This window comes from Pteropus medius, unplaced genomic scaffold (assembly GCF_902729225.1).
Source record: "Pteropus medius unplaced genomic scaffold, Ma_sr-lr_union100, whole genome shotgun sequence".
Lineage (NCBI taxonomy): Eukaryota > Metazoa > Chordata > Mammalia > Chiroptera > Pteropodidae > Pteropus > Pteropus medius.
This window is the reverse complement of record NW_024349800.1, coordinates 35,201,188-35,319,920: the sequence shown is the minus strand read 5'-3', so window position 1 is coordinate 35,319,920 and position 118,733 is coordinate 35,201,188. Positions and strand designations below refer to the sequence as shown.

At 36.8% G+C, this 118,733-nt stretch overlaps 2 protein-coding genes, 2 long non-coding RNA genes and 4 pseudogenes across 6 annotated transcripts; 5 read left to right on the top strand and 3 right to left on the bottom strand.

Moving 5' to 3' along the window:
• Positions 1–9,584: 9,584 nt before the first annotated feature.
• LOC120621671 (uncharacterized) lies at positions 9,585–16,990 on the bottom strand. Its single transcript, XR_005658235.1, has 4 exons — positions 16,914–16,990; positions 10,596–10,736; positions 10,305–10,382; positions 9,585–9,963 (listed from the first exon to the last, which is right to left on the bottom strand). It is a non-coding gene; the product is annotated as an uncharacterized LOC120621671 (long non-coding RNA).
• A 6,524-nt stretch (positions 16,991–23,514) lies between these two features.
• Positions 23,515–23,637, top strand: LOC120622599 (uncharacterized; annotated as a pseudogene).
• A 14,726-nt stretch (positions 23,638–38,363) lies between these two features.
• Positions 38,364–48,648, top strand: EPCAM (epithelial cell adhesion molecule). Its single transcript, XM_039887226.1, has 9 exons — positions 38,364–38,677; positions 40,701–40,808; positions 41,087–41,327; positions 42,207–42,272; positions 43,356–43,419; positions 44,296–44,397; positions 45,086–45,286; positions 46,863–46,907; positions 48,177–48,648. The coding sequence occupies exons 1-9, from the start codon at positions 38,602–38,604 to the stop codon at positions 48,216–48,218; spliced, it is 945 nt and encodes a 314-aa protein (XP_039743160.1). The 5' UTR covers positions 38,364–38,601; the 3' UTR covers positions 48,219–48,648.
• Positions 41,763–52,075, bottom strand: LOC120621668 (uncharacterized). Its single transcript, XR_005658231.1, has 3 exons — positions 51,993–52,075; positions 45,455–45,533; positions 41,763–42,023 (listed from the first exon to the last, which is right to left on the bottom strand). It is a non-coding gene; the product is annotated as an uncharacterized LOC120621668 (long non-coding RNA).
• Positions 52,076–52,241: 166 nt separating this feature from the next.
• MSH2 (mutS homolog 2) lies at positions 52,242–114,814 on the top strand. 3 transcript variants are annotated; one of them, XM_039887223.1, is made up of 17 exons: positions 52,244–52,516; positions 53,526–53,615; positions 56,565–56,719; positions 59,322–59,600; positions 60,581–60,727; positions 64,341–64,490; positions 64,963–65,096; positions 76,000–76,199; positions 89,783–89,892; positions 100,662–100,785; positions 102,317–102,467; positions 104,687–104,784; positions 107,850–108,095; positions 109,175–109,379; positions 110,547–110,794; positions 112,557–112,732; positions 114,495–114,665. In XM_039887223.1, exons 1-17 carry the CDS (start codon positions 52,306–52,308, stop codon positions 114,663–114,665), a joined length of 2,895 nt encoding a protein of 964 aa, XP_039743157.1. In that variant the 5' UTR covers positions 52,244–52,305. The 3 variants fall into 3 exon arrangements, with proteins under 3 accessions (XP_039743158.1, XP_039743157.1, XP_039743156.1); XM_039887222.1 differs by having other exon boundaries at positions 52,306–52,516; positions 53,463–53,615; positions 114,495–114,814; XM_039887224.1 differs by lacking the exon at positions 53,526–53,615 and having other exon boundaries at positions 52,242–52,516; positions 114,495–114,814.
• LOC120622210 (uncharacterized) lies at positions 65,819–65,937 on the bottom strand (annotated as a pseudogene).
• Positions 79,854–79,972, top strand: LOC120622451 (uncharacterized; annotated as a pseudogene).
• LOC120622541 (uncharacterized) lies at positions 86,576–86,691 on the top strand (annotated as a pseudogene).
• Positions 114,815–118,733: the final 3,919 nt, after the last annotated feature.

Genomic DNA, 118,733 nt, shown 5'->3' with positions numbered 1-118,733 from the left:
GAGGGAAGCTGGAACCCTGAGGGCGAGACTGAGATTGGGCTGGAGTCTGGAGAGTCTCATCTCAGAGCAAAATCCCCACTTATCATCTGATTTAGGGAGACTCTTCCCAGAAGAGGCTGAGTTCCATGGTCCTGGACAATTTGGAACTTGGGAGATACCCCATAGTCTTTGTCTCTTTAAACCTCAGAATAAGCAGACCAAACTGAGAAATAAGAAGGAAGAGTAGGCTGAGGTTTGGATGCTCAACACCCAGGGTGTAAGTCCTGCCAATTTCCGCATCTGAACCTCATCAGCCCAATCAGCCCAGAGCGCTCAAATCAAGTCCCTCACTGGTCTGCCTCATGGCCTTCTTGGTCTAATGCCCTATGGTTTTAAACTGCCAGCTTCTGCAACAGGAAGAAGAAAGTATTGTATTTCTCCTGGATTTCAACAGGCTCTTAAAACAATGCTGTTTCTGTTTCAGATGATATTACCCTGAAATGACCTGCCTATTCCTGCAGGTTCTCATGCACCTAAGTCAATAATTAATTGATCAACTAACCCTCTTGGGTTATTCTTGCCTTTATCATCAGTGCTGTGTTGGGCTTATGAGGATACGCAGAAGTTCACAATCTTATCTGTCCCTATCCTCAAGGACTTTAGTATCCAGCTGGTGTTTGAATCTCCTTGAAGCTCACCATGGGCACAGGAAAAAAAAACAGGACAGGAAATGCCTTCCTCAGTATCAGCTTGAACAAAATAACACCCCTGATGACATTTGCCTGTGTCTGGAAATGTTTACACAGGGACTGCACTGTATGGAGCGTTATACCACATAAATTTGCCTTTTCAGGCTCTATTGTGCTTGCACATTTCCAAAGGCTGAGAAAGAGAAAGTGAGGAACATTAATGAGTTTCTACTGTGGGTCAGCACTGTGCCAGCTGCTTTACAGGTGTAATTTCATCCTCACAATCACCTGGTGGGAAGTATCATTATTCCCACTCTGCAGTGGGGATACTGCAGTTCTGAGGGGTGCTGAAGTGCTGTGGCTGAAGGAGCTGAAGCCGAGAGTTCCTGTTTGTGTTGTGTGTGTGTGTAGAGAGAGAGAGAGAGAGAGAGAGAGAGAGAGAGAGAGAGAGAGAGAGAGAGTGTGTGTGTGTGTGTGTGTGTGTGTGTGTGTGTGTCTAGGGGAGAAGTAATTAAGGTAGCAAGGCAGGGTCCAACTCATGAAGGACCTTGGCTTGGGTCCTGGCTAAGGAGTGGGACTTTCTCCTGGAGGCTACAGAAACCTCTGAAGGACAACAGTGAAAGTCACCTGATCAAATCTGCAGGAAAGCTCTCTGGCAGCTGTTTCAGGGTAGATCGGGATAAAAGAGGAGGAACTGCAGAAAGAGAGCAGAAGAGAAGGCTCTGCAAGGGCAAATCTATTGTCCCTCTCCTCCCCTCGCCCCTCCGCCTCCCATGAATGGTCTCTGGATTCAAGTAAATTATTTTAATAACCCAATTTAAAATTTTAGACCCAAGTCAGTGGCCTCTATATTAATTTGGAAAATCAAAATTGCCTAAACTGAGCCAGCTGAGTGAGAGAAGTTTATGCTGTAGCCAACAGTCCTGGTAGGTGGCTGCATGAGACCTTGAAAATATCTTCATCTCTATAATCCTCTTTACCTCATCTGTAAAGCAGATTTAATCATCCCTGTCTTGCATGATTGTGGAATTAGAGTATTCCAAGGGCCTAGCACACCACTAGAGCTCAGGAAATGTCAGCTAGTGTCATCACTTGCACCTAGGAGCTCCGTGGTGATGGCTCCCGCCAGCCTGGCTCTTCCCTATGGAACAATGGTGCCCTTTAGTGGCTGAACGGGGAAGGACAGGTCTGCCAGGTGCCAGGGCCCTGCTCCTGCCCCAGCTCCACTCTTATCCCACAGGTTAGAAGTCTCCTTCCTTCTACTCAATCAGAGCTGACAACAACTCAAACTCACCCAGCACACACCTCTCATGAAAACCCAACCCCTACCCTGATCGGCAGGTGACAGGTTCCAGTGTCCCCATACTGGAGGATCTCAAACCCAGTGGGTTCTGAACCTTGCTTGAGTTAGGAGGAAAACACAACCTTGAGTGGTCTGGAAACAGTTTTTTTTTTACATGGCCATGATCTCCACACCTTCCCACCCCACCCTCAAGAATAACGTAAGTTGAAAGCAAAATGCCGGCTGCACAGCCCAGCATCCCTTAGCAAAACAAGGAAGGAAGCCATTCAACAAACACATAATGGGCACCATCTGGGCCCCTGGCTCCATGCTAGACAGCAGATGCCATGGCCGGCAAAAACAAAGTCCTGCCCTCAGGTAGCTGACTATTTAGTGGGAAAAGGACATTAACCAGACAATCTGAGGTACATAATTTCAGACTATAACAAAGATATGAAGGAAAGATTCAGGATGCTGACACCAACCAAAACAACATTCCTTGGTGCTCCCATGGGCCCCATCAGCACTCCACTGGTTGGGGTGCTGCCCCTGGGCTCTGTGCACATAGCATATATTTAAATGTTCTCTGCTTTCAGAGGTGAATCAATGCAGCTCTGGGCTGCCTACCCCTCCAGCTGGTAGACAGGAGTCAGGGAAGTCATGAAAAGATAGAGGTCAGAAAGTCACTAAAGGATGAATAGGCATTAGTAAGTGCTAGTTTTAAAAAAAAAGAGCACATTCCCAGAAGCAGGAACAGCATGTTCAAAGGTCCTGAGGTGGGATTCCATGGGGCATCTCTGGCACATAGAAATTGAGAGTGGTGAAGGTAACACTAGACCAGTAGGCAGGTGCCAGGTATTGGGTCTATAATCAGGAGTGTGACCTAGATCCTAAGAACAGTTGGAAGCTGCATTCAGTGCTCCTGCCTCCTTGCCACCCACTTGCAACCTTCCCCCACCCACACCCCCACAAGCCCCCTCTCGCTGCCTCTCTCCTCCCCTCACTGTCCAATATGCCTACATCAAGACTTTTCTAGACTCTAAACTTTTTCCCTCCTCTCAGTAGCATCCTATCAAATTGTGTCAGAATTTTTCCCCTTCCTCCCTTCTTTTCATAGTAAAATTCTGTTAAATAAAAACTGGCATTCAAAACCATACACCTACTTCTAAGCTGCAAGGATTTCTTGCCAGCCCTGTGTGCCCAGCCCTGCGCTAGGCTGAACAGGAAGGAAGAGAAAATATGTTCTTTTCTTATCCCTGAGGGGCTTCTCCTCTAGTCCTGAACTATTCAGCTAGTCGAACTATTTCCTTCTGAGCCCTACCTATCGATGGAAACAACAGGTATAAATGCTCCCTTTCTTTCTGAATGTTTAGGTCCTCACATGGGAATCAATCCAGTGGCCAATCAATTCACCTAGCGAATGGCTTGACATACACAAGGAAAGACCACTGGACCAGGAGCCTAAAAACCTGAGTTGTAAACTGATAGTGCTATTTTTTAATCTGTGTGTCCTTGAGCAAAGTTATTGGCTTCTCCCAGCTTCAGTCTCTTCCTTAATAAAGTGGGAGTTAACGAGAGTTTCTCTGCCCATCTTGCAGAAGGTTTATGAGGATCGAAGGAGGTCCTGCAGTGCTCCCAGATGACACTTCTGAGACAGGAGCCACCCATGAGGACATTTTCACCAGCCCACAGTGAGACGAGGAAAGCAGGACGATGGAAGGAGACTTTTACAAAGGTAGATGTATTCAATTGAAAGGATCGGCCTCTGTTCTGAGATTGTGTCCTTCTTTGCATTGACATTACATTCACTTGATTTGATTTATTTTATGAAATGATGTTAGATTTTTAAAAACATTTTTGTTTGACAAAATTGAAACCGTTGCTATTCAATTTGGGGAAATTTACTGGTCTGTGAAACCCCCAAATCCTCCTGAATAAGGGAACCAGAAGGCCCTCTGCAAACCCCAGGTGCTGCTCTTACTGTTTCCCCTCACTGTCCAACCCCCTGGACTCCTGGCCGCAGCCAGTGTCCTTGGAGATGAACTTGTCATCTGGCATTAAAAGCACAGATTCTGGAGTCAAACTGTAGGGCTTGAATACCGATTATACCTAGCCGTGTATGATTTTTGACGTGTTGCTTATGCTCTCTCATGCTTGAGTTTCTGTGTCGATAATGCGTGTATATTAATAGTAAAGATTAAACAGAAGGCATATAAGCAGCACGTGGCACATATGGACACTCCATAAATATGAGCCGTGATAGTTATATAATTTTACCACCCAGCTCCAGCTCACCAGGTCACAGTTGCATGTGCCAAGTTTTAAGCCATATGCTCTCTGCTTCTCTTTCATCATCTCCAAGGCCTTTCCAGATCTGCTGCTAGGGGCCAAAAAGCCATTGGCTTCTCCTGGAAAGTCTTTGGAAGGAAAACATATAGGACTGTTCCTAATAAGCAAAAAGAAGAGGGGTTTTAACTGTGCTTTTCTTTTTCATCTAAAAATCTGCCCTCTGACTTGCAAATAAGGAATCGCTTCCAGGTTCTCAGCAGTCATTTGCCACTGCTCAGCTGGGAAGTGAACTTGGAAGTGGAGACCCTGGGAGAAGTACCTGTTTGGCAGAGGCCAGATGTTTCAGTTTATTTGTTTATTTAAGGAAACTTTCTACTTCAGTGTTTCTCTTTCAAGATACAGACTTACAACCCCTTCCACTTGTGTACATATGTGTGTTCTCAGCCATTTGCTAAGACTACATAGCAGCTTTTGTCTCTCTTGTGATTACAAGAGTGCAGGGAGCTGGAACGCACATGAGCCTCGACAGCTTTCCTTCCAATAAGAGAGAACTCACAGCTGGCCCCGTGTTGGGGTCAGCCCGTCCAGGTTTTAGCATGAGAAGACAAGATGCACAGTCTTGACTTCTGGAACAAGCCAAGAATGCCAGCTAGTGCCCGACTCCCTGCTCCTGGGCATGAGCACCTGACACCGTCTGGAGAGACGGGAAGAGGTAAGTGCTTTTGTTCTTCCTAGGGCATACAGTATCTGTCATAATGCGAAATCGGAAGTTTGTAAGCAAAGGAGTTTCCATTTTCTTTTACACTTTGAACAATATAAATACTGAACCTCTTAGTTGGGTTTTGTTGCTGTAGTTTTGTCAGACTGTATTTTCATCCCTAAGTGCCCTAAAAAGCGTGCAGACGGTTTTGCCTATCAGGGTTGCTTTAATCCCGGCTGGCTTCCTTCTCTTGTGGTTCCCTAGGTTTTACCCTCCTTCCTGTGCTGCCTCCAGCCTGGGGGCCAGATGGCTCAGTTAGGCCATCAATGTCCCTAGGAAAAAGAAGAAACAGGCCTAGCCCAACATTATAAACAAGAGTCCTGAGGGTCACCCTGATTGGACGGCTCTTCGCACCTGCAATCTTCTTCCTGCAGTCAGTCTCTTCATAATGAAATGCTCCCCTTAAAGCTGAGCCCACCTAAAGGCCCCACAAAGAGAGGGCCCCTCCTCTGAAGCACATGGCTCCCTCCCTCGTGGCTCCTTCGAGTGCCACGCTCTGGTTGTAGGGGTCTCCAGCTCGCTCAGCAGCAGAAAGCAGACCTGCTTGTTCCTTCTCAGTCTGATTCCTTCTCAGTCTCATCGGGAAGTTGTTACACAGTTATCGAAGGAAGGGAAAAACGTGCAAAAGTCTGCATGTGCACGACTCCCTCCTCTCTCCTCTCGGTTTGTCTCCACTTTCTCGTTCTGTTTCCCCTGCGCCCTGGCTGGACTGTGGAACTGAGCCAAGTGCCATGACCCACACAGGGAGGGGACATGTGACTCTGGCTTCCCCAATATGGGCCCTAATAGCTAAACTAACAGGGCCTGGAGCATGTAAGTGCAGTGGTCATGCTGACTATGTGTCTTTTTTTACTCTCCAGGAGTTGAAATACATAACCAATTGAATTAATTATTAGATAGAAATGATTCCTTATCCCCCAAGTCACTCCTTTGGGGACCCTGACAGGGACGCAGCCTTCAAGAGCCACAAACCAGGTGGTGAGACTTCAACTGAAATAAATAAGAACCTGTTGAATGTGTCTTTTGTTGAACTCAACACATATTGTTTGAGCCTCTACCGTGTGCCAGAGAATGTTCTAGATGATCAGCAAACAAACTGATGGAGTCACCATCCTTATGGAATGTCCTTTCTAGAGGGGAAAGGCAGACAATAAGTAAATGAGTCTATTATTTAGAATGCCTGATGGTGATAGTACTTTGGAGAAAAATAAAGTTGAGGAATGAGATAGGGGATGCAGGGAGTAAAAGAAGGTTTAGAATGTTCAGCAGGGTGGTCAGAAAATGATTCACTGATGAGGTGACATTTGAGCAAAGACTTGAAAGAGAAGAGGGGTCATCTGCAGATAGCTGGGAGGAGGGCTTTCTAGGCAGGGAGAGAGCAAGTGCGAAGTCCCTGGGGTGGGGACAGGTCCAGCTGATAGAGAAACAGCGGGGAGGACGGAGCAGCTGGAGCAGAGTCGGAGTACTTGGTGCCCAGGCCTGTGCTTTGGCCTTCAGAGCAATTCGAGAGAAGAGAACAATACAATCCTTGGCCTCAAAGGAGCAATGAGCATCTAAAGCCCACATGGCACATGCTAAAACAGCACACCTAGGAAAGATGGAGTCTGTGCTGTGCAAGTTCAGAAGAGAAAACTCAGAGTGCTGGAGCAGGCAGAGAGGGCATCAAGGAGAAGGTTGACAGCGGCTGGAGAGACGCTGACAGGCAGGGAGGAAGGGGGTGAGGACACAGGCCCGTGGTAGAGCATTCTGATTAAATATCAGCCACATTCTCTGTGCCCTGAGCAACTTGGAATCATTGCAGCTTTTGGAGATAAATTAACAGAGGTTCATAACACTCGGGTATTTCCTCCCAGGAGGAGAAATTCTACATCAAGGCTTCTGTCCTTCCTCATTACTAAGGTACAGTGAGCTTCTTCTAGACATCAGCATAAAAGCAGCGAGTGCGGGTCACGGTAGACAGGAGAGACTGACCATCAGAGGAGGCGGGGCTGCCCAGGGCAGCCTCTGCTGGGAGATTCAGAAGCTGCTCCCCGCCCTAGAACCCTGGAGGGCTTCCCATGCCACAATTTTTTCCTGCTTTGCCTTTGCCTCCTGTCCTAATGCAAATAACCCTAGGAGGATTATATTTTGAGCCCAGCACACATTTATGCCTTGTGGTTTTCCTTAGTTTGTTGTTGTATGTATTTATTCATTTTTCCATCAAGTTATTCAGCAAATATTTATTCTCACCCTTCTCAGGTTATCAGTGGCTACCTACATGACCCCCAACCCAGAGAAGTTCATCTGTACCTATGAAAACTTGATAAATCATCTTTAATAAGAGCGAGTAACTTGAAATTCTATATAGACAGAACCAGAAAGATGGTCCCTACCCTCTGCTATAACCAGGGCTAGCTCTCTAACTTATGAGTGCCAGAGCAAAATCAAAATAAAAATACAGAGTCCCATCACACTTCACTTAGGAAATAAATTCAAAGGTAACATTAGGAATGATAAAATTATTCTTAAAATCATTTTGAAAATGATTAAAGATAAAAGTAGCAAGACAGTGCCCACAGAGCATTATCCCCCAGTGCAGGACCCTGTTGAGCGGGAAGCCCTTCAAAGTAAGCACCCTGTGTGACCACAATGATTGCACACCCACGGCTACAACTTCAATGCACGCATCTTCCATCTTAGGTTCTCTGCAAAGTCTCTTGCCCCAAGTTGCTCCCATCAGAGCTGAGGGACGTCCTCAGACAGCATTAGGAGAGGCGTGACGCTCCCACATGGTAGTAATGAAAACATGGAAGAAGGCCTATGGAGTAACGATTGAGTATCTTCAGATTCACATCACTGCCACGTCCTTAGCTTCTTCTAGGCACTAAAAAGCACTTCAGGGTCTTGGGGGGGGCTGGTTTGTTTGTGTCAGAAGTACCAACTTCCATTTTATTTGCTTTGGAAAACTGGATATGCTGCTATTTGCCAGCCTCTGAAATCAGACTCATGTTTCAAGCTTCCCAGTGTGCTTTGAGAAAGGTCCATAAACCCATAAACTTTCTTTTCTCCCCAAGGTGAAAAGAAAGAGTTTATGGGTTTATGGATACTTAATATCACTGATTCCTGGAGAGTCATATTGAGAACAGCTCATTTAGGCCCCATTTCTCATCCTAAGAGACTGGATAAATATACACCCACACTTCATTATGGAAGGTTTGGAAGGCATCTGAAAAAAATAAAAGCAGATTTTGCATTAAACATTATTTTAAAAAAGAGAGAAAATACTAGTAAAGTTTTCATTTCAATTTCAAAATCAGTTTGTGGAGATCCAGTTTCACAGAAATGAAAAAAAAAAAAATCCCCTAAGCATGGTAGCTCATTTTTAATATCCAAACAATGCTTGGCAACCGAAAGCATGAACTTGAGTTATTTGGTCATATAAGCGTATCTGAATAAATATCTAATCTGTGCTGGACCATTTTTTCCCATGTTTGCACAGCAACTGGCACCCACGGGACTGGCAACTGTGGCAGCGTCAACTAGCAGTGCCAGGGCTATAGTCAGCAGTGTAGTGAGAACGGTTCTGCAAAGGGTTTTTTGGCCAAGAGACACTGCAGGGCCAGGAGGCAGCAAGAAGAGCGTGGCCGACTCTCCTGGCGCCCACAGCCACAGAGTTTGAGCCTGCACCCCTGAGAGCACTGCAGAGCCTCTGAAGGAGGCTTTGGGAGGGGGTCAAGGTCCCGCAGCCAGGTGGGTTGGCTCAGAGCCACTGTTCTTTGAACATGTGTGCCAAGGTGACCTAATTTGCTAAGCACCGGCTGGGAAAGTTAGATATACCTGTTTAAAATCAAAGCCAAAGAAACTAAGGGGAGTTTTCTGAAGGGGTGAGGTAGTTGGAAAATTGTTCCACCTATGACTTGTCTCTCACCTGAGAGTCACATGCTGAGAGTCAATGTCTCAGTCTTTCCCAGATGTAGAAAAAGGACTTGGGAGTCATCCTTGTCTTTGATAAGCTATACCACACTATAGCCAGCAGAGGGCAGTACTGCATTTCAGAGGGGGCAGTTTGAGACCTACTAAAGAATTTAAATACATAAAGAATTTAAGCCCCCTTGTCACACCCCACCCACTCCATAGTCTCAGTTACTTGCCTAGAAGAAAGACCTTGTTTTCTTCTGCTTCCTAATTCTGGGAAACCATAAGGCCATTCAGAAATGACTCTGTTGCTCTTGCGAGGCGGGAGAAAACAGATTTCCATATTGGGATGGCCTTGAGCAAAATTATACCATCCTAGATGCCCCGGCCCAGGGCAAGCCAACTGGATTTTCTTTGTCTCCTTCAGTATCATGTGTATGTAGTTAGTCTCTCTGTCTCTCTCTCCGCCCTCTCACCCCCATGGTATTTTAGGCTTGCTCTTTAGTTTTGTAATGCAAGGCTTTGCTCCCCCTTAAAAGGAATGTCAGGCATCGGTGAACAGCGAACTGGGGAAAACATTTCAGGAGGTGAGGAGCCTTCCCAGCATACCTGACAGCAATTGTACCTTGAAGGCAGGTCAGGCCAGTAGCCAGAGTCTGAATCTTCGTCCCTGAAACACCAGTGGCTCTAACTTGAGGTCCTGCCTCCCAGCTCTGGACCCAGCTCTCCATGGTGTTGGCAGTCATGGCTTCCAAACTGTTTGCTAATCACACCTATAACTAAACCCAATATAAACTTGCCTTATGAGTGCCAGAGAATTTCCTCTGTGGGACATGTCTTTCTTCGCCCCTACCAGTCCACAATTAGCCAAATCTTGACTCAAGCTAGATGCTGGTGTTTAGGTTTGAGAGCCCTCCTTGCCCCTTCATCTGCCTTCTGGGCTCCTTCTGGACACCAATGTCCTTTCACAGGCTCAGATAAAAGTAAACAGTACGGTTTCCTCCCAGTGTCCCTTCCTCAGATTTCACCTCTGCATCTCTCATCTGTTAGGGTGTGGATATCTAGAAACCCTACTGGGGAAAAAGAAAACTCATTCACCATTCATGACAAGGTATTCACATTTTAACAAGGGGAAAATACCCAAAGGAATTGAATTCTAAAAGTGGGACTCCTGGCTTTGGGGGTAAACATTTAAGTGTAGGAGTCTAGAAGACCCCCACCACATAAACAGCAGTCTCTTCACCCCTCATTGAAGTCAGCCTTGACTCTGACCAGAAAACACAGGACCAAATGCACCCAGCCAGGTTTAGTAAGCAACTACCTCTGCCAAGCGCCGTTTCTCTCATGGAGCCTCAGGTAACCTCATCACAGAGTCTGCATTCTCTGTCATCTGTTCCAAGCACAGACTCACCTCTGATAACCTTTGCAGGTGATAATCAGTCCATCCCGAGTGGCTCCTATATATGTATATTCCATGCTGGGCTGAGCTCTGAAGAAGATACAGTTAAAGAACCCATGATCCCTCATAGAGCTTTCCACCCCACTCCTCCCCAGAGCTACCCTCCCTCTCCACGTTTTTCTCATGGACTTTTAATGGGTCATTTCAATAGTCCCACTCCATTGAGCAACACTGCATGCTTAGAATGATGACATCAGACTTTATTACACATTCCCATTACAAACTCAGGCATGTAATACTAACCTATGTACTAGCTCTCACCAAGAAACGCAAAGCCATTTATGGGCCCCATCTCATTAGCTTCCATGGGAGCCCCGAAGGTAGAGAAGATGTGGGGCCATCATCCTCTCTGGGAACAGACTGGAAGAAACTTCCAGGCGTTCTCTGGTATAAGAAAAGAGTTGTCCAAGGTTAGTCATGGCCACCAATCTGTGCTTTACAGACAACATTTTGAGTTGATAATCCTTGGGCCATTTTGTGAAACTTGCATGTACAGGATGATAATTCTCACTCAGGAGCCAGTGTTTTCCTATTGCGTTGAGGCAAATTAAGACATTGTGAATTCTGCGGCAGGGAGTCAGTATAAGGACTAAGGTCCTTATTGTATGAGGGGGAAAAAACAGATTTCCTCATTGAGATGGCTTTGAGCAAGATTATTCCATCCACTCCAGCCAGCCTGGATGGCCATCCAGATCCAAGTCTTCGGCAAGTCCCAGGGGATTAACACAAGGCCTCGGGTTAAAAACAGAGATTAGAAGAATCTAGACAATTTTTTTTAAATGGCAATTTGTTTTCACACAGACACATGAGGAAAGATAAGAACCCAGATGTGTGCCAGCATGACTGGAGAAATGATCACAGGCCACGAGCGCTGGGATACCACAGGCGGGTGCAGTTGAGAAGCTGCTGGAGAACCAGGTGGGGGCCACACCACACAGAGCCTGTGGACAAGAAGGTTTTTAGACTTAATTCTAACGGTTCTCTGAAGGGTTTAAAGAGGAAAGACACCTGGTTAGATTTTCTCTTTGAAAGAATTACTTAGGCTACGATGAGGAGAATAAGAGGGACGGAGTAGGCACAGGGAGTCCGGGCAGGGGACAGTCGCCTGGCACTTAGAAGGGTGGCAGTGGAGACAAAGAAAGTCAATGGATTCGAGAGCTATTTAAGAGAGAAAAATCCCAAGGCAGCTGCGAAGAGACAGGATTTGGGAAGGGGTAGAGAGGGGGTTGGTGTTCAGAACAAAATGATTTCCCAGTAGAAACTCTGGCATCTACTACAATTTGATATCCTTGGAGCTGCCAAGTATCAAGGAGGGTAATGGAGTAAAAGAGAGTCTAACATTTGAACTCTCGTATTCCTACTACAAGCCAGGTACTGCCTCGAGTGCTTATAATGAATAGATTAATATGGGCTTTGGAATAAGGGCAGCTCTGCATTTATCAGCTATTTGACCTTGGACGATTTACTTAAACTTTGTCATCTATGTAATGGGATTAATAATACCTTTCATTCAGAGTTGTCGCGATGTTCAAATATTTATGAGATAGTTAATATAAAGTACTGGGGATGAGGCCTGGCTCATACAAAGTTCTCAGCAAATGGTAGCTACTACTGTAAGTATACATTATCTCGTTTGAACCTCACATTATCCCTGGGATATAGAAATTACTAGTTCCATTTTATAAATGAAGAAACGGAGACTCAGAGAGGTTAAATAATTTACCCAGAATTTTTACTTCTGGCCCATGATGGAGTAATAGGAATCAGATGTACTGTCTCACCATAAACAACCAGAAACCTAGACAAAAATATATGAAACAAATGTTATTAGGCATTGGACATCAGGCAGCACAAGTCTGTGATGCCTAAGAGAAGGAAAACCAATGTAGTGACACCTGTTATTGTCCTGGTTTTCTGCCTCAAGGCACATTCCAGACTATGGCAAGGGAGAGCCCAGGGGTCTTGCTGAGTTGAGGAGAGAAAGAAATCAGAGTTCAGGGGTAAAGGGTACAAGGCAGCTGGAATTTGTAGGGCAGAATTCCAGAGAGGATGGGATTACAAAAGAGAAAGAGCTTAGGGGGTCCTCTTGAATCTTTGGTGTACCCAAATGGAGTGAAACTCCATGAAAACACCAACACAGTGAGAAGAAACATGGAAGATACTTTTTAAAAAGGAATTTCTAGAGATGGAATTAACATTAAACTAAATACTGCAAAAGAAAAGATTATTGAACTTGAGACAAAGCAATTGAAACCAGCCAAAGGAAAGCAGAGAGAGAGAAAAAAAAAAGACTTTTAAAAATGAACAGAGTCTCAGTGATTTATGGGACAATATCAAGTGATCGAACATAATTGGCGCTCCCCCAAAAAATGAAGGAGGGAAGGAAAAAATATTTGAAGAAATAATAACCAAAACATTTCCAAATTTGATACTGTTTAAAATTTTTAATTATAACAATGTATTATGGGGTTTATAATATACATAGAAGTAAAAATGTATGATCACAGTAGCCCAAAGGATGGTAGAGAAGAAATGGAAATATATTGTTAAAAGGTACTTAAATTTGATGTGAAGGGGTATAATAACATTTGAAAGTATTCTGGGATATATAGTTTATCTCCAAGGTTGCACATATGGTGGAGCTGGGATTCAGATCAAGTATTTCAGATTGCAGTGCCTTACTTGGAGAGAGAACAAGAGAACAGGCTCGCACAGCCTTAGAGTCTTGCATGCTCAAGACGGAGCTGTGCCAAAGGCTGTGGGAGTTAAGCTCTTTCATCCCTGTAGTGGGTAGAATTGTGTCCCCTCGAAAGACACGTCTGTACCTGTGAACGCAATCTTACTTGGAAATGGAATTTTTGCAGATATAGACAACTTAAGATGCGGTCTAACTGCATTGGATGGGCCCTAACACAATGGCTGATGTTCTTATAAAAAGAGGAAATTTGGACACGGAGAGAGAAGACACATTGGAGAAAATGCCATATGACAATGGTGGCAGAGATGGGAATGATATAGTTATAAGCCGAGGAACACTAAAGATAGCAACAGCTAACAGAAGACGGAAGAGACAAGGAAGGACCCACCCCTACGGCCCTGAGAGGGAGCACAGCCCCGCCCACACTTTGATTTTGGACCTCTAGCCTCCAGGACCATGAGAGAATAAATTTCTAATATATTAAGTCACCAAGTTTGTGGCATTTTGTTTGTTACAGCAGCCCTAGGAAACTAATACAATTCCTAAAACTTACTTTTCCCTGATGTTCCCAATCTTTACGAGTTTTAAAAAAAAGCAGCTCTGGGGGCCCAGGTGTGAAATGAATGTTGATAGCAGGTCTATAAGCTGACAAAATAAAGCAGCCTCAGGATCTAAGAGCGTGAAGGAGGAAACTGGTTGGACTGGTTTTCATACAAAACTCAGTGACTTTAATCACAACCAGGTCAAACTTTAAAGTTAATTGATTCAGTGAGTAAGCCTGAGCAGCTGCCTGCTGTGTGAGGCCCTGTGCTAAGCCCACTGGGGAAAATCAGATGAGTCAGAGGCCCTCCTTCTGTCTTTGAGGAGCTCTTCCTAAGACTGCCTCAGTGCAAGGTGTAATGGAATAGGTAAGGGATTACTTAAGGTGTGAGTAACAGGCTGTAGGGGCTCAGAATCAAGAGAGCAATTCATTCCACCTAGAGGAGAATCACAGACCTCTCCACAGAGGAGGCGCCAGAGACATTCACCAAATAATGCCTGATTGTGGAGTCCACAGCCCAGAAGAGAAACCAGTCCTGTGTGTTGATTATAGAGACAAGCAGAGGAAAGCAAATCTGCCAGCAATGCTGGTGTTTTTCTGGGGAGTGTTTCACCGATAATTAATAGTGCTCTTTGCTCAGCGGAGAGGTATAAAGCCGTGTAGCCCCTACTTGAGCAGGGGGCAATTCTCTAGAGGGTTCTCAGAGTCTCCTCTTTTTACTTCTGGTTCTCCAGTGGGGGCCAGTATTCACCACTACCTTCTGCAGAGGGTGAGGAAGGCAGAGAAGGTCAGAGAGGATTTGGAACTGCTGATGAGCTTGTATCTGCTGCACTTTGTTAGCAAGTTGGTGGTGTAAGAAGGAGGAGGAGGCCCTTGTCTAACATTTGCAGGATTTCAGGTAAGGGTATAGCCTGCATGGCCAAGCTCCATTCACGTAGCCATAAAGGACACCCCTGATCCCACGTGGGCCTCCCCAGTGGCAGGAGAGGACCCATAGTCTGGAAAAGGGACCCAGAGAAGAGGCTATGTCAGCACTGAAAACAGACTTGACCCTTTTGAGCAAGAAATTTTGATGTCTAAGCACCCAGAATGGGATCGAGAAGGGAAGTGAGGGCTCAGATGGGCATATTTTCTTGGCCCTGTTGACTTTTACCCCACGGGAAGGGACATGGCTGGAGCTGGCCTAGAGCAGGACCCACTAACGCCTGGGACCCTGAGCTTATGACCCTTAGATTTATTCAAGTCTAAGGTAGAACTGGGCAAAAGCACTCTTAAACTCAACATGAATGAGTTTCTTGATTTTGTTCTGGTAGCTTGATGAACTAATACCAATTATCACAATAGCAATGTGAAGAATTTTATGGAAGGTACCTTGTCTAAGGCAGTGGTTCTCAACTGGGGCGATTTTGCCATGCAGGGACATTTGACAATGTCTACAGATATTTTAGTTGTCACAATTGAAGGATGCTACTGCCATCGAGTGGATAGAGGATGTTACAAAATATACTGTGATGCTGTTCTACAGGACAGCCCCCGCCACAAACGATGATCCAGCCCCAAATATCACTAGTGCTGAGGTTTGATAAGTAAATTTTTAATATCTTGAGCATGTGCAAGTGGACTTGCCTGCTGCAGCATGCTGAGCCTGGAGAGTATAAAGGTCACAAGCACGCAGGGCTCCTAAAGGAAGACTGAGAATGATTGTTTCCAGAAAAATGGGTCAGTATCAGCAGAGAAACAACTTGATGGTGAACTTGAGACTGTACTATTTGCCTCAAAAAAGGACTTGGGGCCCAGCAATTGTCCGTGCCAAGCTCCCCCACAACCAACCAACCCTGACCCGTTCATCCCTTTTTCTTGTGCAACTTTGCTACCCACCACCCCTACCATCCCCGTGCCTTTGATTTTCACAGGGGCATCTAGCTCTCCATTCAGCGAAATCTCCGATGCTTAGGTTCATTGCCTAAGTTTCTTTGCAACTGAATAACATGCTTCACAGTGTCTGGTTTTCTTTAATCTGGTCTATACACCTCAGGACACAAAATTTGGACTTAGGTCTATAAGGTCAACTGAGCAACAAGTAGCACTTTCCTAGAGCAGCTAGGGGTCTGGGAGGGATGCTTTGGGCAACATCTACCAAATGTTTCTGGCCTTCCTCTAGCCCAGAACAGAAAGCGGTGGTTGGGACATCAGAAACACCAACCCCCTCCACTCTTTCCCCAGGTTCATGACAACTTTTTAAGCTGAGCGTTCTGCAATCACTTAATTTTTCTAGGCATAAAATAACTAGTAGTTGCGTCCACTATGAGCCTGTGAGCAAGAAGAGTTACTTAACTGTATAATACTACCCAGGCTGACTCCAAGATTTAACAGCTCAGTCGGGAAAGGGAGAAAAGTGTTAATGAAATATTTGCCATGCAATTTCACCAGAGTAAAAACAATGTCCCGGGGAAATAACTCTTTATATTTCAGTTATTTGGGTAGTACGTGAAGGAGGTTTTAAGAATGTGATATTGATACAGGACAGGGCGAGTCCCCTCGAGTGGAGACTCAAATCCTACACACACACACACACACACACACACACACACGAGAGAGAGACACACCTTGACTGTGTGCAGAAAAGAATTCAAGCACACACCAGAGTTAGAGACAAAAGGAAAGTTTATTAGAGAAGGAATAATGCTCCACAGACAGCTGTGGTCTCCTCTCAAAGGCAGAATGAAAGAGACCCGAGTGTTTGAGGAATTCAGTTTAAATCTGTTTTCCTTTCCTGTTATGGGGTACAGCCATGCAGCGTGAAAGACAAGGGGGAGCAATTGTTAGTAATCTCAGCAGGAATTTTCCAGTCAGTTCCCTGTGGTCTGGCCATATGCATATCAACCAGGTTGTCGTGTCTAGGAGCACACAGTAGGCTCTGAATACAATCTGGTTTAATGTTTAGTCAATTTGTGTAGTTCTCATGCCAATTTCCTACATTAGTATCATCAGAGAAAGGGAAGGGAAGGATTCTGGTGACTGGTTGTTTTTAAAAGCCCTTCGATCTGGTGTATTTCCTACAAATAAATAGTAGGCATATCTTTCAAGATCTGAGAAGTGCTAGTCAGCATCGGTTTTGAGGAGAAATAGAATAAAGCTTGATTTATGCAGTAAGAATATATTAGCTTAATGTTGCTTTTTGAAAAAGTTTCCACTGACCTTTAAAACATGAAATCTAAAAAACTGGATTCTAGAGTTTGAGGTTGGGGGAATCCCAGGGTCGTGGATACACAGCCTCAACAACAACATAAACCATAGGAAAAAGAAAAAATGGGTCAGCTACCTGAAATACTAGGAATCCTTGTCCTAGGAGACTGCCAGAAACTCAGCCCCATTCGTGCCACGTGACCATTCTCTCAGTCTTCCCTGGCACCCTGAGACAAAGGAAAGGGGAGGAGACTAGGGGACAAAGAGCAAGAGCTGTAGAAATTAGCCCTGGGTGAGGATGTACTGTTACCAGGTCTGAGTTTCTGCCTTTGTTTTTTATCTGACACCAGGAAAGTTAAAAATCAACCCACGCTTGTAAAAAGACTCCTAAGTAAGCAAAGGGACCTGTGAGGACCTTTAAGGGCCATCCTCCAGATGAAGTAAGGCGAGCAGACAGCTCGCCATACCGAGAGCCGAAGGCAGAGGGAAACACTTTCCCGACGAGCTCGGGCCCCTAGCCTCCCGTCAGCTCTCCTTCTTCCCTTTCGGGGGTCACCCCTCCCACCCCCTGCTCGGACCTCTGGGCAAACCTCCTCCCTCTGCTTGCATCTTGGCATTTACACCTTAGGTTGCGGTCCCTACGACTGGGCTAAATGCGTTACGGAGGAGAAAACCGCGCTCTCCGGCAAACGAGTGTCACCAAACAGCCAAATGGTGTAAAGGGAGATCTTTTTTGTTATTTGATGTTGTTTAGAAAACTGCGAACATCATGGTAATGAGGCCAGTCTAGAAGACGTTTGGAAAGCAGAAGAGATTTAGCTCCCTGCACGACCACGGAACCCATTCCCTCTGGGTACAGTGAAATGATATCCTCTAGCTTCACATTTATGATAACGTCTATTATTTATAATGATTGTGAGTTTCTCTCTCTCTCTCTGTCTCTCTCTGTCTCTCTCTCTCTGTCTCTCTGTCTCTCTCTCTCTCTCTCTCTCTCTCACACACACACACACACACACACACACACACACACACACACAGAGCTAGAAGCAGTTTAGAAATCAAACCTCTATTGGACAAACTATGAATATACATTTTAGAGAAAAGGAATAAAAATCCCCATTCTACAGTTCAAAGTTGAGTTCATCTGCCTAGGCTTTATATTGGTAGTTTTGTCTTGGGCTCCTATCTATTTTTCTGCCCCTCTGATTTCTCTTGTGGCTGAAGGAGAGCAACCTTGGAGTTTTTGCTCCTTTTCCCGTCTTGGAGCGAGGATGCCCCTCGATCAGGCCAGTCTCTTAAAAGTGCCCAGTAGGCAGATGAAAGGAAACAACATGTAATATGTGTTCCTTGACTGCTTATTGGTCTGTCATTAGCTCTAAGGACACCGTTTTTCCTTACTTTTCATTTTTTTAAAATTGAGGTACAGTTTACATACAGTAAACTACACAGATCTCAGGGGTACAGTTCAAGAAGTTTTAACAAATGCATATACTTGTGTTATACCTCTATCAGAACAAAGGACATTTCCATTACCCACCCACCCCCCAATTTCCTTGTGCCCTTTCCCGGTCCCAACCCAATCCCTGTCCCAGGCAACTCTGTTCTGAGTTCTATCACTTTAGACTAGCTCTGCCTGTGGTAGAATTCCATACAAATGGAATCATAGAGCGTGCACTTTTTTATCTGGCTTTTATTGCTGAGCGTAATGTTCTTGAGATTCACCCATGTTGCTGCAGGAATCTGCCGTTTGGTTTAAGGGTACTTTTGATAACAAACCCCCGCAATTTATTGGGCATCCTCTATATAGGGACTGATCTTAGGCACTGTGCTTGGTGCTGAGAGCTTGTGGAGACTTTGCTCTGTATCAGCTTAGCTGAGCTGGAACTATGTGTCCCAGAATTCCCTTCCCTACATAGCCCATGTAAGTGTTGGCTATGAGAGAAATCTGTGTGGTGTTTGGAAGATGTAAATGTAGCAACCATCATGTTTTTAATGCTCTGAAGGTCGGTGCAGGGCACCAAGCACTGAAGCAGTTCACATGCTCTGCTAGTTCAAGGGCTGAGGCAACGCCTGGAACTGCAGCTCTTCTAGCTCCCACCAAAACTCATTTAGCTTCTCCACAGTCTGGGTCAAGTGCATGTGGCTCTAGATGAAGGGTGCTAGCGTCCCTTGCAGGGCCCCCATGGCATCCAGGTTGGAAGAGGTGAAAATCAGACTTGAGTTTTAGTTTGTCTTCATGAGTTTCTGTTTGTCCTCCTTCTCACTTAAGCCCAACTTTCTTTTTTGACTGCCTGTATAACGATTTCTGGTGACTGGAGGCTAAACACTAGATACAGCGGCAACAAACAATCTTGTTGTCTTCTACTAGTTTCAACAATTGTGTAATTCTATATAATCCCTATAATAAATCCTTGATTCTATATCCTTCATGAAGTTTCTGTTTCTCTGGTCAAGTCCTGACTGAGTCAGGAAAGACTAGAAGTCAACATCCATGTGGACAATACATCCTACATGAAACCAAGTCTCCTAGCTCCTTAGATTCCGAACCCAGCATTCCCCTTCAGCAGTCCTGCTAGGGACGCTGAGAATCCCTAGAACCGCTTCCTCTCTACCTCCCAGTACAAATTCTTGTTTTTCAGATCTTCTTACTCCCTTTCCCTTGCTACACCTGTTCCTTGACCTCATTTAGACTGCTTGACTTTAACTTTTCCCTTTTATCTCAGTCCATCACCTCCTTCTGGCTTCCCTTTATCTTTCCTGCAGTTTACACCTCATAGAATTTACCTGCCAGCAGTTTTAATATCTTTAGGAAAAATATTCAAACTTGGAAACAAAACAAGAGAATGACTACATGTACTTTCTCTTTTCTTTTTGTATTTATTTTTATTTTTTAATTTTTCAATTACAGTTGACATTCAGTATTATTTTATATTAGTTTCGGGTGGACAGCATAGTGGTTAAACATTTATATAATTTACAAAGTGATCCACCCTACAAATCTAGTACCCACTCAGCATCATACATAGTTATTACAACATTATCGACTATATTCCCTGTGCTGTACTTTACATCCCCATGACTATTTTGTAACTACTAATTTGTACTTCCTAATCCCTTCACCTTTTTCACCCAGCCTCAACTGCATGTACTTTCGATCTTTAGCATGGCTTAACAGGCTCACCCAAGATTATTTTGTTATCTAGAAAAAAGAATCGAAGTTTGACTTTGCTATTTGCTATTAATTACAGTCCAAGCACTCTAAAGTTATGTCTTAGCATACAGATTTTTGTTTAATAGAAATGTAAATGATTTTTGTCTGGCGGGGAAGATAAACTATGGTTTTGTTGCTTTGTAGGACATCATCCAGTTTTGTATCTTAGCAAACATATTCTAACCATTCTTTTTTTTTTTTTTTTTTTGCCTGTAGAAACCCAGTTCCTCATTGTTCTTGGAACAAGCTTCGTCGTCTTACTGGTTCACTCATTAACTAATGAATCTTTGACACATGTTCATTTCATATTTGTATCAGAATCACATTTAAATTTTTGAAAATAATACTTGGACAATACCTTCACTCCCTGTTCATTTGAACATCAGCTCCGCAAGCCACCAACCCTGTATGCCTCCAGCCATTTGTACCAAACGGTTCTGTGATGTACTTTTCCTCCAACAGTGTCCAGCAAGGCCAGATTTGGATAAGGCTAATTATGGTTGTTCTTCAGCAGCTTCACTGACTACTTCTCTTTCCTATATCTTTACCTTCTTCTTTGACTTCTTCCCCTCAGCCACCAAGTATGCTCAAATTTTGTCCGTTTGAAACTTTGTCACTCTTGACCTGAGAACATCCAAGCGTAGGGGTAAACATCCTGGTTATTTTTTGGATTTTCGCACTCTTGAATCACTGGACTTTCCTCACTGGAATAGGAAGAGCCAAGATTTAGGTAACCTTAGGAGAAGAAGAAGAAAAGGTAGGTTTGTTTTGGTTCTTAACTTTAGGACACCCGTACCCCAAGTAAAAGTAGTTTCTCATATTTTCTTTCTTTGTTTACCGGATTCTCCTAGAACCTGAGTTTTGAGGCCAAACTCTCACTTATAACATTTGCTAGCCATAAACCTCTGTGTATAGATCTTTTGTGAAGACCTTCCTTCATTCAATCATTTATTTATGCATCACATTCATTGTCTACATAAACAATACCTTTCATTAATTGCTGAAGATATAATGGACAACAAAGACCCGGTCCTTCTTCACAGAACTCAGTCTGGTGTGAGAGGTGAACATTACTCATCTCATACCATTTATTCCCACCCACCTTCATTCTTTTCTCTGTTCCTCCTTGGTGGTCTCAAGATACCCTGTATCTACCTCTACTCCAACATTCATTTGAGCATATTATTATTGTCTCTTTCATTGGCGTGAGCACTTCTCAATGGGAATTACTATGTGTCCTTCACTTCTCTCCTTTCCTCATCTCCACCCCTGAGTGTGTTTAGCCTAATACATAGTAGGCTCTCAAATAAATGTTCGTAAACCTGAAGTGTATCTTCTTTCGGTGTTATTCCAAGGTTAGGGAAAGGCCTTGCTCATTGCCGCTACCTCCTCATCTCCTGTTCATTCCCACCTACTCTATATTCTGCCCCCCAACACTCCACTGAATCTTCTCTTGCTAAAATCACTACAAGCTCCTCATGGCCAACCATGATGGACAATTTTAGTTCTTGCCTCATCTTGAACTCTGCCCATCAGTTTCTTTGAACTGTTCTCTCCTTTTCAAAAACTTCTCTGACCTAGTACTCACAACCCCACTCTCTTCTGGTCCTTTAATCCTCTAATTGTTCCTTCTCAATATCCTTTAAAGACTCTAGTTCCTCTCTCTGTCCCTTAAATATGGTGTTCCCAGAGATCCAGCCTCAGCTTTTTTGTCTTCACTTCCTGGGTGATTAATTCACACACACTTACAATTTCGATTATGACCTTCGATACTAATGACTCTAATACCTATCCATATATTCACCTGAAAACTTTTTCTTAGCTTTAGATGTGTGTTTTCAACAGTGCACTAAATATCTGTACCCATATGTACAACAAGCACCTCAGACTCAAATACGAAGTCATTTTCTCCTTAGAATCAACCACCCAACCTGCCTCCTGCATTTTACTCCTTGTTTTGGTAAACGGTACAACCATTTACCATTACCATGTCCGGAAAACTTGAGTCTTCCAAAATTGCTCCCTTTTCTTATCTCCTACATCCTGTTGACTCTGCAGCCCAAGCACCCCATAGGTCTGTGTCCTCTTCTCCAGGACCTCATCCCCACCAGTGTCAGTTCAGGCCCTCGTTTGTTCTCTTCTTTTGTGTAGTCTCCCTGCCTCAGTATTCTGCCCCTCCAATCAGTCCTCTGTATCACTTTCAAAGGAAATTTTCCACACACCTGACCATATCCCTCCCTGGATTACTTATCACTTAGATAAAATCCAAACTCTCTTATCATCTGTCCTTTACCTTCAGCCTATCTCCCATGTCTCCCCATATGTGCCCTATCATCTCACTGGATTCAACTACTTTTTGTTTCCCAAACTTGTCACACAGTTTCCCCATCTTTAGACCTTTGTATAAGCTGTTGCTTCTGCTTCAAATGCTCTTTCTTCACCTACTGTTCATCCTCAGGATAATTCGGGCATCTCTGTGCTTTCAGAGCACCTTGACGTTTCTCCACCTTACCACTTACCTTCTCCTGCAGTCACCTCAGCCTGCTTGAGTCCTGTGCAGATTGACCCTTCCTTGCCTTTTCTATCTTAAGATCCCCAGCACACAACACTGTGGATATTTCAGTAAATGTTGATTGGAAAGACAGATGATTAAGTGAAAAGAAAGCCTCTTTTGTCAAGAAATTTACTGTTGGGTAAATAAAACTAATATATAAGTAAAAATGGAAAAAGAACGTATGGCCATGCATACGTGAATGGAAATAATAAAATGTCATTCGATTAAGACCAGGACTGACTGATAAGATAGGCATCATAAATTTGTTGAAAAAGATGGATAATTCATTGAATGATGTTGAAAATCGATTATTTTTAATGTACTAAAGTCCTGACCTCATGCCATGCCCCAGATTAATTAAGTCCATACGAATTAAAGAACTACTGTAAATAATAAGATCATTTTTTAAAGTTAGGAGAAACATTTACTGAGTAGTTGTTTGCTTTCTGATTGAGAAATCTCTAAGCATAATAATAATGAAAGAAAAAAACTTAAAAAGGCTGATAGATTGACTACATGAAAATATAAAACTTCAAAAATATCATAAAAGTACAAGTCAAACAAACTAGGAAAAACATTTACCTATAAATACAACAAAAAGTTTTCACATAAGTGCTTATAAAAAATGATTGTAAAAACTACTAAGATTTTAATAGAAAATAAGCAAAGGACACTATACATAATTTAAAGAAAAGAAAGTGTAATGGTTAATAAGCAAATTAACATCATTAATTATCAAAGAAATATAAATCAAAATAATGCTTAGATACTACTTCTTGGCCCATCAAATCGACAAAGATTTAAAAGATACTAATAGTTAATGTAAATAAGGGTTCAGGAGCCGCAGGCTTGTACCCAGCAGGGGGAAGCTCGCACAATAACTTCCAGGAAAGCAATTTGTAAATAGGTATCAAGAGGCTAAAAATGCTGACATTCTCTTACCAATTAATTCCTTTTCAAGAATCCACTTCTTTCTAAGGCCATGCTACCCTGAACAAACCCGATTCCGTCTGATCTCGGAAGCTAAGCAGGGTCGGGCCTGGTTAGTACTTGGATTGAAGACCACCTACCTAGGAAGACCGGGTGCTGTAGGCATAAAAAATAAATAAATAAAATAAGAGATTGTAAACTGACAAGGTTCTTGCAATCTGTGAGGTCAACCAAGGATTGCTTCGCCTAAAAAAAAAAAGAAAAAGAACCCACTTTATGAAGAGAGATAAGGAAAAGTTTATATGCAAATGTAGTTATCTTGTCATCTTCTAGAATAGTGAAAAAGTGGAAGCAATCTAAATGTCCAAGAATAAGGAAATTACTGCTTAATTATGGCATATTCATACAATAAAATACTATACAATATTTTTTAAAAATCATGTTTCTGAAGAATAAGTAATGGCATGGAAAGTATTTCTGATATAATGTAAGTTAAATAACTGGTGTATAAAACTTGTACCACATGTTCTAAATTTTCTTGAAAATAAATGTTCATATAACTTTTAAGTATAAATATGAACAAATATTCTAGAAAAATAAATAAATATATGTGAAATTATGGTCGATTATGGTTTTATTCCTTATGTTTCTAGTTGATCCTCCAAGCATATGTTACTTTTACAAATCAGTTTTAGGCGTGGGGTTTTTTTGATTTTTTTTTTTTTTTTTTTTTTTTTTGACACATGTAGGTCTGAGGGAAAGCTGAAGTCCATGTGGAGATGAGGTTCGTTGAGTAAATCTGACTGCCCCACAGGTATTTGTGAGTGATTCCATGTTCACCTCTAGTTTTCTGAGCCACTGAAGATTCACAAGTTACCAGCATCAGTTAGAAAACTGTGCCTCTACCATCTGGGGAAAACTGTGCCTCTACCAGTTCATGGGGAAATGGTGTAGTAACACTCCCAGCCTGGCTCTGTCACTCTCCATTACTCTCTCTACTCTTGGGAAGCCAGCTACCTGACTGCCCTGCGTGTATTTATAAAATGGAGGCAGTAATGGTAGCACTTGACTTATGACCTCCGTTTCAAAGAACGAAGGTCTCCTGTAAAGATGAGCACCTAATTACATTAAGTCTTCACTTAACATCTCAATAGGTTCTGCGGATTTTTAAAGGAAAACAATATATAATGAAACCAATTTTGCTAATTGATGTAAACGGATTAAGTTCCTACAGCATCTCATCAACATTATAATGAAACGAATTTATTTGAGGACCTGATGTACCAGCTGGAATCAAATGGGAAGTTATTAAGTGCCAGAGTAATCTGATACACAAATAAACATTTCTCTCAGTTCTCATGACTTACAAGTAAACTTTAAGGTTGATAACAGCATTTAATGAGTTAATGCTAGCTATGATGTAACAAATTATTGAAATGTAGCTTGAGGTCGAAATCGTTGCAATTTGTTAAAACTGGACTTGCGTGAGAAATTAAAATAGAATAATAATGATGCTTAATTATTAGCCAAAATACTCAGCTAAAATGCTTACTCATTGGTCTACCATGAATGCGTTCAAATAATAATCACTCTGTTTTTCAGGAGATCAATATTGAGACTGTACTTTGGAACCCTGAAAGAAAAGCAATTAAGTTCCCCTGAAAAATTCTTCTGGAGAGAAGCTTATGGACTCCTTAGACCCCAGTCTCATGGTGGATTTGGGTACCATGATGTATCTTTCTTCTAAAAGTTTCGGTGTTGTACCTTAGTATTATTTTTTGTGTGACTAGGTAGCTCTTTAATTTTTTAACTTCACCTGTGTGTCTGATCTCTTCCAACTGGGCTGCAGGTTCTTGAGGGCCTGTGTCTTTTACTTCCTGGACACCATTAACGCTTAGTACAGCATTGCATAGCTTAAATTAAGTAACTTAAGTGCTTAGTAAATATGTATTAAGTAAACAAGGTACAAATTAATTTCGGGCAAGCTCTGGGCTCCAGTGGAATTATTTGATATCCTACTCTACTGTCTCAGACACTTCCCTCAATGACATGCTTCTGTACCTAAGATTCCCACCATCACTTGGCTCTTTTGGAAAAGAAGACCGGCATTGAAATGTAAATATCCAACCTGGGAGGTGTCACCCACATATTGTCCTTGACAGTTTCCTAGCAGAGAGCTTGGGCCTGGGATTGTGTCTAGGGAAAGAGCCAGAGAACCTAGGGTCCCACTTTGGGGTAGGTGGAGCACTCCAATGACAGCTATGACAAATGAGGGGTGGAGTATAGAACATGAGTCCACTGGGCTGGGCACCTGTGGGGTGGGGCAGGGGAATGCCTAACTGGGCTAGCATTTACCTCGATACAACCAGAATTGATCTGTCCCATAGAGCCTTTACAAGCTAACCCAGAGCTAACCCAGCACCTTTGGATATGAACCAAGTATTCAAGTGAATAAATTCCCTTCTGACCAAGGTGGACAAATGACTGACTCCAGGTCACACTCACAGTGTTGTCTGAGTGGTGACTAGGAACTAGGCCAGAGCTCTTTGCAATCTCTTCTACATTCAGAAATAACTGCTAATCTCAATGCAATTGCAATGAGAACCAAAGCAGAGTAGCGGAGAGAAACAATTTCTGGGGTAAGCAGAGGGCTTTATTAACTCAAGTTCTCATCTGGAATTGCCCCTCCCCCCAAATGATGGGGAGATGGGTTGGTGTCATGTGGCCCTTGATCCACCAAAAAAGCTTCTGATTTCTGAATGATCTTTTCATAAATATACCTATGCCCACATGTGATATACCTATGCCTAAGTGCCTCTGCGTATATAATTCCAGGATTTTTTTCTATAAATTCTTGCTAACATGATGAGCAGCAGTCGGAAGTCAGCAATATCCCAAAGTGAGTGGAGAGTTCATGGCCGCCAGTCAGGGTCCTCTCTCCTCTATCAACCTCCAGCAGGAAATAGACAGAGAAGGTCCCTATGGTTACAAGGGCTTGGCTGCTTTATTACTTTCATTCTTATGGGCGTTTTTACAAGAAGTAAGCAAAGTACGAAATATTTTATAGCCTTTCAGATAGAAAGTAGGATACCACAATTCAAAGAATCAAGACCCCTGTAAAGATGAGAACCTAACTACAAGCTCCTTTGGGAATCAATGGGAAATTATTATGTTCCAGAGCTTATCTTATACACAAATAAACGTTTCTCTAAGTTTTGACTACGAAGACATAAATTTTCGAGTTGGATGGGGAGAGTTTAGGTTATGACCTAGAGTCAAACCTTATCACCAGCATTCACCAACAGGATCTTGGGTGTTGCCTAAGTTTGCCTAACTAGTTCTCTCATTTGTAAAATGGAAATAAGTGATACAGTCTCCAGGAAGATTAAATAAGGTAATGAGAAGAAAGCACAGTGTGAGTGCTTACCAAGTGTTCATTTGCCCTTATTTTCCATTCTAAATGATAAGCTGAATTAATTAACCACTAAGGAAGATTTCTGACCAGTAGCCAAAGAAGGCTTTGAAAACCCTCAAGGGTAAGAAGAGTCTGAAAAATAAGCCGCAAAAAAGAAAGCAGTCTGTTTTAGTGACATTTACAATGATCTGGAACTAGATGGCAGTCAGGCCAATCCTGATTTTATTGATTCTATGAACTGGAGTTACCTTTGTGGATATCTGTCTCACCACAGAAGCTGGAAACTCCCTGAGGGAGTGTATGGGGACTGAAAATGAGAAGAACTCTGTCTTGTTGAACCTGAATCTGCACAGAATTCTGTGTGGAGCCTCACAGTTTGATTGTTAATTAAAATTTCATCATTTGACCTACCCTCTCCACCAATTAGTCCTAAAATACCATTCTTAGCTAATTTTAGATCTCCTTAAGGCTTACCCATAAGCCAGCTTTCATATTTTTGCCCCTATGTTCTGCTCAAAAACATGGATCAAATAAATTTACCTGTGCTTTCAGACGGACTGTTTCTATAGAAGTGAGCCAGCCTGAGTGACAAGCCAAGCGATGCCTGTGTCCTTATCTATAGTTGCATAATTCCACTGGTTAGCAATCTCTATTCAATACCCTCTGTTTTCTCCTACAAAGTTCTTGTACCTAAGGATAGAAGTAAAGTGTGATGCCCTCATGTCAAGATGGCTCACTAACCCTTCACCAGTCTAAGATATTCTCTGAGCTATTTGTAGCATTTAGACCCACATCTTACTTTTTATGGGCTATCTTTTTGACCAAATTGATCAAAACTTGGCCCTTAACAGCTCTCCAACTGTGTAAGTGACTCAACACACCAACCATTAGCTGCTAGCTATATCCCGGCAAGTTCTGTCAGCTGCAGACCATGGGGGGAAATGCTTTCTATAAGACTTTATATCATCATCACCATCATCACCACTACCATCACTATTAGGACCTCCTGCTAGTTCACCTAATAAATCCTGCACAGAAATAGAAATGTGGTCATTACTTCATCAGTTCACAAGACTTCCCTACAGACTCCTGGAAGTTCCCCTTCTTTTTTTTTGCAAACAGGAAACCAAAAAGAAGTGACATATCCTCCCTCCCCCCATTCTATATCCACATTCTCTATTTCCTTCTTCTTTCAGTTCCTTCTGCCAATTCACAGCAATCATTTTTCCTCTTACTCACTCAATCTTCAGTGACTGCTGATCCTTAGCACCAAGACATGGGACAACCCAGACTCCTAGGAACATTATCAAGTTGAGTACATTCTGAGTCAGTATTCTACACATTAATGTGTGTTGTGCATGGTTCAACTGGACTATGATACTTGACAACTCACTCATCCTGAGTAGAAGTACCAATGACATTAAGTTTGTGACATTTAGTTCATTCTTATCACACACTCCAATTTTTCTAGAGACATCTCAAGCATCCCTATTGGGACACAAAGGTAATTCCAGAAAGGAAAGCGATCTAAGTGTGTATTTTTCCTTCGTTGTTCCCTTATCATGCCTTGCAAGCCACTGATGCAAAGTTCCCAACCAGCAGCATGAGAGCTAACAGAGACAGCCTTGTTTGACTCTGTCCAGTTACCAGGAAAGAGAACTTTCTCACAGTTGTGTAGCATAATTGGTTCCTTCAGAAATATCATTAAACAAGAACACTGAAAAAAAGCTCTCAGGTTTCAGCAGAGATGTTGTATACACTGTATATGACCCATCATAAAGACCCACCCCTCTCTGATCCTGATAAGGCAAAGATTAAGGTCCACCTCTATTTGCCACATCCTATTTCTTTCTGTCTAAGACAGAACAATTTCTGGAACCAACTGGTTCCTTTCTCTGCTGGTCCTAAGAACAATCTTCTTTTTATAGTGCTGAGTGGTTAAGTCATGCACCAAGTAGATACCCAATAAATACTTATTTATGATCATGACTCAACAATTCAGGTAGTCATTGAGCTATGATTGGTCACTCTGTAGCCCCTGGTTTACCATATCCTCTCAGAGAATATTTCCAGCTCTCCCTAGAAAGTCTGTCACCATCACTACACTTTGCAAGGGAAGGCAGTCATCCTGGAGCTCCTTGACCTTCCTACTAACTTCAGAATCCACTCAGCTCAGGCTCATTTTCCATCTCTCTCCAAGAGCCTGTTAGGCTAATCCTATTGTGCCCATATTCCCATTTACCTTAGTCACTGCCAGAAGAACAAGCTTTCTAGGTCACCCAATGTGACCATTGAATGTTCATCCCGGTTCCCTTGAGTTTATTACCTAGTCTGAAGCAACCTGCCCTGCCTTCCTGAAACTCTTCCACTGTGCCCTTTGCAACTCCAGATCTGTCACCATCAAAGGTCCTGGTAACCTCTTCCTCTTCTCCGAACACTCCCTCCACCTCTTGGCAGTAAGTGAACCTGGCTGCCTCTGATTACTGTCTCCTGAACAGTCCTCTCAGGTGGAAGCTGGTTTTACTTTTCACCTCATAACTTAGGAAACTCAGGGCCTAAGGGTCTAGTAGGTGTTCTGCTTGCCATTTCCAAACTATTTCCTTACTGTCTTCCCTCTAAATATCTTTTGAAGCCCTCAAGCCCTTCCCCTTTCAATCATCAAATTCTAGTCCCATTGACCTCCTTTCTGTACTCCTAGCATACTTTGTGTATAGTCCACATTTTTCTATCTTATCTATAGCAGTATTGAATTAGGTCAAATATGTTGCTGGAATCAAGGTATGTTATACTATTATTTAAGGTAGTAGCTCTTAATCAGAAGTGTTACTGTGTTCCCCAGAGGGCTGGAAATGTATGGAGGCCTTTTGGGGTTTTTCAAATGACTGAGGAGATTGAGTGGGTAGAGGTAATCTCCTTAAAGTGTTTTGAAGAATATTCTATCCAAAATTCCAAGAATGCCCCATGTTGAGACTCCTAGTCTAAGGCATTCTTGTGTCCACAAAAAGACTTGTACAAGAATATATATAGCAACTTTATTCATAATAGTAAAACCTGAAAATATCCCAGGTGTCTATCAATAAGAGAATAGGTAAACAAACTGTGGCATATTTATATAATTATGAATTAAATATTGTTCAGCAATAAAAGAGAACAAATTATTGACGTATGCAACATGATGAATCTTCAAAACAGTATTAAACATTAAAAATATACTGAATGAAAGAAGCTTTACAGAAAAAATTACATATGGTTTGATTCCATTTATATGGAAGTTCTAGCAAGACCAGCTCCATAATTTCCAGGACCTAGTAGTACAAAATGAAAAGGTGGGCCCCTTATTAAAATACTAAGAATTTTAAAATTATTATGGCAGAGCATTATATCAAGTATGAAGCTCTTCAGAAACATGTGGTCTTATGTGACTGAACAGGTCGCATGCCCATGAAGCTGGCCTTGAGTGCTAGAATATGCAAACTAATTTATGGTGGGGGAAAAAAATCAGAATTAGGATTGCATCCGAAGGGAGCAAGGATTGAATGGAAAAGGTAAAATAGAACTTTCTAGAAATGATGGTTATATGTATCTTGATAAGAGTCTGGATCACAGATATATGCATTTACCAAAGTCATTTAATGTTATACTTTATTACTTTCTTTTTATTGTTTTACTGCAAAAGGAAAAAAAATTTAAAAACACAGATCTTTAGTTAATGATATTCATGCTGAAGTAGAGAAAATTTTGTACTGAAATTTGTAATCATCTTGGGAATGCTTCAAAATAATTAGATAGATGGGTAAATAGATGAATAGGTATGTGGTAAAGCAAGTATAGTAAAATGTTAATGGTATAATATAGGTCGTAGACAACTAAAACTCAACACAAAATACCCAAACTGCGCACCAGCACATCTGAGCATGGGATCTGCACATAAGAGCTACCACAGTTGGAGCTGTCATCCTACATTGACATAAAGCTGTGTATTATGACTCAGAATGGACAAGATGGTTTCAGCAACACCGGGAACTGCTTGGAAAGGCCCTTTCCAGAGTCACGGCTTAGAAAAGGAAAACTGTTTTCTGAAGGACAGCACAGACAGAGGATCAGGCAACAGGCAGGTATCTTGCCTTAAGATTAAAGTGATTCTCACTGGAGAAATAAAGGATCCTCAAATAGCTAGTAAACTCCCTCATTTTCCCCCAGTTTTATTGAGAGATAATTGACGTACAATATTACGTAAGTTTAAGGTGTACAATGTGTTGGTTTGATATTTATATATTGCAAAATGATTAACACCATTGCGTTAGCTAACATCCTGTCAAGCCCTCATGTTGTAGATAAGAAAACTGAGTCCAAGGGGTTGGAATGACTCTATTTAAAGTTCACACAGTGGATGACCCAAACTCCCAGCTCCTAGTTCAATTTGGTTCTACTATCCAACGCTGCCTCCCTAGCATTGAAATAAATGTCTGGTGTTAAAAAAAAAAAAAAAGAGGGAAGAGGAGCTTCTGGGTTGGTGAAAACAAGGAGATAAAGGGAGAGTGGTACACCTGGAGAGGGCATGGAAGCTCTGTACCTCTTCTCCATACTTTGCCTTGTGCCTATCTTCCAAATGGTTGTTCCTGAGTTATATTCTTTTATAATAAACTGGTGATCTAGTTTAAAAAAGAGGGAAAAAAGTGCAGCGAAAATGTTCTGTTTATAAAAATCTAGAGGGGAAACTGCAACTAGAACAGGCCGACACACTAGTTTTTGCAGATGAGGAAAATGGGGTCAAAAAATTAGGAACTTTCTCCCAGTCCCCCGGCAAGCTGCGGGCTGTCCAGTCCGGGATTCAGGTTTCTTCTCTATCTGGCCACCTCATGCTAGAATACAAGGCAGCCATAAATCAATGCTGAAGGCTTGGCTGGTAGGAAGCCTGAACTAAGGTGTATCGTTAAGTCTTTGAATTTGAGGCTTCACTTTCTGTTTTCCTTTACAAACCCCAGGGATAAAAGAAAAGATATCTCTACATATTCTACAGATATTAAAAATATATAACAGAATGGTATAAACAACTTTATGCCAATAAATTGAACAATTTTGATGACACGGAAAAAAACTCCTTAAAAGGCACAAATATTAAAACAGACACAAAAAGAAACAGAAAATCTGAATTGCTTTCTATTTTTTAAAACATTGAATTTGTAATTGAATATCTTCCTACAAAGAACCTCCAGGCTCAGGTGGCTTCACTGGTGAATGCTAACAAACATTCAAGAGACACAGAAAAAGAAATCAGACTTATTATCCGAGGTGAGTAGTGGGGGCGGGGGTGGATTGGAGGAAGGCTGTACAAACTACCAGTATTAAAATACGTAAGCACCAGGGATGTGATGTGCAACATGGTGACTGCAGTTACCACTGCTGTATCATATATGTGAAAGTTGTGAAAAGAGCAAATCCTCAAAGATCTTATAGGAAGAAAATTTTTTTTCTTTTTTTCCCATTTCTTTTTATTGCAGCTATATGAAATGATGGATGTTAAGTAAACTTATTGTGGTAATCATTTCACAGTATATGTAAGTCAAACCCTTATGCTGTATACCTAAAACTCATACAGGGATGTATGTGAATTATATCTCAATAAAACTGGAAAAATTTCTTTTAAAGGAAATAATACAAAATCTACAAAAACTTTCAGAAATTAGAAAAAGAAAGAACACTTTCCAACTTATTTTTTGAGGTCAGCATTACCCAAAGCGATTATAATTAAGAAAACTAAAAAAAAGAAAGAAAAGAAAAAGAAAATTGCAGATAAGGATCTCTCATGAACACAGTTGCAAAACTTTTTAACAAAATATTAGCAAATGGAATCATAATTTATAACAAAAATAGTATATTAAGACCAAGTGAGATTTTTCCCAGGAATACCAGGTTAGTTTAGAATTCAAATAGAATAAAGAAGAAAAACAGTATGATTACCTCAATAGAGGTAGAAAAAGCATTTGACAAACTTTAACACCCATTTGTGATTAAAAAAATAAAAAGCCCTCAGGAAACTAGAAATAGAAAAAAAAAATCAACCTGAAAAGGGTATCCACAATAAAGCCTGCAGCTAACATAATATTTAATAGTAAACAATTGAACGTTTTCTTCCCAAGATCAGGAATAGGGTAAGGGTGTCTACTTTCATCACTTCTATTCAATATTATACTGGAGATCCTAGTCAATGCAATAAATAAAATTTAAAAGAAAGAAGGAAAATTTTCTTTGAAGATGACATGATTGTGTACATATCAGATCCTAAGGAATCTACAAAAAAAAAAAAGCTACTAGAACTAATAAATTTAGCAAGGTTGCAGGACATAAAGTCAGTATATACAAATAAATTGTATTTATATATACTAGTAATGAACAATTGGAAAGTGAATTTACAATAATATCAAATGACATAAAATGTTTATGGTTAAATTTAACAAAATATGTGTAAGAGGGTCTTACACATATTTTGAAAACAACAAACATTCTGAGAGAAATTAAAGTGAGATCTAAAGAAATGGAGAGATAGGCTATGACATGAACTAGAAAACTCAATATTACAAAAAATGTCAATTTTCCCTATATCGATATATAGATTCAATGTTATCCCAATCAAAATCTCAGCAGGCTTTTTTTTGGTAGAAATTAACAAGCGTATTCTAAAATTTATATTTAAATACAAAGGACCAAGAATAATCAAAACAACTTGAGGAAAAACCCACTACACTGGAGAACTTCTATTTCATTTCAAGACTACTGTAATCAAGACAGTGTAGTACTGGAATAAGGATAGACAGATAGAGCAACAAAACCATAAAGTTCTGAAATAGACCCCACACATATATATCAACTAATTTTTGATAGGCATGTTGACCTTTAACAAGCACACAGACAGAAATTTCCCCAGCAAAATGAGTTTATTCAGGAACAACACAGAATTGCAATTCTGGACATACAATCTAATGGTGAACCACAAGCAAGTCCAGAGAAAAAAAAAAGAGAAGAACCTCTTTTCTGAACTTGAGGAGGGGCAGTCCATTGAAGGAAACTGTAAATTTGAAGTATAGAGTCTTTTTATTGACTAAGAATGGTAATTGGGCCGTAGAGATTCCTGACGCCGGGACGCAGACCGCAGGGATCCGGAGAAGACAGGCTTGGACACAGAAGAATGGGGACCCTCTCTTTCAAATAGAGCTGAGAAGATTGAGAATGATGGATTCTACTCCCATAATGGAGAGCTACTGTTTTTGTTGATTGAAACTGTAGATAATATGCTCCAGGGTAGGTAAAAATAAGTCGAAGTCTTCCATTAAAAAGAACCTTAAATGTACTGTACTGAAAGTACATTTTGACAAAGGGAACTCAGGTCTTGAACAAGACTAGTGAGATGATGGAAGGCCATGTATCTCTCTTTGATTTTAAAATGAAACATTTCCTAAAAAATATTCAGTGCAAAGACCCGATGTTTCAATTCATGGTGAAGAGAAATGCTTTTTTTTTTTTTTGGCTTCCAATGCAGTAATTTAAAAGGTTCTAATTAGGCTATCTAAATCCTTCAATTCTAGGCATGTGCTTGAAGGAGCCTACGGGTAATATATATAAAGAAACACATTTCTATGTTGTGGGTAGCACTTAGCACACTTAGGAACATTGCAAATTAAGTATGAATGAAAATATGAAAAATGTGAGAGAGAAGAAATGCAAGTATAGATTCCTTCTTTCTCATAAATGGACCCAAAACTATTCGGATTCCAGGTTATTAAAGGTCTATACTTCTGGGGGAAAAAAAAAAAAAGTGTGGCAATCTTCCATTGGCTCAACTGCTACTGGGCAAAGAGGGTCCTTTTCTTTTTCCTGCTGAAGTAGTAATGTAATAACTACTTCTATCCAAGAGACAAGGTATGTCTCTTCCTGTTGTGGTCAGTAGTGTGGGTTGAGTGATAAGTGCGTGAGAGTTCTCTCTTCTAATCTCTGGATTCCATTTTAAATGAGATTACTGCTTATTAATTTTCACAAGTGGGAAAGCAATTCCGTGCAGAAAGGGTAGTCTTTTCATCATATGGTGCTGAAACAACTAGCCAGACATGTGGGTTAAAAAACTACTGATACCTTAACTCTTATGTCATACACAAAAATTAACTTGAAATGGATCATAGATCTAAACTTAAAAGCTAAAACTATAAAAGTTCTAGAAGAAATCAGTGAGGAGAAGCCAAGAAGTGGGATGATTTCCACATAAGCAATGATGGGGAGCTGTGGAAAAAGTAAGAGAAAAAGAACTATCTTCTACAGTAGGAAGTGAATAAATACCATGTGAAATTGGGGTGGGAGGAACAGCTGAAGAAAGTGGTTGTTTCTGGAGAAACAGGAATCGGGATGGGGAAGCGAGCTACCAATTTTCATTTTAAACTTTATGGTATTATTTGCCTTTTATACTATGTATATACATTTCTTTCTTTCTTTCTTTTTTGAAGCTTAAAACAATACCCATTTATGATCTCGCAGTTCTGTAGTCAGAAGTCTGGTGGGCTTGGCAAGGAACTCTCCTTCAGGTCTCAAAATGTTGAAATCAAGGTGTCAGCAGGGCTTTGTTTCTTATTGGAGGCTCTGGGGAAGAAGAATCTGTTAATAAGCTGATTTTGGTTGTTGGTCTAATTCAGATCCTGTGGTTGTCGGGCTGAGGTCCTGGTTCCTTTTTCGCTGTCAGGATGTACATGCATTTCTAACAATTACTGTATTATTTTTAATGATAATAGGTATTAATAAGCATCTACATATTAATGTACTAAACAGAATATTAAGTGCTTATTATGTAGTGCTTTATATTTTATGTAAGAATTTCACATGTAGAAAGATATGAAAAAGAGTTTTCTTGTGGTTAAGGGGTTAGAAGTTTTGCTTTTAGAAAGTTAATTTTTAATGACGGATAAAGTGACATGATAAAAATCACATATATATATTAAGGTGGACTCTGAATATGCAAATGTAAACCATTTTTATAAACCTAAACCCAAGTAAATAATAGCCCCCACTCTGCAGAGAGTACATCCTATGAAAACAGGTTCTTTGGATATGAGAAGAATTAATGAACAGGTAGCATGAATATCAAACTGTTAACAATGATTATCTAGGAGACAAAGGGTCTTGTTGGTAGTGGTCAAGAACTTTCATTCTTCATTCTGTATAAAGTACTTTTATTTTCTACTCATGAAATAATAAAAATTTTTAGGACTATTAGCCCATTATAGTAAATGTTTACACATTACATTTTCCTTTAGCCATCTACAAGAATAACATTTATCTCATTTAAATTTTCATTAAATTTTACATATTCCTCTCTCCCCGTGTCTGTCGCTATGAAATCTACGTGAAGAAACTGTAATAGAGGATGTTGACTAAGTAATTTTCTTAAATAGAACCCCTAATTGTTTCTTAAGGAACATGATCCTAACTTTTCTCCAATACTGTTTATATTTAATGTTGAGTTAGATTTAGAAATATTCCTTAACATTCAAGAGAAAGATCATAATCAAAATCCTTATCCTATCAATTAATGCTTTGCACTACTCTTTATATTTTAACTAGTTTCTCTTCTTTCCATCCATTCTTTGGCTTTGATATTGCCTTTTTAATTGGGTTCTTAATTGATGGGCTGCAAGACTTTGGTCAGAAAAGTTTATAGTTTTTAATCTTGTCATATGTATTAGTCAAATACATATTAAACGATTGTCAGAATTAAAAAGCAACGTCTAAAAAATTTGGTGATAATTTTAGGAATATACTTGGGTATGTAATCTTACAAAATTATTAAGAAATGTTCTTAAATATAGCACTGAAACTATGAAAGATTCACAATATCATCACATAAAATGAGAGTAATTTTGAGCAGTGAGTGACAGATGAGCAGGTGTTAAAGAGCTATAAAAATAAATGTCTTGGATGTATACTCAGATACTATGAGTCAGAGCTTAGTGTGGTATTTTGTCATTTATTTAATAATCATGTTTACTCAATTCACTTTATTGCAACCAACAATTTAATAAACAGCTCTCAAGTTTATATGAAGATGAAGTTCTTCTTAATTAGGTAACAGATAATAGACCTGGCAATGGAACATTTTGCAAATAAAGCCACAATAACCAGTTAGATTATTCTTGGAAAAAGTATGTGTAGTTTTAGGCTGGCAGTGCGCAACTTCCTGAAAGCACCCAGAATGCAGAAGACATCAAAAATCTGGTTGATTACTTATTCCTGATTTGATAGTATTATTTTCTCTTAAATTGCTGAACAGATCACAAAGTTCCAGAACTAGGTCTAGCAATTCAGATTTACAGATTTAAAACAGTGATAGGATTTCCTTAAGATGTCAATAATAAGATAAATAGCTTAGTTAATGTTCAGGCAAAATTCAAATTATACAGGGACTTATGTAACAATGTGATTATTTACATTAATCAACCTGCAACCGGAGAGTACAGCACACTTAAATGATTGCTCAAGAAAAGCATAATTTTTGACTGTATATATACTTGAAAAAATTAATCAAATTTAGGTGAATCTTAAAATTGCTTTTCCACCTTTCCTCTAATTCTTACTCTAACGGCTTCTTAAGCAGAAAAAAAAGCCTTTTTAAAAGATTACAGCTAATTTCACAGCTAAAAATTAGACAACACTGTAAGTTATTAAATGCTTCCAGTCATTACAATGATTTTGACTGTAATAAAAGCGTGTTGTGATTTGAATTCATTGGCACTAAAATAAATTGTCCTTCAATTCTACTTCCTTATATTTTCAAAACCAATATTGTTCTCTAATATTAATCAAAACTGGAAGAGTCTTAGCTCCCAGCATTTGGCTCAATGGAAACACCTTATATCTTTTGGGGCTAAAAATGCTGATTTTAGAGAAAGAATTATTGAGCATAATTATAATGAACACAAGAATTTGTCATCCCCTGAAAGCGAGGGAGATTTTCTAGTTTCAAAGGAGTACAATTAAACTGCCAGGTAAAGATCAAAGGTCGCCTTTTTATTGTGGTTCGACGGTTCTCCGCTTCTCTTTGTATTTCATCTTAGTTTCCACGTTACTCTTCTCAGCCGCCTCTTTCCTCCAGGCTCCATTTCTTCAAGGTTTTCGAGTCGTGCTCCCTCCAGTAAAAGAGAGTCTCAGTATTTTCAAACCCACTCCGTGACCACCAAGGGGCCCTGCAGGCTGTCACCAGCCCATTATCTTTCCCGCCCCCACCGGCCACCGCAGGAGGAAGCACCAGGTGGCCGCTCGGGGCGGGGCGCACACCTGGGGAGGAGGTGGTGCCTCGGCGGCCGCGCAGGTGTGGGGGAGGGGAATCTGCGCCCTTCCCGCCCTCTCCCCCATCCCCCCAACCCCGGGCGGTGACTCATCGCTGAGAACTGGCGGGCAGAGGTGAGCAGCCCCCAGCCGGCGCCGGGAGGCGGGGCCGCCAGGTCCGGCTGGTCCGCTCCGCCCCGCCCCGCGCCCAGAGTGCGCAGTCCTTCGGCGAGCTTGTGTCGTCTGCCTGTTCTCTGAGCATCTTGTCACGGTCCTCTCGACGCGGACTCGCGCGTCCCACGCATCGCGTCTTCCGGCCCGCCAGTGGGCTCCCGGCGCCCTCCTCGTTCCGTGCGCCCTCCCGCGAGTCCCGGCCCGCCTCGCGTCCGCCTCCTCAGCCCGCGCGCAGCATGGCGCCCCCCCAGGTCCTCGCGTTCGGGCTCCTGCTCGCGGCTGCGACGGCGGCAGTGGCCGCGGCTCAGAAAGGTGAGAAACGGAATTGTGGGGTTGGCCAGGCCGGGGTGAGGGGTGTGTTGGCCTCCGACGCCTGAGACAGAGATTGTGGGGAAGGGGCGGGCGGCAGCGCCTTCCAGCCTGGAGACGGGACGGCGCCGGGGAGGCGGCGGGAAGGCGCGAGTGCCGGAGGCAGCATCCTCGCTTGGCCGCTTGCACTCCTCTCTAGGGAAATGGCCCCGGTAAGGAGCGGAGGGCCAGACAGTGAACGGAATGGCCACGTCCGGGAATTCTTCGGTCTCTGAGTGTGCGACGAGGGCCGGAGCGCACTGGGGGTTCCGGAGTGGCCGAAACCAGCTCACGCTGGAACGGGAATCTGCGGCGTCGACTTGCTGGCCCGCCCCTCCTGGGGCACCTGCGACGGGTCCCGGATGTCGGTCTCGGGGCGGGGCCAGTTGGTTGCGGGGAGACCGCCGGGGCCGCTACTCACCTGCGCGTGCGAGAAGGCCCTCCTGGACCTTGACTACGAGGCATGCGGGTGTTTTCCTTTTTCTAACGATCATATAAGTAATGCCAAATTTATTGCCAAGGGAACCCAGAAACATCGATATCCGGAAAGAGTAAAAAAACCATAATCCGGCCACTTCTAGAGAATACTATAATTAATTATACTTGGGTATATTTTTCTTGTAGATACTGCTCTGAACATTATCCTAAGCCTAAACATATAGTTTTATATCCTGATTCCTCCCACCACCACTACATCACATCCAGAGTTTTTCCATTTTCTTTAGTCTTGAAAAACAATTTAAATGGTGACAGAACAAATCTATAGATTGGAAAGTCACACCATTATACAAGTGTCAGACATGTAGTTCGATTCCAGTTTTTCTTACTCTGTGATACACATCTTGATTGCTAGTAAGATTTGTAAGATGGTGGCTAGAGGTGACATGACAATTGGCTAAAGATTTCTGGAAAGGCTTTTATAACCCTCACCAGCAGGGCACGGCCTAATTCATTACACTTTTAAAATAATGCTGTTTAACCAAGTCGTGATTTTCTAGCTTCTGTCTGGGGATAAATACTTAAATGGCTTTAAAGTGATGATAAGTGCTATAGGCCTGTGTTCAGAAAGTCTTACTTAACCTGATTGGTTTGTTAAATTTCACATTGGGCATGAAAAAGATGCTTTGAGCAAGTTTAGTATAGTGCTGCATAAGTGCTGCATAAGTATCAAGTTCAGTGCTGGTCAGATTATATAGGTGGTTCATATTGATTATAATTTAAACAGAGAAAAGTTAAAGCCAACTTGGTACATGAGGGATCAATATTAAAATTCTTTGATTATACTTGTTTTTGTTTTTAATGATTGCACTCTCAGCTCGACAAATAAAAGGAATGAGGAGGGCTTGCCAATTTGAAGTTAAGGTAAACTTTAGATAGTAAAGGGTGTAACTGTTAAACTGACATCAATACTCAGGATGGGCAGCTTAGTATTGCTTTCAAAATTGAGTACCAGAGTTTATTTAGTTTAGTTAGGAAACACATATAGAGGTGCCCCCAAATTCACTTGAAAGTACAATTTTTCTAAGATACAGTATAGTCCAAGGGTTGAATATGTTCCCATTGAGACCCAAAGCAAGCATCTCTTATTAAGAAAATGAGGGGTGGAGTGAGCTATTCACAAATCCTAGAATTGGAATTGTTGATTTTGGGAAAAGACTGAATGACAGGTTTATCTCAGTAGAACAGGGAGGAGGGAAGGAGCTGACACTGGGAGTCTCATAAAGGCAAAGCTGAATATGATATTTGGAAGGCTGTGTTCTTGGTTTAAAAAATCAAAACTGGAATGCGTGCAAATTAGACTATATTTTTATATAATATATACAAACTGTTTAGTGTCAGCCACTCAAATTATAGCCGAAAAATAAAATATTTCAGGACCACTTTTTAAGGCTTTGTAACTTGGAGTTTATTGTCAAAATATAATTTAGGTGGGACACCAGAGTTGATAGTTGGATTCACATTTTAAAATGTTTTTTTAACTTTTTAGAATGTATCTGTGAAAACTACAAACTGACCGCAAACTGCTCTGAGAACATAGATGGTCAATGCCACTGTATTTCACTTGGTACACAACATTCTGTCATTTGCTCAAAATGTGAGTAGAATATCCTCATTGCCTTAAACTTTATTTTGACTTATATTTCTTTAACAGACATGTTTTGAGTTGGGAAGCCTTTTACTGGCTCAAATCTGAATCATGTTATTTCGTCTAAATTACTCATACATGAAGCTTCTTATCTTTAGAAGGCGACTGTGGAAGATAAGCCTACAGTAATCTCTGGCCTTGGGAGTTTGGAATTAAATTAAATTTTTTTTTCCCTTAAGGATAAAACGGCATTTATTTTTCAGTTTGACGTTAAGCTTTCTTTGCAGTGGCTACCAAATGTTTGGTGATGAAGGCAGAAATGTCTCACTCAAAGTTGGGGAGAAGACTAAAACCTGAAGATGCTATCCAAAATAATGACGGGCTCTACGATCCAGACTGTGATGAGAATGGGCTTTTTAAAGCCAAGCAGTGCAATGGCACCACCACGTGCTGGTGTGTGAACACTGCTGGTGTCAGAAGAACGGATAAAGACACTGAAAAATCCTGCTCTGAACGAGTGAGGACCTAGTGAGTTGGGCTGCATGTATTTTTTTCATGTTTTTCAGATTCGTTTAAACTTATTTTTGAATATGTAATTTGAATTCATGATTTGGAGTTCAAAAGAGAAAAGGGTGTACAGTGAAAAGTCTCCATCTCACCTCAATCCCCTAGCTACTCAGTTTAGCTCCATAGAACTGATGTCACCAGTTTATTCCTTAACCTTCCAGAGATATTTTATAAATTTACTAGCAATATATTTTTAATTTTTTTCTTATGGTTGCATACTGAACATAATTTTCCTTTTATATTATTACTTAACACTTACTATTTTAAAGTTGGATTAGTATGAAATGTATATGAATGATTTTAACTATGTGTTTACTCATTTATGTTTTAAAGTGAGATATGGTTGTCTTAGGGATTATGTAACGAAAAGGAACAGAAACACACTCAAGCTAGCATAAGCAAAAAAGAATTTATTAGAAAGGGCTAGAAACTAGAAAGATATCAAGACCAAAGCAGGCACGAACCGAGGCAGGCACACTGTATGCTTCTGTCTTTTCGAGCTTCAAGGTGACTTTTCTCTGTTTCTCTCAATATCTTTCTGTGTCTTCACTTGAACGTAGCCCAATGTGACCAACTAAGCCTTGACTTCACATGACCTTGTGTGTTGTGGCCAGAGGCCAGAGGGTCAGTGTTAGAGTGTTCCCTCCTGGATGAGTTCTTTATGAAAGATGTACGAGGGCCAGGGAAGAAATTAAAGACATATCTATTACATAAATCCTTTTTGTTAACTCTACGGTTGTTCCACTTGGGACATTTATTATTAACTTACGAGGAAAATAATATAAAAGTTTGAGTTGTTATAATACTCAGTTGTTATAATACTGTCTTTTTACTTTACAGCTGGATTATCATTGAACTAAAACACAGAACAAGAGAAAAACCTTATGATATTCAAAGTTTACAGACGTAAGTGCTATTAAATACATTATATTTGTACAGTTGGTGCTTGACTCTTCCATCCTATACTATTAGAAAAACTAAAACTGTCTCAGTGCTTTTTCATATTTCTGAAAAATAAGACACCATACATAATTTTGAAATAGAATCACGAGAGTAATACAGATTTTTGTAATATTTTTTACTTGGATTCACAAATGAACATTTGCCACATTTTCATTTTTTTATGTGTATGTGTGTATGCATATGTGTGTTTATTTCTGTATTTATCTAAGCATGTATAAATATTTTTTTCTAGAACCATTTGAGAGTAAGTTGTAAACACCATGCTCCTTTACCCCTAAATACTTCAGTGTATCTTTTCGTAGAAACAAAATGCATTCTTTTACATAACCACTATACAGTTATCAAATTCAGGAAATTTAATGTTATACCATATTGTGCCAATTTTCCCAATATTATTCTTTGTAGCAATTTTTTATCCTCTGATCCAGGACCTAGTCTGAGATCATGCATTCCATTTAGTTGTTATGATTGTTTAGTCTCTTTTAATACGGAATACTGTTTTGGTCTTTGTCTTTCATGACATTGATATTTTTGAAGAGAATGAACAAGTTGTTTTAGAGAATGTCCATCAAATTTGGATTTGACTGATTCCTCCTAATTAAGTACAGGTTATACATTTTTCACAGAAAAACTATTTAAGTGATGTTATGTGCTCCTAAGTACTTTATATCAGGAGGTACGTGATGTCAGCTTGTCCCTTTATTAGTGTTAACTGTGGTTAAGGTGGTGCTTGCCAGGTTTCTCCATTATTCGGTTACCATTTCTTCTTTTTAATTAATAAATATAATCAGTGGGCAGATACTTGATACCCCTATTTCTAATCAAAGTGGAACTCAACAATTTAGCATCAATGGTTGATTCTAGCCTGAATCAATGATTATGATAGTCGAAAAATGGCCTAAAATTTTCAACACGTTTGGTTAATGACAACTCTAGACCTTGAGCCATTTGCTTAAAGAGTAGTGCTTCTTAATGTTGTGTAGCACAACCACTTTTTTTGAAAACACAATTTTTCATTATTTACAGTGCACTCAAGAAGATAATCACAACTCGTTATCAACTGGATCCAAAATATATCACAAATATTCTGGTAATTTTTTTTTTTTTAAGTAAGCTTTAGCAGAAAGTTGGTGGAGTAGTATGATTTGAGTCTGATATTTGGTAGTGATTAAACTGCATTTGATCAGCCTTGAGCGCTTAATAAAGCAAATTTCTTCTTTTGTTTTTCTTCCATAGCCTTTGAAAACCTCAGTTTACCCTTAAAGAAAATGTAGTATCTCTTAGTATCCCTAACACATGCCAGTTTTCTCACCTTAGAAAACCTTTCTCGGTGATTGCTTTTGGTACATACTTACTTTAGAGTGATACCTAGCTCCCATCTTCTCTGGTTTAAGTAGCTAGTCCTTAACCAGTTAGTCCTTCCTTAACTTTTCTAATTCTGGTTGAAAATGCTTGAATAGTGTGATGGAACTCTTTTAAGGCAGTATGAATTTATTCTTAAATTCTTCTAGATTAAAACTGTTGTAATTTTTAAAAAGACTTTTTGGAAAGAATATACTTATTTGATTCCAAAAAGCAGAACATGGTAAATGCGTGCTACATTTTGGATTGAATTTCTTCAGCATTTTAGTTTTAAAGTAGTTCTAACCAAATAACAGTGCTTTAATATCTTGTTTTAAAATCTTTTCAAGAATATAAAATTCCCTTGAAAAGAAAATATGCATTATAATTTCCTTTGTTTGCATTGCTGTCTGATTTCCCTTGGACAGATTTACAGACCTCTCAAAGATTTTGTAATTATTAATGATAAACTCAATTATCTACTAATGGAAAGGAACAATGACACATGTAGGTTAGAGAAAAACACTGAATGTTCTGATTATTGAACAATGATATTTTCTTATGATTTTGATTATATTACTTTTAATAAATGTGTTTTTCAATTCCTTCCCACCTCTTTCCCCAGTATGAGAATGATCTTATCACTATTGATCTGATGCAGAATTCTTCTCAGAAAACTCAGAATGATGTGGACATAGCTGATGTGGCTTATTATTTTGAAAAAGATGTGAGTATAATCTTCCTTATTTTATTCCTTTGTATAGAAATGTAATATCTATCATGCCTTAGTAGATTCAAGACCTTTCATCATCTGTTTCTCCACTTACAGATCAACCATATCTCTATTCTCCAAGTGATTCTTGTGATGCAGTTTATGTTGTCTTTCCTGTCACACACATGTACCTTTCTTATACACCTTTCTTACTCATTTGTATATTTACACCTTTTTATCAAATTGTTTTGCCTAAAATATCTTCTCATAATTCTTACCTATTAACTCGTTGGTAGTTATTTAGTTTGTGTGTATACCTTTTCCCTATTATCATTTCCGTGAATAAGCAGCTATGTGAGAAATGCTTTATAACTGTTGTGATGACATAATTTGTTTACGCTTTAATATATTATGGAAGGAGGGTGGCGGATAGAAGGAAGAAGATAAAATAAGATTGGCCATGTATTTATAATGGTTGAATCTGGTTATAGGTACATGGGACTTCATTACAGTATTCTTTCTGCTTTTGTATATGTTTGGAAATTTCCCATAGGAAAGTTTTTTCCAAGTTTCAAAGTAAGAGATTGTTGTCACTGACACCACGAAGATTCTTGGCAGCAGTTCTTTTGGTTTGTAATTGGCATGTAATTCCATGTGGCCAGGTTTTCTTAAATATTTTAAATTGCTTGTCTCCTCATTATAGGTTAAAGATGAATCCTTGTTCCAGTCTAAGAAAATGGATCTAAGAGTAGATGGGGAACAGCTGGATCTGGATCCTAGTCGAACTGCAATTTACTATGTTGATGAAAAACCACCTGAATTTTCAATGCAGGGTCTAAAAGCTGGTATTATTGCTATCATTGTGGTTGTGACAATAGCAGTTATTGCTGGAATCGTTGTGCTGGTGCGTATAGAACAAGTAAAATTTCATTTAAGGGTATACTCTTTCAAGAAAAGGTGACAATATGAAAAAGCTACATCCATGTTCCAAAACATTAGTGAAACAAAAATCTCCATCTTTTTATAATTCTCTTAAGTGAGTGAATCAGCCCCTTTTTTATAAAACACTCACCTTATGATGCAAAGAAGGATACTAATCTGAGAAAAGCTTGTAGCTGAGCATCTCACAGGTCAGTTATGTTGTCATCAATCTGAATTGAAACAACAACACAAATTAAGGTTAGGATAGAAAGGAGTTAAAAGTGATAAATATGAAGCAACAATTCTAAATACAAGATTAGCAAATAGAATTTAGCTACGCTTCAGAAGAAGAATGTACCACCTGAACAAGCAGGGTTTATTCTAGAAATATAAGAATGCTTTATCAAAAAATCTTACAAACAACAGGATTCAGAAATAGATCTGAGGATATATGGGAACTTACATTTTCAGGTCATCGGAATTATCACACTTGGTTGTCCATCTGGAAGAAAACAAAATTCCTATTTCATCCCACCAGGGCTGACCATACTATCCAGCTGTGTGTGGATGGCACATCCTGGGGCACATGGATGTGAAAGGAATTGGGCATTGCACCCATGTCGTACAAAATCCAGATGAATTATTGTTAAAAATGTTTTTAAGTGTTAAAAAAGGTTTTGAAAATTTCAAAATTTAGGAAATATTTATATAACCTTGTGGTAAAGGAAGCCTAGTAAAGCAAAAAATCTGGAATTTGTGAAGGAAAAGATATATATTTGACTTCATTGAAATTAAATATTTTGTACAGCAAGATATACTGTAAGGTAAAAAAAAACATTGATAGGCTGGGGGAAAATATTCATGTAAAACAAAGGTATTAAGCATAATATGTAAAGAATTCTTAATGAGGAAACTAAAGAAAGGATGTCAACTGGTATGGATAGACAGTTTACAGAAGAGGAATTCTAGATGGCAAATTAACATGTGAAAGATTAATCATACAAAATCTAATTGTCCTGTATTAATGAAAGCACAGGTACATAAGGAAGCATGGTCAAGGTTGCGTATTCCAGTTTTGCTAGTAAGGGTGAATCTGGAAACAACCTGAGCGTACGTCAGTAGGAGAGTGGATGAGTAAATTGTGGTATATCCGGGCTGTGGAATAAAGTAGCTATTAAAAAGGATAAGTTCAATCCATAGGTTTTGATCTGGTAAAGTTTCTATGATGATACCAGTTGTGCAAAAACATTGCATGATATATGTTTAGACATGTTTGTATTAGGATAGAACAAGAGGTAGAAGACTGCAAACCAGGCAGTTAAATTTCATTAAAGACAATTCATTGTTTATACATTTTTTTGGTTCGTTTCACTGGTTGCTGTCCATTTCTTTTATTTTTAGTTTAGTAGTAAATGTTAATTTAAGAAACAATGTCTATAGATAGCTTTTTAAATTTGTTCAGATAGGAATTATATCCATTAAAAGCATGTATGTCACTTCAGACCAACTTTTTGTTTGGGTAGCAATCCTAAAATAGTAATTATTTTTCATCCATCCAGGTTATTTCCAGAAAGAACAGAACGGCGAAGTATGAGAAAGCTGAGGTAAACTGATTACTTAGCAAAAAGGCCCTTGGTTAAGCTCTTACTCCTAATAATTAGTGTACCTTCCTAGACACTGATAGGTCTCAATTATACTGGGGTCCATTTATAGTATGGGTCTTAGGTCTTAGGGACAATCTTACAATTATTTTTATTTTATGTTTAGTGGAATCTTTTAGAGGCATACTGTAGTGGATTCACATTAGAGAAACTCAGTGTTACTAATGACCTGACATTTTGTATGCCAGTGAAATAACAGTCATCAAAAATAGACTTATCTGTGTCCTAGTAAATCTATTGTATACTAACTAGTTATGTACACTAGTGTGAAATCAGTGTGAGATTGCTAGTGTGTTTCAGTCACTTGGAATTTGATATGAACACTTGTCCCTGAACCCTATCAATTACATTTTCAGTATACCCACCACTTTTTGTACATTTGTGTGTTTATAACTGTATATGTGCTGTTTACTTGTATTATACCAAATAACAAATGTAAAACAATATTGAAAGAAATCTAATGGAACTATGAAGTCCTAACATTATCTTCCTATACTATAGTCAGTCATCTAGCTTACGTGGTTTGGTGACCACAAGTTTAGGAAACTGTCCCTGAACTGAATCATAATAGAAAGTCAGAATGACAATGTAGTGTTGTGATTAAGAGCATTGTAGAGCTGAGTTTTGACCACTTATTTGTTGGCTAAGTCATTTAATTTCTTTAAAGCCTCCATGTTTCTTAACCTGTAAAGTGGGGATAGTAGTACAGACCTGTTATGAGGAATAAACGAAGTAATCTGTGTAAAGTGTTGGTCCCATGCTTGCCACAGAACAAAATGTTTGTTAACTGGTAGTTGTCACCATGTCTCAGTTCTGCCTATAACTAATTGTGTGACCTGGAACTAGTCACTTAATTCTGAATTTCACTTTCCTCACCTATATAAAATACAAGATTGAGAGTAGAAAATAAATTGGTTATTCTTAGATGTAAAAATGGTATACATTTAATAAAAATCTTATCCATTCTTAAAGATCTAGCTTACCTGCTGCCTTCCCCTTGTCACATTAGCCATCCTATCTCTAAATAGCAATTTGGATTATGCATTTAATGTGTGCTTCCTTGTGATATAGCTTTCTTTTTTAAAAAATTTTATTTAAACAGTTATGAATATGGAAGTCATTTTGCTTTCCTCTTTATTTTTTTTTAACTTCAGAATGAACAAAAGATTGGAAAATTATTAAAATTTTTTTCTTTTTTTTTTTCTATTTCAGATAAAGGAGATGGGCGAGATGCATAGGGAACTCAGTGGATAAATACTGTAATTTGAATAGTAACTACAAGAAGGGAAATTAGCAAATGGACTCAGATTACAAATATATGAGTGTGAGACAAAGAAATCTTTGAGGACTACTTTTGTTGACATATATTTGTAATGGTGATACCTATATTCAAAATATAAGTAGCTTGAAATTGACTTTACCAATCTTAAAATTTGACCACAAATGTCATATATATGAGATCTGATATCCCAGAATCTTTTAGTCTCAGAACTTTGACTGCATAGTTAAAATTATTTATACATAACACTGAAGAGTCCATTAAATATGCTTCCACAGTAGGTTTTGAATGACTACTATCTCATCCATTTGTGATTAAAACCTGCCTTCCTATTTACTTCGAGTCTTGTACATATACACCTTTTTTATGAACTATAAAATAAAACATTTTAAAACAGTTTCCTAATTTTGTTTGAACTATATTGAATCAAATTTCCTAATTATATACATAATATGGTAAGAAATGCTGTGAATGCTAACTAAAAATTAATTTTGCATGAGTACTTCTAATCATGTATATTCAATATAATATGTATAACATGTAACTGCTACACAGAAAAATATGTTTTATTCTGAACGAATCTGAGATTCTGTTTTAGACAGATTGGCATTTTGGCAGACCCTAACACCTTGAGGCAGATGTGGAGAATGTTGTGAACCAGGAATTCTATGGTTGGTTGGGTTAGAAGTACATTTCCAACATTTTATAAAATGAATAATTATAGTACGAATACATTTTATATGAAGTTAAAGAAATATTTTCCTTTTGATAGAAAATTTAAAAATGTGAAAAGAACATTAAAGAATATGTAAAAAGTAGATTTAAACGTGATTTTTATTCCTTCTATAGTAGGCAGAATTCTAGAATGGACCCCAAGATTTCATACCCCTGATGTATATGCCCTGTGTAGTCTCCTCCCCTAAAGTGTGGGCAGGGCCTGTGAATACGATGGGCTGCCAAAATAAATTCCATTATGTGGCAGAGGTGAAGGGATTTTGCAGATGCAATTAAGAATCCTAATCAGTGGACAAAAGGGAGATTACTGTGAGTGGGCTTGACCTAATCAGGTGAGTCTTAAGAGTGTCTAAAATAAAGAGAAAAGAAGTGGAAACAGCAGAAGCGCTCTGTTAGCCTTAAAGCAAACCCCTGTTGTGGAAAGGGTCTCCTGTTAGAAGACAGCAGGCCTTCCAACTCTAGATGCTGAGGGCCTCGGTCCCAGAACCCCAGAAACTGAATTCTGCCAACAACCAGTGAGCTTGGAAGAGGACCCCAGTTCCAGATGACATCAAGCCATGGTGGACATCTTTACCAGTGTTGAGATCTTGAGTAAAAGACCCAGTTATGCTATGCTTGGACTCCTGACCCTTGGAAACTGAGATTAAATGTTTATTGTCTTAAGATGCAAAATTTGTGGCAATTTATGCAGTGATAGAAATTACTATAGCCAGTAGAAAGTAATGAGAACTTTAAAGATAATAGGAATAGATATTTATATGCACATAAATACTAATAAAAATTGTGTGCCTTTTCTCCTGTTAATCTGCCTTTTGTCAGTTTAATTTACAAGCTCCTAGTCATTCAATCTAAGAAGGTAAAGTTTTTTTCCTCCCTAACAACAGTTTCAGTAGATAGAACATCATCTCACAATTCTTACCCATCATCTTAAAACATGTCCTACCCCTACCACCACTTTAAAAATCTCCACTGATTTATGTTTCTAAACTGCACAAATACTCTGCACAGGAGGGTGTTTAGCTCATAACCTGAAAGGGATTTTTTTCAACCTTGTTCATCTTTAAAGACCAGAATAAAATCCACTGCCCTCACCGAGATTAATAAAATCTCCCTCCTATAAGGCCCTCACATCCCACTCTGTAAACTCTTTTTTAAATTTCCTTGAGAAGCTTATGTTTTGACATTTTCTATAGCCCTTCACATTACTTTGATTGTCCTCTGAGTGCTAAACAGATCTGACTTCAGACAGATCAGGGCAAGTATGGGAATTCTATTTTTAGAATTAATAGACTGAATTGATAAGAGGGAAAAAAAAGTCTGGCTGGGGGTGTGATGATAAACAGTAAAAGCTTTTTACAAAAGATTAATACTTTCAAAGCTATTAATTCATTTGATCCCCACATGAACCCCAGAAGTAGATAATCTAATTACCATGCTGTCTCCTTCGGAACTCACAATTTAGAACATGAAATAGGGGAGAGACAGAATGACACTGAAGATCAGGTTATAATATAGAAGCGGTTATTGTGACGTACAGCTCATTCATTTACATTTCTTGTACACCTAGTATGTGCCAGGCCCTATGGCACACACGTTATGCATACAGAATCTGAAACAAGACTGAACTCTAGCTCTCACTAGCTCTGTGATAAGGCAAGTTACTTCACACCTTAAAGTTTTAGTTTCCTTATTGTAAAATAATAGTTCCTAATTCTTAGAGTTGCAAAGATTAAAACAGTAAATCTGAAAATAATGAAAACACCAAGGAGTCTAAATGCTGATGAAAATTAGTCATTATTATTAACTATAAATATACCCATCCCTGTCCTTTACAGGTGTTTAGTAAGAGAGACTGAACATTTCTAAAACAATGCAGCAAATATTATGATAGTGATGTGAATAAGATGGTACCCCAGAAGATAATGCAACTAATTATATCTGGGGAGACTGGGCAGGTTTCTCTGAGACCTTTGAGCTGAGGACTGAAGGATGGCTGGGAGTCTGCTACACAAAGGTCCTGGAACAGCCAGAAAGGGCCATTCCAGAGCAGAGAGACAAGTTTATGTTTGAGTCACACATGTTGAGAGGCAAGGGGGAGTTTATTGCCCTTGATCATAGAGTTTGGATGAGAGGAGGGAACACTGTAGGAGTGCTGATGTAGGAGATGTTGCTGGAAAGGTAGTCAGCAGTCAGATGATTCCAAACATTTTCTGCTTCAGAAGGGATCTGAATTTTAACCTGTAGGCCAATGATTTCTAAACTGAGCGAATTATGAGGCACACTTAGGAAGCTTTTTAAAAGATCTCAAAACCCCACCTTCAGAAGTTCCAACGCATTGTATGTGGATGGCACCCGGAATTAGTTTGAAAAACCCCCAGGGTAATTCTACTTGCTGGGTTTGGGTCTGCTTCCAAGGGTGAAGGGTGAACCAAACAGGAAAGTACTATACTTTTCTAAGGCAGGTAACTGTGCAGAACCTCTTTCAGGTCTTTGCTTAACATTTTTGAAAAGCTTCAACCCCTCTTCCCCTTTCCCATTTTTTTTTTTAACCTAAACGCTTATCTTCTAACATACCATTTAGTTTACTTCCTGTATTATCTGAACTCAGTTATTAGAATGTAAGCTGTACAAACGCAATGGTTTTTCTTTTCAGTAGTGATCCTTAGATCCTAAAAGGGTCTGGCATATAGCAGGCTATAAATGTATTTTCGAATGAATCAATCAATCAAGAAGTGGACTTAATGAGAGATAATTTATATAGTACAGAGCAATAAGGAGGTTGTGGAGAAAAAACCTGCAACCTTGATGTTGGCAGTTTGCTTAAAAAAGAAAAATGGTGGCAGTCGGGGGAGAAAGGGGCGCAGGTTTTAAAAAATACTGGGATGGAAAAGAAGGCTAGTTTTTCCTTGTCTTCAAGTTTCTTTCTGATTCCATTCCCACGCTTCCGGGTACGTAATAAACGCAAAACTTGCCTGACCGTCCCACCTGACCGCCTACCCTTGCTACCCATTCACCTGGGTTTCTAGCCTGTGCAGCAGAGAAAACGCGAACTGGATCCTTTTAAGCGTGGGCATCCGCCAGGGTCGGCGCACGACCTAGGCTCAAGCATGCGCAGTAGACAGTCACCAGCGTGCGCGGGAAGCTGGGCCGCGTCCGATTGTGATTGGCTGCGGCGACGGGCTCCCACCCACCGAAGCGCAGCTCTGGACTCTGATTGGGCGGGCCTCAAAGGCCCGACGCCGCACGGGGGGCGGGGGAGGGGAGGCGGGAAACAGCTTAGTGGGTGCGGGGTCGTGCAGTTTCCAGAGGCTTAGGAGAGACTCCGAAATGGCGGTGCAGCCGAAGGAGACGCTGCAGCTGGAGAGCGCGGCAGAGTTTGGCTTTGTGCGCTTCTTTCAGGGAATGCCGGAGAAGCCGACCACTACGGTGCGCCTCTTCGACCGGGGGGACTTCTACACGGCGCACCGCGAGGACGCGCTGCTGGCCGCCCGGGAGGTGTTCAAGACCCAGGGGGTAGTCAAGTACATTGGGCCGGCAGGTGAGGACCGGGATGGCGCGGCCCCGGAGGGACTCTGCGGAGTGGGCTCCATAGTGGGGGGCGGGGACGTGGGTGCCCTGTGGGGGAATTGCGCTTTCTCAAACGCTGCCTGAGTAGGACGGGGCGTCATCCGCCCCCTGCCCTGCCTCTTCCCTGAGTCTTTTCCTCTGTTCCTCTGTAGCTGCCCCAGAGCCGAACTAGTAACGGACACGTAGGGACCGTTCACTACGTGCCAGATGTACAAGGCGTTTTAATAATTTTTCTATTCAATTTTGCAGTAGTCGCATGGGGTTCTGCTCCACGGCTCCGCCTGGGCCCAGGGAATCTCATCAGAAGTGGGATTTAGAATAGAAAGGGGGTTTGGGAGACCATTTTATGTCACTAATATCTCTCGCACTCTCGATTTATACCGCCCGGCCAGCGCCCAGAAGCAGTGTCGCCAAGCGGTCAGGATCGCGTAGTCTGAGCCAGATTGCTTGGAGGCAAGTTGCGGCTCTTCAGTTTACTGTGTGACCGTGGTATAGCAGTGTATGTGCCTCATTTTAGCATTCAGAGCCTTCTGTAATTCAGCCCCGTCTCTCCAATATCATCTCTCCCTGGAAAGCTGCAAAGTTTTCACCTTACGTGGGCCGAGTGTTTAGATGTTTTATGTTGATCTCTCCTCCTTGACTCCATTGTGATAGCGGAAAGAGCATTCTAGGGGGAGTAACGAGTTTTGAGTTTCTAGGCATGCTTCTGCCACGTGCAGATGGGATGTTAATGATAAAAGATGTTTAATTCATTAGATAGAAATTTATCGAGTGTTGACGTGTCAGGGTTGTGGTTACTGGGAGTACGCAGATGAAAAGGCAGTATCTTGGGTAGCTTTCTTTTCCTGTTCCCCTTATTTCACACCAGGATGTCAATCCTACTTCCCATCTAGTTTAACTTAAAGCATATGGTCCAGCTCTTAACCAGAAAGTAGCTGCACTTCAGATGCTCCTTGATAAATATAACTTACCATGCACAGTCACCCAATGTGTCATGCAAACTCCTTGGAGAGACATAGTATCTTGGAAGGATAACCTTGGAGGTTGGACACTTACCTGTAGTAATGGAGGTAGGCGGAGGCCATGGAGGGAGGGAGGAGGGGAGGGAGGGAGGGATATCACCTTATTTGTGTTTTCGCTCCACCATCACCACTGTTGTGAATTTGAGTTCTGTTTAATGTGTCAGTAAAAAGACTGAGCTATTGCTCTGGAAAATTCTAATGGGGCCAGTCAGATAATGTTGATATGCAGAGTAGTCAAATGGGGTTTATATATCTGAAGAGTGCTTGTTCATCCTGTGGGAAGCATTCAAATTCAAATGCTTTAAAACTGCCAGCCAGGCAGTTGTGTTGGCTTATCCTACTGGACTGATGATTTAAGAGCTGTTTAAGAATTATGCCAGATTATTGTGTTTTTTTCTTTTCCCCAGAATTGTTTTTGCTGGGTTGAACTTTTACATTTTGCCTTCTAAATTGAAGGACAATATGAAAAAGTGTTTTGAAACTCATTGCTGTGTTTATTGGAAGTAGCTGACAGTATTCACAATGGCATTTATAAGTGTTTCTAAGAGAATTTTCTATGATTTTTGTATTAACTCTAATTCAGTGCTTTCCTTGAGCGATTTTTGTTGTTGATGGTGATGACAATATTCGTCATATGAATAATGTTACATGGAATTCAGCCAAATGGGCTAATAGGTTTTGCCAGTCATTCTGGTTTGCTTGAGACTGAGGGGACTTCTGGGACGCTGGACTTTCGGTACGAAAACTGAGAAAGTCTTAGGCAAACCAGTATGGTCACCCTATGTGCTAGGCAAAATTTAAATGGGACCTACCATTTCACTCTGAGGTTCTGATCCTGAGAGAGTGTTAGTTGGGAGATGTGAATCTGCTGCATCCTGGAGAGGTCTTAATTTCTGCATATGCCTATGAGAATGTGAGTACATGTCTTGCTGAATGGAATTCCAAGGTAAATATAATATTCGTGCAACTTGTTTTTAAATGCAACCTAAAGAAAGAGCAGGCTAGTAAGTCTAAGAAAATGTAGCTATCTTGAACTTACTGAGTTGAAAATTGATAGCCTAAATGGTATTTTGAATTAATTTTGAAGATTGGGAGATTTCATGAAAAAATTTAGATATTGAGCTTTTGAAAAATCTGCACAATTGGAAACTGCAGAACTATTTCTGCAATTCAGTAGTAGATTGGAGCTGTGGAGCTGAGCAGTGGGTTGGAGCTCCTCCTGACCTAGTGAGTCTAGCTAGAGCCCTCTTTTTACCTGATGTACTTTCCTCATTTTGTCAGTTTCCACCATTTCATATGGTCTCTTATAAAGTTGTTTGTAATCTGTCAGCTCTTCTGTTAGTTTCCTTTGCTCATTTGTTATGCTTGATCTTGGTAGACTAGTTGTTTGCTAGTCCTTGGTTAGATCATGAGGAATGTTCTAGGGAAGAACTTTAGGCAAGATTTGAGCCAGTTTTCACGGAATCTGTGCCAGTGGGAATTCCTCTCTAACACTAATAACTAATTAACTGATACTGAAAGTATCATCTGTGTCTCAAGTGTTGTACAAAATCTTATTATATCATGTAATTAATCTTTATGCTTATTTGTATTTGATGTGTACTTGGTACGATCTGTTAAATTTAGGTTAAATCTTTCATAAGGTCTAGTATTGTCAAATAATCTACAAGTATTGTCTTTAAGTGAATAATTGGTATTATATGAAAATTGAGTTGATTCCATTTGATGGTGAGGATGATTTTATTTATTTTTGTAAAGAAATTGGTATTTGCAAATCCCAGCTAAGCTGAGACACTATTTTCCATCTAAGATGGGTTCTTTCTCAGTATTGATATTTTGGACTGAATAGTTAATCATTTAGAGGGGCTGTCCTGTGCATGTTTAACAGCATCCCTGGCTCCACCCACTAGATTACATTAGTGTTCCCCCACCACACCCCACTTGTGACAACCCAATTGTCCGCTATGGGAGCAAGATCACCCCTACTTAGTTGAGGACCTATGATCTAAGATGAAGACCAGAGAGTTCGAAAATTGTTTTGACTGGATAGGGGAAATAAAGTATATGTAGTCATACTTTGTGAATGGTATTGTTAACTGACACAACCAACCGGGGGGTAGTCCGGTAATATTTATCAAAATCACACATATATTTTAATAAAATTAAGTTTTAGGACTTTATCTCACAGATATACTCACATGCTTGGAGAATGAAAAACATACAAGACTGTTATATAGCACTGTTATAATAGCAAAGACTAAAAACAATCTATATGTCCACCAGTAGGAGACTAAATTATAGAACATCCTTAGAGTCATTGGATTGTTTACAGCTATAAACTGAAAGAAGCTGATTGAGTACTGCTAGAACAATTTTAATTTAACAATTAAAGTTAAAAATATCAAGATGCAGAACAATGTGTATAGTATGCAACTATTTTTAGAAAAGGAAAAAAGTAATGCTTTATATTTACTGTGTGTGCATAGACTGGGCATATGTTATATAAACTGATAACACTAGAGTGGTGAATGGAGACTCTGCTGTACTTTTTTGAACCTTTGAATTATGTGAATATATTACCTGGAACATTTTGTAATGAATAAGGACTAATTCATTTTTTATGGACCTTTTGAAAAAAATTCTATACAAATACTATATAGTTATTGTATAAGACTTGTATTCAAACTTGTGAAAAACAAAATGAGAAAGAATAAGTAAGGTTACTTATATATCTTTACTCATTCTTTTGTCTTCATATCTTACTGATTTTTTATTTAGCTCATAGGCTCCACAGGAGCAGGGGGGCTATGTCTATTCACCATTTTATACTTCAGCGAAAGTCCCTAGGATATATAATAGTGCTTGATAAAGTTTATTGAATGAATGAATTACTGAGAGAATAGTTGTGGCTTGGGGAAGGGAACATTGTGTTAGGTACTTGCAACACATTACTTTAAATCTGTAACATATTTTTAATTTTTTTTTTTTTTTTTTTAGGAGCAAAGACTCTAGAGAGTGTTGTGCTTAGTAAAATGAATTTTGAGTCTTTTGTAAAAGATCTTCTTCTAGTTCGTCAGTATAGAGTTGAAGTTTATAAGAATAGAGCTGGAAATAAGGCCTCCAAGGAGAATGATTGGTATTTGGCATTTAAGGTAATTATCTTTTCAATTTATTTTTTTAAGAATAGATAAAAATTAAAATTTAATGTAATTCTTCTGTGTTTTAATATTTTAACAAGGTGTGATAGCAAAACGCTTTGAGAAACTTTAATATTCTTTAGCATTTTTTTTAAATTACAGTTTAATAGCAGCTCAGAAATTTAGTAGATCCTTATTATGAGTGCAGACACGATGATCTTTGTCACTGTTCCTGAAACATAAATGATAAATAGCTGTTAAAGTTGAATACAACATTAAAGATTTGACTTTACTGTTTTTGAAGTAATTTCACAAATTTACAATATTCTAAATATCCCTATTTTACACATTTATAATGTGTACATGCCTTACTCTTCCATTAGATTATAATTTTTTGTAAGTCTGGAACTTTAATGGTTATATTCTGTGGTGTGCCCAGAAAGGCTCGTTGACGTGCATGCTTCTAATGCCTTCAAGGAGATAGTGCTATTTTCTTTTATTTAATATCTGTCTTCCTTACTAGTCTGTAAAAGTCATGGTTTTGTTAGTTCATACAAACCTGCACGGAATAGGTTCTCAGTAAATACTGGAAGAAATTAATGGTTAAAATGTTACTGGGAATGTGAGATTTATTCTTTAATCATAGAGGAAATAAGCATGTAGTAAGGAGGACAGGGCTCTGGGCTGTAGTTAGCAGTTTTCATTTCTTCTCCTTTGCTCTTTTCATTTCTCTGTTTGAGTGACCTTGATAAATTTCCCAACCTTTTCCTATATCTTTTTCTTCATAAACAGTAAAATTTGGAGGTTTTCTTTAAAAACTTTTTTATTATTATTAATTTAAAATTAGGAGGTTTTAAAGAAGCTTTCCCACTTGAAAGTCCTGTGAGTTTTTTCTTGTGCAGTTTAACGTACTATTTAAACATTTGATGTTGGTATTGCTTCAAATATAATATTTTCAATCTTCATTCCATATCCTCTTCCCCACCCCCCAATTTGTAAATGTAGACATTTACCGAAGATTATATCTGGGAGAATTTAGCATTCTACATTATGGAAATTCTGGGAATTTTCATTGCTACTATACTGAGAAAAGTGGATCTTTAAAAGTTTTAGCCTATGTCTTGAAAGATTTTAATAGAAAACTGAGGATACCACAAAATGGTATATTTTGTCTCATTCCTCACAGAACTCAATTAGTAACAACAAAAAAATGTGGAATCATAAGTTCAAATGATTACCATGATTATCAGTCTCTCACACCTTGTTCCTTTATATCATATTAGAATCCTGCAAAATGAATTCTTTTTAATTCCTTTTAGGTTAGGGGAAAAAAATGTTAAAATATGTATCTTTATCAGGTTAAAAAGGTGGCATCTTCATCTTGACATTTAAGAAATTCAGATCTAAAATTGTTAAAACTAATTTATTTTTACATTTTTTAGCTTATTGATTCTGTCGTAAAGTATTGGTGATACTTGAAATAGTTGATCTCCATGATTGATTTCTTCATATGTTCAGATCAGAAAAGGACCTTGGATACCATCTAGTTTAGGATTACCAGTCGTATCATTTTCAAGGATTCCCAATTTTATTAGCAATTTTCTTATCTACTGGTTCACTTTTGAGAGTTTTTTTAAAGGTGTCCTTTATAACCTGTGCATGTAATTCCAAAACATGTATGTGAAAATATGATTTTACATTTATTATCAAATCAGTGCTTTTTTTTATTTGAATATCCAGTAATAATTTTCCATTTTACTTGGGATCCAAATTTTAGTCAACAATCCGTAGTTATAAGAGATTCAGAATCATATTGTGAAAAGATAAATTATTTTCATGGTTTTGATGCTAATGACATTTAAGAACTATTGATGGCTACTTGGTTGCTTAAGTTTGGCTGTCATTGTTCTCATTGGACTATTTGTGACTATATAATGTTTCATCCCATGGTTATCGGTTGCCCCAGAATACCTCATATTAACAGCAACTTATCAGTTGGTCAGGTTGAAATATTTAGTGTCACCTGCTGACTTGTCTAGACAAAAGCAAAGAACTTGACCCTTTTTACAATAGAGATATTTAACCTTTTTGAAATATTGAAAATAGGTCAAGGATCCTTTATTTGGAAATCACCAATTTAGAACAATCTGTATTTTACACATAAATATACAGAGAGGTAACTTTTCAAGGTCAGTATTTAAGCTAATAATACTCCTCTCCTATATGGTATAGCTACGTAGTGATATCTGATATGTGCAACCAATGGATAGTTTGGCAGAGTGTAAAAATTTAAGCATAGTATTGACAGGATTATTACTTTGGGTTCCTTAATGATTATGTATGTATAAATCTAGCTGCCATATTTCAAACCATAATTACTTATGATACCATTATTTTTAGATGTGCTCAAGTGTTCTGAAAATAATTGGAAAAGCAGAAAGGGTATTTTATAGAAAATTGATAATTATTGGAATATATGGTTATAAGCAATTTTTTTTTTTTTTTGTAAGTAAACATTTTGTTAATAAAATCTTCCAGGTTGGGTAATTCTTGTTCACTAGTAAAATTTTAAAGTACATTCAACAGTTTCTTAAACTTTTTCTTTGTTTTTGCTTAGGCTTCTCCAGGTAATCTTTCTCAGTTTGAAGACATTCTCTTTGGTAATAATGATATGTCAGCTTCCATTGGTGTTGTGGGTGTAAAAATGTCAACAGTTGATGGTCAAAGACAGGTTGGAGTTGGGTATGTTGACTCCATACAGAAGAAGCTAGGACTATGTGAGTTCCCTGATAATGATCAGTTCTCCAATCTGGAGGCTCTTCTGATTCAGATTGGACCAAAGGAATGTGTTTTACCAGCGGGAGAGACTACTGGAGACGTGGGAAAACTGAGGCAGGTAAGAGAATAAAGTCTAGCTATAGAGGAGAAACCAAGCCTAGAAAGGCTCTTAATTAACATGATACTGTTTTCTTTAAGGGAAAAATATTTAAAAGTAAAAAAAATTTTTAATCTAATTACAGTAATGTTTTGTTTTGAGGGATGTCTTGTTGTTTATCTTTGACAGAAACTTTGTGTCTTTAATAGGACTTTAGAATAAGCTCTTTCTTATTTAAGACTCATTCTGCCTCCACTCATTCCTCCTCTCTCCCTCCATTCTTTCCTTCCAAAAGAGTTAACAGAATCCAGGCATAAAAGGTCTGAATCAAATCATAATTGATAAAAGGAATGCTTTCACAGTTCAGGGGGGAAAAGAGGTGATTTAGGGCCTAAAAAAAATAAAACCGTTACCACGTTAGCATGGATATTTATCAAAAAAATAAGATGCAATTCTTCAGGATTATTTTTAATAGTTTGAGTGGAACTTCAGCCTCATTTTACTGATTCTTTTAACAAAATTCTGATTATGCCATTTGTATAAGTGTATGGTTTATTATTTAGATATTTCTTAAGGAGTCTTGCTTGTATTTCCTAAGGATTCTTTTGTTTTTTTTTGTGGGCCTCAAATACCATAAGAACTGCTTGAGAAATAATAAATCAGCGATGGGCATTTTTAGCATAGGTAATATCTAAATAACTTTCTAAGACTATTATTTTAAGTTTAAGTTTTAATTATAAGTTTATACTATTGTGACTATTTTTTGAAAGCTTTATGTGAACATAATTTTAAATATTCATGAAAATTTAGTTTGTAGATTTTTAAAAATATGTGTTAATACATAATATGTTTTATCAATGTCTTGCATGTTGTGTAAAACTTTAAGGTGGGGTAGGAATTTGTTATCTGTTGTCACTTTATATTTGTCATTGTTATGGTTTTCTTAATGCTTTTCTCATTTTTTTTCCTCATAGTAATTTAAAATATTTTTTGTAAAATAGGTTATTCAAAGAGGAGGAATTCTTATCACAGAAAGAAAAAGAGCTGACTTTTCCACAAAAGATGTTTATCAGGACCTCAACCGGTTGTTGAAAGGCAAAAAAGGAGAACAGGTGAATAGTGTTGTCTTGCCGGAAATGGAGAATCAGGTATGTGGATTACAAATGTGAATTTATCTTAAGTTATAATAGTGACTTTTTAAGAATGATGTTCTGTCACATATATTTCAAACCTACACTGGGGATCACGGATATTAAGCTTACTTTATCCATAGTGAAGCTTGTGAAAAACTCAAGGAAATGACTAGAAAAATCTAAACATAACTTTAAATATAATTAATCATAATTACACAACATATATCCCTGGGGCGTGGAAGAGTTTTATGTGTTTCATGTTTCAAGTTTTATGTTGGTTTTATGTGAAAGAGTCTGATTACTGTCAGTTAAATATGTGAGATAGCATAGTGACTAGAGAGGGGAAAAGGCTTACCAAAGTTTTATCATGTACAAGCTGTAAATTACCTTTCTGAGAGGCAGTTTCATTATCTGTTAAATAAGACTAAAAATTCCTGTCTTAAGGATTGTTATGGAGATTAGGTAGTAATAAGGGTAGAAGTATATACAGCATATAATTGCATAAACAATTTGGTTCAAAATTGGCACTGGTTATATATGTTTAGTAGTAGAAATGAATATGCAAACAATATAACTGGGATTTTAGGTGTTTATAATTTATCTTATTCAACTCTTCAAGGTTGGTATGGCTTAAGAGATATTTTTATGGTAAAATATTGGAAACTTGACGAGATATTTGTGTGGGTTACCGAAATAAAATGAAAAATTCTATTGTATGTTTAAGACAACAGACTTCCTAATTTATAATTTTCAAAGTAGATTTCAAACTAGAATGAACTGAGGCTATTATGACTTATGATTTTGCAGTGATTGCTTATCAGTTAATAGTTTGATCCTTATAATTAGGTTTTTGTGTGATATAATCAGAAGCCAATATGGATGAGCAATAATTCCAGTATTAGAGAAATTTATCTTACTATTGAAAATCTGAAGAAGTTTTTAGGGTTACTGAAAAGTGTTTTTATTTGTACCTCCTGGTGACATAGGAAATTCTCATGACAACCTTATATATTTGGTAGAGTTTGGCAAGGTCAGCTACATTGCTATGTCATTAGTTAGGGAAAATACGTACATTTACACTGAATCTAGTATCAAGTATATTTTAATAAGTTTAATTTGTCATTGGGCTGTTAATTTGATATCCTGAGCTTCTTTTATGTTCAGTACAGGCAGGCATACCTCAGAGATACTGCAGGTTCAGTTCAGACCACCACAGTAAAGCAGATTTCTCAATAAAGCGAGCCATGAATTTTTTGGCTTCCCAGTGCATATAAAAGTTATTTTCACGCTATACTGTAGACTATTAAGTACAATAGCATTATGTCTAAAAAAACAGAGTACATACCTTAATTAAAAATAACTGTATTGCTAAAATTCTAACCATCATGTGAGCCTTCAATGAGTCATAATCTTTTTGCTAGTGGAAGGTCTTGCCTCTATGTTGATAGCTGCTGACTATGGCTTGGCAGTTTCTTAAAATAACATAGTGAAGTTTGTCACATTCATTGACTTTTTCTTTCACAAACAGTTTCTCTGTACCATGTAATACTGTTTGATAGCGTTTTACCACAGTAGAACTTCTTTCAAAATTGGAGTATATCCTGTCAAACCCTGACACTTTATTGACAAGTTTATGTAATATTCAAAATCCTTTGTTGTCATTTCAACAATCTTCTCTTTGTTCATCTATAAGAAGCAGTTCCTCCTCTGTTAAAAGTTTTATGAGATTGCAGCAATTCAGTCATATCTTCAGGCTCTGCTTCTTAGTTTTCTTGCTATTTCCACCACATCTGTAGTTACTGCCTTCATCGAAGTCTTGAACTTTTCAAAGTCAATCTTGAGGGTTGGAATCATCTTCTAAACTCCTGTTAATGTTGATATTTTCACCTCTTTCCATGAATTAGGAATGTTCTTAATGACATGTAGAATGGTGAATCCTTTCCAGAGGATTTTCAATTTACTTTGCCCAGATCCATCAGAGGAATCTATCCATGGCAGCGATAGCTTTAATAAATGTATTTCTTAGATAATAAGACTTGAAAGTTGAAATTACTCTTTGATCTGTGGGCTGTAGAATGGGTGTTGTGTTAGCAGGCATGAAACAACATTAATCTTGTCAGTATACTTCTGTCAGAGCTCTTGGATGGCCAGGTGCATTGTCAATGAATAATAACATTTTGAAAGGAGTCTTTTTTTCCTGAGCAGTAGGTCCCAATAGTGGGCTTAAAAATACTCAGTAATCCATGTCGTAAATAGATGTGCTGTCATCTAGGCTTTGTTCCTTTTATAGAGCACAGGCAGAGTAGATTTAGAATAATTCTTAAGGGCCCTAGGATTTTTTGAAATAAGCGAGCATTGGCTTCATTCAGCTTGGTCACCAGCCACTTCAGACCCTACCAAGAGAGTCAGTCTGTCCTGTGAAGCCAAGTATCGACTTCTCTCTAGCTATGAAACTCTTACGTGGACTCTTCTTCCAATATAAGGCTGTCTCATCTGCATTGAAAATTGGTTGTTTAGTGTGGTCACCTTCATTAATTAGCTAGATCTTCCAGAAAACTTGTTGCAGATTCTATATCAGCACTTGCTGCTTCACTTTGCACTTTTATGTTAAGGAGATGGCTTCTTTCCTTAAACCTCTGCTAGGTTCAGACTTTTCTTCTACAGTTTCCTAACCTCTCTCAGCCTTTTGTAGACTTGAAGAGAATTAGAGCCTTGCTTTGGATCAGGCTTTGGCTTAAGGGAATGTTGTGGCTGGTTTGTTCTGTCTAGACCACTAAAACTTTCTCCACATCAGCAGTAAGGCTGTTTAATTTTCTTATCATTCATGTGTTCACTGGAGTAGCACTTTCAATTTCCTTTGAGGGCTTTTTCTTTGCATTCACAACTTGGCTTAACTGTTAGGTGCAAGAGGCCTCAGTTTTCAGTCTGCCTTGGTTTTCGACATGCCTTCCTCACCAAGCTTAGTCATTTCTAACTTCTGATTTAAAGTGAAAGACATGTGACTCTTCCTTTCACTTGAACACCTAGAGACCACTGTAGGGCTATTTATTTATTTATTTATTTATTTATTAAAATTTATTAAGTTCTTTGGGGTAACATTGGTTAAGAACATTATAAGTATCCATGAAACAAAATAAGCACCTTAAAGACCTTTTTATGCTCCTTTAGTCATTACCCCCAACCCAGGATAACCCTGGTTCTTCTGACAGTGTAGATTAGTTTATATTAATGGAATCATATAGTGTATACTCTTTTGTGTCTGGTTTCTTTTTCAATATTATGTTTGTGAGATTTATCCATATTGTGCGTAGTTGTGGATTGTTTGTTCCTATATCTATTGTGTATTATTCCATAGAGTGAACATGGCAGACTATCCACTTTGCTGTTAATGAGCATTCAAGTATTTTTCACTTTTGGCTATTATAAACAGTGCTATTACAATAAATTTTCACTTTATGAAAATCCTTTTTTAATCTTAAGAGATTTAATTAAACTTTAATTTTTCTTGGTTTGGAAAGGAACAGCAAGGAAAATGATATGTTTGGAATTTATTTTTATTTTGCCATTTGTTTTAAAATCTCTAGAATTCTAATGATAGCAATCTTCCATTTTAAATTCTTAATCTTAGGTTGCAGTTTCATCATTGTCTGCAGTAATCAAGTTTTTAGAACTCTTATCAGATGATTCAAACTTTGGACAGTTTGAATTGACTACTTTTGACTTCAGCCAGTACATGAAATTGGATATTGCAGCAGTCAGAGCCCTTAACCTTTTCCAGGTAAAACAACAACAACAACAAAAACAAAAAGTACATGGATTAAAAATATTGAATGGTTAAAAAAATGATTTCTCTGATATATCCTGCAGAATCTTACTAAAGAGCTTAAATGTTTTGAAATATTATCCTTAGATAAGTAGTTCTGTATTATATTTTTCTAGTTGTAAGCTATATAAATAGTATTTGTCCTGGCTTTATTAATAATTTTTTATATTACAGCAGTTTTTAAAAATTACATCCTAATAAGTTTTATGTGTAAAACTGCAGTAATAATAAGTAGTTTTGGTTTGGGGAAAAATACACAGCAGAAAATACAGATTAACGGGTTGAAATTTTTATTTTTGGAAGAAATTTTATGCAAATTTCTCATTGTTGAAGAATATTAAGTGTTTTTGTTCCCAAAATTATTTTTATGGTATAGTAAGATTTTCACTAATGAGCGTGCTATTCTGTTTTATTTTTTGTTTACTAGGGTTCTGTTGAAGATACCAGTGGATCTCAGTCTCTGACTGCATTGCTGAATAAATGCAAAACCCCTCAGGGACAAAGACTGGTTAACCAGTGGATTAAGCAGCCTCTCATGGATAAGAGCAGAATAGAAGAGAGGTATATAACTAGTGTATACTTTTATTAGCTTTGATTATACCACTTATCTTAATACCTGTTTTTGCACCTATATTTTAGCATCTATCTGCATGGAGAGCTATGTAGTAATAGAGTCTTAATGACTTAGATTGTTTAACTTATTTTCTTAATTATGCTATAAAAAAGTAAAACATTATTGGAGAGATGGCATGGGTGATGTTTCAGAGCATGAACTTGGGAGCCAGAGTATCTTGTTTCAGATTATGGCTTTGCCACTTATTATCTGTCCTCTTGGGCAAGCTAGTCAATCTCTGTGTCACAGTTTCTTCAGTTTTAAAATGACAGTAATAACATAAACAATTCATAGGGTCGTTATGAGGATTAGATGATTTAATATATGTAAAGTAATTTGAACAAGATCTGGTACATAGAAAGCACTCTTAGTTATTTTAGGAAGAATTTATTTAAGGCAGCCTAAACATATATTACAGAAAATATTTAAAATTTGGAAAATAAAAGAAAAAGTTATATAATCCTGCTACTCTAATATGATTAGCATTTGAGTATATTTTATTTTTATCTTTATTTTTGATGAGTTTTAAAACATTTTATTTACTCATTCATTCATTCATTCATTCATTCATTCACATTTTTTATTTATTTTAGGCAAGACAACCCTTGGTTGACCTTACAGATTGCAAGGACCTTGTCAGTTTACAGTCCCTTATTTTTTTTATTTTTTACGCCTACAGCACCTGGTCTTCCTAGGTGGTCTCCTATCCAAGTATTAACCAGGCCCAACCCTGCTTAGCTTCCGAGATCAGATGGGATCGGGCTTGTTCAGGGTAGCATGGCTGTAGATGAGTTTTAAAACTTTTAAATGAAATATATACATAGGAGCACAAATCCTAAGTGTGTAACTTGATGGATTTTCACAAAGTGGCCATATCAGTGTTATAACACATAAGTCAAGAAACAACATAAATAGCATCGCAGAAATCCCCTCTTCACTCCAAGAGTAATCACAGATTAATTTTGCCTGCTTTTGAACTCCGTAAATGTCATGATCTTACATAGTAAATTCTTATGTTAACCAGTCTTTTCTAAAAATAGTCATAATCCTAATAGTTTTGTGCCCTAGTTTTCTTCCCAGTTTTGCTTATAAGTATTTTTTAGTATTGCTGTTTTATCTTCATATTCAGAAGTACATAATTTTTTACTGATTGAATGCACTTTAAGTTTTCCAGTAATTAGGTTATTTCTAATGACCTAGTGTTTTCTATTTGGTAAGTTAAGATATTGCCAGAATGGGTAAAAGTTTCAATATTTTTATGGCTTTGATGTTGTCAAATCATTCAAGAAATTTGTTGAATACTTAGAGAACACTGATGGTATATAAGAGCAAAATAATCTCATGACCCTTTTGGAAGATGCCAGGCAAACATAAAGTAGTTGATCAGTGTTGTAAGACACCCTATAAATAATAAGCAAGGTAAGTGTTGATCCTGTAGATTCCAAAAAGCTTTACCATAAAAGTGACTAAAGACGTTAGCCAATTGTGGGTATTCTGATATTTTATTGAAAATGCAGAAGTTGAAATGTTAAGGTAACTTTCTGAAGCCAAGTTTGTTGGGGAAGAAGAGTAGGATTTAGTGACTTAAATAGGAAGGATTAGATATTTGCAAGTAATTAAGGCAGTTTGTAATTTTTTAATTTTAATTATTTGAGTAACTAAGTACAATTCTAGCTGTCAATTCAGAACAGGAGTACTTATAGTGATAAGTTTGCTACCCTGGTCTCCCAGCTCCCCAGACCCTTTCCTCAGGGCCTCAGTGTTATACTGCAGCTCCAGGGACACTTATCATACTCTATGTGAGTCGCCACCACTGCCCTAGAAACAACCAGTCTTATCAGTTCATTTAGTGTCCTCTCATGGAAAGTCTGGCTAAACAAGCAAAAATTTATGTCTCTTCTTTCATCTTTTAGTTGTTTTTTTTTTTTTTTTTTTTAAAGAAATAGCAGGTATTGTAAATAAGTCTCAAGCTCTGGAAAGTTGGTTATATTTTTAACTTTGGGCTTGTGGGAACAGAGCAATTGTCAGTGGACGACGCCTTACGACTTAACAACTAGAGCATGTATGTATTTATATTAAGACCTTTTAGAAACCTGAGGAGTCACTTACATATTATTACCAGAGTAACAAATTATTTAGAAGGCAAGATACCAAATTAGATTTTCTGTTAGAGGGTAAATAAAAGTTACTTTAACATTACATAACGGTAATTTCCAAAATCTAGTGGTTTTACTAGATTTGTTAGAAATTACACTGGTGAGGATGGCTTTATGAGTCAGAAGATCTTTTTTGCACCTGTAGGATAAGATGATATATTTTCTCCTTTTTATCTTGGTGAGAATTTTCTTTCTTTTTCTTTTTTTAAAGCAAGTAGGAAGGCCTGTGGTTTTCAAGGCTAACTGCTGAAATTCCACAGTAGGAAGAAAAAGTTATATAATCCTTATGTAGGCTTTTGTTTGGGCAGTCTCTGTTTCTCAACTCTCACCTGCTGTGATACCTCATGTTGCCTTCCTGGGGTTTTCAGGGCAAATCTGTGATTTCTCTTAAGCATTTAGGAGTGATCTTTTTCAGGGTTACATGTCAAATCAAATTTTTCTGTTTCTTACTGTCATTATTGTTTCGAGGTGACTTTCCAGAAGAGAATATAGTGGAAATCTCTAAACCCTGAAACTGTGAGGAGTTAATTTTAAATTGAATTCCATTAAGGAAAGCAAAGAGTTTTCTATTTTTATTAGAGCAGACATAGGGACAGGTGTGACTAGATTTTTGAGTTTGGTGCATATATCTTATCAAGGACTATAGCCCAGTGATGGATTCAGGAATAATGATGAAAATGGGATTACAGCTGTCCCTCCATTTACACAGTGCTTTTATTATGCAAATTTTTTATACATGATAAATATTCCCCCCATTTACATGGACTTTTTATACGCGGTTTCCACTTACGTGGTCTCATTTAGGTGATTTTTTTTTTCATTTCCATTATTGGTGATTACTCTTTCTAAAAAACAATAACTTAACTCAGCAATTTACAAAGAACTAATACTAATACACAATTATTAATGATCTTCCTGTTCATTGGATGGCAAATAAAAAAGTATAGGTGACTACTGATGTTTTTCGGGATTGGTTTTACAAATGTTTTGCTGTAGAAGCTGAAAATTATTTGAAGGAAAAATGTATTTTAAAATAATTCTACTTTTAGATAATGTATCTGATCACACAATTTAGAACATCCATATATAAAAGTTGTATATTTGCCACCAAGTATAATTTCCTTAATCCAACCTATAGATCAAGGCATCATATCCACCTTTAAGATTAATTATATTAAACAGAGTTTTAGTGGTATTTTTAATAAACTTGAAAATAATGAATCACTTACAGCAGCCTGGAATAAATTCACAATTTAAGTTGTATCAAGAACATTGCTTTAGCTTTGAGTTCTACAAAGCCGTCAACTTTAAATGCTTATTGGAAAGCAGTATGGCCAGAAGTGATTGTACCAGGGAATATGGCTCCAAAAACTGAAAAGGGAATAACTGGCATTATTAATTTATTAAACACATTTCAAGAAGAAGGCTCTGACAATTTGAATGTAGATATTGATGAATTACTAGTTGATCACGCATTAATTAATAATTAATTCACTTGATATCTGAAGCATATCCTGTCCATGAATATGGCAGTGATCTTGAACCAGTTTCATTCACTGCGGAAAATATTTACAGCTCTTCAATTGGCCACAAAAACTAGAAACTGCAATTGTATTCATCCAAACATCCAGCAAGCCTTAAAATTTCTAACAAATTTTTTTAAATGTTATAGTGAATATCAAAGAATTTATGAAAACTTAGCAAAAGATAGGATTGGAAAAAGAGCATCCAAAAACATAAACATAAATAATAAAACCAAAGTGATACTTCCAAATATTTCGAGTGAAGCAGATAGTGACTTTCTGCCAATTAAAAAGAGAAGGTTGATAGCTTTAGATTATAGTGCAGACACTGACAACAAATAAAATTTATTTTGATTTTTCTGAATTTTCATTAGCATTTTTGGTGAAAATATGTGAAATATTTTTATGATTTATATTGGCTTATTTCTTTAGTACTTTTTTTCATACTGGTAGACTCTGCACAGTTTTCTTCCATGTAAAAAAAAAATGCGTGGAATGGGTGGATCATCTGCATAAATCGAGGGATGGACTTTTAAATAATTGTCAAGTGATTAGAAGGAAGGAGGGCGATAAGACTGGTATTTACTTTATTATGCTTGGCACTTTGCTAAGTATCTCATGTTTGTCACCTGTGATATGATTGGGGCTGGATTTAAAAGCCAGGCCATCCTTACCCAGAGCCCAGGCCCTTAATTGCTGTACTGTATTTGTTGCATCTATCGATTGTATTTAATTTTACCCAAATTGGATTTGGATTTTCATGAGAAATGAAACTCATTATTTTGGCTTTTATTTAAGTTACATCTGTGGAATCACTTTATCTGTTGCACTGCTCCTCTTTCCAGTCATTAAAGCCTGTTTGCACTGAGTCCACAAATACTTTTTAGCTAATGGCTTAAATACTTTTATCTCTACTGAGAATGTTGTTACGTTTTATGAGTGAGTTTCTAGGTATGTCCTCCTTTTTAGTACTTTATCAATCAAACTAGAAATTATAGTAAGAACTTTGTTCATATTACTTTTTTTCACTTGTTTTCTGATAGGTCCCAAGAGTCCTCAAGTACTCTAGGACTGTTGCTTTTAATCTTGTAGGGTAGTTTTTTGTTTTTTGTGTGTGTGTGTGGTGTGTGTGTGTTTGGTTTTTTTTTTGGTCTTTCCTTGGTAATTTTCCCACATTTTTTCAAAGAATTCTCTAAAGGACATTGAAAGTGTGTTACCATGTGAAATACTTCACTCTTATAAAATTGTTGATGAAATAATTTGCATATATTAAGTTTGGTATTCTTAGTGCCTTCTATTTTAAAGTCAAATTTATTTTTATTGTTTTAAATTCAAGCAAAAATTTTTTGCCTGGCATTTAGATTGGGTAAACAAATTACTGGACAGTTTTTGATGTTACCGTGACTGACTTTGGCAAAGCTTGACTAGATTTCAAGTGTTTTAAATTGGGGATAGGAGATGGTAAGATAGTAACATACTTTTTAAAAACGACAGCAAATGATGGCTGTTTTAATATGTGGCTAGATAATCAACATTCTGAATGAACTCATTTGGCATATAACTCCTGAACTCCTTTTAAAAGTCAACATTCAGGAGAACTCGGAGAAAATTCTCACCATTTGTGGAACGGTGAACCACAATCAGCCCTCAGTCCCACACTAAACAAATTAAGAGCATTATCAGATGGATGACACCATGCTAGGAACAGTCTGTTCTTTTTATTAGTTGTTTTGAGTTTTTTAAATTAAATATTGAATAACTACAATAAAATATTGCTTATGAAGTATGTAGAAGGTATAAAGAACGTTACCATTAACCTCTGTTATTTCTTATATACCCCTCCCTGATCTTCTTACTTTCTTTTCCCTTTGAGAAAGCACTATCCTGGATTTTATATTTTGCTCTTTTTTATAGCTTTATCACATATGTCTAGTGAATGTTGCATGTTTTTAGACTTTATCCTATGGACTAGTATTACATGTCTTTTACGACTTCTTTTTGATCTACCTCGTATTCATTGTAAATGTAATTCATTTTCATTGTTGAATATGTTCCATTAATATACCATAATTTCTAATATCATTTTACAGTTGGTAGACATTTGGGTGGTTTTCATTATTACTAACAATATGATTACTTTCTGTTGCTATTTTGCAGAAATTTAATTTTCATTTAGTTTACTAATATCTTAAGGAATGTTCACATCAGTGTTGAATGTATCTGGCTTATAATTTTCCTATTTTGCAATGACAACCTTAGGTTTTGCTATCAAGGTTATTCTTGCTTCAAAATAAGGTAGAGAGTGTTCCCTCCCTTTTTCATTTCTATAATCTGGAATAGTTTGTGTAACACTGGAATTACTCGTATTCTTGGTAGGTGGTGAGGTTTGCCTGTAAAACCATTTTAGTTTGGTTTTCTTTTTGAGAGAAGATTTCAAACTACTGACTTAGATTTTTAAACTATTATAGGGTTACATATTCAGTTTTCTTGTTTTTTATGTAAGTTTCTTTCTATATAAAATTTAATTTGATTAATGTAGCAGTCTTATTAGAAACATAAATCTCTAAATAAAAATACGGCTCCTGTAAATTTAGAGATCGTGGTGGTGCTTATGTGATAGTATATCGTGCTTTTTGAGGCATTGTACTCCTAGGGTCTCTAGACTTTCTTCCAGGTTATGTTATCCTTTCGTGCAAGGATATCTTTAGTTAGTAATTCATGTTTTGTGGAAACAGGTATGGAGGTCATACAGTGAGTGTAGTTTCTATGAAACCGTGAGATATTGCTCTGGCCTCTGAAGAACAGGAGGGTTTTCTGTCCATTGCTTTTCAACCACAAAGGTTGAAAACAGATGCCTCTGTGGAGACTTCTAAATCAAGCTTAGTGGAGACTTCTTTATTCTGGTCTCTAGGCTGATCTGCAAGCGTCTTTGAATTTCATTTGCCGTCCTATCCAGCTTGCACCACAGAGGCATCTGTTTTTTCCAGTGATTTCATGGGGACCATAGGATTTCTTGCTCCATTGGCCCTTTGTCATCTTGGCCTCTCTTTCCTTAGCTTTCTTTCCAATTAAATGTTGCTGGAGAAGGTCATGTAATGCTGATTGGACCCACTGTATTTTCAAGCTGTCTAGCTTTCATTGCTATGTGGTATTACTTTATAACACGACTTATTATAGTGACCAATCCAACATTTTTTACTTTTTCCCGAAAGCCTTCAGCTGCCTCCTGCCTCTAAGTGATGATGTCCTCCTTAATCCTTACAATCTCAAAGTATATCTATATTTTCAGTCTTTCACTCTTGACTCTTTCTCAGAAGAAGAAATAATGCTTTTTGTTTTCCAAAGCCAAGGGCCTTTCCATTTTACCTCTGATTATTGTTTTTTCCTATTCTCTGTTTCAGTTTTCTTTTCAGTGCATTCTCTGCTTTTCTCTTTTGAAGTCTTTACTTTTCCCTTCCAAGTATTCTCTCTAGAATCCTCTCACTGTAAACCCTAATTATTCAGAATATAGGCAAATGAAATACCCCAAAATGAAGTTTCTCAGCTCCTATAGGAATTCCTTGCTTTCTTATTCATATCACATCTCATTGCATTTTGTATGTCATTGTTACTCAGCACTAACTGTAAGATGGAGCATGTCCTTGTCCTCCACTAGATTGAATCTTCCTTGAAAGCATGTTCCTCTTTTATGCCTTTCCAAAATTTTATTTTAATCTTCTCAGACTTTGCAGATTATCTACTACTTAACGTATTAATAAATAAGTGGCTCTGATTGCATTAAACTATGTGAAGAACAGATAAGAGACTCAGAAACTTGTTATTGCAGGTCTTTAGGTACCACATTTGTTCTTAGCCATATCAATATGCTTTCATGAAATTCCAGTCAACTGTTTTTACAATGAGAGACCAGAAATGCTAGTTTTAAAGAAAGGACAGAATGTTGATTTTTAAAAGTACAAAAAAAATCCATTATTAATTTTATAATTTAATCTGTTGGAATTTTAGAGATTAACTGACCCAGAACATCTTGTATTCCAGTCAGCTTGCAAATTTGTATATCAAATTGTATTTAGCTGAGTAATTTAATTGGGTAGAATTGACAGGTATACTATGTTATGCCAACAGTAACTTTAGTACTTCTAAAATTGTGATGTAAAAGTGGCATTGTCGGTAGAAACAGCACAGCAATCTTTTAAAAAAAAAAAAAAGTCTGTTAGCCAGAACATAAACTGACACTGTAACTAATTCTAAATGGCATACTGAATAGAGTTGTGAAACTAGCAATTTATTGGGCTTTAATAATGATAGCCAGACCAAAGACTGAGGGGGCTGTGTATATTGCCCTGTCCTATGTGTTTTAGAAGTTTTGTCCTTCTCTTGATGTTTTACTTTTTAATAAAGCTTATTAGAACTTTATACCCTTGCACAGTGTTAATTACTTATGATTCATTCTCTAGTCAGTTTGAGAGGGAACAGTGATAATATACTAGGAACAGGAAAGAAGCATATAATCTTGATCATAAATATCTTTTCTATGTATTTTTACCATTTACCTGAGAGTGTTCTGAAAACTTGAGATTTTAGGGAAAGAAGAAGAAGAAAGATAATGGGTAGGTCACCTAGCATCAGGTTTCATCCTTTCTTTATCCCTTACACCTCTCTTTCCTCTTTATCATGAGAACTCAGGAATTTCTTGTGATTGTTAGGACTCACACTTTTCTCAAACTGTTGTGTGCATAAGAACCTCTTGAGAAGCTTCACTGAAATTTCACAGCCGGGACCCTCCCCCAGAGACTCTGTGTTATTACCCACCTCCAGGTGATTTCGATGCTGATGATTTTGGGCCATACTTAGAGAACCCCAAGTAGAGACAGACTTAGCTAGGAAGGCACACATTTGCTTTTTTTTGCATTTTGTAACTTGGCTGCATCTGTCTCTCATTTTTGCTTTGTTTTTTTAAATGCCATAGAAATTTTTTCTGGAGCAGTAAATTTATTTATTCTCTATGTTTGTTTATAGCCCCAGTGACTGGTTCATAATACAAGCTTGGTAGCAGATTATTTTCCCAATAATTTGGCACTTGCCACAACAGGTGTGTCTGCTGCCAGCTGCCTAGATATTATCATGACATTCTATAGAGTTTTAGTTATTTTTCTCTTTATTTTCATCTTTAAAAAGTGAATTTTTGATCAAGTTCTTTTAAACTTGTAGTTCCCAACCTGGGGCAGTTTTTCCCTCCAGATGACATTTGGCAGTATCTTAGAGACATTTTTGGTTGTCACACTGGAGAAAGTATAATAGTGGGCGAGAAGCCGAGGGTGCTGTTAAATACTACACAATATCTTCTTACGACAAAGACTTATGTAGTCCAAAATGTCAGTATTGCTAACATTGAGAAATAATTTGCTGGATGAATATTTTGATGATGCAGGAATTGTAAATGTTGATGGAGAGACCAATAAATAGTTAAAAGATTTAGAAAGCTGATTTGTTTTCTTGCTTTATTCCTGTGTAACTTTAGGGTTAATTTACTGCATATAGTTTACAAATATAAGGGAAAGGTTGCTCATCTGATATCCTTTTGACCTTGTGTCCATGGCCATTTTCCCTACCTTTGATTGTTAAAATTGACCTTTTAGCTAATAACTTCAATAACATTTACAACATTGTTTTTCCTTTTTTGGTGGGGAGGGAGTCATTTTAATATTTTACAAGGAACAGATCAGCAGAACAAGATTATATCAGATAGCCCGTGTACAGTAGTTGCAGCTTACATACAACATTGTTTTTCAAACTGCAAGTTGTGACCCAGTAGTGGGTTGTGAAATTAATGTAGTGAGTGACAACCAGCATTTTTGAAAAGTTAAATATGAGAAAAATAAAATCACATATGGTAAGTGTTTTGTGACACCTATTTTCATTATATTTTGTAAGGGAGGAAAATTTCTCCTGCTACCCTCCTCCTGGGTTATCTGACTGGGGCCCTGTGGATTGGACTGACAAAAGACAGATTAACAAGAGAAAAACAAGTTTATGCTTACAAATAGGAAAACTCAGATGAGTAACTCCAGGGTTGGTTAAAACTTGGGCTTATGTAGCATTTTAGCAAAAGAACAATAAATTTTTAGAGAAGCTACAAGAAGAGGAAAAGGATTTTGAGTTTTAGGGATGCAAATTGTGGGAAGGCAAATATTTGGGGAAATAATGGTAAATAAAGGTTTGTTAGTAAAGTTTGTTATGTAGATTCTTCTGCTGCCATCTTCCAGCTGATAAGGGTCTAAAGTTGTCTGGGGAGTGGTTAACTTTTGTTTTTGCTGGTAAAGAAGGAAAGGGAGAGCACCTTTATAAATTTCTGTCCAGCTTTTATGCAAATAGGGAAAAGGCAAGGCAGAGAGCTTTTCTTTTTTCTGCTTCTTCTCAGTTATCTTCAATTGAAAATGGTCCTTAAGACGAAGTGGCTTATTTTGAGGTGGTATGTTCTGCCCCGTACAATATCTATGCATGCATGTGCTGGGTCATGATGTAAAAACAATCCTTGCTATGGATTACAGTGAAAAATAGCCATCAGTTCCGGTAAATTGCAAAAGCAATATGAGCTGCATGTTTTATAGTTCTTGAAATAAGCTAAGATTTTATTTGTTGACTTTGGGAAGCAACAAACTTATTTCAGTTTTTTTAATTAGAAAATTTTGGCTTTGTCCTGTGAAGTAATTTTAGAATGTATGCTGAAAATTTATATGACCTCTGACAGAATAAGTATTGGATTTTTACAACCTTCTTAAATTTGTAATTCTGTTTCATTAAGATCATTATTTACATGTGTAGTATGTATCAGTAACAACAATGTGCCAGTAATAAAATTCTTCTAATTAAGAAATATCAGTTTGCTGAAAGGCAAACAAAATTGGCTATTATTTCAGTATCTTATGATGCTACTTAACTAAACATTAATTTAGTTATTAATTAATCAGAAACTGCTTATATTATAGTGTTACAGAACTTTTATTTCTATATAAAAGCTAACATTTCTGTAAAAAGCTAACATTTCAGAATAGGTTCAAGCTTCTTACTGGAATTTTTTAGTTGATTTAGTTGAGACTTATGTACCTAGTTGGCAGATTTTAATTTTATACTAAAATATTTGAGATTAATTCTAGTGTAATTTATTTCAGACTGAATTTAGTGGAAGCTTTTGTAGAAGATGCAGAATTGAGGCAGACTTTACAAGAAGATTTACTGCGTCGATTCCCAGATCTTAACCGACTTGCCAAGAAATTTCAAAGACAAGCAGCAAACTTACAAGATTGTTACCGACTATATCAGGGCATAAACCAACTCCCTAGTGTTATAAGTGCTCTGGGAAAATACGAAGGTAATAAAATGATTTTGTTTTTATTTTCCTTCACACTCTATAAAATTAGCAAATGTGCTGTCCTTATATAGCAAATGTGGTTCTGTTGATTCTAAGTTTTTCTAATAATAGGTTTGTATTGACCTATAGCTACATCACAGAGATCATGAGACAAGTTAGAATTTCTGCTTTTTAGAAATAAACACTAGGGTTACTGCATTTATTAATAGGTCTATTGCACTAATAGTGGGAGTTGAACAGGGTTCATTTGCTAAAGAAGACTCTCAAAATAAATGTTTACAAATCTACAGGAAAATGATACAGTCAGCAGCAGCAGGGAAGTAGGGATGTGCATGCCTCACAACAAGGGGGCCTGAGAGGTCAGGTGCAGGTTTCTCCCTAGTGTCCTTCCTTTTGAGAGGGCTGTGGTGAAATGCACTTTCTTAGATTAGGGACCACCGGCATGTGCAGAGCTCCTTGGAACCAGGGAGCCTAAAATGGAGTCTTGGCTGGACTTTTTAATATTTGTTTTACTGGCCTCATGGGTATATTCCTGTCCTATAACTAGCTTCTACAAGTAGAGCCCTCTGGGGTTCTCACTGACAGTGGATACAGATCCTCAGTCACAGTAAACAATGCTGAAAAGCTGAACAAACCACCCTGAATATCTTGGGACCAGTCATTACAAAACAACACAATCAGTATGTTTGTCGCCTTGACCAGTGTTTGTTGCTATGCAGGAACTTGTAGAAAACTGCACAGGCTAATTCCAGGCCTGCTGGAATTCACCTTTCTGGCACACCTGTGAAAGAAAGTTAAGAGAAAGAGTCTTTGTGCTCTCTAACAGGTTAAGTCAAAGTGAAATAAGTTATCAGAATTGAGTGAGCAAAGTCACATATCGTTAATAATGATAGTATTGGTAGGTAAAATCAACTTGCTTTGCAAGCATAGCTCTTAAGTGAACATAAATTTCTATAGCAGATATTTTAGTAATTGTAAAGTATATGTTTAATTATTGAGCATTTGAAGTTTCAGAGTTAAAGATCAGCATCCCTTAGAACTAACCTTAAAACAAACCTTTCAATATTATGCAAAAGCTTTATTCTTTTGCAGATAGACTTGAAGAAACAACGTTAGATGATAGAATATAAAATAAGTATAGATTTAATCTAAATTTAATGGTAACCTTTTATCTCATAGAATGTAAAAAGATAACTAAGTACTTATCTTCTCAAAGTACCATTGTATAAAAACTATTCCTGTTCTAGTCAAGGCTCCTCATTAGACTGATGAGACTTAAATGCCCTTGCATTTAGCTCCACCAAAGTAGAATTAAAGAAAATGAGTTTTTTTTTTTCTGTTTTCCCACTTCTTTAGTGTGGCTTAGGATACCATTTACCTTCTTTGTGCCTCGGTTTCCTGATCTTATAAATGAATGTCTTCTACTGCTATCTTTTCTGATTCTGTATCCTCCAGCCCTGTTTCAACAGTACCAACTGGAAACACCAGTATTAGGGTTACAATCAGGGTACAGTTATGGAGATTGGCTCTCTGATTCACTCCTAACCATTTACATTGGCTTTTTTGAACCTTTTTTCATATATCTTTTTCCTCACAGAGTAAATAAATATCCTTTTTTTCCCCTGAGAAAAGTACTGGCCTTGAATTGGAAACTCCCTTAATTTTCTGTCCTTCATGTCCCCACCCCACCCCTTTGCTTCTTATCTCCCACTTCCTTTTAATCTCTACTGGCTCTTTACCACAAAGTATTTTAAAAATAGTTCATATCTATCCTATTTTTAAAAAGGAATCTTTGTGCATGTGTCCTCTTCTTGGGCCACCTATATTTTTCTCTTTTTATTCCCAGGCAAATTTCCAAAGCCTGCACTGTTATCTTTCATTCACTCAACTCGCTTCCGGCCCTGACCACAGTACTGAGTTGGCATTTTCTAAGTGACTTACTTGTTCCTAAATCCAGCAAACATGGTCCATTTCCCATCTTAACCAGATTTCACTGCTGAATTTGACAATCTTTTTTTTCTTCAATTTTTTGAAATGTATTAACGTATAGCACATTTGTTTAAAGTGTACAGCATGATTTGATATATTTATTGTGAAATGATTACCACAAAACATTGTTAACATCCATCACCACACATGATTACAAATCTTTTTTCTTGTGATGAAAACTTTTAAGATCACTTTTAGCAGCTTTCAAATATACAGTACAGTATTTTTTTTTAAAACTATAGTCACCATGCTGTATATTATGTCTTCAGGACTTATTCTTGTAATTAGAAGTTTATACCTTTTGACCACCCCCTGCCTCTGGCAACCACCAGTCTAGTCTGTTCTGTTTCTGTGAGTTTGGTTTTATTAGATTCCACATATGAGTAAGATCATACAGTATTTGATTTCCGTTATATATATATCTATAGACACACACACACACCACATGTTTTTTATTCATTTATCTGTCAATGGACACTTAAATTGTTTCTATTTCTGGGCTGTTGTATTTGTTTCCTTTGAATATATATATCTAGAAGTAGAATTGCTGGGTCACATTTTCCTATTTTTTGCCTCCTTCTTAAGAGATCACCCCACCTTGCCCCCGTTCTGTTTTTGGCCTTCTTTTCACTCAGTATCAGGAACTTCAGAGCTGGGGTTCTTGAGTGAATTCTTCGAAGTGTCCTGAAATTTTATGCAAAATTTTGTGTATACATATTTTTTCTGAGGAAAAGATCTGTAACTTTCATCAGATACCTCAAAGTATATGTAACCCTTGCGCGCCGCCCCCCCTCCAAAAATAAAAAGGTAAGAAAGTGGTGCTCTGCACATTCCTTGGGTAATCTTTCTCATTCCCTGGGGTAAACATGGAAGTTGGGAATTGGAGTTGAGAGTAGCTTGGCTCTCTTCCTCAACTTCCCTGAAAATATGTGGCCTAATATATTCGATTAGAGTTTTACAACATGTCAGGAATTCCCTACTTTTTTTGGTGTAACACTTAAGTTATATAGATCTGTGAGAGATCATAACATTATCTAAATCAAGTGCTTCACATTACCAGTTTGGCAACTGATGTCCAGTTGAAGTCGCTTAGCCTAGAAAATATTATAGGAGGAACACCAGACCGTTCCAGATGTCATCGTGTTCATTTCTTTCAGTAACACGGAACATTGGAGACCCTAGGTGTACGCGCTCGTCATTGAGAACCTAACTGGCCTCTCTTGAGTTTTTTTAAAAAACAACAGAATGGAGTTTTGCACAGTTTAGCATAGCTCCTTAGTCTACTGATTTCATAAAGAAAGCCAAAAGAAGGATAATTTATGAAGAAAATAAATGGAACGTACTATCTTTAAAAGCAAAATCATGACTTAAAATTTAAAAAAATATATTAGTATACTGCTAGAAATTGAGTATGTTCTCCTGACATTTTGTGGTGATTTTGGTTTTTTGAGTAACTCCACATTTAGTGATGTCTTAATGTTATTCCTGAAAATAATAAATTCATAGACAGCAGAGGGCAGCAACAGTACAGAAAGTAGATTTGTATTGAGTGATGAAAGCTCTGCTCTAACTCACCTTCTATCAGAAATAGCTGTTTGAAAAATACATTTGGCCTCCTTATTCCTCATTTCTTTTAAAAAGTTTAAGTAAATTGAAAAGTTGAGGGTCTACGGCCATGCAACCCTGAACAAGCCCGATCCCGTCTGACCTCGGAAGCTAAGCAGGGTCGAGTCTGATTAGTACTTGGATGGGAGACCATCTAGGAAGACCAGATAATGTAGGCGTAAAAAATTTAAAAAAATAAGGGATTGTAAACTAACAAGGTCCTTGCAATCTGTAGTCAACCAAGGGTGCTTGCCTAAAAAAAAAAAAAAATTGAGGTAAAACCTAAAATAATGGTATTATGGATTTAGGGCAAATTTCTGATAGTGCCTAAAACAACTCCTCTTTAAGTATGCATGTTATTTTATTGATGAATTTTATTGTAACAGCTTTCATACTAAGGTACATATAACTCTTCCCTCTCCCCTTACCTAATTAATCATATAGTGCTATTTAATATACTTCTTAAATACCCCATATTAGCTATTTTCCCTCCCCTGGTCTGTGCATCCCCCTCAGTGAACTCTTAATAATCTTATTGCTTATCTGATCATGTAATTTTTACCCACTTCAGTTTGGAACTCTTTGTTTCCCATAACCTGTAGGAAAGAGTCCTTCCTTTCCAGAGCTTGGCTGCTGCTTTCTGTTCAGCCTCCCTGACAGTACTTCACCTACACCTTCTGCCTCAGTACAGTAGTTCCAGTCTCCAGACATGCTGTGCCCTTTGATGCTTTCGTGCATGTTTTCCCCATCTTAAATGTTCTTTACTACCATGTCCACATGATGAACCCCTATGAATGTTTTCAAGATTAAGCTCAAATGTTACCCTTTTCATGAAGCTGTCTCATACAGAGCTGAAAGTTTCTTTCTCTGGTTTCTATAGCACCTTGTGCTTATCTCCATTACTTTTTTAGCACTAAATAACATAGTAAGTTAATCTAATAAGTAATCACATTTTTAACTTGATTAGCTTTCTTCTAAATGGAAGATAATATAAAAGCAATTTATTTGGCATTTATGGAAAGGAATCTGCGTTACTAATTTAGTATTTAGTGATTTTTTTAAACTTTAGCCTGTGAAGTTGCTATTTAGAGTTGGTTGGAATTTGTATTTTGGAGATATTTTCTTTAAATTTCATCTTTATCAGTTTATAAAAGCAACATAAATTGTAGGTAGTTATTATACCTTCCAAAGATAATCATCATTAAAGATAATCATTTGTTATGTGTTGTTTCATTTTTTAAACAAAATTATATATAGTCAGTTCTGCTGTAACACTTTTTGAAAGCATGGATTCGTTCCAGTGTAATTGATATATGAGGGAACAATTTGAGCATGATGTAAATTTTGCATTGCTTATGTACAGTTTTATCTGTGGGAAACACTAGGTGAAAGAAAATTGCATCCAGTTGAATTGAGCAATGTAGAAGGACAGAAACTGTGTACAGAGAAACATACACACGTTCACCTCAAATGTCAGGCAATGTCCACAATTCACTGTTATGAGCAGCCCTCATTCACATCTGGTGTTATAACTTTGAACCCTAATTCAGACAGCTCACCATTTCACAATAGCTCACAAACTGTAATCCTTCAGATGTCCACCTTCACAAGCAAACCTCAGGTCCTTTGGAAGATAAAATATAGTATTTATTATAATATTTATGTATTTCTTAACCACTTAGTTTAACGTGTGAAACTGCAATTGTTTTTATTACGTTTCTTTTTTATGTGTCACTGATGAAGTTTCCGAGTGTTGTGCACTCAGAAACTAACCCATTTTCTCAAACTCTGATTTTTATTGCAGGTTTGCATAGTGCTGTGATTTTTTTTTTAGGGCTGCATACATTGCGTTGTAACAACTGGCCATATGCAAAAAATGTAATATAATACATTAGTGAGATAGATATGTCTGTAGTACTAATTGTCACTTGTTATAATTTAACCTCTATTGTTTGACATCGTTTAATTACTAAAAATTATTATTTATATTTAGCTAACATCTATTGTTATTTTACAGTTATGGGAGGTTATTATGCAGAAACTTTAAAGATTTGTGTAACTCCCTGCATTTTGATTTTGTTTTTTTCTGATAGCAGATTCCTAAAACTAGAATTTCTTGGCCATGCTATGCATTTTTTCTTTTAATAATAAAAGTAATAATGTAAAAATGCCAACGCCAAGTTTAACTCTAGAAGAGTAACCACTGTTATTTTTTGGTCCTTCTAGACTTTTCCCCTCTGGTCTGCATTTTAGTGGCAAGTATTGACAAAATATTTTTCCAGGGAAGTTGTACTAATTTTACAGTTCCAGTTATAAGTTTCACAGGAAAATTTCTTACATTTTCACCAACATAGACTATTTGCTTTTTGTTATGGTGATTAGTACATTTTGTTGAAAATGTTTAGTGGGATCTGGGTGCAGGGTCATTTGAATGGAGTGACAGAGACACAGGGGTAAATATAACCATTCGCCCAAGAATATAATTGTAGTGTGAAAGTTTTTATCATTGAAGATGAAGATTGAAGATAGTGAAGGTGATGATCTAAGTTGTAATGGAAAGAGAAAAGACATTAAAATTATGCTCTATCAAAAAATAAGACAAGGTAATTGCTGTAAGTGATGGGTGAGAGGAAGGAAGTATCTTAAAAAGTTGAGACTAACACAAGTGTAAAATGATACTCAGAAATGATGAATGGAACCAGAAGAAAAAGCATAGAAAAGTACTTTTTCATTAGAATGACAATAGCAACAAAGGAAAAAGTATTATAGAGAAAGTATTACTTGCAATTGGGGGAACGGGGGCAAGTGGCTGTGCTTAACAAAAAGGATGGATGTCAGTGACCAGAGAATCAAGAAAGAGAAGATGAGTGAAGGAAGAGGACAAGGGTGGTGAGGAAAGATGACAGGCCAATGCAGAGTGGCAGCGAAGGAAGAATAGAGATAGCCTTGTGTCGAAGGTCATTATTTAGAGCGATTGTACTATTATGATGTTTTACTGTAATTTACCTGCACTTCTGTTGGTGTTTCTATTGTTGGTTTCTTTGCTAATTGGGTAATTTATTGGATCCAGCTTCATATTCGTGAGCATACTGTAAATTTTTGTTGATATCTTACCAGCCTTTTCCCTCTGCTTACATGGATTCTAAAAACCTTTTTTATAAGTATATTAAAAAGGTCAGATAAAGTTTAGTTATATTTAATAAAATGTGTAGATTGGAATTACTATTACAAAGAATTTGTGTAGGATTAGTCAAGGGAACATGGGCATAGAATAAATTGCTTATGTCTTTGGTAATTGAAACTCACATCCTTTACCTATTACCAAAATATTTAATAAAATAAAAAATGTTAATACTAACGTTATAATTAATTTAGACTTTAGCTTGATTTTCTCAGTCATATAAACTATTTAGAAATTCAGATTCAACATACCTGTGACTAGTACCAAGTCCTGGATCTGAGGTTAGTGTCAGGAGGGCATCTATAAGGTACTCATATCTGCTATCCAAAACTATTCTGTAGTTCATTTTCATTTTAGTGTTACTTGCTCATTTAACTTGATTAAAAAAAAAGTCAGTGTTTTTTTCCTAATTATTTTGCTAGTCATTTCCAGTTCTCAGTGATTTTAAATAAAATAAATGATTCGAGAGGACAGTTACCAATAATTTAAGTGCAGTTACAGACAATTTACCTAGCAACCTCAACTTTGCCAAACAGGTCTAGGAAAGGCTTCTTTGAGGTGGGGAAATTGGGGGCCTGTGACATAGTTGGTGGCCACCTGGTGGATAAGACCAGGCATTTGAAGCACAGATGTCGAAAGGGGCCCAACAGTTTACAGATAAATGAAGCAGAATGGTGGACTGATTCTGATGAGCTAAGGAACTCAAGGTCTTAAGTAAAGTGGACTGCTGAGGGTTAGACCATATAATTGTCACCATATAGGAATTCTGACAGGATTTCCCATATGGTCTCTGTTTCGGTATCTAATCTGAATTCATTTCTCTAAACTCCTCTTTTAAAGTTCTCTGTCTCAGTAAATGGCCTCATTATTTACCCAATTGGCTAAGCCTTACAAATCAGCTTTTAATCCTTTCTTGCCCCTATTGAGATCACATTATAAATATTCTTCACCTTGAACACCTTTCCATCCCTGCTGTCAGTACCCGAGTTCAGGCTGCATTCGTTTCTTACTTGAACTGTCATCCTCCTGTTGTTCTTGCTGTCCCTTGTCTTGGTTCCCTCTAACCCATTCTCTTTGCTCCATTCAACTGTCTTTCTCAAATATAAATTAAACAAGTCATTAATCTGCTTAAAACTCTTCAGGGATTTTTTTTTTTTTTCATTGCCTTTAGGATTAAAATTTAAACTGGTTTAGAAGGCCCCTCATAAATTGTTGCCCCTGCTTATCTCTGTATCCTTTCCCTCCTAGAACCCACTGCCTGTGTTTCTCAGGTTTTTTTGACTACAACTCATAATAAGAAATACATTTTCATTGTGACTAGTGCATACCCATGGATGTGTGTGTATACATATACACACTGTATATATAAAAACAAATAATTGCACAATAAATTGTATAAAACATACAAAACACTTCTGTGAACTTTGACACTTTTATTTACTGAAAAATACTAGTATTTACTAAATTAATTTTATGATGGAGGAAGGCCTTCACTTTGAAAAGACAAATTGTATTTGTTTTTGCATCAGTCCAAATGAACCTGCACATCCATCAGATATCACATATACTATATACTTTCTTCTCCAGACTCATACAGCTATCCCTACCTGTCCTACCTGGTTTTATTCTTATCTTTGAATTTCACTTTGGGAAAGCTTATCTTGTCCCTACATTTGGGTACACTCCTGTCCTGGTTATGTGTTTCCAAAGCACCCTGTATTTCCCTGTTATTATACTTGCCACCCTTCTTTGTTATTACTTGTTGACTGTGTCATCTCTTAACGTATCCCCCAAAGAGTATACAGCATGTACATAAGGAATAAATGAGTATTCCAGCCCAGATGCTACATTTTGTAGGCACTCAATAATATCTTTTAGGAGAATGAGGAAGTAGCACTTAATGTAGCGGAGAGAGAGTTAATGTGAGAAGGAAAACTGAAAATTAAGCAGCATAAGAATGGGAAATGACTTAATGATGAATGGTTGTGTCAGGATTTTAAGATGCTTTGTCTTCCCCTTGTTATTTAGGAGATTCTAAAAGCTCACAGTGTTCCGTATTTTAATACTTTATAGTCTCTGTACTGATAAAGGCAAAAATTAATTCTTTGTTTCTATCATAACAAGGGACTAGTATCCATAGGCTGTTACAAAAGATAAGGAAATAGAAGCAGAAATAGCAAGAAGGTTCAACAAACATTGGAGTGTTCAACCATGTTCCTGACATTGCTGGTTGCTGAGGCTGTGATAAGGCACCAAAACAGTCTCATCTTTGCCTATAAATAGCAAGGGAAACAGACATAAAACAAGTTACTACACAAAAATAGAATTTTGAAAAGTCGACATATAATTGACTTAACATTAGTTTCAGGTGTACAACATAATGATGTGATATTTATATATGTTGTGATATGATCACAATAGTCTAGTTAACATCCATCACCATACTGAATTACAAAAATTTTTTTCTTGTGATGAGAACTTTTAAGATTTGCTCTCAGCAATTTTCAAATATACAATACAGTATTAACCAGTTACCATGCTGTACATTGCATCTTCCAAAAATATAATTTTGAGAGATGTTATAAAAAGAAAATTCTGATGTGGTATATCAAGAAAGTGCAACATTTTATTTTTTGATAATGCATGTGCCAAAATAGTTTTCATTGGTGTTCCGCCACTTGGAAATTAACCTTTTTAAATTCACTAAAGATGGTCTCCTTAGTATTTCTCTCAGTTTATGAATAAGACACGAACATAGGTAAGATGGAGAAAATAACCCCCAGAATTAGTGTTGTTATACCAGTTAAGGTTTAGATTGAGAAGCTGCTCTGGGCAGCATTCCAGGACTATATTTTAATGAACCATTTATTCTCAATAGGTTTATGGGCTTTCAGTTTATCCTGAAATACGTTATAATTTTTATCTTAGTAAATGATGATGAAACATTTAACAGTGATTGAATTATGCTCTAGGTTGTTATAGATAAAGTACTTAACGCTTATTGACCTAAACGCTGCAGCAGTTGGTGAGGCACACAGCAGCATTCTTAAAAAATGAAATCTTTAAGGAGTTATAAATGAATCTGGGGGGTAACAGTGAATCTGGAGTTCTTAGAAAAATTATGTAGTGGTTAGATTTCTTGGCATTTCACATTTTCATGCCTTTATGAAGTTAACCGTTGTTTTCCTGTGCAATCTTTGATATCCTTGCTGGTGGATGAGTGCGGTGTGTATCAACACTAATTAATGACCAGTGATTGATTTGCTCCCTTCCTTCGTGAAGTAATCCATTTAACAGATAGTACCAATGGCATTGTGCTAGTAGGTCCAGTGGTGGATATGACTTACAAGGTCCTTGCTCTTATGGAGGTTATGAAACAGTGGAAAGGTAGAGGGATACAAACAATAAAGAAATGAACAAGTATTTCAGATAGTAATAAGTACTGTAAAGGAAGCAGAATATATTGACATGATACAGTGACTTGTCTGGGAGCCAAGGAGATACTAGGTCTGGTGGTTAAGAAATTCCCCTTTAAGGAATCGCTGTCTAAGGTGAAATTTGAATGATGAGAAGGAGCCTGCTGTTAAGACCTGTGGGGAAGGTCTATGGCCATGCTACCCTTAAGCCCAATCCCGTCTGATTTTGGAAACTAAGCAGAGTCAAGCCTGGTTAGTACTTGGATGGGAGACCACCTAGGAAGACCAGGTGCTGTAGGCATAAAAAGTAAAATTAAAAAATAAAGGATTGTAAGCTAACAAGGTCCTTGCAATCTGTGAGATCAACCAAGGGTTGCCTCACCTAAAAAAAAAAAAAAAAAGATCTGTTGGGGAGGCTAGTGGGACCAGCTAGTGCAAGTATTGAAGGCTGGCATGTGGGCTTGACTTGAAGGAGTGAAGGAAAGCTAGGGTGGTCAAGCGTAGACATAGAGAATAAGGGCGATGCTGGTAGGAGTTGAGACCAGAGAGGCAAGGCCTGTCTGAGGTTTTTAACTTTTTTTGTGCCGTGGACCCTTTTGGCTTCTAATGAGGCTTGTGAACACCTTCTCAGAATGGTGTTTTTAAATGCATAAAATAAAACATCAAGAGTTACAAAGGAAACCAATTTTATTGAAATACATTTATAAATATAAAGCAAATTCTTGATAAATTTGTCCTTTTTATTGACACATTAAATAACATGATCTGAATGGAGTTCTACTAACTTTAATTTTGAACTCATAATTTGTTTAGATGGTACTTCGTTATCTCCAAAGACTATGATATGAAAATATATCTAGGTTATTGATTGTTGACAAAGACACAGTTACTGCAGTACTAGTTTATTGCCTACATTAATAATAGAAGTAAGTGCTAGATTTCAGTTAGAGGTTAGGGAAAATGGAGAAATTTACCTCTATGTTTATGTACTACTCTGAATTCAGGTGTCTGTGGTCCTTGGGTTAAGGGTAAGACCCCGGGGTAGATCATGTAGGGCTTCTAGGCTGAAGTAACTAGTGAAGAATGGAGTTTATCAAAACCCACTTGGTGCCTATCAGTTGATGAAGGGATAAATAATGTGGTATATCCATACAATGGAATATTATTTGTCAATAAAAAGGAATGAAGTACTGATGCATGGTGGTACAACATACATGAATGGACTTTGAAAACATTATAAAAGAAAGCTGTCACAGTATCATATGATCCGTTTATAGGAAATGTTGAGAATAGGCAAAACTATAGATACAGAAAGTGGACTAGTGGTTGCCTAGGCTTGCAGGAGGGGCGAGAGGTTGGAGACAAATGGAAAGTTACTGCTCATGAATACAGAGTTCATTGTTCCTGTTGGGAGCGATGACTGTGTTCTAATAAATAGACTGTGGCGATGGTTGTACAAATCTTGGATATACCTAAAACCACTGAAATTGAAAATGGGGAATTTGCGGGTATGTGAATTATAGCCCAATAAAGCTGTTATTTTTAATTTTAAAAACATAATCAATTGGAAAAAAAAGGAATTGGCAACTGGGACCAGTACACATTACAAAGAAGGAAAAGAATTTAAGATGCTAATGAAAGCTTGTGGGTAAGGATCGAGTGGATGAGTGCAGAAGGGGCTTTATGGTATCTGAGAAGAGCTGTAGCAAGGTGTGCCAGTGTGTGAGGGGTTAGAGGACATGTTGAGGATAAGCTCTGAAGCTTATAGTAGGTAGTTCTGTAGTAATGCCACATGTGTATTCTTGGGAAACCTTACCTTTAAAGTCATGTGATAGACATAACAGAGCTTATAATAAAAATAGGGTTAAGGTAGACCTCAGAATACATGAATTTTTTTAAAGAAAGCATTAACAAACTTTAAGAAAAACAGCAGCTTATGTAAATCTCCATTGCATTTGCATCCAGCACCAGCATTAGATGAGTCTTTACAACCTTAAAGTCCAGGGCTCTCGTTTCCTCCTTTGAGGGCATTTGCTTCTAATAAAGGTCAGTTTCATCAAAATAAAAAATCTGAACCAGGGTATAGAATTCAATCAAAGAAATTATTACACACTTGTAAATGTTTTTGCATATCTTAACATATTGGAAAATGCAGTGGTCATTAAGCCAGCTACTCTTGAGGTCTACGTATAAGCTTACTCTTTAATTTTGTGAAAGTTTGCTCTTGATCACTTCAAAGCATGAGTGGCCTGGAGAAAAATATTTATGAACCATTGTACCTCTGTGTTTTGCTGTCATCATTTCCCTATTTACCAATAGCATATGAGCTAATTCAGAGTAAAGAACGAGGCGTAGCACAACAGACATTAGGTGGGCAAAGTGTTGTTTCTAGACTGTCTAAATGATGTTTCACACATATGTACTGTTTTCTAAATATGTGTAGATGCTGTTGTGATTAATAATAAAATGAATTCTTATAAGACTTTTGTTGACTTCATAGTATTTTTTCATCATTTTCTTAATCAAGAGCTACTGATATTTTTGGAAGAGGTTGGGAACTGTTGCTTAAGAGTGAAATGCAGAATGTTAGAGGTCACTCACAGAATTCTTCTAAGGGAATTTATTAGAGATCAGAAAAAAAATCCTGCAGTATAACAATAATACATGGTAACTGTTGGGCTTCTGTTAAGTGTCTAGCACTATATTAAGTGTTGTGTATAGTTATCTCATTTGTTCGTCTTCTGGGTAGCTATTGTTATTACTCTCATAGTAATAGACAAGGGAAAAGGGACTCAGAGTAACACACTCCAGATCACAAAAGCCAGGAGGTAGCAGAGCTGGCCAGCCCTCAGGCTTTGACTCATGTCTTTCACACTGTAGACTTTGTTACTTCACTTAATCCTTACATAATTCCCCATTGTGTACTCTTAAATAGCATCAAGCAAAGTTCCAGTGTAAATACTTTGATTTAATCTGCTAACTGGAGCACCGTAGTAGTATTAATGGAAATTAGGAATGATATAAGGTAAGTTAGAGGTGTTTTATTTTCATGACTTTAAATTATTAAATCTACAAAGAAATGTAGTTTATTTAGTAATAATTAATATCACATCTCTGCATCTCTAGTACTCCTTATGAGGGAGATTACGGGCAGATAGGAGAGGCAGTGTTTTAAAAGGAAGCTTTGGGTCCCAGATCTTCTCCCTTTCTTTTAAATAACTACTAAACACATTTGAATTAAAATACCTGTGTAAATAGTAACTTTGGAGACCTGCTGTGCTATTTGTGCTTTTGGATCAAGTGATGCTCATTACCTCAGTCAAATATTTATGATTGTAGTTTTGTGTTTTTAAAAATAAGACCTATTTATTTATATTTTTTATTTCTTTTAGGAAAACATCAGACGTTGTTGTTGGCAGTTTTTGTGACTCCTTTTGTTGATCTTCGTTCTGATTTCTCCAAGTTTCAGGAAATGATAGAAACAACTTTAGATATGGATCAGGTATGCAATATACTTTTTAATTCAAACAGCAGGATATTTTTTTAAAAGTGAAGGCATATCAGAAAACCAGATTTTTCTTTTTAGTATTTAATTTTGGCACTTTTTTTGGCTTCACATTTTCTTTTTTTTAATTAAGTTTATTGGGGGTAACATTGGTTAATATAATTTTATAATTTTCAGGTGTATATTATAATTTGACATCTGTATATTCTATTGTGTGTTTACCACCCAAAGTCCAGTTTCCTTCAACTGCCATACATTTGATCCCCTTTACCCACTTCACTCTCTCCTACCTGCTCTGTATTTGACCCCCTTTACCACGTCTACCACCCCCCTCCTCCCCTACCCCATTCCCTCTGTTAACCACTAGTCTGTAGTCCATGGCTGTGAGTCTCTGTTTGTTTGTCCTGTTCATTTGTTGCTTTTAGGTTTATATCCCACATATAAGTGATATCATGTGATTTCACCTTTTTCTGTCTGGCTTATTTTGCTTAGCATGATTGTCTCGAGGTCCATTCATGTCGCAAATGGCAGTATTTCATCTCTTCTTATAGCCAAATAATATTCCATTGTATATATATACCACAACTTCCTTAGCCAACCATCTATCATACGGCACTTTGGTTGCTTCCATGTCCTGGCCACTGTGAATAATGCTGCTATGAACATCGGTGTGCAAATATCTTTTCGGATATGGGTTTTCAAGACCTTGGGGTAAATAGCCAATAGAGGGATTGCTGGATCATATGGTAGATCAATTCTTAGTTTTTTGAGAAACTTCCATTCTGTTTTCCATACTGGCTGTACCAATTTGCAGTCCCACCAGCAGTGTATGAGGGTTCCTTTTTCTCTGCATCCTCTCCAGCATTTATTATTACTTGTCTTGTTGATTAAACTTGGCACTTTTGTGAGATACCTTTGAGATAGTGGATGTCAGATTAAATGATAGATGGGAAAGATTTTTTTAAAAAAATAATCATTTCAGTGGATGAAAATTAAGAAATATTAAAAGAGAAGTGAATATTGGGCATAACTGGCCCAGTTAAAGGAAATCTCATGAATAAAAGATTTCACATATGCAAGCCGGGTTATATTTTGTTTAATTCCAAGAGAGAAGGGAAATTATAGGCACTGGAAAAGGGAAGAGAGGATAGAGGTAAATACGGAACACAGGAAAAGACAACTTTTCTTTTGTTTACTTTCCACATAGAGAGTAAGGGAAAAGGGGCTAGAGTATATGTATATCTCCTAAATATTTGTTGATATAACTAGAAAGTGAACCATGTCTTTAAATACTGTTTTGTTCCAAATTTCTTGTTAGTTGAGAAGAACACTTGGGGTTTAACTGATTTATATCCTCAGGTCTCTAATTTACAGATAAATTTATATATAAATATAAAGCAAGAATAGTTTCTGAAGTAAGTTGAAAATATCCTCTGAAAGTGAATTTGAAAGCAAAATTTATGAAATAGTAAATTTTTTGGTGTCTGTTTAAAGGTTGTTTATAGAACAAATTTAATATGGGGCCATTGAATGTAGTAGTATTATTAAATTATGTGACTTTCAAAATATTTCGAAAAATTTCCATTTTAAGGTTCTTGATAAAATATGATCAGGTAGGGACTATATACTCACATTCATATTAAGGTAATAGTTTGGCTTGCTAATTGTTAGATTCTTTGCATTCTTCTTAACAACTAAATTTGAGTTAACATTTGTCCTATGGGATGTTGAGTTACTTTGTTTTTAGTGGATTATTAACTAAGGCAGAAAGAAGTTAAACCTCATTTATTCTGTATTTGGATTTTATTTTATTTTTATTATTTATTTTTACCATTTTTTTTTTTAGGAGAGACAACCTTTGGTTGACCTCACAGATTGCAAGGACCTTGTCAGTTTACAATTCTTTATTTATTTGTTTGTTTATTCATTTATTCATTCATTTATTTATGCATGCACCTGGTTTTCCTAGGTGGTCTCCCTAAGTGGTCTCCCATCCAAGTACTAACCAGGCCTGACCCTGCTTAGCTTCTGAGATCAGATGGGATCGGGCTTGTTCATGGTGGCATGGCCGTAAACTATATTTGGGTTTTAGAATTGCACGAGTGTGTATATATAGGTATAAATGCTTCACTTTTCTGGTAATATTTTGTCAGTAATAGGGCAACCTTCCGTTTACTTGTAGGTTAAGCAACCAAAAAACTTGAATTGTTCGCCGCTTGTTTAAGAGGACTTTCATTTTAGCTATTGTTTTCTTTGTAATGTTACTATTAGTGGAATAATTTTGAGTACACAACTTTCAGATCAATGGGAGGCAGAAATACTGGTTCATCAGACATCTGGACACTGAAACCATCACCACCTCCCTGTATCTGAGGGTGTGGCCTTATCTGTGATTGGGCAGAGTTGGATATTTGTAAACATTTCTTTAAATGAAAGCATGTAAAGGTGTAGTTTTTAATGGTTAACAAAAACTGACTAACATAAGGAGGTAAGACTGCAAGAATTGAGCCTTTCAGTGTCACTGCAGCTGTACACACTTAACAACTTGGAAGCCAGGCAGAGTTCTGCTAAAATGCTGCAGTTGCTTTTATCCTTTGTTCTTTATTCTTACAGCTTGCTATCTCCTCCCCTTGATATTGTGGCTCTCAAGCTAAGCATTGTATTAGTGTCACCTGATGGTCTTGTTAATACAAATGTCTGGGCTCCATCCCCAGAATCAGATTCTTATAAGTCTGGAGTAAGGCTGGAGAATTTGTATTTCTAACATGTGCTCCAGTGGTGCTGCTTGTCTGGGGACCGCACTTTGAGAACTACTTGCTTGATAAATTAGGAGTGCAATCGAAAATGAGTTTTGATTTTTCTTCCTAAGAGTTTGTTGCCTACCTGAAATACTGCACTCTTGAGCAACCACTGGGTAATATCTGGCCAAAAATTGATTTATATAGTTAAGCATATTTAAGAGTTTTTAAAAATGTGTAACCCCTCTATCAGTGTATAGAGTCTCTATTAACGATGCCCCTGGAGCTGTCTTTTTATCTGGGACATCACATTCACACATTCACAACCTGCCTAAAAGATGCCCTGCCTTTGAGGATCACCCTTTTCTCCCTCTCTACCACTTATAGACAACAAAGGCTGTCTTCCTGCAATAAATAGTTAGTTTTTATTATGCATAGGATATTAGCCACTATTATAATTTTAAAAAGACAGCAGGATGATAAAATCTTGTATCCTTTTATTTTATATTATATCTTTTCATTTCTTTCCTTCCTGTCTCCCTCTTTCCCTCCCTTCCTGTCATTCAATATTTTGACTGTATAGATCCGACCTTTGGGATATATATCTGCTTGACAGCAAGTAAACCAAACTTTCCCTCACAAATGCTAATGTACCATTAGTGACTTAATGAGTTCCTGTATTTAGTTTTCATTTAGTGTGCTTGTGGGTAGTTTTTCAAAATGATATTTAAAATACTAGAATATAAATTTTAAGTTTTTCTTTATTGATACTTTTCTACTTATAATATTATAACAAATGATACAATAAAGCATAGAGATAAAAGTGACCATTGTTAATATTTCTTCTCTTTTTTCAGATGAACAATGTTAACAGCCTCCATCTTCCAACTCCATTAACTCCACTAACTTAACCCTATTGTAGGTTAAGGATTTTTTATTTGACACAAATATGTTAAATAAGAATTTACTGTATTGTAAAATAGTAGTAAGTATTCTTGAATGGTGCTGTGGGTTTAGAGTGTAAATGTCTGGGTAGAGTATGGATTTTAGGAAGGTAAGCAGTGTAATTAGATGCATATAGACTGGAAAAGAAGAGGTAATTTGTCCTAATTTTATTGCTGTCACTTTAGATATGACAAGCCTCAATTTCTTAATCTGAAAGTAGAACATTGAGTAATTAACTTTGTAGGGGAGGAAAAACTTCTTCTCTCTTAGGTTCAGTTTGGGGGCCTGTGAATTAAACTAACAAAAAATAAATAGATTAATAAAGGAGCAGACAGATTTTTGAGTTCACAGAAAAGTGTTACTCCAGGAGGCTGTTAGAGTTTAAGGCTTTATGGTGTCTTAATAGGGGAAGAAAGGGTACGGACAGGAAAGCAAATAATTTTTAGGAAAGGTAAATGAGCCTTTTGGAAAATAGATGGGAGATAGGATAGCTTTGACTTTCCTGGTTACAAAACTCCCTGGGAGAGGATTTATGACAGTTCTTTTGGGAGGCTCTACTCGAAGGCAGATAAGAGAGTTCAGAAACAAAGTCTATTCTCAAATGCTTTTATCTCAAATTAATTTTTATTCTGCAGTGGCATATTGTGGGCCCTTCACTGTTAAGTACCATGAGAGTTGTTGTGGATTTCCTTTTTTTTTCTGAGTAAGACTGAGGTTGAAATCAGGACTCTATTTGTCAGATAATCTAAAACTCGGGTATATCATGGGCATGAAATTAAAAGTCTTGAGATAGGGTAGGCTTTGTTTAGAGCTGCTTGACCCCGCAGCTCATTGACCCAGCAGCTCAGTGCTGTCATCCAAAGGACCTAATTCTTTATCTGTTCTATCTTTTGTGATTTTAACTTCAGCCTAAGGCTGATCCCTCATTTGGCTCTAGGATGGCTACCTTCCAATAGCAATTCTTAAAATATTCCACGTAAGAGTCCTGTACTTTGTCTTGATGGAGGACCATTTAAGCAGTGATTGTGGCCCCAGAATTAGATAGTGATGATTGGCCTAAGATAAACAGGTTTGGGTTATCCCTGTAGTTGGAGATAATGAAAAGGGAGCGGGGCGGGATTAACTGTTGTGTAGCTCACCAGCAGTGTCTACTAAGATACTGCCCTGTAACTATAGGCTTTCGTGTTTTATGTTATGATATTGCCTTTTAAAAATCAGATTCCTAGTTAAAACTTGTTCTAGATTCTCTAGGGAGCTGACCTAGTATATAATATCTTCTTTATTGTCAGTTATAAACCTTTAAACTTGTCTCAGGTCATAAGGTGAAGTCAGCCCTTCACTGTCATTGTAGATATTTGTAATGAATTTAGGCATTTAAATTACATGACTCAGAACCACTTTGAGAAAATCCCAAGAGAATGTCAATTGTTTCATGATTTCTGAAAGCTTCACTCATGTTTTCCAGCTGTGCACTTAGGCATTCATGTAATGAAGGGAGCGGTCATTTACAAGAGTGGTTGGCTTAATATTTTTTCCTAGACTTAGCTTTATGCATTATACTTCAGGTGCTTTTGTGGCTGCTTTTCATAAATCTTACAGAAAGATTTTCTGTTTTTGAAGTAAATGTAGATCAAAACCCATCCCAAGATAGGGTTCAAAAAAAAGCAATGATTTTTTTCACAAAAATGTAAACAGTTTCAGTTACATTGGGTGATACGGTGAGATTAAATTTTTAAGCTTTTCTATATAGTATTTGGACCATTTTATCTTTGAATAATAGTTTTCACATACACTTATTGATTGATATTTTACCTATTATTGGAAAAGTAGTAGCTTTAGATAAATTTTTATTGAAAATACTGGTACAGAAAAGATTAAAAGTTTTTAAAAACTGCAATGCATGATTCTGATAAAACTATATCAGTATTGTATGAATATATGTAAGTTGTAAAGATAATGTACAATAAATGCTTTAAAATGTTCTTAGAGATGAAAAAATGCAAAAAAAGGAAGGATTTGTACTTTTCCACCTAGAATTAACTCTCAAAACATGTCGACAGTTTTGCTTATAGTTACCCCTTTAAAAGATAAATAAATAAATAAAACACTGGTGTAAAATTGGTATCTATATAAAGCTTTTAAACAATGCAGAAAAATAGAGAGATGAAATTTTAAAATATCTCCCAGAGGTAACTATTAACATTTAGTCTGTTTTCAAGTATGGGCAATATTGAGGGTTTCGAGGACAGGTGTTGAAATTTTGTGCTTTTGTTTCTTACAATTTAGTATTTTCCCAAAGTGCCAATAGTATCCTCATTGAAAGACAGCTAATGATTTTTTTATGGTTATATACAGACAGATGAATACATTAATTGAAAAAAGGAGCTTATACTATATAGATATTACTTTTAATTTTGAAAAGATTCAACTTAATGTTTTTTAGTGTAACAAAAAGAAATTTGGAAGGAATTGCTGAGCTTCAAGTGAATGCTTTTCACAAGAAAGAGAAAATAAAAGATAGGTTAAAGAAACTAAATTAGAAAAAATATTAAGAGATTGGAAATTTGTTTGAATGAAACGTTTCAATTTTGGACAGTATTAATTCCCTGCTATGAAAGTTGAGCACTAACCACACTCATTTATGTGCTTCTACCTCTCCTCATACTTCTTGGTTTTTTAATGGTTCTATTTTTACATTGTCCAGGTCTAAAATATGCACAATATGTCTGTAGGTATAATTCCAATTTCCAGGGTTGTTTAATGATTATATGTAAATGGATTCACTGCTCGCTAGCAGTTCTTTTACCATAGCTTCTTCATTCCTGGGTTTAAAATTTTTTATTACACTTTTATTTGGCTAGGTTTGTTTTTCGGATGATTTTGTTTTTTTAAAGTTGATAGATATTATAGTCTTGGAATTATTTCATGTTTGATAAGAGTACCCGGCTTTTAGTTTTATTTTTGAGCAATCTTTATCTACAGTTTTGCTAAACTTAGAGGGTGATGCACCACAATCCTCTGACATCCGATATTAATGAAATATCTGTTATCACTTTGATTTACCACTACCCCTCCCCACTCCACATTCCAGGTGATTAACTTTTTCTGCCTGGATGCCTGAAGAATTCTTTATACTTCTTCTCTTTCCTTCACTCCTTTGCCCTTTTCCCTTCTTTATCTGTTCCCACTTTCATCTTCCCCCATCCTCTGGCTAGTTCCTTCAGCCTTTACCCGCTTTCCACCCTTTTTCCTTCCTTCTCCCATTTTCCTTCCTTTTACATCCTTTTCCCCACTGATTTCTTCACTCACTCCTCCTTTTTGAGGTATTGAAAGTTTTAAAATTTTTGGTTATAAAATACTTGTCATGTAATTACTAATATAATTAACATTTGTATATTCACTACAGAGTCCTATTTGTACCCATCCCTGTACAGAAATATATGCTATCCTGAAGTTGATGTTTATTATTATTTTCCTATGTTTCATTACTATAATATGTACTATTGGTTATTTCTAAACTTTATAACTAATGTCCTATCACTATGTTGATTAAAATTGCATTTAATTTAATAATTAGGGGAAAATCTATCATTATGACATTGAGTCTGTCTTTCCAGTGATTACCATTTTTTTAAATTGAAGTGAATTTACATAACATAAAATAAACCATTTTAAAATGTAATATTCACTGGCATTTAGTACATTCACAATGCTGTGCAACCATCAACTGTCTAGTTCCAAAATATTTTTATTGCCACCAGAATAAAAATTCATATTCGTTAGCAGTCAGTCCCCTTGCCCTATTTTCCCCAGATGCTGGCAACCACTACTAATCTGTTGTCTCCATGGACTTCAGTTCATTTATTTTTCTTACCAGTGGAAGCATATGATATATGGCCTTTTGTGACTGACTTCTTTTATTTAGAATAATGTGTTTGAGGTTTATCCACAATGTTGCATGTATCAGTGCTTCATTCCCTTTTATGGCTCAATAATCCATAGTATGGATTTGTCACATTTTGTTTATTCACTTGTTGATGGACATTTAGATTGTTTTATCTTTTGGTTATTATGACTGCTGCTCCTATGAACAGTTATGTACAAATATTACCTTATCTTCATTCCAGCCAGTGGGAGAGGACAAAAGAGGAGAGGAGGACACGTTCTGGAAATGGCACACATTATTTCTGCACACATTTTGGCTAGAATTTAGTCATGCCCACACCTAGCTGCAAGGGAAGCTGCAAAATGTATTCTTTGTTCTCAGTTATGTGTCCTCTGAAAATGTGTCCATTCCTTCACTGTAGAGGAGGAGATAATAGAAATGGCCAACAACGAACAGTTTTTTCACTGCTAACACAGATAGCAGACATTTGAAATCTAAACCCCAGTGAAGGGAGGCTTTTAGTTGCATGTTGTCAGGGATTCTACCCCGCCAACCCCTTTTCCCAGGGACCCAGGCTGATAGAGGCAGATTTCTCTCTTGTTTCTGTTTGTTATGAGGTAGGTTTGTAAAATGACCCCTTGGCCTGGCTTTATTCTGGGGACTGTCCACTTTGCAGGAGCTCAGACTTCTGATTTTCTTCAACTATACATTTATTTTGAGAGAGGAGCTTATAGTTTATCTAGTATTTCTAGGAGCTTTTTTAAAAAAAATAAATAGTGTCCTCCATATTTATTTCTCTTCTCTAATTAATTTAATCTCCAACTTTCATGTGAATTCTCTGATTATATTGTCTTCCTATTATATCAGTACAGGTAGTTTGATTCAGGAACATCTCTTCTTTGCTTTGTTTTATTTATTTTGTATTTTAATGATATTGTTAGGACCTAAATTCCATTCCTCATTCTTTTTATCTTTTTTCTTGATTTCATTATCCCATTTTGTAGTTCCAAGCCTGAGTTTATTTTGTTCTATCTTCTTTGTGGAGTCCGATGTAATGAGTATGTTGGGTGGTATATTTTATTATCTCAGATTGTTCAGGAAGAGTGATGTATTGCTGAAGGATACTCAGTTTGGTATGTGACCCTTATTTATTTTGGTAAGTTAGAGCCTAGACATTCACTTTCCCTTGTTTTGCTCAGGTCTCCGCAGCAGTGTTTTCAAAACAGTATTCCCCCACCCAAAGAAGGAAAATGTGAAGATACTCATTCAACTTTCTTCTCTCTAGATTTGGAATTATTAGTGAGAGTTCTTGGGGTTTTGTTGATTCACCAACGGGTTTCTGGAAGGTGGAGATGAGGATAGGAACTTGGCCTGGCTCTCTCACACTTTTCTTAAATTCATCGGAAGAGGCACATTCAGTAGCTGTCCTTTCCCTACTGTAGCACTATTTTTTTCCCTGGAATTATCATAAGTCTTGGTTCTTATTTCTAGATCGTCTTCATTGTCTGTTTAAATAGCTGTCTAGTATTCTGTTGATGTACCATTGTGCAAATTTTGCGCTGTTTTATTATTCTGGGTTTTGCTATAACAAATACATCTGCAGAGGTTTTATTCATTCCTGTGTTGATTTGCTTCTTTGGCATTATTTCCTTAATTTGAATTCCTAGGACTAGAATTGCTCTGTCAAATAGCATAACAAATATCTGAGTCTTGTTGTTTATTGCCTTTTTTTTTTAAGGTTATACCAACTTAGATTCCCACCAGAAATGAATGAGTATACTAATTTCACTATAGCCTCATTGATATTTGGTGGTGGGGTTTTTTCCCCCCCTTAAAAAAATGGCTATAGAATAATATCAAAGTTGCTTAAATATTCATATCTTTTTTTATTATGGCGCTTTACCATTTTCCTTTGGGTTCATTTACCACCTGTTTTCTCATCTGTGAGTTGTATGTTTCTGTATTTGCCCATTTAATAGCCTTCTGTTTTTCTTTTACATGCAAACAAGTGCTGTTATAAAAGAAAATATTAAACTTTATATTTTGCAAAGCTTTTATTATTTTTTTACAAATGTTTCATCTTTTAAAAAGTTAGATTTAACCCAAAACTTAAATTTTAATATATTACCTATTTTTTCATTTTGTTGATTTAAATTGAGAAAGTTATTTGATAAAAGTTTTATTTTCTTTCGTTGCTAGCTTTCTGTAATTTGATTTTAACTCCTTATTCTTTTGGTGGTCACATATGGTATGTGTAGGTATGCTCTGATTAAGTGGATAGTAATTGGGAATATATATATCAGTCCTACTTACTGAGTTTTTAAAAATCTCTTTGTTTTAGAAAACTTTTTTATATTATGCTTTTATATATAATTCTTTTTAACAGTTATTAATATCCGTAAAGATAGGCTTTATTCTTTTTAAAAAATATTCTTTCAGAATTTCGTGTGTTTAAGTTTTAGTCATTTTTTTTAAAGCAATTCCTATTGGAGAGTCACTAGGAACATCTTAATATTTGATTGTTTTCTCCTTTCATAGTTTACCTCTTCACTTATCAATTATTTTAAATCTTCTAATAAGCATATATCTTTATAAAAGTTCTGTATAAGTAAAAGTTCTAAATATTTTGTGTATATTTTTACTATTGTAAGTGAGGTCTATTTTTTATTATGATTTCTTGCTGGTTATTACTGGTAAATTTAAGGAAACAAAGTACTTAAGAATATGTTTTTAAATTTTGAGATTTTGATGAACTTTCAGTTTGAAGAAATACAATTCTGTAGTTTTTTTAGAAGTGACTTTGAGAATAAAATGGATCCTTGGTTTAGGCAAAAACTACACATTCTGTTATAGGCTTTGAATGTCGAACATTGTTTTGTAATGTTTAGGAAAAAATGTTTTGAACATTGTTTAGGAGAAAATGTAAATAAAAATAATGGATGTTATTAGTATCATTTACCACTAGCACTGTGTGATCATGAATAATTTTTGTACATCTAGAACTCTAAGCTCCTAATAAACAGAACTTTAGATCTCTTAGTAAATAGTAACTCTTGATAATTGTGGCTGAGTAACTTATGGATATTGAATCATTTAGCATAAGACAGTGAAATTTAAGTAAAAGAAAATACTTGCTTCATGACTTCTATCTTTACCCATTATTTATAAAATTTAGCCACTCTTTGGTCTGCCTGTAGGTGGAAAACCATGAATTCCTTGTAAAACCTTCATTTGATCCTAATCTGAGTGAATTAAGAGAAATAATGGATGATTTAGAAAAGAAGATGCAATCAACATTAATAAGTACAGCAAGAGATCTAGGTAAGAATTGGCTGTTGGAAGTCTGAATAATTCTTTTAGTATAATATAGTATGGTATAATATTTCTACATAGTGTCCATACTGGTGCCAAAATTAAATTTCTGGAAGACAGTTGATCATGTCACTTCTTTGTTTAAAGTACCAGTCTTTTTTCCTATAGAATAAAGTTTTAAACACTAAATAGTCAACATACAGGGTACTTTACATTCAGAGCCTCTCCTCACCTTTCAGACTCATCTCTTACTAATTGCCCCCAACCCCAGGATGACTGCCAAACACATCACCCAACAGGCCCTTGCATCCTATCTTTTAAATAAGACCTGTTTTATATGTCACCTCTTCTATAAGCCTAATTCTACTAGTACTAGATAATTAATTTGGCTTTGGGGGTTCCCAAACATTTCATTAATTCAAGTTTTTTATAATGTCTGCTTTCCATGCCAGGTTATTAATTCTCTAATAGTCTCACTCTATTTACACTGTTCTCTTTTATTCTGAATTTGTAAACTTCTTTGTTCTGAGCATCTCTCACATGTGTGTTGAATGAATAAATGAATCTTAGCATTAGAACTAGAAGACCCCTCACAGCAGTAGTACTTAAACTTTTGGAGAATCCGATGAAAGTTATGGATCCTCTTCCCAGAAATATGCCTTTATCTCCATATTAAGCATGCACTTAGTCTCTATATAGAGTCCACATATGGACTAGATCCTAGATTTAAGAACCTTTGCTTCTGAAGTATATTAAAATTTACCCTCCTCACATCATGGCTCCCTATGGTCTTTCTCCTGTCAAGTGAAGTCTGTCTTTAGTTGTTTGCTGCTACTAACGTTTGATAGCCACACTTCAGCATATTTGTAGATACTATTCTTCTAGTTTGTGGTCTAAAGATCATATTCATGAGTGAGATTAAGGGGAGAAAACAGACTTACAAAACTCAAAAATCTTTGTTGATTAAGTCTAGCTGATCAATCATTGCATATTTTGTGAAGTTGCTTACACTTAACAAGATATGTGTCCTCGTTTTTCTAGAGTTTTATTGTTAGAGTCTCAACTTCTTTGGAAACTGTATTTGTGCACTTTAATTTGCTCTGTCTTCCAGAGAAATGTTCTGGTTAACTAAAGCCTCGTGCAGAACTCCTCAAGGGCAGGGGCTGTATCTTGTTCACCCTCATGCCCCCAGCATCTAGAACAGCATGCGCATTCTGTCCACTGATGATTTTCTGCAGCCTTGCATGGGGTTACCCAGAACGCGCTTCCGCATCAGAAGCTCACATTGATAAGGGAGTTTAAGGATTTTATAGATAGCCTTAATTCATGTAGAGAAAACTACATGAATTAAGTGAAGTGAAATAGGGTTTGTATCTTGCCTTGTTAGATAATACTGATAGTTTCCAGTATGCTATCATGTAATAAAAGTATATTTTTCACTCTTGGATTTAATTATTTTAAACATTTACATGGAAAAATGACTATGGATATCTGTGACAGACTTCCTTTCTTTCTTTTTTTTTCTTCCCTGATCATGAAGGCTTGGATTCTGGCAAACAGATTAAATTGGATTCCAACTCACAGTTTGGATATTACTTTCGTGTAACGTGTAAGGAAGAAAAAGTCCTTCGTAACAATAAAAACTTCAGTACAGTTGATATTCAGAAGAATGGTGTTAAATTTACCAATAGGTTTGTAAGTTTGTATTATATTGTTAAGCCTTCAATAAGTAGTTGTATACAACTAAATTATTCTCTGATGAAATGTGAATGTTCTATGAGAAGGAAGTTTTATCTTATTTATTGTTAATTGATATAAAGTAAGATTGAAGCTTTGCTTTCTTACAAGAGGCTAGTCAGGTGTCCCATCATCACTTGTTAAATAATCTCTGTCTTAATCACTGACCAAAGTGGCACTTTGGGTCTGTTTTTAAGATTATTTTTTTCAGCTGCCTCTCTCACTGTTCTTTTGTCAATCTGAAATTGATTGTATTAATTTTATTTTATATTATGTTTCCATATTTATTATAGTTCCTCCTCACATCTCTACTTCAGTTATTTTCACATATTTATTTTTTCTAAGAATATCATGTAAAATATCATGTAAATATCATGTAAAAAAATCATGTAAATATCATGTAAAAACATTTTTTATCATGTAAAAACATTCTTTTGGTATAGTAAGTAGCTGAATAAATTAGTTTAGGGAGACATCTACCAGCCTTAATGAGACCACTCATTGGATTACAGCTTTATGAAAAATCATGTTCCCTGTTGAAAAAAATCTTACCCAGTTTTTTCCTGCCTTTTTCCTTGCTGATGTTAGGAAGTTCCTGCGGCAGATTATTCATAGGCAAATAATAATTATTTTAATATGAGTCTTCTGTGACTTGGCGAGGAGGGCATTTATCCTCTGTACTGTACTGGAACTTATGGCTGGCCTTATTCCCACCTCTCCTGAATATTCCCAGTATTTTACAGGTAGCTTTTGTATGTATGGTCCCCATTTATCCTTTTATTTAAAAGTATTTTGAGTGTTATGTGCAGACATTATTCTGGGTATTCAGACACCCCAGTAATGAGAACAGTCTGTTTTCTTTGTTCCTCATAGTATAGTAGTTCTCTGAAATAAATAGGTTGGGTATATTTCTCTCATTTTTTAGGTGAAGAAACTGAAACTCCCAATTCCCCAGGATTAGACAACCAGTAATGCTGGATATTCAGACCTAGATCTTCTGTTGCCAAATTCATAATCATTTTTCTACCACACTATATCCCTGATTCAAGAAGTACAGCATATATATTTTGGCTTAGATAAGATAGAACTTTCTGGGTGTTAGAATCATCTTTGAATCACCCATTTGTTAGTTGCAGCATGTGTAAAAAAGATTAAATTGAATGACAGTGATTTCAAAAATGAAAATTTTATTTATTGATTTTTTCCAGCAGATCAAATGCTTGCTTTGTATCTGACTCTGATCATATAATTTTCCTCCTTAAAATCTTGCAATGTCTGTCGTCCAGAAAACTGTTAAAATGTTTATTATGATCTATCCAATCTGATCCCTGCCCTGCTCTGCTTCTATCTCTTACTGCTCTTTCCTTCACATAGCAGTCAAACTTTTATAATATCTTTGCCTGTTGCTTTTCTTCCTGTAATCCTTTCCATTTATCTGTTTCATAATAGTCTTTTTGTGCTGCTATTTGCCCATGTACTGTTCTTGAGCTACTAGCTGTATATATGTATTAGGTCATTGGCTAATTCCTTCAAGTTCACAATTATCACCTTGGTTTACTGATGCTCTTCTTCAGATAAGTACTTCTCTCTCTTTTTCTTCATTGTGACCCCTCATCGTGTCTTTTCATTTTTAATTTCAACCCCTTCTTTTGATACCAGTGATTTTTTTTTTCTTCACTTATTCTCATCTTCGGCATTTTTTTTTATTTCAGCCTTTGATTTTGTTTTCTCTTTAAATTCCTCAATACAATTTTAGTGTTCAAAAACATTTTCCTTACTTTGACAGCTTTTAATATCAAAAGACAATTACACTATAATAATGAGAGAAACGGTGTGTTCGTATATGTATTTTAAAGGGGAGGGAGTGGCCTCCATCCTTACTAAGGATGAAGACTTATTTATTTAAATATTTTAGAAGAAGCCACAGATCAGAATTTTATGCAATGGAATAATTGTTGTCATAGGAAGAATTATGCCAGTGGGCTGTTGTAAACAGCATAAATGTTAATATAATGAATTCCAGCCACATCTGCCCCTGTGAATTGTTCATTTTCAATTGATACTTCCATTTTAATTATTGTTTAATGCTTTGTAGGATCTGGCTATATTTTATGTAGAGCATATAACCTTTAATAGATGTTTTAATATTTTTAATAATTATCTTGATTTGCAGTACATTAACTTCTCTCAATGAAGAGTATACCAAAAATAAAACTGAGTACGAGGAAGCCCAGGATGCCATTGTTAAAGAAATTGTCAATATTTCTTCAGGTAAATTTAATAGAGCCAGTGCATTAAATATTGTGAATCTGACCTGATTTTTGGTAATAGGAAAACATCAGGATGTTTGAAAAGTAGTTTTTTAAAAAGCTGTTACACACTGTGACTGTTTATTATTTAGCCTACTTACCAAATAACGCATGCTGTATTGTGGTAAAAAAGTAGCATAGTGCAGCCTAAGGAATGGGAATACCCTAAAAAACAAAAATGTGCAAAAAAACATACAACTTATTATAGTTGTAGCAAGGAAAAGAAACACCAAGGGCTATAAGGCAGCAATATCTTAGATTATCTATATGCTCATTATGGAAACAAATACCACTGAAAAGCAAATAGGAATTACTCATGAGACAAGCCTTTTTAAGTTCTGTATGCCACTTTATAGATTTTCAGAGTCCATTCTAGAGGCATTGTTTGAGATGATTGTTACAATTAAAGGGACAGCATGACTTGGCACTGTGGTGTTGCCTTTAGCATGGAATGAATGTATGTGTAGTACAGAGTAGGTTAGATGTGTTTAAGATGGAAGCCTTTGCCTATCATTATGTGTATATTGACTGTAACTTTTATTGTGCCTCGCAAAAATATACCAAAGAAATACTTTAAGTGATCGAAGTTGGCATCACCAATAATGAGATAAATGACATTACATGCTTTCTGATATGACACAGAGGGAAGGACACCAGATCACCTCTGTAGTATTCTTGACCAAAATATTTAACCTGATTATAAACAAACAAACAAAAAACCAGATAGATTTAGATTGTGGGGCATTCTTTTTAAGGCCTGAAGAACTCTTTAGAAATGTCCGTTGCCATGGAAGCAAAAAAAGAATGGACAGGATCTGTTCTAGATTAAAGGAGAAGAGACCGAATAGTTAAATGTAGTCAATGACCCTTGATTGGATCCAGGACTAGGGGTTGAAGTTGTGGAATAGCTATAAAGGACGCTTGGGACAAATTGGCAAAGTTGAATACAAGATAGTATGGTATTGGTGTCACATTTCTTGGATGTGTATTGTGATTAGGAGGATGTCCTGTTCTCAGGGTATGCATGCTGAATTATTTATGGGTAAAAGTTATTTAAAAACTATGTACATGTAAAATAATAGTAAATTATTTTGCTATTATGACTTTTCCTAGTGAATTAGAAACATAAAACTTGAAGGTTCTAATACACTTTGTATATCGGTTGAGACAAATGAGATTTATAAAGATTACATTTTTCCTTGGTGGTTACCAGATAACTGTAGCATGATAATCTTGTTGAATTATGTTTCTTAGCCTAGATTGCATTTTTAAGAACCCTATAAACACTATATATTCAAACTGTGAGTCTTTCTCTAAAAAACAATATTAACTAGTATTTATTAAGCATCTAGTAGGTTAAAGCTACTAGATTTTAACATTTAAATTGAATAGTTTGTATTTGGAGTCACCTTGAATTTAAATGAAACCTCCTTGGTCTAACATACACATTTTAAACTATATTTTGAAATGTAATAGATCATTTTTATAGATTTCTATCTTGCTGTTAAGCAAGAAAAGGTGCTGTTAAGAGCAAGATGGTTTTAAAGTAATTATAGTAATTGCTCCACTAATGTTTAAGTAGCTACAGGTTCCTATTTGCTGCATGATAGGGTAGTGTGAACTCTTTTCCTTTTATTTTAGTGGTGAAACAGAGTAAGAGAATTATTTGTATTTGGCTATTCATAGTTAATTTTTATTACCACTTATGAGGAACAAAGGAATCAAAGATGAGTCAAATTTTTTGTCATTTTGAATACTCATAATTGTTTTTCTAAAATTGAACACTATTCTCTTGAAATTCCTTTGAAGCTTTTGACACATTGATGTTTGTGTGACAGTTCCACATGAGTCTGTTACACCAACCCCTCCAAACTATTAAAATTTTAGAATCTATTCTGAAATTTTAACTTTTTATTGACTAAACATGTTTTGCCTAGCATGTGTCAGTGACTTTTTAATGTACATAATAGCTTTTAGGGTTTTTTTCATTCTATGTATTAAGATTTTATTCTCTATGGAATAAAAATAGTTCTAAGGAAATACTGAGAGTTTCAGCCCAGACGTCACTACCGTAAAAAACTTAGGTCAAATCTAGCTCATGGGATCTCAACTCTATTCACCTATAAGCATAAGTAAGACATGGTCTCTGATCTGCTTTTGTTTTTAGTAAAGAGTTCCCTAAGCTTGTAAGCATCAGACTGATGTCTAGTATCAAACACAAACTGTTAAATAAAGTCAGAGTTTTATTTACAAGTTCTCAAGAGGCAAATCGTATTTTATCAAGTGAGTATTTGAGTGAAGCTATGAAACGTGTCTATTATTATTCTAAGGGACAGTGATACCCGTTGATTAATTAGCTTTTAGTTTTAATGCCCTAGAAGAGTAGAATCTTGCTGAAAGTATTTTAAATGACAATTGTAGATCTAAATTTATGCTAAAATTCAATTACGTGTGATATTGATGGAGAAGAATGCTCAAGTAAAAGTCTGTCAGGTTTACATGTGCAGGCCTGATGGTCACGTTATATCTTATTACCAGTGTTTGTACTTTCTTATGATAATTGTGAAATGCCATCCTGGTTTTAGATTCTTCAAAATTAGAGAAAGATGTGTTTTAAAATTGCAGACGTGCCCCAGATAACACTATTTTTCTTACCTTATCAATATATTATGAAAGCTTTTCCTCGTTAGGTTTTTTTCTCTTTCTTTTTAAATCTCTACCTTATTTCTTTATGAGCAGCTGTGTGCTTTTATGTTTTAATGTGTTTTATAAGGGAGGGGCATTATATTCCTTGTATTTTTCAAATCTGTTCATAATAGAGGGAGATATAGTAACACATTTTATCCTCATATTAAGTTTTAGGTGCTACTTTCAAGTTTAGTTATGGCATACATCTAGTAATTTTCAAAAACTATATAAATTAGGAAATTTAATTCTCAAATGGGTAAGTTAAATTTATTCTTATAGCTGCTTATATGTATTTTTTATGATTCAATATTCCTGTGCACATTTTCTGTTTTTATATAGGCTATGTAGAACCAATGCAGACACTCAATGATGTGTTAGCTCAGCTAGATGCTGTCGTCAGCTTTGCCCATGTGTCAAATGGAGCACCTATTCCATATGTACGACCGGTCATTTTGGAGAAAGGGCAAGGAAGAATTAAGTTGAAAGCATCCAGACATGCTTGTGTTGAAGTTCAAGATGAAGTTGCATTTATTCCTAATGATGTTCACTTTGAAAAAGATAAACAGATGTTCCACATCATTACTGGTAAATCTAGTTTATGGGCTTTTTTTTTTTTTTTTTTAATGTTGGAGTAGCAATATGTTTAAAACTGATGAATAAAATCGTACTTCTTGACATTAGAAAAAGAACATATAATTCATACTAGTGTGTAACATATTTACATTTGGATTAGAGGGAAGATTTGGAAGAGGGGGAAACGCTTATGAGAGAATATTGTATTTATATAAAACTTCTGTTCCAGGGGTTAGTGCATTTAAAAATGAACACCCCTACATCTTCAAAGCTCACCTTTGAACCAGACCTTTCAACAGTGAGGTCATTGAAGGGCAAGCAGAATGGCCGCTGGACTGACCTCAGCTTAGGGTAGCAGTTCTTTTAAAGACATGGCACTAGATTCATGTGAAACTAGAAAAAAGTAGACTTGCTTAGAGACTAATGTGGCGTGTCTCAAACTAAAGTGTTTCGAGAGATCTTAATCACATTCTAAAAAACAAAGTGGGGGAGTTAGGAGTCTTTGGGCAAATATATTTGAGAAATGGTCAATGATTATAGTCTGTTTCCCCACATGGATTTTCAGGTCACTCATAATTTGACCCAGACATGTAAATTGTACATTTTCCAAAAGTAGAATTATGTCTTAGAGCTTTATTGTGGAGTTTAAGCGATTTGAAGAATTTGACCATACCGATCTATTCACTAATAGCCCATTTATTAATGAATTACAGTGTTTAATTAGTCAGTTAAGCTTGTACTGCTTTTCTGGATGTCATAAAAATTATCTTGCAGGCAGCTCTGTGAGCTGTGGGAAAATGTCTGTATAATCTTTCTAGGCCATGGTCAAATTACAAGTAAGGTTTATATTTTTATGGGGCCTCTCCATGAAGGGAACAGTGAGGTTTGTCTGAGGAGAGAATAGCACTACTTCAGGGAGTAGAATGGGCAGTAACTTTGTTTGTTTGGGTAGCTTATGGTTCTACTTTTTGTATGCCATATCATATGACCTAGGTGATGAGTCACCAATGTGCAATTCAGGACTAACAGTCAATTTACTAGTAGCAGAAATAAATTAATAATCTTGCTTTTTGATACAATTTGTTTTATAGGCCCCAATATGGGAGGTAAATCAACATATATTCGCCAAACTGGGGTGATAGTTCTCATGGCCCAAATTGGGTGTTTTGTGCCATGTGAGTCAGCAGAAGTGTCCATTGTGGACTGTATCTTGGCCCGGGTAGGGGCTGGTGACAGTCAATTGAAAGGAGTCTCCACCTTTATGGCTGAAATGTTAGAAACTGCTTCTATTCTCAGGTGAGTGCATTTCCCAGTGTCCTGAAAATGGAATTGAATGTCCCTTTCCCATGAGAAGTAGACGTACATTTGTAGATTTATCTGTAAAACATCTGAGAACTTCAATCTAGTTCAGTAGTTTTCCTGTGAACTTTATGTAATCTATATTATTTTAAAAGGATGAGTGGTCATAGTTGTGGAAAGTTTCCTTGATTTTTTTAAAGTTGTCTTCTTCAAGTTTCTGGTGGTTCGCCTTACAAATTTTCCCCACTACCGTGCCTTTTGCCTGCCCTGTTGACACTACCCGGAATGATCTCTCCTTGTTCTTTACTAAGTCCCTTCCAATCTTTACAAGCCTTAATGACAGAAATTCTACTTCTCCAATTCTACTTCTACTTGTCATGAGCCTAAGGTCGTGGGCGTTTCTTCACTGAACTTTTTGACAAGCCTGTCATTTATTAGGTTTTTATTTTTGAGGTTACTGAAATCTGTTGTCTTTATTTCAGATATTAGGAGTTTCTTTGAAGGCCGGGGAGGCTGTGCCTTCTGATTCTTGGTTGTCCTTAGTAAATTATGTGTTGATTATTGCTTGTTCATAAGTAATTAGTCAATAAGGTCAACAAATATTCATAACTTAAAAGATTAAAGAAATAAGCAGATGTCAATGATGATTCACAGAAAAAATAAATAACCAATAAGTACATGAAGAAATGTCAAATTCTCTAAAAAAAATTTCCTCTCCTAACATTTGATGAGAGATGACAAAAGAAAAAAAGCCGATACCTCACATTGTGACAGACACAGATTTTCGTGACCATCAGCTGTGTCTCCCAGTGTTTATATCGTCCTACCCTGTCCCACCTTCAGGTGGCATTATTTTTGTTTAGTCTCGGCTGATTTGATTAGCAAGAAATGAATGATAGCTGCTTTATTTGGAAATTCGTTCATTACTATTAGATTGATAATTTAAAAATATTTATTCACCATTTGTTTCCTCTTCCATCAATTTTTCATGTCCATGCCCATTTTTCTACTGAAGTTTTAGTGCTTTTTATTGACTGTTGAATGCTTTTGTGTGTTAGGATAATGAATCTGTTATGTTTGTTGCACATCTTTCTCATTGTACTTTGTTTTTCACATTATCACTTATTATGTCATGGGAAATTTTCACATAATCATGTGTTTCAGATCTGCGACTAAAGATTCTTTAATAATCATTGACGAATTGGGAAGGGGAACCTCTACCTATGATGGATTCGGGTTGGCATGGGCTATATCAGAGTACATTGCAACAAAAATCGGTGCTTTTTGCATGTTTGCAACTCATTTTCATGAACTTACTGCCTTGGCAAATCAGATACCAACTGTTAATAATCTACATGTCACAGCACTAACTACAGAAGAGACCTTAACTATGCTTTATCAGGTGAAGAAAGGTGAGTGTATACCACTGGTCTGCTTACTGTGAATTCAGGGTGTGATAATGGGAAACTTACTACCCTTGAAATCATCAGTTATTACCTTATTCTAAGTATGAATTATTGATGTTTTTATAGAACACATTTTATAATTCACAGTCTGGGGGGCAGGGACATGGTACATTATATCTATTTCCGTGTCTTATGGTAGCAACAGTTATTCTAAAACAATCACAGAAAGAATAATTTATACTCTTAAACATCTTTACAGAGGGATTTTGTACTACCTCCCATGGCAATTTTTTTCTTGTCAAATTAACTTAGAGATAGTAACAAATAAGCTTTGAAGTTCCAAGGCTCTAGCTGTTACCATTTAATAAACTATTTATTGTTAATCTTATGTTAAGGATGTGTTACTGTAAAGAAGCTCATTCAAAGTTGGGGCTTCCAGAAATCTTGAAATTGTTAGTAGTTATCACATAGGGAATGACTTATTATATCTTGGCATTTCATCCTTGCAGAAAAGTTTATCATTTATGGGTCTGGCAGTTAATCAGATACTGAGTCAAGATTAATGTTACTGTAAAGTTTTTATTAAACATTTTAATAGTCATCAGAATAACTTTTTTATTGGCTTTTTGATTTTCTATGAACATGTTTTTCTGCCATCAGTTGGTTGCACTTAAATGAGTATTGTTTTTGGTTTTTTTATCCTTTGTTACTTATGCTACAGTGGGAATCCTTTTGAGCTACTGTATTTGCGTTATTATTATTGACATAAACTATACTTTTAGTTGGACTTGGCATTTGGCATGAAGTTGAGGTTTTACTTTTAAATCATTGTGTTTTGTATGATAAAGAAATGATTCAAAATGTATTAAAAAGACCAGATGAAGTACAGAGAAGATAGGAATAAGAATCCTTCACAGTGGATGTTTATCAAACACTTGGCTTCTGTTTTTATTTGTTTCTCTTAGTTGTGCAAAGTATCCAGCTCAAGAATGCATGGGATATATAAATAGCTCCCCCCTCCCCCCCAATTTACAGTTGATATATAATTGAGGCAAAAATGGAAGCTCCATAGTAACTGCATCGTATATAATAAACATTCAGAAGGAATGTCTTAAGTCCATCTATTTTCTGCAAATAGGGATGAAGATCAGCTACCTAGTCTATAAATTTACTAGTGATTTGGGTCAAAAATTCCATTGTCATTTGCTTGTAGTAGTTTAGAATCAGAATGAGATTATTTAAGTATGGTAAGTAGCTTTTCTAAGAAAGGGTATTGTAAATATATAAATAGATTTATCCAGCCAGTTTTCTGGAGTTGCCATCTCTAGAAGATGATGTAGACAGATCCAGAGGATAGATAGACCATTCCCTAGTAATAAGTCAGCATGTTTTAGTTACTTACTTTTAGTTCCTTATAAAATGAGAAAACCTCAGAGAGAGATTAGGTTGATTAATTTTTCTTCATGTTTAGATATTTGTCTAGGCCTTTGAGGATTACCTGTCAAGGCTTTTCTGTGCTATTTTTTATTTTTCTTACTGCATTTGTCAAGGATAAAATACAGCACTGTGTGCCAAGTCAGAATCACTTTTCGTTTGAGGTTTAATTAAAATTTTTTAAGTTACGTTGAAACATTTGGCTAATGTGTTTTAAATATCATAAGATTGAGTTTTCTAATGACAAGGTAAGAAGGATAAGTTTCATTTACATAAATTGTTGTCTCTTCCTACCCTGCCTCTTAACACCCCTCCACGCCCAACTTTTTTATAGGTGTCTGTGATCAGAGTTTTGGGATTCACGTTGCAGAGCTTGCTAATTTCCCTAGGCATGTAATAGAGTGTGCTAAACAAAAAGCCCTGGAACTAGAAGAGTTTCAGAATATTGGAGAGTCACAAGAAAATGATGAAATGGAACCAGCAGCAAAGAGGTGCTATCTGGAAAGAGAGGTTTGTCCAACTGGTTTTGTAGTTATTTAACTTCTGTATTGTTAAATATGTAAGGTCACCAAGATGAGTTTTTCCCTATAAGATTGTAATGTTTACCTATGGATCATTCATTATGGGCTTTCACTTCCATTTCTTGGCATGGCAAAGAATCTGTATCATTTTGATTTCTGCCCTATACATCTCCATGATCAAAAGATAACATTTTAAATACCAGATTTTAAAAGCAGGGTAGGTATATTAGTCTAGGTTTAAAATAAGTAATTCAGAGGAATTAATAGGATGTCTAAGTAGATCTTTGATTACTTCATAAATGAATAGGTCAGTTCCAGTTAAGTTGCATATTTACTCAGTAATCAGTTAAGACAATACCAAAGGATTAAAAATAGTTGCTGTACTTCTGTTGTTTAGAATCTAGTTGGAGAGGTAAGAATAATGAATATGTCATAGTCATGAGAATAAAGTGTCATATGACAAATATTTATTCAGGAATGCTCTTTGTGGGCAGGATGTTTAAGTTGTCATGGGAGAAATGGATCTTCTCTGAGTGATGGGTGAAATTTAGAGGTTCACACAGAAAGGTACACGCCTATGCCCAATATACTTTTTAAAAATCAAAGGATTGTTCTCTATGATAATGAAAATAAAAGAATCTTAATTGAGTGCTAGGGCCTGGCAACATTTACTGTGGTATGCACTGTGACAGCTTACTTGTCATACCTTTAGCTTTTACTCTGTGAATTTTTTGTTGTTCTTACTGATGAATACATTATGATTAAAATAATCAGTGATGTGTATGGTTTTTGAGCTAAAAGTATGGTTTTAGCTGTTGTACCTATATAAGCAGGAGAAATGTTATATCTTGTTAATAGTTTTAGGTATAGAAGATTGCCAATCTAAATAGGAGATAGGCTTGTTATCAGCACCACAGCTATCAGTGATCTGGAATTAGGTAGCCTCTTTTATGTAATCCCTGGTTTCCAGTCCTTTTGATAATATTAATTACAATGTATTTTTAAAAATTTTAAGCTTAAGGGAAACAATACTTCTCTATTAAACAAGTTGAAGACTAAGTTTATATGGATCAGTTGTAAAAACTGAGGGATTTGGAACTGCTAAAGTTGACTTCTCTATTAAACAAGTTGAAGACTAAGTTTATATGGATCAGTTGTAAAAACTGAGGGATTTGGAACTGCTAAAGTGTTCAGCCCTTTGTCATTAGCAGCTGTAAATATATTTATGAATATCCTTTTAAGAATATTCTCAAGAAATATGGTCAACTAAGGGCTTTGCTGTACAGTTGACCCTTGCTTGAACAATATGGGTTTGAATTTGTGCAGGTTCACTTATATGCAGATTTTTCTCAATAAGTACTGTGAATGTATTTTCTCATGATTTTTTAAATAATATTTTCTCTAGCTTACTTCATTTTAGGAATATAGAATATATATGACATACAAAATATGTTTTCATTGACCGTTGATGTTATCTGTAAGGCTTCTGGTCAAGAGTATGCTACTAGTAATAAAGTTTTGGAGGAGTCAAAAGTTATACTTGGATTTGGTGACTGCCTGGGGAGGTCAGGACCCCTGCCATCTGCTTTGTTCAGGGGTCAACTGTATATTATAGACTGTGCACACTTAAACTTTAAAGAATGTTGTTTAAATATTGGGTGGCATGTTTAGATGCAAATTTAATGAAAGAATTCATTACTATTCAGTGTGATTTTTAGAAAAGACTAATGGAACGTTCATATGTTTTTCAGCAAGGTGAGAAAATTATTCAAGAATTTTTATGCAAGGTGAAGCAAATGCCCTTCACTGAAATGTCAGAAGAAAACATCACAATAAAGTTAAAACAGCTGAAAGCTGAGGTGATAGCAAAGAATAATAGGTTTGTAAATGAAATCATTTCACGAATAAAGGTTACTACGTGAGAAATCCTACCAATGGAATGAAGATAAGATTGATAAGCTATTGTCTATCATACTTTTGTATTGTTTTATATTAATCCCTTTTCATAGTGTTGGCAATTGATGCCCATGGGCTTTCAACTTAATAAAATATTTAGTAACAGTTTGCTCTACCTGAGTACATTTTTGAAGATCTTTATTTTGAAAAATGTTAGGTGTAACTGAGGAATACTTAAATGGGCATGGGCAAATAGTAGGCAATATGTTGAATTTTATAAATAAAATCATGTAGTTTGTAGAATTTGATATGCATTGTATTTCTTTGTAATAGGACTTTTACACATATTTATTCCCAAATGGTATGGAAGAGGCTTTGTAAAAGTGAAGAATCTTAAAGCTAGAAGAAACCATGGAAATCATTTCCAGTGATTTCCCAAGTGTCCCAGCTGTTGGCAAGAGCCAGGTTGGCTGCATACACATTAGCCAAGGAACTTACATAAGTCTAGAGTCCAAGTGTGATCCTCCACACTGTCTTGCCATTCTCCCAGTCCAGTCTGTGGAGAGACTTAGAAATCTGGATTTTAACAAAACCTTTCATATTGGGAACTCTGACTTAGTCCACTTCTCTTGTTTTAAAGGAAAGAGATGGAGAGGTTAAAAGTTAGTGACCGACCCTGCTAAATATAGGGGGAAAGGGCACTTTTTTCAATAAATGGTGATGGGATGATGGTGTATCCATAGAGAAATAAAACAAAATTGGATTCCTGCTCAATATCATATAAAAATCAACTCCAGCAAATTTTTGACCTAAGTATACAAGACAAAACTTATAGTGTTTAGTTTTATAGTTCTATAGAAAATAAAACGGAAGTATTTTTATGACCTCAGCTTTGAAGGATTTAAGTCACAACATCTATAAAATTCAGTACACTTAGCTATATTAAAATTAAGAACTTTTTGTTAAAAAGTGAAAAAACTAGATCTATAATGAGAGAACGTATTGGTACCACATAAAATATCAAAGGATTTATATCCAGACTATATAATGAACTATAAAATTACTAAGAAAATGGACACTTTTGAGTCTTAATATGACTCAATAATAAGACAACCCAGTTAAAAGGCAAAGGATCTGAATAGATACTTTTCCAAAGAAGATATGCACATGGCTAGTAAGCACATGAAAGGATGTCGGATGTCATCGCGGAAATGCAAATTCACGCTTAACTCGGATATCTAAAATCAAAAGCTGGATAACAAGTATTGAGGTGGTGGAGAAATTGGAAACCTCACATACTGCTTGTTGGAAATATAAAATGGTGCCCTTGCTTTGGAAAGTCTGGCATTTCCTCAGTTACAATATCACTCAGCATTTCCATTCCTAGGTATATATCCAAGAGAAATAAACATGTTCACACAAAAACTTGTACACAAATGTTTATAGCAAAAAAGTGAAAATAACCCACATGTCTATCAACAGATGGATATATTAGTGCCATACTCCAACCAACTGAGCGAACCGGCCATCCGCAACAGATGGATATATGAGATGTGGGATAGCCATACAATGGAATATTACTCCGACATAATAGGTACTGGGACATGCTTCAACTTGGATGAATCTTGAGAACATTAGTGAAGAATCCAGTCACAAGAGTCTGTATATGTTTTATTCATGTCAGTCCAAATAGAGAAGTATAAAAACAAAGTTTAGCAGTTGTATAGGGCTGGCAGACAGGGAATGGGTGGCTAAGGAGGTGACGGTTAAAGGATATAGGGTTACTGTTTGAGATGAAAATGATCTAAAATTGGTGATGGTTGCACATGTTCGTACATATACTAAAAGCCACTGAGTCTTACACTTTATATGGGTGCGTTGTATGTAAGGTATGGGAATTATATCTCAAAGCTTGTTTTTCAAAAAGTTCAGATAGGCATGTTACCCAAGAGGAAACCTAAATGCTCCATACACATTTAAAGGTCTTCAGTCACCAGTAAGAAAAAATAAAAACCAGGCTAGGTTACCCCTTGGGGCTCCCTCTTCAGGCTGACAATCTTTTAAAGTGCCTACTGTTGCTGAGGATGTGGGACATCTGCTGAGAATGGTTATCTAGCAAAGTGGAAAATACACGTATGACCCAGCAATTCTGCTCCTAGGTGCATACTCTGGAGGTGTTTGTACATATATAAAAAATGTTTATGTTAGACCCAAACTGGAAACAACCCAGCTGTGAAAATGAACTACAGCTATATAAAATAACATAAATGGAATCTTAAAAACAGTAAGCAAATGATGGATAAGGAATAGATAAGTTGCACAGGGCTGACGGGGAATGGGTGACTGACTAGTCAGAGTGATTGTCTCTGTCTAAGGAGAAGGGGATTCTAGAAGGCTTCTGGAGCACTGCAGCATTCTGTTTTTGACCTGAGTCATGGATATGCAGATGCTTGCTTTATAATTATTGTTAAACTATATAATTAGGTTTTAAGTACTTAAAGTTTGGTATGAGAACAAATGAACATTTAAGACCAATGAGCCCTTTAAAATGCTCATCTTAATTTACCATGCTCTTTTTTATCATTATTAGAGTGAGTCAATCAGTTTTTTTTCTGGATATCAAAAGCTCAGGAAGAAAACTTAGAGGAAAAATTAGAATATGGACATTTTTATTGGTTTACAAAATCCTTAAGACTATATAATTGAAAAAGCAATTTTAAGATTCCAATGAAATATTTCATCCTCTGGTTAGCTGTGAAAGTGTTTTTAGATTGCTGCATAAAAGCATGTATAAGATGTAAATTGGTCCAGGGTTTTAGTTCTGAGGGCTACAGGAGTTGGGGGAAGGAGGCGTTGATTCTGAGACATCATGTAGTCTTATCAATCTGATAAATCAGGCCGCATTCATTTCTCTACAAGAGACTTTAGTTCAAAGATGTTTTTTAAAATGAAAAACATCTATTTAAGCTGTGCTTATAATGAATATGCTAATGAAGCAACTATGCCTTCAATTAGAGTCTACTTTTGGAATGTGGATGTAAAGCAAAAGATAAACTAATTTTTGATCTGTTAAAAGGCAGTTGGATTTTAAATTTTTAATTTTTTTTCTTTCAACCATGAATTTGGATAATAGCAGAATAAAGCCAAATATATAAATAATTCAAGATTTGTAACTCAACCATACTTTATCATGAAATCTGTTGGCCACATAACCACTTTTCGGAGAAAATACATGATTTTTTTTATTTTTTAAAAGCACTAGGAATCCATCCAAGATGCAATTGTTTTTGTAATTTGATTTTTTTTTTCCTTAAAATACTGTTTTGAGGGTAAAAATTGTGAAAGAACAGAAGAAAGATGCTTTAAGATACATATATTTAGAGAATAACTTTTTCTCCATAAAATCTTAATGTTCCACATACTAAGCACATCCTGTTAGACTTCTTGAGTATTAAATGCATCTTCTATCCTTGGTCTTTCTGCATTTAGCTTTTTTGGGAAGTATGTTTTTACCCACAGCATATGGTATGAGCTGCTGATTCAGTATTGAGTGGCTCTTTAAGCTTGTTAGATATATTCTGTTGATTAAAATGGTGTGCAGAAGAAAAACCAGTCCCTGGTCTAAAATAAATTAATGTTAATCAGCTTATGAGGAAGAACAAACGAGAATTTTCATATACAAAGTAAAACTCTATTGCTGCCTTCCTAGGCTCTGTTTGGGTCAAGGAGATAGGTTGTGGCCAGGGGAGATGATGAAAATACCCAGAACGATAGATATTTTTAGACTAAAACTGGAAGTAGAGCCCAACTTAAAAGTTTTGTGCCTGATGTTCTTTCCACTCTGTTATGTGAAGTTGCTGCTTTCTCTGATTGTGCTGCTTCAGAATTTACTTGTTTTGCCAGTTTCCACATGTCCGTCTGAGCGTTCTGGTGCAGTGCTAGGTTATGTCGCAGAGGAAGGAGTCCGGTGTGGACATTGCCGATAGCAGTGCCTCTCTGAGGAGGATAGGGAGCTCTCGCCTCGCCTTTGCCACGGCAGCTTCCCCACCTCTCTGAAAGCACAGCGTTCATGGTGTCAGACAACATTCAGAACA

Coding starts and splice junctions, on each gene's coding strand:
- EPCAM (XM_039887226.1), top strand. CDS start 38,602: ATGGCGCCCCCCCAGGTCCTCGCGTTCGGGCTCCTGCTCGCGGCTGCG. Junction 43,420..44,295: donor AATATATCACAAATATTCTG/GTAATTTTTTTT, acceptor CTCTTTCCCCAG/TATGAGAATGATCTTATCAC. Junction 46,908..48,176: donor CGAAGTATGAGAAAGCTGAG/GTAAACTGATTA, acceptor TTTCTATTTCAG/ATAAAGGAGATGGGCGAGAT.
- MSH2 (XM_039887222.1), top strand. CDS start 52,306: ATGGCGGTGCAGCCGAAGGAGACGCTGCAGCTGGAGAGCGCGGCAGAG. Junction 89,893..100,661: donor CAACTTTAGATATGGATCAG/GTATGCAATATA, acceptor GTCTGCCTGTAG/GTGGAAAACCATGAATTCCT. Junction 110,795..112,556: donor GCTTTATCAGGTGAAGAAAG/GTGAGTGTATAC, acceptor ACTTTTTTATAG/GTGTCTGTGATCAGAGTTTT.